At 39.4% G+C, this 131,926-nt stretch overlaps 1 protein-coding gene, 2 long non-coding RNA genes and 2 pseudogenes across 8 annotated transcripts; 4 read left to right on the top strand and 1 right to left on the bottom strand.

The window, feature by feature from the left end:
* The first annotated feature begins 10,346 nt into the window (after nt 1-10,346).
* On the top strand, nt 10,347-12,736 carry LOC140629465 (uncharacterized). 3 transcript variants are annotated; one of them, XR_012027304.1, is made up of 3 exons: nt 10,900-11,341; nt 11,894-12,042; nt 12,522-12,736. It is a non-coding gene; the product is annotated as an uncharacterized lncRNA (long non-coding RNA). The 3 variants fall into 3 exon arrangements; XR_012027303.1 differs by having other exon boundaries at nt 10,900-11,477; XR_012027302.1 differs by having other exon boundaries at nt 10,347-12,042.
* Nucleotides 12,737-29,552: 16,816 nt separating this feature from the next.
* On the top strand, nt 29,553-94,229 carry LOC140629464 (uncharacterized). 4 transcript variants are annotated; one of them, XR_012027301.1, is made up of 5 exons: nt 29,553-29,895; nt 30,312-30,460; nt 30,924-31,138; nt 47,871-48,067; nt 93,124-94,229. It is a non-coding gene; the product is annotated as an uncharacterized lncRNA (long non-coding RNA). The 4 variants fall into 4 exon arrangements; XR_012027300.1 differs by lacking the exon at nt 93,124-94,229 and adding an exon at nt 49,505-52,287; XR_012027299.1 differs by lacking the exon at nt 93,124-94,229 and having other exon boundaries at nt 29,558-29,759; nt 47,871-48,195.
* Nucleotides 51,339-51,435, top strand: LOC140629466 (U6 spliceosomal RNA; annotated as a pseudogene).
* On the bottom strand, nt 62,253-83,476 carry LOC140629462 (MAM and LDL-receptor class A domain-containing protein 1-like). The gene is made up of 5 exons (XM_072818970.1): nt 83,350-83,476; nt 75,664-75,816; nt 74,323-74,736; nt 70,272-70,683; nt 62,253-62,476 (listed from the first exon to the last, which is right to left on the bottom strand). Exons 1-4 carry the CDS (start codon nt 83,474-83,476, stop codon nt 70,310-70,312), a joined length of 1,068 nt encoding a protein of 355 aa, XP_072675071.1. The 3' UTR covers nt 62,253-62,476; nt 70,272-70,309.
* A 10,580-nt stretch (nt 94,230-104,809) lies between the features above and the next one.
* LOC140629463 (bromodomain-containing protein 3 pseudogene) lies at nt 104,810-107,388 on the top strand (annotated as a pseudogene).
* The last annotated feature ends 24,538 nt before the right edge of the window (nt 107,389-131,926 follow it).

Below are 131,926 nucleotides of genomic sequence, written 5' to 3'. Positions count from 1 at the left end.
ACTTTGGGGCCACCAATGTTCCCGGAGTTTTAAGGTGTACCTTAAAAAACTATACCTTGACCTGCAGTCCTTAAATTGCATTTTGGGTCTTAGAGCTAAAGATTAAATAGGTTTGTCTACGTAGTCTATATTTTAATCCATTAGTTAAGTACCTACTATGTTCTAGGTGCCAGGGAAACAGAAACGGATAGGATACCTTCTAAGATTCCAGTTTGTTACAGGAGATAAGCTCTTTACAGTTAAATGTATTACCTACTCAAATAAGATATGCATAGAATGCCTAACATGGTATTTTTGTGGGGAAAGCTGTTTTTATTCCCAACTAAAAAGGACCCTCCAGAGGGAGGTAAGAGTTGGTATACCCAAACACACACACCCCTATACGTGCATGGAAGGATGTGTGCACATACCCATGTGCCCCCGTGTGTACATGTATTTGTGTGTAAAATTCTTTGAGAAAAGGAATGATTGCTTTATGTGAATTATTTATCCTTATTGTCAACATTCAAATCTAGAAGCATTGTAAGATTCACGGAATGCAAAATGATCACACAATAGATTGGTTTTAGTGAGCATGTATTTTCTTTTCCATTCATATTGATGCTTTGGATGCTTTTATATTTTTGGTTCTGCGAAAGTTATGTTCATTGAGAAAAATAAAAATAAAAAGCATCCAAGAGGCTCATTCCTATGTTAGAATTTGTATTCAGCTGAAGAAAACCTTTGCACCTGCCACTAAAATGTATCCACTTCTGGGGTGGAATGCACCAGGTGTTCCCCAGCCTCCATCGGCACGCCAGGCAGTTCAGGACCGAGAAGGAGGCACCATATCCCAGGCAGGTTAAACTGGTGGGGAAATTTCAAGTCGACAGAATGCAATTACCCAAATTGAAATTAGGCCAGGGGCATATCAGGAGGCCCTTCCCATCTGTTGGGTAAAAGGATCGCCAGATATTTAACAAGGGCAAGTGGTCAGGATCTCAGTTCTAGGAGTCACTTAAAAAGCAGGCACTTAAAAATGCTAAAGGAAAACTGTACCTGGCATAAAAATCATATCCCTTCACTGGAAAATAAATAACATTAGGCCTTGAGAAGATCAGCCTTTTTCTGCTCTGGGAGGAAAGAAATGTTTATGGATGGGGTGGTTAAATATTTCTACATCAGCTTCTCTTAGCAAGGACATGGTATAATGGACAATTGGTTATCCTGGGTTTGACAAAAAGAGATTTCCCAAACCAAACATATTGAATCGAATACATTTATCCCTGGTCAAAATGGATAGATCCTCCCATTAAGACCTTACAGAATAACACTGTTTAATTTTTCCAGGGACCTTGACACAACATTGTTTCTTTACCAGGAAACTAATTTTTAAAGTTTTCAGCAAAAATAAGTAAGCTGGATCTGGACACCAGATCCCATTTCAGAACCACCTTTGGTTTCCCATTGTCAAAACCACCAGATCCACAGGTCCACATTAGCACAGTGGTCCCTGACTGTTTCCCTCTCTCTGGACACCTGTGTACCTTTCTCTCAGGAGGGGAGAGAAAACTCTGTCTTAATCTTAAAATCAGAATGAACTCAAGCATTGGCATGAGCCTCCCACCCCCTAGTCAGAGAGAGATGAAGAATGGGCATCTGACCCCAGATGGTTGGATGGCATTCTAGGACATTGAGAAATAGACGGGCTTCCCTATGGCCCTTTTAATAATATGTCCTCCTTTATAGACCAAGAGAACTCAATGTTTTCAGCCTAAGGTCTGGGAGGGGAGGAAGAAAGAGGCATCTCTGGGCGAGATGTCTCCTTTTCCAGATGCTGCTTTTTTGGAGACTTGCTGACACTGGGTTCCTATGGGCCACTCCCCAAAGCAAGGTACCAGGGAGTCTCTTCTCTGTGCCTTCCCTGGGAGGGACTGTTTAATGCCATGCAGCTAATCCTGACAAGCTCTCAATTCTCTTTCCTACTGAATTTGGAGAGGAAGGAAAAGAGATGAGCTGGTAAGGGGTCTTATTCAGCATTGTTATTTTTTTCCTTTGTTGGAGTGGTTCACTTTTAACTCTCTTTGCTAGCCAAGAGGTGACATCCTGGGGACCCTGACAGTACGGCCACTCCTGGAAGGGGTAAGGCAAGGTTAACTGACAAATTTAGCAAAGCTGCCCATTGGGGGGTTGGGGGAGAGCTACAGGCAGGCCATGTACACACTGAGTTACTTGCAGCAACTCTGTCCCTCCTCCCCTGCACACACACATGTACCTGTCATTGCAGCAGTTAAGGTAGGAGAGCAGTAATCCAAAAGTCTAGGGATTTCACACTGGTTTCTCCCATTCTGCAATGCCAAGCCTTCCTGGACGGTCTCCTAAAAATGAGCTCAGTGTGACCTAATGGTCCATCCTAGTCATAAGTGACCATTGTTCTTAACTCTGAACAGGTGTAAACATTTGCTTGCACTTGCTGAATTCTGACCTGAGCTGCTTACCTTTTCTTTCTTTCTTTCTTTCTTTCTTCTTCTTCTTCTTTCTTCTTCTTTCTTCTTCTTCTTCTTCTTCTTCTTCTTCTTCTTCTTCTTCTTCTTCTTCTTCTTCTTCTCCTCCTTCTCCTCCTCCTCCTCCCCCTCCCCCTCCTCCTCCTCCTCCTCCTCCTCCTCCTCCTCCTTCTTCTTCTTCTTCTTCTTCTTCTTCTTCTTCTTCTTCTTCTTCTTCTTCTTTCTTCTCCTTCTCCTCCTCCTCCTCCTCCTCTCTTCTTCTTCTTCTTCTTCTTCTTCTTCTTCTTCTTCTTCTTCTTCTTCTTCTTCTTTCTTCTTCTTCTCCTTCTCCTCCTCCTTCTTCTTCGTCTTCTTCTTCTTCTTCTTCTTCTTCTTCTTCTTCTTCTTCTTCTTCTCCTCCTTCTCCTCCTCCTCCTCCCCCTCCCCCTCCTCCTCCTCCTCCTCCTCCTCCTCCTCCTCCTTCTTCTTCTTCTTCTTCTTCTTCTTCTTCTTCTTCTTCTTCTTCTTCTTCTTTCTTCTTCTTCTCCTTCTCCTCCTCCTCCTTCTCCTTCTCCTCCTCCTCCTCCTTCTTCTTCTTCTTCTTCTTCTTCTTCTTCTTCTTCTTCTTCTTCTTTCTTCTTCTTCTCCTTCTCCTCCTCCTCCTTCTTCTTCTTCTTCTTCTTCTTCTTCTTCTTCTTCTTCTTTCTTCTTCTTCTCCTTCTTCGGCCCAGGGTGTGATCCTGGAGACCCGGGATCGAGTCTCACATCGGGCTCCCTGCATGGAGCCTGCTTCTCCCTCTGCCTGTGTCTCTGCCTCTCTCTCTCTGTCTGTGTCTCTCATGAATAAATAAATAAATAAATAAATAAATAAATAAATAAATAAAAATCTTTTTAAAAAATGTATTCATCGTTTGTCTGAAATTCAAGTTTAACTGGATATCTTGTATTTTATCCAGTAATTCTTCTTTTTTAATTTCTTTTTTAAAATTTTTTAATTGAAATATAGTTGACATACAATATTATGTTAGTTTTAGGTGTATAGCATAGTGATTCTAATTAGTAGTGAACTTTTAGCCTGGACTTCTGCAGATGTTTCTAGAGAGAAGGCTCAGCCCAGCCAATCAAATGTGGTCATATTGACCTACCTTGCTTAGCTTTTGGCAGCTGGAAGCTGAATAGTGAATACAAAGTAATGATATTCCTTTTAGGAAAATGTGTTTCTCATGTGACAAAGCAGCTACTCATCTGTCCTGACTTTGAGGCTGTTAGTTGGTGTTTTCTAAAGCTCTGGTTCACTGCTGGCAAAAGTCATGGCGGAAGGTGTGTTTGTAAGAAGGCCACAAGAATCTGCCAGCTACATGAAGACAAAGTTGGCTCAGTGGTCTGCAAATAGTGGAATTCTTTGCACGGAAATATACAACAAGGAGACAGTGATAGCCACCCCCCCAAAAAGAAAGAAAGAAAGAAAGAAAGAAAGAAAGAAAGAAAGAAAGAAAGAAAGAAAGAAATTCCCTGTTTCTACAGCATATTGTAAGCAAACTGATGTTTACAAATAAACTTATGAGAAAGAAATGCAAAAAAAAAAAAAGAGAAAGAAATGCAAAGGCAGAATTAGTGGATATTAAAAAAATTAATGTTTTAGGGATCCCTGGGTGGCGCAGCGGTTTGGCGCCTGCCTTTGGCCCAGGGCGCGATCCTGGAGACCCGGGATCGAATCCCACGTCGGGTTCCCTGCATGGAGCCTGCTTCTCCCTCTGCCTATGTCTCTGCCTCTCTCTCTCTCTCTCTCTCTGTGACTGTCATGAATAAATAAATAAAATCTTTAAAAAAAAAAATTAATGTTTTAGATACTTATGTAGGTTTACTGTAGTGTCTGCAAAGATATGTCCTTTGCCGTTGGTAGCTGTTTTTCTTTCTTTAAATGAGGATATTTGGTTATAGGCCTTAAATCAGAGTTTTGTCATTGTTAAATTATAGAATTTATGCTCCCAGTCTTTAAAGAAAGGTAAACTTTTCTTAAAGTGATGTTTGATTCAGGTAAGAAGGAAATGGCTATTTCAAGTGCACACACAATTTATTTTAATGTCATATCTGGGTGTTTTAAAATGTCCTGTCAGCTAACAACAACAACAACAACAACAAAAATCTTTTTTTTTTTAATTTTTTATTTATTTATTTACGATATTCACAGAGAGAGAGAGAGAGAGGCAGAGACACAGGCTCCATGCACCGGGAGCCCGACGTGGGATTCGATCCCGGGTCTCCAGGATCGCGCCCTGGGCCAAAGGCAGGCGCCAAACCGCTACGCCACCCAGGGATCCCCCAACAACAAAAATCTTAAGAATATACTTACCTAAGAGAATTCTTTAAAAATAATATTTATTTTAAATAATGAAATATATGCTCATTTTAAGACAAATTTGAAAAATGCTGGGATTTCTGGAAGGATAAGGAAAAAAAGTAAAATCACCAATAACACTATCATAGAGGAAACATTTCCACTATTGTTACTTCGATGTAGTTGTTCTATTGTCTTGTCTATGTGTTTTTAGTTCATAGTTGGAAACCTACTGTATATACAAGGTTGTATTCTGATTTTTTCTTTTTTAAAAAATATTTTATGTATTTATTCATGAGAGATAGAGAGAGAGACATAGGCAGAGGGAGAAGCAGGCTCCATGCAGGAAGCCCTATGTGGGACTTGATCCCAGGACCACAGGATCACCCCCTGAGTCAAAGACAGGCGCTCAACTGCTGAGCCACTCAGGTGTCCCTGTATTCTGATTTTTTCATTAACTATTTGACTTAAGCATTTCCCATATGTTAAAGTATTTCTTAAGTATCATTTTAATGGTTGAATCATACTCTGTACTGTGATTTACTTAACCAAACTAGAGTTGGATACTCAGAGTTCTCCAATTACCTATTCCTAAATGTCTAGTGATGATCTGTTTGGATTCCTAGAACCGAAATTACTGGGACTGACAAGGATGAAAAGTTTTAAGGCTATACATTTTGTTAAGCTCTATTAGAACCATTATAGATATTTACTAGGAATGTGTAAGAGTGCCTATATCACTGACCTTCATTGCTGTCATTTATTTCATTTTATTAACCTAGTGTATTTGTCTGGGTTTTCCAGAAAAACATAACCTGTAAGATGTGTTTGTATGCAAAGAGAATCTTAAAGGAATTGGCTCATGTGATTCTGGGGGGTGGGAGTGGATCCCCAAACTTCAGGTCAGGTTGTCAGGCTGAAGACTCAGGAAGAGCTGACGTCGAATCTAGAAGCCAAAGGCAGTCTGGAGACAGAATTTCTTCCTTCTAAAAGGATCTCAGTCTTCATTCTTAAAGCCTTTACGTTTTTGGATGAAGTTCAGTCCCATTGTGAAGAATAAGGTGCTTTACTCAGAGTCTACTCATGTAAATGTAAACCACATCGAAAAATACCTCACAGCAACATCTAGACTGGTATTTGACCAAATGACTGGGCACTATAGCCTAGCCAAGTTGACACATACAATTAACCATCACATCTGTGGTCCAAATAGAGTTTATACTATTTGATAGAAGGCCATGTTCTTTCTTTCCAGTTTTTTCTCTGTTCAGTACCATCTGTTTCTATGAAAACACACTGACTTATTTAGGACTTTTATGTATACTGTGAGTTTTCTGTTGTAAACACAAAGATTATCTTAATCTAGTTTTGGAATAAAACATTTAAGATCTCCATCAAGTGATGCTGAGAAAAAAATCTGGGTTTGGGCTTTATGCAGATGTGACTTAGGAATATTCCCCTACCACGTTACAACTGTATTAATTTGGTTTGGATAGCTAAACCCTTTCCTTCTTAATTTGCTCAACTAAAAAGTAGGGAGAATCATACCCATTTTCCAGTAACTTGTTAAGTTCTAACTGGGGAAACATTTCTGAAATTCTAGTACAGCATCTAGTATATGAAAGGCCATCTATATGATCAGTACAAAAAAACCTTCCCTGTCTCTGAACATTTAGTAGTTCCACTCGTAGCAATTTTCCTCCTAGAAGACTTAAACATTTTTTCCATTTTAAGTATAAGCCTCATTTCCCTTCTATTTCATGAAGTATTGCATTTTAACCACTGATAGATAAATTAGATGATTTTAAATTAATATTTTACTCATTTATCTAACAAATATTTATTAAATGTCTATTAAATCCCAAGGATTGTTCTGGGTGCTGGAGATTTAACAGTGAAGACGATAGATAAATTCCTTGCCCTTTTAGCTTGGATATTAGTGGGAGAGACTCTCAAAGAAAGAAATCAATAAGCATAAAATCACACTACAAGTAATATCATATTAGTCAGGGTAGGCTAAGTGATGCTGTGGTAAGTCACTAAATCTCATTAGCATAATTACAACAAAAGTTTATTTCTTGCTCGTGACAAGTCAGTGGCTGGTTCAGGTGACTATTTGAAGCAGCTATTCTAAGCCTTCCAATATGCTTCCTCCATCTAAGCACATGCTTCCATCAGGGAAGAGTGGACCAGTGAATCAAACAGCAACAGTTAAAAGATTCTACATGCATCACTTTTGCTTCATATTTTTATTGGCCATAGCAAGTCACATTGTCATGCCTAATTTCAATGAAGAGGAGAAATGTGACTCTTGGTAATCCTAGTGGTAAAGGAGAAACATATGTGACTACCACAGTATTAAGTATATAAAAAACAAGAGAATAAATAAGTATTTTTAAAAAGATAATAAAACAAAATAAACATAAGTTTTCAAGTATATCATTGTTTAAATTTATAATAAAATATGTATTTAAAAAATTGGGTCAACTTAAAGTTATTTAATAACAATTATTAAAATTTAGTATTTAGATAAGAGGAAAGGCATTTAGGTCATTTATGAATGACTGATGTTTAATAGATATGGAGATGTTAAGTCTACTTGAGGACAAGGGTGATGGTTTTTATATTGCTATTCTTGGTTATTTAGGCACATACAAGATGCTCAGTAAAACTTCGTTGAAGTTAATAATGTTCATTGTTTTAAATTATTCTTCTCCATTTGGTTGACTGTCTTAAAATATAGTCCATTATAATTTTGCTCAGAAGCAAGGCCAATTTTCATTGTTTTTATCTACATTAAAATTTTACATTTAATTATAGTTTAAATTTGGACCACAAATGCTTGAATCACTAGTGGTCTCTTTCTCCTAGTTTGTCTCGGGTATGTTCCTAAACCATGGGTATGTCCAGTAGGACAAAAGACTACTACTTTACTGTTGGAGTTTGTGATCTACCATCTTGTCTTCTAAAAACAACAACAACAACAACAACAACAACAACAACATTTACCTTTAATATCTGTTTGGCAACTGCTGTGTTGAAGAGATTTCACAAATTTGAATAAAGAGGGCAACAAATACCGAGTGGCAGTTTTGTTTGTTTTAATTTATTCATGATCATGAATGTAAGAATAGTATACTTGCTTTCAAAGATAGCATATGATGATGATGGTGATGATGATGGTGATGATGATGATGATGATGATGCCTCTCTCTCTATTGTTCTTTCCTTTTGCTTTTGACTAAGTCTTTGTCATTTAAAAAATAAATCAGCCAAAGAGAGGACCCAGTTATTCTTTGACTGGATAGATCAAGAGCAAACCAGAAGAGAATCTCTGTCTCTACCCAACTGAACCTCGTTTCGGTACCGTCACTTCTCTATTTATGGATGGTATGTCTGAGATGTTGTCTCTATCCTAGAAACCAAGAACTTGTCTTAAATCAGTGCCTCTCCAGTCTGTGCCATGAATCCCGTGAATCTGTAAGAGTCCATGCCCTTTGATGAGTTTGCTGCTCTTGGATTTGTACAAAATTTGTTTGTTACTTGGCAAATGGGACACAGCTGGCTTCTGATTTAGAGAGTGTTTTAAATTAGTTACCTCCTACCTTAACTTGATCATTTAAATGGAAAGCACTATGGCTCCAACAGAGTAGACATGATATAAAAACCATTTCCGACACGAGTATCTTGCCTCCTCAGTTGTGATGGCTACTGGTATCTCTGAAGGAAAATAAATAATAAACAAACAAACAAATAAATAATAAATAAATAAATAAATAAATAAATAAATAAATAAACACAGGTTCTGCGATTCTCACAAGTGGTAAACTGTCTTTGCATTATTTAAGAAAAGCTTTAAGTGTTCGATGAATGTGCTTAGACTAATGACAGTTGATGCCAAGAATATAGCAATAATCCAATACCATTTTGTAAAGTGGCAATTTGTGTAGAAATTGCAGAAAGCATCAACACATGCTGGGAACTTTACATATAAGTGAGCTATAGCGTGGGTGAAGGAGTTATTTATTTGGTCTTTCATTTGTAAATAAGACACTAATCTTTTCCTTCCAAGGAGTAGCTAGGCCAGTTATTAGTAAAAGAATATTGATAGCCTTTGCTCATCATGGCAAAATTGAGGATCCTGACCTTAAAAGTCTTAGTATTTGGAGGAGCCTTAATAAGTCATTTAGGAGAACAGCATTCCATAGTTGAAGATGGCTAGATCTATAATCAAAATATTTGGGTAGAGTCCAGGCTATACTATTACCTGTCAGCAATTTAGCTTTCCTCATCAAGGCTTATATGATCTGGTCTAGGGAACCTCTCTAGTCTTGTTTGATAGTCTTTACTTCTTACTTGCTCCATTTCAGTCCCTATGCCATTTCTCACACATTTCAAAAGAAGTGTTCTTGCTGCCAGGCCTTCTGTTCTTCCTGTTCTTTCTGCCTGGGATGATCTTCCCCCAGAGACAAGCTGACATTTATTGGGCAGATCCAGTATGTTCCAAGGGGTTATAAATGCTTTGCATGTTTGTTGTGGTGAATTTTCATGATAACCGTATGAAGTGTGTAGTGACACTGGATGGATGAGAAAGGAGGCAGAGTGATCTGGCAAAGGCAGGATTGGAACGAAGGCCTTGGCTCTCACAAGAAGTGCTCTCATAGTACACAACACCCAGGGTGTGGTTCCCACTCTTCCTTTAACCTCAGAGCTCTTTCTTGGTGAGCATTTCCTGACTATCTTATTTAAAGTGGAATTCCTGTGACTCTTTCTGTTTACTTAGCTTTATATTTATGAACAGTACTACATATTACCTGATTGATAATGCCTGTTTACTTGCTTACTTCTTTGCTTATCTCCCTCACTAGAATATATATTCTATGAGGGATGGACATTGTTCTGATCCGTGTTACCACTCTATCCCCTGCATCCAGAAGTGTACTGAAATGTACTGAGAGAGGATACGAATTGAGTTAGAATTTTTATCGGGTTTAAGGTATCTTACTCTTCAAACACTTGCAGAGCACCATTTTGTGTCAGATTCCATGACAGTTTGTGGAAATAGGAACGTGAATGAGAATGATGGGGACTCCTACTTTTCTGCTTTTCCTGATGCTTTTCCGGCATCCTAGAAGAAACAAACATGCAATTAACAGACAGTTGCCCAGGATAAGCATCCTTTTAGGGCAAATATAAGGTGCAGCAGGGAAAGGAGGCTTTAGGGAAAGCTATTCCGAGGGGTGATATCCGTGTTGAGAGCTGAAGGATGGGCTGAATGGGGATGCAAGACCATTTGGGGCAGAGCAGATGACAGAAGTCCCTGAGAGGGCACATTCCAGTTTATTATTTTTTTAAAGATTTTATTTATAGAGACAGAGAGAGAGGGGCAGAGAGACACAGGCAGAGGGAGAAGCAGGCTCCATGCAGGGAGCCCGGCGTGAGACTCGATCCCGGAACTCCAGATTCAGGCCCTGGGCTGAAGGCAGGTGCCAAACCGCTGAGCCACCCAGGGATCCTCCGCACATTCCACTTTAAAAGCAGTTCACTGTGACTCAGATATAGACTACGAGGGCCAGAGTTTACTGTCTGAGGCTGGAGAATAAAGTTGGGTTTTCAAGGGTCTTGAAAACTATTCCAAGAAGCCAAGACTTTATTGTCTGAGCATTGAGATGCCACTGAATGATTTTTAAATCAATGTAGTTTTGATTTAGTATCTGATTCCGTTTACCACCTTCAGCCACATAAGTTGGCAGCATTTCCACTTTCTGGATGGGACGAATAAGGCCCAGAAGAACACATTTCAATGTTGGTGGAATTGATTTAATTCTCTTAATGACAGTGATATCAGGGCTTCTAACTCCTACCTTCCCACCCTCTCTCCTTCCTTCTTTCTGGTTGTTATTCTTGTCAAACATAAAGCTATTTATCCACCATCCTTAACTTTTTCCAAGGAATATCCATGCACTCACACAGCTTCTAATAACCAGACCCCTGAGTGAAAGCCAGTGACCTCACGGGCGGCAGGGCTTGTTTGTGGCTGGATACCATATTGTGCACCGGGCTGGAATTCTCTGTTCTTCCTCACTAGGAAGCTGGATTTGTACCAGGAACCTCTTATCTGAAAAGGCAGCTCTAGGCTGGGGAGAACAGAGCTGGTTTGACGAAGTGGAGAGGCGCTCAATGTTGGTCTGGCCACGCTTTGGGCATGCGTGAGCGCTCACAGCAAAACACAGCTGGCATGTCTAATTTTAGCCTTGACTGCCTTGAAAAGGGACCCTTAAAGGAAATATATTTTCGCTGAAACCATTTGTATTATAATGTAACAGCCGACAGACATGTCAGAATATTACTTATTATTGGTGGGGAAAAACTCTGTCAGGTAATTGTGCTTTTTTTTGTGATGACATCGGGAAAGTGATTAAAGCATCCCTGAATCAAAATCATCATAGATAGACAGTGAGAGAACCAGAGCTTTTATTTATGAAGACGCCTGTAAACCTAATGGGATACCTCCTTTGATGCTTACAAAACGGATGTAAGGGTAAGAATGATCATTTCGGCTATGGCAAGTGGGTCCTTGTGATCTGACGATGCAGGGCTTGCTAATAGTAGTCCTGGCATAGACTCTCAAATTTCTTCAATGCTTAGCATCCTCCGTGTCGTCCGAGAAGTAAAAGGTTAGTTTCTGGACCGGGTCTTGGATTCATCTGGCTTTCGTATGTTAACAGGTTCTGAAAGCATCTGGGACACACTTGTTCCATTTTAACCAGCACGGGTCGTCCGTCTGCTTTTATTTTTGTCTTTCTCTTCCTTCCTCCCTTCGTCCTCTCTTCCCTCCCGTGGTCTTCTGTGTTTGCTTTAGCAGTGTGGCTTACCTTGCCACTTGGCAAGAAAAAAAAGGCAGCTCTTGTGTGGGGTAGATGGAGGGAAGGATAAGAAATAATCCACCGCCCGAATTTGAGTTCCCTGGGTTCAGTTCCAGCGGCAGCAGCTTTGCTGCAAAAATTGCTTTGCTGTTCGAGATAGCCAGCAGAGGGAATCAGGACTTTGCTTGCAGCAGGGGTTGAAGCAGGCTTTTTTTTTTTTCTTGGAGGAAATACTGCAGCTTTCTGGACTGCATACCCTGCTCCCTGGAGAGGTTCCACCCACCAGCTGGAAGGAGAGGAAGTGAATGAAAGGACAGGAGGAGCCCGAACACCATGTCACTCTGGAAGGGAGACAGCAGCAACCAGGCTGTGCAAGGTTGTTTTGTTTTGTTTTCTTTTCCCCTTTCTCTTTCTTTTTTTTTTTTCTTTTTCATTTTTTTGTTTTCTTTCTTTCTTTCTTCTTTCTTTTTTTCCCTTTTTCTTTAAGGTGGGGAAAGAGACAAACAGGAGACAGGAAGCTGATCTGCAAGGATTCGGAGTTGTGCTAAAAAGACTTTGATTTTTTTCTTCTCTCCCTCTTTACAAACGCTGGCAATTGACATCACTACAGACAGCCTGGGTAGAGAACAAAGTGCCTCATCCCAAGTGGACCCTGGCAGCTGGGGGAAGGAAGGCAGGATCTGGGAAGGCTGTGTGTGTGTGTGTGTGTGTGCGCGCGTGTGTGTGTGCGTGTGTTGTTCTACCAATACCTTTCCTTTTTTCTTTCTTTCTTTCTTTCTTTCTTTCTTTCTTTCTTTCTTTCTTTCTATTTTTTTGGTGTGTTTCTTTTTTAAATTCCTGCCGTGTTGGAACTAGTGAGTGGTGGAAGACGAAGGATCTCTGAAGCCTCATCAGTCATCGGGACCATCAGGAATAGTGGTTTAAGAGGACGCTCGGCCTGGGGCACCATACCGTGTCATCGAGTTCCCTGCCTCGGAGATAAAGATTCCAGCTACATGGGTAAACGCCTGGATCAGCCACAAATGTACCCCCAGTACACTTACTACTATCCTCACTGTCTCTAAACCAAGGTATGGCTCGACCCACAGTCTGGCAAGCAGTGTGTATCCTGCACTTGGGATGGGAAACAGGCATGTGGATTATTATTTACCTCCCCTTTCCCATCACCTCTTCCTGCTTCTTTGAAATTAGTAACATAGCAATGGAGTTAATGAGGCAGAGGAGAATATGAGAAGAAAGCAAGCCCTGGGATTGTGGTTTTTCTCTTCTAGCAGAGATAATAGTTTCGCTCGTGTTCCTTTGTTGTTATTTGGCAACATAAAGATGTTCCTGATATCCGTAGTAAAGTGCTTTGCAGATGGACAGGGTTGTTAGAAAGGAGATTGTGACAGTGATTATCAGGAACAACAACGATTTCAGAGGCTTTTCTGGTGAGCTGTTCTTTGTGGCTCTGAAAGGGTTTTTCTCACTGGATAGGATGCACCAGGGTGGGGGCAACTCAGACTTTCAATCACAGAGTATAGAATGAAAGAAGGTGTGGGAAGGTATAGTACGACTAACTGACGTCCCGTAGAGTTTGTTTGGGTGTGCTTTTGTTTTTGTGTATTTGCCTTACATATTTTATTTTATATGGAGGGTGATCAAGACTCTAGAGACTGAAGTTTGGAGCCTTACAATAGATGTTCTTTACTTTTCGAAGCTCTGTTTTTCTGTGCTGGCTGCCATCAGGAGGCCTGTGGGTCTTGAAACGGGATGAAATATAACTGATGATAATTGGACACGAATTGGTTAAATACTTTAGTCTTGGGATCCCTGGGTGGCGCAGTGGTTTGGCGCCTGCCTTTGGCCCAGGGCGCAATCCTGGAGACCTGGGATCAAATCCCACGTTGGGCTCCCGGTGCATGGAGCCTGCTTCTCCCTCTGCCTATGTCTCTGCCTCTCTCTCTCTCTCTCTCTGTGTGACTATCATAAATAAATTTTAAAAAAATTAAAAATAAATAAAAAATAAAACTCTCTCTGTGTGTGTGTGTGTGTGTGTGTGTGTATCTGTCTCAACCAGAGCATTAGATGGGAGCTCCAAGTCACATGGTAATGTACTTCTTAAGTTATTGTTGAATAATTACATTACCTTATTTCCTTGTAGCTTTTAGATATGCTTTTATGAGTATTTCTGGCACTCAAGATAAATTTTAATCAGAATTGAAACACATTTTATTAATTAGATAGTATTACAAGTTATAGGATGTGTCTTAAGTTGGGACTTGCCTTTTATTTCATAGTAGAGAGATAGATACTGTTCAGATTTCAAGACATACACAGCTACACAGTGCATCCTGGAAAATGAAGGTCTTGCCTACAGGGAAATAGGTGAAAAAGAAAATATGACCTCCTTAGACTTACTGTGGGCATCAGAGTTATGACAGAAAGATGACTACACAGGATTAGGTCCCATTGGCTTCTATTCTTTTTTTTTTAATTTATTTTTTATTGGTGTTCAATTTACTAACATACAGAATAACCCCCAGTGCCCGTCACCCATTCACTCCCACCCCCCGCCCTCCTCCCCTTCTACCACCCCTAGTTCGTTTCCCAGAGTTAGCAGTCTTTACGTTCTGTCTCCCTTTCTGATATTTCCCACACATTTCTTCTCCCTTCCCTTATATTCCCTTTCACTATTATTTATATTCCCCAAATGAATGAGAACATATAATGTTTGTCCTTCTCTGATTGACTTACTTCACTCAGCATAATACCCTCCAGTTCCATCCACGTTGAAGCAAATGGTGGGTATTTGTCATCTCTAATAGCTGAGGAATATTCCATTGTATACATAGACCACATCTTCTTTATCCATTCATCTTTCGTTGGACACCGAGGCTCCTTCCACAGTTTGGCTATCGTGGCCATTGCTGCTAGAAACATCGGGGTGCAGGTGTCCCGGCGTTTCATTGCATTTGTATCTTTGGGGTAAATCCCCAACAGTGCAATTGCTGGGTCGTAGGGCAGGTATATTTTTAACTGTTTGAGGAACCTCCACACAGGTTTCCAGAGTGGCTGCACCAGTTCACATTCCCACCAACAGTGTAAGAGGGTTCCCTTTTCTCCACATCCTCTCCAACATTTGTTGTTTCCTGCCTTGTTAATTTTCCCCAATCTCACTGGTGTGAGGTGGTCTCTCAAGATAAGAAGCTTTTGCACAGCAAAGGATACAGTCAACAAAACTCAGAGACAACCTACAGAATGGGAGAAGATATTTGCAAATGACATATCAGATAAAGGGCTAGTTTCCAAGATCTATAAAGAACTTATTAAACTCAACACCAAAGAAAGAAACAATCCAATCATGAAATGGGCAAAAGACATGAACAGAAATCTCACAGAGGAAGACATAGACATGGCCAACATGCACATGAGAAAATGCTCTGCATCACTTGCCATCAGGCTTCTATTCTGATGCAGCTCAATCAATGTTTAGCAATGGAATGCCTGCTTTTTAGGCACTGTGTCTAGGCTCAGAGGAACGAACAATGAATATACATAAACTCGGGGATCCCTGGGTGGCGCAGCGGTTTAGCGCCTGCCTTTGGCCCAGGGCGCGATCCCGGAGACCCGGGATCGAGTCCCACGTCGGGCTCTCTGCATGGAGCCTGCTTCTCCCTCTGCCTGTGTCTCTGCATCTCTCTCTCTCTCTCTCTCTCTCTCTCTTGTGTGACTATCATAAATAAATTAAAAAAAAGAAATCAATCTAAAAAAACATAAACTCTAGTCTCATAGGATTTACTCTCTATTTAGGAGAAAGATAGTAAACACCTACATACCATGTCAGGTGGTTATAAGTGCCAAATATGTGGAAAGTAGGGTAATAGGCTACAGAGTGAAGTGAAGGTACTATGTTATGTAAGAGGATCAAGGAAAGCCTCTTTAATAAGGTGGCATATGGGTAAGAAAACTATAAGAAGCAAGGAATTAAGCCCTGAGGCTATCTAGAGAAAGCTTGTTTCAGGCAGCGGGAAGTCAAGTGCAAAGGCTCCCAAGTGTAAGTATCCTGGCTTCCTGGAGAGACAGCAGGGAGGCCAGTGTGAGTGTAACAGAGTGAGGAAGGTGAGCAAGGTAGGAGGGTCACAGTGGGTCTTGAATCCTTTCTTGCCTGCCATACTACCATTACTACTTTGGTCTTATAGATCGTGAAGATGATTATATCTTTCAGAACTGCCTTTTAGAACAGAAATGCCCCCAAGGAGAGCAAGACCTTAAACTCATTATCATTATGATGTTAATTTTTCAGTTAACTTTTTAGAGATTCATGGATAACCAGCACACATTTGATTAAAAAGGAGTGTCTAGCTGGTAAATTAAGGAAGGACAATGTTATCGGGGAAGAGAGCGTGATAATGTAGGTGAGAAGATAACGAAACAAGTTTAATTTATATTGGAGACAATTGCTTCTTGCCTCCCTGAATATAGTTCCTCTTTAAGTCCCCCTTTCTTTTCAGGAGGACTCCACTTCTTGTCCACAGCACATGTTCCATTCTCCAGCCATATGCCGCTGTTTGCTTGGAGCCAATGATCTTTTGCCTAGGCTCAGAGGGAGGTGTGTCTTACGTAGTCTAAACCAATCATTACCCTTCCATCTGCATCAGTGAATGAGTTGGGAAATTGCACGTGACCCGTTTTGTCCAATGAACTGTGAGGAGCAGACTGTTGGGGGCAGGAGCCTTTAGTAAGATTTCTTACATTTTTAAAAGATACCAGAGGAAGAAGAAACCACTTGAGGTGGGCGATTATAACGTGGCCAACACTGCTGTGGTCATCTTGTGACCATGAGGCTAGATATCAACACACAGAAGGTGGCTTGTCATGGTCATGTGGATGACCCAGACACTGCCCACTGATGGATATCTGGCCCTTGTTGCAGAAAGGAATCCCAGAATCCACACTGAGGGGGGGGGGCGGATTTCAAAACATGTATATATGAAATATATATAAATATAAGGTTATACATAACAAACATTAAAAAACCTTATACATCCCTAACAGAGAATTACAAAATATTATGATTATATATTATGCCCCCATTAAGTGCTGTGTTCAAAGAAAATGTTCATGGTATGTTGTCAGAAGAAGGAAGTGCACAGAAATACAATATTTTTTTCTAGATCTCACATATATGGACAGAGGGACAACACAGAGAAAGAGAGAAATATATATTCATTATTCATAGGAAAAACTAGAAACAAATAGAGCAAATATTAATAGCTGTTACCTCTGTGTGATAGGATCAGATAGGATCAGAGATGTATTTTTTTAAGTGCAGCTTTTATTTATTTATTTTTAATTTTTTTCATTTTTATTTATTTATGATAGTCACACACACACAGAGAGAGAGGCAGAGACACAGACAGAGGGAGAAGCAGGCTCCATGAACTGGGAGCCCGATGTGGGATTCGATCCCGGGTCTCCAGGATCGCGCCCTGGGCCAAAGGCAGGCGCTAAACTGCTGCGCCACCCAGGGATCCCAAGAGATGTATGTTTAATGTAATTTTTATACAATTGTTTTAATGCAATTTTGCATTTTATAGTGAGAAAGTAGAGCTTTTACAGTCTTATAAAAAATCATCAATTTTATGAGAATCAAAGGATGATCCATATCCCTCATGGGTCTTCTCTAATACTACTTTTAAGGTACTACAGTCCTTTCCATGAACTGAAAGACTGGTCCCTCAGCTCACCTTAGGCCCACTCTGGCTACTATATTAGGCACTGGCCTCAATTTGCCCTTAAAGAAGCCAGAGGTCTAAACACCGGTGTCTTCAAAACTGCTGAGAATTCCCTGCATTTCTCTATCTAGTGTGGCCAACAGGGTAGCCCTCCAGTGAGTATGAGGCAGTCAACTCAAAGATGGCTTGGCCCTCTTCTGTGGCAGCCCGCCCTTGGCTTCATGACGTGCATAGTCATTACATGGTGGACCCAAGTCTTCATCAGGCTGTATTCTTAGGTTAGGACACTACCCATTGATGATCTACACTAAACAGGGATGGCAGAGACAGGTGCTACTGCAAATATGTTTTTTCCAAGGGCCAAGAGAGCAAAAGACTTAAGCATGCAAGTGGCATTGCTAAGGTTGCTGCATAGTACAAATTAGGATTCAAGTCAGCTTGAGTCATACAGAGGCTTGGGGCCTCTAAGCTAATTTATGATGACCTGCAGAGGCTAAAATGAGGCAGAATCTGGACTGTCCTACTAATTATGAGACTCTGGGAATGCCTCTTGAGCCATTGGTAAGGTAAGATATTTAGAGCTAAACTAATATGGTTAGAATACATCAAGGCACAATCTTAGTTCTCCTCCTTTTTCCTGGCATAAATATAGCATATAATCTGTCAGCCTATATATATATCAGAGTGGTCTTGGTGTATGGCTTATCTGTCCTATGATAGGGAAAGAAAATGAATGGTGGGGGAATAGGTACTCTATGTGTTCATATGTGGATAGTCTGCTGGTGTGACTGTCAGCATGGTGATGTCCTAAGTCATTAGAGTCTGGGTTCCCCCAAATTCGGAGCCTGAGGCAAGGGGGCAGATAGTCCATTTGAGAGGTGATTCCCTGAAGCAGGAGCAAGGGAGTGGGAAGATGGGAAGGAGAAATGTCCAATACAATGGTGTGTTATCAAGGTCACAGAGAAAAAGATTACAGAAAAAGAAAAAAAAAACTGAGGTTGGTCAGTGGGATTCAGTTTTATGGAGATATGCAGAGAAGGTATGGAAGGACTTCCAGGATTGTCTGCCTGAAGTCTGGAAGGCAGGAGCATTTCTCTACTAGCCCCTATCTTCCACTGGTTTACTGTTGGTTTGGTGCACTCGCCTTGAATCTGCAGACCAGCATCTCTGGCAGTCACCTCTGAGAGATGGTATTGGTCGTTTGCAAGGTGAGCCTATGCTTGCACGTAACTGTTCCTAGAGCTCAGGTAGCCAAGGGATGTGACTTTGGGGCCACCAATGTTCCCGGAGTTTTAAGGTGTACCTTAAAAAACTATACCTTGACCTGCAGTCCTTAAATTGCATTTTGGGTCTTAGAGCTAAAGATTAAATAGGTTTGTCTACGTAGTCTATATTTTAATCCATTAGTTAAGTACCTACTATGTTCTAGGTGCCAGGGAAACAGAAACGGATAGGATACCTTCTAAGATTCCAGTTTGTTACAGGAGATAAGCTCTTTACAGTTAAATGTATTACCTACTCAAATAAGATATGCATAGAATGCCTAACATGGTATTTTTGTGGGGAAAGCTGTTTTTATTCCCAACTAAAAAGGACCCTCCAGAGGGAGGTAAGAGTTGGTATACCCAAACACACACACCCCTATACGTGCATGGAAGGATGTGTGCACATACCCATGTGCCCCCGTGTGTACATGTATTTGTGTGTAAAATTCTTTGAGAAAAGGAATGATTGCTTTATGTGAATTATTTATCCTTATTGTCAACATTCAAATCTAGAAGCATTGTAAGATTCACGGAATGCAAAATGATCACACAATAGATTGGTTTTAGTGAGCATGTATTTTCTTTTCCATTCATATTGATGCTTTGGATGCTTTTATATTTTTGGTTCTGCGAAAGTTATGTTCATTGAGAAAAATAAAAATAAAAAGCATCCAAGAGGCTCATTCCTATGTTAGAATTTGTATTCAGCTGAAGAAAACCTTTGCACCTGCCACTAAAATGTATCCACTTCTGGGGTGGAATGCACCAGGTGTTCCCCAGCCTCCATCGGCACGCCAGGCAGTTCAGGACCGAGAAGGAGGCACCATATCCCAGGCAGGTTAAACTGGTGGGGAAATTTCAAGTCGACAGAATGCAATTACCCAAATTGAAATTAGGCCAGGGGCATATCAGGAGGCCCTTCCCATCTGTTGGGTAAAAGGATCGCCAGATATTTAACAAGGGCAAGTGGTCAGGATCTCAGTTCTAGGAGTCACTTAAAAAGCAGGCACTTAAAAATGCTAAAGGAAAACTGTACCTGGCATAAAAATCATATCCCTTCACTGGAAAATAAATAACATTAGGCCTTGAGAAGATCAGCCTTTTTCTGCTCTGGGAGGAAAGAAATGTTTATGGATGGGGTGGTTAAATATTTCTACATCAGCTTCTCTTAGCAAGGACATGGTATAATGGACAATTGGTTATCCTGGGTTTGACAAAAAGAGATTTCCCAAACCAAACATATTGAATCGAATACATTTATCCCTGGTCAAAATGGATAGATCCTCCCATTAAGACCTTACAGAATAACACTGTTTAATTTTTCCAGGGACCTTGACACAACATTGTTTCTTTACCAGGAAACTAATTTTTAAAGTTTTCAGCAAAAATAAGTAAGCTGGATCTGGACACCAGATCCCATTTCAGAACCACCTTTGGTTTCCCATTGTCAAAACCACCAGATCCACAGGTCCACATTAGCACAGTGGTCCCTGACTGTTTCCCTCTCTCTGGACACCTGTGTACCTTTCTCTCAGGAGGGGAGAGAAAACTCTGTCTTAATCTTAAAATCAGAATGAACTCAAGCATTGGCATGAGCCTCCCACCCCCTAGTCAGAGAGAGATGAAGAATGGGCATCTGACCCCAGATGGTTGGATGGCATTCTAGGACATTGAGAAATAGACGGGCTTCCCTATGGCCCTTTTAATAATATGTCCTCCTTTATAGACCAAGAGAACTCAATGTTTTCAGCCTAAGGTCTGGGAGGGGAGGAAGAAAGAGGCATCTCTGGGCGAGATGTCTCCTTTTCCAGATGCTGCTTTTTTGGAGACTTGCTGACACTGGGTTCCTATGGGCCACTCCCCAAAGCAAGGTACCAGGGAGTCTCTTCTCTGTGCCTTCCCTGGGAGGGACTGTTTAATGCCATGCAGCTAATCCTGACAAGCTCTCAATTCTCTTTCCTACTGAATTTGGAGAGGAAGGAAAAGAGATGAGCTGGTAAGGGGTCTTATTCAGCATTGTTATTTTTTTCCTTTGTTGGAGTGGTTCACTTTTAACTCTCTTTGCTAGCCAAGAGGTGACATCCTGGGGACCCTGACAGTACGGCCACTCCTGGAAGGGGTAAGGCAAGGTTAACTGACAAATTTAGCAAAGCTGCCCATTGGGGGGTTGGGGGAGAGCTACAGGCAGGCCATGTACACACTGAGTTACTTGCAGCAACTCTGTCCCTCCTCCCCTGCACACACACATGTACCTGTCATTGCAGCAGTTAAGGTAGGAGAGCAGTAATCCAAAAGTCTAGGGATTTCACACTGGTTTCTCCCATTCTGCAATGCCAAGCCTTCCTGGACGGTCTCCTAAAAATGAGCTCAGTGTGACCTAATGGTCCATCCTAGTCATAAGTGACCATTGTTCTTAACTCTGAACAGGTGTAAACATTTGCTTGCACTTGCTGAATTCTGACCTGAGCTGCTTACCTTTTCTTTCTTTCTTTCTTTCTTCTTCTTCTTCTTTCTTCTTCTTTCTTCTTCTTCTTCTTCTTCTTCTTCTTCTTCTTCTTCTTCTTCTTCTCCTCCTTCTCCTCCTCCTCCTCCCCCTCCCCCTCCTCCTCCTCCTCCTCCTCCTCCTCCTTCTTCTTCTTCTTCTTCTTCTTCTTCTTCTTCTTCTTCTTCTTCTTCTTTCTTCTTCTTCTCCTTCTCCTCCTCCTTCTTCTTCTTCTTCTTCTTCTTCTTCTTCTTCTTCTTCTTCTTCTTCTTCTTCTTCTTTCTTCTTCTTCTCCTTCTCCTCCTCCTCCTTCTCCTTCTCCTCCTTCTTCTTCTTCTTCTTCTTCTTCTTCTTCTTCTTCTTCTTCTTCTTCTTCTTCTTCTTCTTTCTTCTTCTTCTCCTTCTCCTCCTCCTCCTCCTTCTTCTTCTTCTTCTTCTTCTTCTTCTTCTTCTTCTTCTTCTTCTTCTTTCTTCTTCTTCTCCTTCTTCGGCCCAGGGTGTGATCCTGGAGACCCGGGATCGAGTCTCACATCGGGCTCCCTGCATGGAGCCTGCTTCTCCCTCTGCCTGTGTCTCTGCCTCTCTCTCTCTGTCTGTGTCTCTCATGAATAAATAAATAAATAAATAAATAAATAAATAAATAAATAAAAATCTTTTTAAAAAATGTATTCATCGTTTGTCTGAAATTCAAGTTTAACTGGATATCTTGTATTTTATCCAGTAATTCTTCTTTTTTAATTTCTTTTTTAAAATTTTTTAATTGAAATATAGTTGACATACAATATTATGTTAGTTTTAGGTGTATAGCATAGTGATTCTAATTAGTAGTGAACTTTTAGCCTGGACTTCTGCAGATGTTTCTAGAGAGAAGGCTCAGCCCAGCCAATCAAATGTGGTCATATTGACCTACCTTGCTTAGCTTTTGGCAGCTGGAAGCTGAATAGTGAATACAAAGTAATGATATTCCTTTTAGGAAAATGTGTTTCTCATGTGACAAAGCAGCTACTCATCTGTCCTGACTTTGAGGCTGTTAGTTGGTGTTTTCTAAAGCTCTGGTTCACTGCTGGCAAAAGTCATGGCGGAAGGTGTGTTTGTAAGAAGGCCACAAGAATCTGCCAGCTACATGAAGACAAAGTTGGCTCAGTGGTCTGCAAATAGTGGAATTCTTTGCACGGAAATATACAAGGAGACAGTGATAGCCACCCCCCCAAAAAGAAAGAAAGAAAGAAAGAAAGAAAGAAAGAAAGAAAGAAAGAAAGAAAGAAAGAAATTCCCTGTTTCTACAGCATATTGTAAGCAAACTGATGTTTACAAATAAACTTATGAGAAAGAAATGCAAAAAAAAAAAAAGAGAAAGAAATGCAAAGGCAGAATTAGTGGATATTAAAAAAATTAATGTTTTAGGGATCCCTGGGTGGCGCAGCGGTTTGGCGCCTGCCTTTGGCCCAGGGCGCGATCCTGGAGACCCGGGATCGAATCCCACGTCGGGTTCCCTGCATGGAGCCTGCTTCTCCCTCTGCCTATGTCTCTGCCTCTCTCTCTCTCTCTCTCTCTGTGACTGTCATGAATAAATAAATAAAATCTTTAAAAAAAAAATTAATGTTTTAGATACTTATGTAGGTTTACTGTAGTGTCTGCAAAGATATGTCCTTTGCCGTTGGTAGCTGTTTTTCTTTCTTTAAATGAGGATATTTGGTTATAGGCCTTAAATCAGAGTTTTGTCATTGTTAAATTATAGAATTTATGCTCCCAGTCTTTAAAGAAAGGTAAACTTTTCTTAAAGTGATGTTTGATTCAGGTAAGAAGGAAATGGCTATTTCAAGTGCACACACAATTTATTTTAATGTCATATCTGGGTGTTTTAAAATGTCCTGTCAGCTAACAACAACAACAACAACAACAAAAATCTTTTTTTTTTTTAATTTTTTATTTATTTATTTACGATATTCACAGAGAGAGAGAGAGAGAGGCAGAGACACAGGCTCCATGCACCAGGAGCCCGACGTGGGATTCGATCCCGGGTCTCCAGGATCGCGCCCTGGGCCAAAGGCAGGCGCCAAACCGCTACGCCACCCAGGGATCCCCCAACAACAAAAATCTTAAGAATATACTTACCTAAGAGAATTCTTTAAAAATAATATTTATTTTAAATAATGAAATATATGCTCATTTTAAGACAAATTTGAAAAATGCTGGGATTTCTGGAAGGATAAGGAAAAAAAGTAAAATCACCAATAACACTATCATAGAGGAAACATTTCCACTATTGTTACTTCGATGTAGTTGTTCTATTGTCTTGTCTATGTGTTTTTAGTTCATAGTTGGAAACCTACTGTATATACAAGGTTGTATTCTGATTTTTTCTTTTTTAAAAAATATTTTATGTATTTATTCATGAGAGATAGAGAGAGAGACATAGGCAGAGGGAGAAGCAGGCTCCATGCAGGAAGCCCTATGTGGGACTTGATCCCAGGACCACAGGATCACCCCCTGAGTCAAAGACAGGCGCTCAACTGCTGAGCCACTCAGGTGTCCCTGTATTCTGATTTTTTCATTAACTATTTGACTTAAGCATTTCCCATATGTTAAAGTATTTCTTAAGTATCATTTTAATGGTTGAATCATACTCTGTACTGTGATTTACTTAACCAAACTAGAGTTGGATACTCAGAGTTCTCCAATTACCTATTCCTAAATGTCTAGTGATGATCTGTTTGGATTCCTAGAACCGAAATTACTGGGACTGACAAGGATGAAAAGTTTTAAGGCTATACATTTTGTTAAGCTCTATTAGAACCATTATAGATATTTACTAGGAATGTGTAAGAGTGCCTATATCACTGACCTTCATTGCTGTCATTTATTTCATTTTATTAACCTAGTGTATTTGTCTGGGTTTTCCAGAAAAACATAACCTGTAAGATGTGTTTGTATGCAAAGAGAATCTTAAAGGAATTGGCTCATGTGATTCTGGGGGGTGGGAGTGGATCCCCAAACTTCAGGTCAGGTTGTCAGGCTGAAGACTCAGGAAGAGCTGACGTCGAATCTAGAAGCCAAAGGCAGTCTGGAGACAGAATTTCTTCCTTCTAAAAGGATCTCAGTCTTCATTCTTAAAGCCTTTACGTTTTTGGATGAAGTTCAGTCCCATTGTGAAGAATAAGGTGCTTTACTCAGAGTCTACTCATGTAAATGTAAACCACATCGAAAAATACCTCACAGCAACATCTAGACTGGTATTTGACCAAATGACTGGGCACTATAGCCTAGCCAAGTTGACACATACAATTAACCATCACATCTGTGGTCCAAATAGAGTTTATACTATTTGATAGAAGGCCATGTTCTTTCTTTCCAGTTTTTTCTCTGTTCAGTACCATCTGTTTCTATGAAAACACACTGACTTATTTAGGACTTTTATGTATACTGTGAGTTTTCTGTTGTAAACACAAAGATTATCTTAATCTAGTTTTGGAATAAAACATTTAAGATCTCCATCAAGTGATGCTGAGAAAAAAATCTGGGTTTGGGCTTTATGCAGATGTGACTTAGGAATATTCCCCTACCACGTTACAACTGTATTAATTTGGTTTGGATAGCTAAACCCTTTCCTTCTTAATTTGCTCAACTAAAAAGTAGGGAGAATCATACCCATTTTCCAGTAACTTGTTAAGTTCTAACTGGGGAAACATTTCTGAAATTCTAGTACAGCATCTAGTATATGAAAGGCCATCTATATGATCAGTACAAAAAAACCTTCCCTGTCTCTGAACATTTAGTAGTTCCACTCGTAGCAATTTTCCTCCTAGAAGACTTAAACATTTTTTCCATTTTAAGTATAAGCCTCATTTCCCTTCTATTTCATGAAGTATTGCATTTTAACCACTGATAGATAAATTAGATGATTTTAAATTAATATTTTACTCATTTATCTAACAAATATTTATTAAATGTCTATTAAATCCCAAGGATTGTTCTGGGTGCTGGAGATTTAACAGTGAAGACGATAGATAAATTCCTTGCCCTTTTAGCTTGGATATTAGTGGGAGAGACTCTCAAAGAAAGAAATCAATAAGCATAAAATCACACTACAAGTAATATCATATTAGTCAGGGTAGGCTAAGTGATGCTGTGGTAAGTCACTAAATCTCATTAGCATAATTACAACAAAAGTTTATTTCTTGCTCGTGACAAGTCAGTGGCTGGTTCAGGTGACTATTTGAAGCAGCTATTCTAAGCCTTCCAATATGCTTCCTCCATCTAAGCACATGCTTCCATCAGGGAAGAGTGGACCAGTGAATCAAACAGCAACAGTTAAAAGATTCTACATGCATCACTTTTGCTTCATATTTTTATTGGCCATAGCAAGTCACATTGTCATGCCTAATTTCAATGAAGAGGAGAAATGTGACTCTTGGTAATCCTAGTGGTAAAGGAGAAACATATGTGACTACCACAGTATTAAGTATATAAAAAACAAGAGAATAAATAAGTATTTTTAAAAAGATAATAAAACAAAATAAACATAAGTTTTCAAGTATATCATTGTTTAAATTTATAATAAAATATGTATTTAAAAAATTGGGTCAACTTAAAGTTATTTAATAACAATTATTAAAATTTAGTATTTAGATAAGAGGAAAGGCATTTAGGTCATTTATGAATGACTGATGTTTAATAGATATGGAGATGTTAAGTCTACTTGAGGACAAGGGTGATGGTTTTTATATTGCTATTCTTGGTTATTTAGGCACATACAAGATGCTCAGTAAAACTTCGTTGAAGTTAATAATGTTCATTGTTTTAAATTATTCTTCTCCATTTGGTTGACTGTCTTAAAATATAGTCCATTATAATTTTGCTCAGAAGCAAGGCCAATTTTCATTGTTTTTATCTACATTAAAATTTTACATTTAATTATAGTTTAAATTTGGACCACAAATGCTTGAATCACTAGTGGTCTCTTTCTCCTAGTTTGTCTCGGGTATGTTCCTAAACCATGGGTATGTCCAGTAGGACAAAAGACTACTACTTTACTGTTGGAGTTTGTGATCTACCATCTTGTCTTCTAAAAACAACAACAACAACAACAACAACAACAACAACATTTACCTTTAATATCTGTTTGGCAACTGCTGTGTTGAAGAGATTTCACAAATTTGAATAAAGAGGGCAACAAATACCGAGTGGCAGTTTTGTTTGTTTTAATTTATTCATGATCATGAATGTAAGAATAGTATACTTGCTTTCAAAGATAGCATATGATGATGATGGTGATGATGATGGTGATGATGATGATGATGATGATGCCTCTCTCTCTATTGTTCTTTCCTTTTGCTTTTGACTAAGTCTTTGTCATTTAAAAAATAAATCAGCCAAAGAGAGGACCCAGTTATTCTTTGACTGGATAGATCAAGAGCAAACCAGAAGAGAATCTCTGTCTCTACCCAACTGAACCTCGTTTCGGTACCGTCACTTCTCTATTTATGGATGGTATGTCTGAGATGTTGTCTCTATCCTAGAAACCAAGAACTTGTCTTAAATCAGTGCCTCTCCAGTCTGTGCCATGAATCCCGTGAATCTGTAAGAGTCCATGCCCTTTGATGAGTTTGCTGCTCTTGGATTTGTACAAAATTTGTTTGTTACTTGGCAAATGGGACACAGCTGGCTTCTGATTTAGAGAGTGTTTTAAATTAGTTACCTCCTACCTTAACTTGATCATTTAAATGGAAAGCACTATGGCTCCAACAGAGTAGACATGATATAAAAACCATTTCCGACACGAGTATCTTGCCTCCTCAGTTGTGATGGCTACTGGTATCTCTGAAGGAAAATAAATAATAAACAAACAAACAAATAAATAATAAATAAATAAATAAATAAATAAATAAATAAATAAAACACAGGTTCTGCGATTCTCACAAGTGGTAAACTGTCTTTGCATTATTTAAGAAAAGCTTTAAGTGTTCGATGAATGTGCTTAGACTAATGACAGTTGATGCCAAGAATATAGCAATAATCCAATACCATTTTGTAAAGTGGCAATTTGTGTAGAAATTGCAGAAAGCATCAACACATGCTGGGAACTTTACATATAAGTGAGCTATAGCGTGGGTGAAGGAGTTATTTATTTGGTCTTTCATTTGTAAATAAGACACTAATCTTTTCCTTCCAAGGAGTAGCTAGGCCAGTTATTAGTAAAAGAATATTGATAGCCTTTGCTCATCATGGCAAAATTGAGGATCCTGACCTTAAAAGTCTTAGTATTTGGAGGAGCCTTAATAAGTCATTTAGGAGAACAGCATTCCATAGTTGAAGATGGCTAGATCTATAATCAAAATATTTGGGTAGAGTCCAGGCTATACTATTACCTGTCAGCAATTTAGCTTTCCTCATCAAGGCTTATATGATCTGGTCTAGGGAACCTCTCTAGTCTTGTTTGATAGTCTTTACTTCTTACTTGCTCCATTTCAGTCCCTATGCCATTTCTCACACATTTCAAAAGAAGTGTTCTTGCTGCCTTCCTGTTCTTTCTGCCTGGGATGATCTTCCCCCAGAGACAAGCTGACATTTATTGGGCAGATCCAGTATGTTCCAAGGGGTTATAAATGCTTTGCATGTTTGTTGTGGTGAATTTTCATGATAACCGTATGAAGTGTGTAGTGACACTGGATGGATGAGAAAGGAGGCAGAGTGATCTGGCAAAGGCAGGATTGGAACGAAGGCCTTGGCTCTCACAAGAAGTGCTCTCATAGTACACAACACCCAGGGTGTGGTTCCCACTCTTCCTTTAACCTCAGAGCTCTTTCTTGGTGAGCATTTCCTGACTATCTTATTTAAAGTGGAATTCCTGTGACTCTTTCTGTTTACTTAGCTTTATATTTATGAACAGTACTACATATTACCTGATTGATAATGCCTGTTTACTTGCTTACTTCTTTGCTTATCTCCCTCACTAGAATATATATTCTATGAGGGATGGACATTGTTCTGATCCGTGTTACCACTCTATCCCCTGCATCCAGAAGTGTACTGAAATGTACTGAGAGAGGATACGAATTGAGTTAGAATTTTTATCGGGTTTAAGGTATCTTACTCTTCAAACACTTGCAGAGCACCATTTTGTGTCAGATTCCATGACAGTTTGTGGAAATAGGAACGTGAATGAGAATGATGGGGACTCCTACTTTTCTGCTTTTCCTGATGCTTTTCCGGCATCCTAGAAGAAACAAACATGCAATTAACAGACAGTTGCCCAGGATAAGCATCCTTTTAGGGCAAATATAAGGTGCAGCAGGGAAAGGAGGCTTTAGGGAAAGCTATTCCGAGGGGTGATATCCGTGTTGAGAGCTGAAGGATGGGCTGAATGGGGATGCAAGACCATTTGGGGCAGAGCAGATGACAGAAGTCCCTGAGAGGGCACATTCCAGTTTATTATTTTTTTAAAGATTTTATTTATAGAGACAGAGAGAGAGGGGCAGAGAGACACAGGCAGAGGGAGAAGCAGGCTCCATGCAGGGAGCCCGGCGTGAGACTCGATCCCGGAACTCCAGATTCAGGCCCTGGGCTGAAGGCAGGTGCCAAACCGCTGAGCCACCCAGGGATCCTCCGCACATTCCACTTTAAAAGCAGTTCACTGTGACTCAGATATAGACTACGAGGGCCAGAGTTTACTGTCTGAGGCTGGAGAATAAAGTTGGGTTTTCAAGGGTCTTGAAAACTATTCCAAGAAGCCAAGACTTTATTGTCTGAGCATTGAGATGCCACTGAATGATTTTTAAATCAATGTAGTTTTGATTTAGTATCTGATTCCGTTTACCACCTTCAGCCACATAAGTTGGCAGCATTTCCACTTTCTGGATGGGACGAATAAGGCCCAGAAGAACACATTTCAATGTTGGTGGAATTGATTTAATTCTCTTAATGACAGTGATATCAGGGCTTCTAACTCCTACCTTCCCACCCTCTCTCCTTCCTTCTTTCTGGTTGTTATTCTTGTCAAACATAAAGCTATTTATCCACCATCCTTAACTTTTTCCAAGGAATATCCATGCACTCACACAGCTTCTAATAACCAGACCCCTGAGTGAAAGCCAGTGACCTCACGGGCGGCAGGGCTTGTTTGTGGCTGGATACCATATTGTGCACCGGGCTGGAATTCTCTGTTCTTCCTCACTAGGAAGCTGGATTTGTACCAGGAACCTCTTATCTGAAAAGGCAGCTCTAGGCTGGGGAGAACAGAGCTGGTTTGACGAAGTGGAGAGGCGCTCAATGTTGGTCTGGCCACGCTTTGGGCATGCGTGAGCGCTCACAGCAAAACACAGCTGGCATGTCTAATTTTAGCCTTGACTGCCTTGAAAAGGGACCCTTAAAGGAAATATATTTTCGCTGAAACCATTTGTATTATAATGTAACAGCCGACAGACATGTCAGAATATTACTTATTATTGGTGGGGAAAAACTCTGTCAGGTAATTGTGCTTTTTTTTGTGATGACATCGGGAAAGTGATTAAAGCATCCCTGAATCAAAATCATCATAGATAGACAGTGAGAGAACCAGAGCTTTTATTTATGAAGACGCCTGTAAACCTAATGGGATACCTCCTTTGATGCTTACAAAACGGATGTAAGGGTAAGAATGATCATTTCGGCTATGGCAAGTGGGTCCTTGTGATCTGACGATGCAGGGCTTGCTAATAGTAGTCCTGGCATAGACTCTCAAATTTCTTCAATGCTTAGCATCCTCCGTGTCGTCCGAGAAGTAAAAGGTTAGTTTCTGGACCGGGTCTTGGATTCATCTGGCTTTCGTATGTTAACAGGTTCTGAAAGCATCTGGGACACACTTGTTCCATTTTAACCAGCACGGGTCGTCCGTCTGCTTTTATTTTTGTCTTTCTCTTCCTTCCTCCCTTCGTCCTCTCTTCCCTCCCGTGGTCTTCTGTGTTTGCTTTAGCAGTGTGGCTTACCTTGCCACTTGGCAAGAAAAAAAAGGCAGCTCTTGTGTGGGGTAGATGGAGGGAAGGATAAGAAATAATCCACCGCCCGAATTTGAGTTCCCTGGGTTCAGTTCCAGCGGCAGCAGCTTTGCTGCAAAAATTGCTTTGCTGTTCGAGATAGCCAGCAGAGGGAATCAGGACTTTGCTTGCAGCAGGGGTTGAAGCAGGCTTTTTTTTTTTTCTTGGAGGAAATACTGCAGCTTTCTGGACTGCATACCCTGCTCCCTGGAGAGGTTCCACCCACCAGCTGGAAGGAGAGGAAGTGAATGAAAGGACAGGAGGAGCCCGAACACCATGTCACTCTGGAAGGGAGACAGCAGCAACCAGGCTGTGCAAGGTTGTTTTGTTTTGTTTTCTTTTCCCCTTTCTCTTTCTTTTTTTTTTTTCTTTTTCATTTTTTTGTTTTCTTTCTTTCTTTCTTCTTTCTTTTTTTCCCTTTTTCTTTAAGGTGGGGAAAGAGACAAACAGGAGACAGGAAGCTGATCTGCAAGGATTCGGAGTTGTGCTAAAAAGACTTTGATTTTTTTCTTCTCTCCCTCTTTACAAACGCTGGCAATTGACATCACTACAGACAGCCTGGGTAGAGAACAAAGTGCCTCATCCCAAGTGGACCCTGGCAGCTGGGGGAAGGAAGGCAGGATCTGGGAAGGCTGTGTGTGTGTGTGTGTGTGTGTGCGCGTGTGTGTGTGCGTGTGTTGTTCTACCAATACCTTTCCTTTTTTCTTTCTTTCTTTCTTTCTTTCTTTCTTTCTATTTTTTTGGTGTGTTTCTTTTTTAAATTCCTGCCGTGTTGGAACTAGTGAGTGGTGGAAGACGAAGGATCTCTGAAGCCTCATCAGTCATCGGGACCATCAGGAATAGTGGTTTAAGAGGACGCTCGGCCTGGGGCACCATACCGTGTCATCGAGTTCCCTGCCTCGGAGATAAAGATTCCAGCTACATGGGTAAACGCCTGGATCAGCCACAAATGTACCCCCAGTACACTTACTACTATCCTCACTGTCTCTAAACCAAGGTATGGCTCGACCCACAGTCTGGCAAGCAGTGTGTATCCTGCACTTGGGATGGGAAACAGGCATGTGGATTATTATTTACCTCCCCTTTCCCATCACCTCTTCCTGCTTCTTTGAAATTAGTAACATAGCAATGGAGTTAATGAGGCAGAGGAGAATATGAGAAGAAAGCAAGCCCTGGGATTGTGGTTTTTCTCTTCTAGCAGAGATAATAGTTTCGCTCGTGTTCCTTTGTTGTTATTTGGCAACATAAAGATGTTCCTGATATCCGTAGTAAAGTGCTTTGCAGATGGACAGGGTTGTTAGAAAGGAGATTGTGACAGTGATTATCAGGAACAACAACGATTTCAGAGGCTTTTCTGGTGAGCTGTTCTTTGTGGCTCTGAAAGGGTTTTTCTCACTGGATAGGATGCACCAGGGTGGGGGCAACTCAGACTTTCAATCACAGAGTATAGAATGAAAGAAGGTGTGGGAAGGTATAGTACGACTAACTGACGTCCCGTAGAGTTTGTTTGGGTGTGCTTTTGTTTTTGTGTATTTGCCTTACATATTTTATTTTATATGGAGGGTGATCAAGACTCTAGAGACTGAAGTTTGGAGCCTTACAATAGATGTTCTTTACTTTTCGAAGCTCTGTTTTTCTGTGCTGGCTGCCATCAGGAGGCCTGTGGGTCTTGAAACGGGATGAAATATAACTGATGATAATTGGACACGAATTGGTTAAATACTTTAGTCTTGGGATCCCTGGGTGGCGCAGTGGTTTGGCGCCTGCCTTTGGCCCAGGGCGCAATCCTGGAGACCCGGGATCAAATCCCACGTTGGGCTCCCGGTGCATGGAGCCTGCTTCTCCCTCTGCCTATGTCTCTGCCTCTCTCTCTGTGTGTGACTATCATAAATAAATAAAAAAAAATTAAAAAAAATTTTTTTTAATACTTTAGTCTTTATGTGTGTGCACAAATGACCATTACGGGGCCAGTGGAAAGCCCACGTAACTAAGCAGTGGGCAGTGCCAACCATGAACTTGATCCTGCAGTTCAGACCTGAAAGGCTCTCAGGTGTGAAATCACTGCTCCAATTTGTCAGTTAAATTGGACTTGATGAGTTGGGGGGGAGGGTGTCGGTAGAGTTATCGCTTTGAATGTATGGGTTATGTTTCTTTACAGGTGATATTAATTTTGTATCGCATTAGCCAGACTCCACTGTCTTCTTAATAAATAAATATGCGGAGAGTGACCAAGGCGTGCCTGAGTGATCTGTGCTGCCACCGGGACTCGTTGATGGGATTAGTGTTCGGTAATCCATGCTGTAGTTAGCTCTTATTTATTCTGTCTCCTCCAACAATGCCTATTTGTAAACCAGACGAGGCAGCAGACTTTCCGAATTCTATTAAAAATTGTTGCTTTTTTTTCTTTCTTTTTCAATCGCTCCATGACTCGCCCTGCCCCTGCAAGGTCTCCTCACATTGCTTTTTGCCCTTGTGAGCATTTAGTTTGTGGGGCTGCTGCTTTAGTAGACCAGCCCTCCTGCTCCCGTGCAGTGCAGTGTGTTTTAACTCTTGGGGGATTGGGTGGAGAATGCTGTCTGCCTTCCTCAAGGAAATGGCAAAGCAAGGGCTAGTCTAAAAGAGGAAATTTATAGTCATTCCTCATCCCCCCCCCCAAGAAATAAAAACAACAAACCCAAGGGTTCCATGAAAAATATCGGACATTCCATCCCTTTTACTCATTTGGCTAAATTTTTCCAAATGTTTCAAAATTCATGCTTTCTTTTTGGTTCTTTTTTTGACTATGAAGCATATTCAGAAAGGAAACTTTAGATAAAAATGAATGGAATAATTTCTTTCCTGCCTGAGATTTCTTTTAACTTATTGCTAGCAGGAAATAATGTCTTGCACATTATATTAAGGACAGGATGTTGGATGAGCTACACTGATGGGAAGTGTGTGTGTGTGTGTGTGTGTGTTTGTGTGTGTGAAGAGAGAGACTGGGAGAGGGAGAGAGAGAGAGAGAGGGATTGAGGTAAAGAAAGAAAGTGCAGTGGTGAGGGAAAAGAGGAGAGCCTGAAAAACATAGAGGGAATTTAAAAAAAAATCTGTTTTGGGGTCCTGTGTAGTTTAGTGTGTAGACAGGCAGCATCTGGATCTTGTTACTTTCAAGCTAGTCAAAGCCATCAACTTCTGGAACATTTTTAAAGAAGCTAGATCCATTAGGTGACCTAAACTGATATTCGGGCAATCAGATCAGGGTGGTGGGGAATATAGGATCAGCTACTTTGGCTATCATGGTAGTTCATATTGATTATTATGTTGCAAACTTTCGACAGAGCTGTGAAGTTGTCGAATACTGTTTCGGTGGCTCTGAAATGATAGACATTAATAACATTCCTGGAAGCTGAAGATGTGAAAACGTGCCCTGCTTTGAAACTTGGGCACAAAAAAAAAAAAAAAAAAAAGAAACTTGGGCACACAGGGAATGAGAATAAGGATCAATCATACTTTAAAATGTGGGGACTTTCTGGCAGCATGAATACTATGTAAGAAAGTACTATCATGACCCAGTATAGCATGAAAACAACTGGGTTATTTAGTGTTGTCTTTTTGCTCCTTTTATATTTTTATCTTAAAATATTACCTATAATTCTGAGGGGAATACATGCTGCTCATGTTTATTTGGTAAGCAAGCCTTGGTGGAATTCACAAAATCTACAGTCCTAGCCTTGGCTTATAGTTATAATCTATTTTAAAAATCAGAGCTATTTAAGATGATACTGATACATAAAGAATACTTATGGTTGATAAAAATAGAGTTCTGTGGTTGACTATAAAAGTCATATTCTGGTGACATCATAACTTAAGCTGTCCTGTAAAACCAGGTGTTCTTAACTAATCAACAAAAGCCATTTACTGACATTAGTTTGGGGTGAAGAATCTTTATGGGGTTCTTAAAAAACTCAAGGTGTATCATTGCATTTATTCAGACAGTACAAAATACTGAACGTTTTCTTTCTACTTAAATGTGTGTGTTAGATACAGCTGCTCTTTTCTTATGATAAAACAAAATGAGAGTAGGGTGTCTAAATAAATGGAAAGGTTTCCCTTTCCTCAAATGCAATTAAAGTTTTAGAAAAACTTGGGGCACTTCCCTGCTTTCTCTGCTCCTCTTATTTTCCCATCACATTAGAACTAATTCACTACCTTTGTTGCTTAAAAAGAAAAAGAAATTAGAAATAAGTTACTTATGCTTCTCTCCCTTTGAATAATTTTCCAAATGCTTAAATTATTATATTAGATAAATGTACATAGAAGTAAAATGAAAACCCAATGACTAGCTGATAGCTATCTTGTAGCGGTATTGTTCTAGGATGCATGCTTTCCAAGACCTTGCATTAAAAGCTGTCATTTGTCAATTTTCTTTTGGCCATTTTTCCCCCTATTAAAAGAAGCAATTTAAAAAAGAAACATTGTGATTGAGCAGAAAAGAAGCAATCTTGATGACATGCTTTAATACTTACATAAGAGCCATAGCCAGATTTAAAAAAAAAAAATCTTCATCAAAACGAATTTGCTCTTTGAAGGCCACCAGGATAATCAGCAAACTTTAGAGAAAGGGGACCAAAAAATAGCTCATTAGCTTAATGATAATATCCATAATCACATTTGATTGAGTCACAACCTAATATTTCTCAGCAATTTTGTTACAGCCCATTCAAAGCAAGCAACCTGTTGCTATTGCATTGTGAGACCCAGGGTGAATCGCAATCTGAGTTATTTTGTGGAGGGTTTCTTGGAAAGGCAACTTAATCATAACTAGGAAGGCTAAAAAGAGTAAAACATGGTCACAGCCTGGTGAATTGATACTTTGTTGCTGAGAAAGATATTTCCCTCATGTGTGGTATCTGGAAAACTTTATCATCTCCCCAAAACTTTAAAATGCATCCAAACGCACACAGCAAGCTAGTCCTTCCTTCCATTTCCTTACCCTGACCGGGTCACGATGTTTCTACCGATCCAGGGCATGGTTTCTACTCATGCTGCTTTTCCATCAGCCTACTGCTTTCCCACCTTGGACCATCTGCTTCCCCTGAAGATCTTGCAGAAAGATCTGTGGGACCCAACAGAGTTTTTCTGGCTGCTGGTACTCAGATCGTATTCAGAACCTGGTGTGAAGTTGGAGTTGGGGTCAGGTATAGGGAGTAACTCATCAACTGCACACTGACTTCAGGCTGAGTTTCCAACCATCTGCAGCCTGGACAGCTGCTCATCTCTCAAAGTCTAGCTAGAGCCCGATTGATTGTGCCATAGAGAGAGCAAACACTTGAAACACGAAGGACTAAGGAGTAGGGAAAGGAAGAGAGAGGATCCTATGGGGCAAGGGATATTCTCAAAGATGTGAATGTACAGATCCTTCAAAAGCAAAACAGGACAACCCCTTAACATGCTTCTTGCACATGAAAATGTAGAAAATCCTGCAGAGGGAGGGAAAGAGTTTAGGATTTCCTTAGTACTTCCTGCCTCAGATTTGCATTGATAGCCAGAGTTGGTAACTTGCCAGTTTTAAAACAGCCTTGAAAACTCCCAAGTTCTGTTTTCCTTTGAAAGGCTGAAACATACAAAACTGGTTTTCTAAAAATTGTCCAGCAATAGAACCTTGAGGTACAACTCCAAATATGTCTTTCGCTTCAGGGGGTAATATGAGAGCATGAAACTATGATAAATCTTGTTTGTCTCATTTGAGAATGTACACAATTTTAATTGGTTTTGAATAAGAGAAAAATAGTAACAAGGGGCCACTCTCCCTTTCTAGTTGTCCTGTTTTCTTTACCTCCTCCCCATATTAAATTATCTTTGGAATTGTCTTTTCTATAATGCAGCCATTGTTCTCACAGTACTAAGTTTAGTGCCTAGCTAAAAGGAGGAGCTATGTAAAAAGTTCATGTTGTTGTTGTCTTTCTCTCCAGAATCATTCTTAATTCAAAAGAAACCTCATGTCAATTTGTTCTAACAGTATCTTCCTAACAGCTTCCTTTCGCTTTCTCTCAGTTTGGGAAAAGAACAATAGAATTATAAATCAAAATTATTTCTCTGAAGTAATTAAATCTATTAGAGGGTTGGAGGTAGGGCTGATTTGCAGGGAGGGAGACAAAAGAAGAGAAGTAGGATGTAAGTTCATTTCAGGTCTTTCTGGCTCCAGGAATTCTGGAAAGCGTCATTATTGCACTAATATGATTTTACACAATCCTTTTTGACATTATCAGTCTTTTTGGCAGAGAGAGGGCTCAGTCACAATTACGTCCATGCCAAATTCTAAGAAAACCAGTCTTTCTTTAAAAGAAAATCTTTTTAGTGTTGGACTTCTTATTCGGAGTAAATGGTTGATGTTTATCCACAATTGGCTTCGAGTACTACATTAAAATTGTGTTTTGTAGCAGTCTTGTAAGCCACAGCTGTATGTGATTAAATAGTGTAATATCAAAAGCGTGTGAGAATAGGCTTTTTTATGCTATAGCTGTTGCACAGCAAGAGAGCAGATGGAACCAGAGGGAGAGCCAGGGCAACAGTGTATTTATGTGTTGTAATACCTGCGTCGAGGATACACATTGCTGTTTTTTGCAGTAGTGGGAAAATGCTGACCTATCTTGGATGTCATTGAAAAATACACTTTTTGAAAATGGACATGGACCTATCATACCAATTTTTATTTTAAACAGAGAGTTACTGTTTTATTAGAAAACACATATTTACCGAAGGATCCGAAACATTTGCAAGTGGAAGGATCATAATGATTTTCCATGCAGCACACATTCAAATAACAAAAGTGAATTTCTCATTTCTGTTTTGAAATCATAACTTTTTTGCTTTTTTAAAAAAAATTTAAATGTTTTTTGCTGCTTTAAGCTGTGGAACTATTGTAAGAAAATCATCAGGCCATTTATCCCTAAAAAAGAGTGACAGGTAATGAGGAGAACAAAATAGGCGGTGGTATGATTCTTTTTTTTTCTTTTCAGATATTTGGAAATATAGTATTTGGTTTTGTATGCCTATTGTTCCTTTGTGGCCACTGTTAAGAAGTACATACTTGTACAAAGGGACACACTTTTGGGTCTATCTCTTTAGCAGGATATCATAATAAGGAGATTTATTTTTCATGGGATGGTTAAACTATAAAGTTCTTGAAAGAAAATATTCATGAAACCTGTCATCTTGAGTTTTCTTGAGCTTGTGAATCTATAGGATACTAATAAGAGATTTACTAGTACGTCATTGTTTTCAGGGCCTTGAAAAAGCCTATAGAAGTAGCTGTTGGTTTTCAAATTTCAGGCATTAAAAAGCAATTTGGAAAAGGAAAAAAAAAGAGGGGGTTGACAGAGATAAGTTGGATTCTGTTTGTTTTGTTTTTCATGTTGATATAAGCAGCAAATTTGTTCACATTTAAACTTTTTTTTTTCATGTAGATTTACTGGTCAGGAAGTATATACCATGTGGAATCAGTAACTGGATATAGCTTTGGAATTCAGAACATTGACATCTAATAGATAACAAATTTCAAGAGTATGGATAACAAATGCTGAGTCATGGAGTCTGGTTTTGTTTTATTGTTGTGGAGGGAGGGAATTCTCTGATTTGTGTGTCAATGGATTGGTTTCAGGTTCTCTAAGATCTCTTCCAGGCTTAGTATTTGTGACTCACACTTTGAGACTAAATGAGCCTGCTTTGATGTATTCGTGGTACTGGGAGATGACCTTGGTTTTGTGCTGTCAATGAGTTTTGTTCAGGTCCCCATCCTTTCTCCAGAGCAGATCAAATACTGCTTTGCCCACTCTGGTGATTGATGAATTTAACTATCTGCTTCCTTTGCCAATCTAAACCCAGTGTACCAAGAGAAACACATCCATCACCTGGGAGTGGGTGGAGAGCAGCTCCCAGGGGTAGGACAGAATGACAGGCATCATTTAATCATGGTCATTGCCAGCTTTGTTATCGTGGTTAAAGTTTTCTCCTTTGGGTAAAATTAGAGCTTATCTAAAGATGGTGACAGTGTGATGCTTTACTTTTCTTCATTTAACTTCCTCTCTGCAGGTGGTTTCAGAACTGAATGGGTAGGCATATGTTTGGCCTAACCAGTGGGGTGATGGAGGCAGAAGGATTGCCTCATTAAGGCCCTGACAACCCTAGTTTTGTGAATGAAACTAGGAGCTAGTGCCAATATGGAAATGACAATTGATAGATGAAATACTATTTTGACTGGAGGTTATAAATCCTTAAAACCCCTAAATTGCTGAATAGTAGTCTTTAAAACATGAGAAAAGAATACTATTGTAACTCTAGTATATGGAGTAGTAGGAGCAAGAGAATTACTTCTCCGGGACACATAAGCACAACCGTTATCTTTCTGTCTTTTTCTCACTAAGTACCCTTCTCATTCCCCCAAAAGCTCCTATTAGCTGAATTAATGAAAGTAAATAGAGGGACGCCTGGGTGGCTCAGCGGTTGAGCGTCTGCCTTCAGCTCAGGGCATTATCCTGGAGTCCTAGGATCCAGTCCCACGTCAGGCTCCCTGCACAAAGTCTGCTTCTCTCTCTGCCTACGTCTCTGCCTCTCTGTCTCAGTGTCTCTCATGAATAAATAAATAAAATATATTTTTTAAAATAAAGTAAATAGAACCTTGAATTTTGTTTTTATGAATGATAGCCAGATAGAAAAAAATAGACTTGACTTCATACATAGTTCAGGCAACCCTGATAATGTCCTGTCTTATTGTGTGGAAAGTAAGAGACAATGGAAGAAAAATAAATCTTGCTATATTCTAAGTATTGGTACTAATTATTTTAGGTATGGAGTTTTGGTTTCAGAGTTAGCTTTCCTACCATTATATTGTAGGGTTAAGAAGTTGGTATACATCACACTTCATATGCTAGAATCTTTGGCTATTTCATTCTTAACTAATGGTTTTCAAGCTGAATATGAATCATGCATAGAATTTAAGGAGAGTTTTTGAGGAGCCTTCCTATTTTTATCTCGTGTACTGCTGTCTATTTATCTTAGTCACATTGCTGATTGAGGACGATTTAATGAAAACGAAAATGGAAAACAGAATACTAACTGTCTGGGTTTCTGGACCGGTTAAGATACCTTAAAAGGTTTCCTTACATATGCGAGTCATATTTGAAGCTATTATCGATGTCTGTAAACTCTCATATTGCCCCTTTTAAAACTTATCAGTCACATAAATTGGGTGGTGGCACCCTGACTATAGCTCCTGTTGAGGTCACTTAGCATTCAAGCAAATATACTTTTGAGCTTCTAGCTAGTTTCGAGTGGATGAAGTATTTGAAGGAGTGTGTACAAAGCTTGGAATAAAATTTCAGAGATTGTTTTCTAGTGTATCATACAAAAAACCCATCTGACATACTTACGATGTTTCATTTCTTCATCTCTTCTCAAGAGATGAGAAAAACACTTTTTTTGACTTGGTACTTGTCCCTGGAAGGGTTGTGACACTCCTGAATTACCCTCGGTCTTGCTTTCGGCCCCTAGGCCTCTTGTCCCTTGCTGTGCATAGCAATTCAAACTGAGCCATTAGAAATAAGGATGTTGTATTTCAGTATAAGGCAGGAAATTCTGGAAAAGCATAAAATTCTGATGTCCTTTTTAAACTTATTCCAAAAAATTAACCACTGCTTTTTTTTTATGATAGTCACACACAGAGAGAGAGAGAGAGAGGCAGAGGGAGAAGCAGGCTCCATGCACCGGGAGCCCGATGTGGGATTCGATCCCGGGTCTCCAGGATCACGCCCTGGGCCAAAGGCAGGCGCCAAACTGCTGCGCCACCCAGGGATCCCTTTCTTTCTTTCTTTCTTTCTTTCTTTCTTTCTTTCTTTCTTTCTTTCTTTCTTTCTTTCTTTCTTTTTCTTTCTTTCTTTCTTTCTTTCTTTCTTTCTTTCTTTCTTCTTTCTTTCTTTCTTTCTTTCTTCTTTCTTTCTTTTCTTTCTTTATTTCTTCCTTTCTTTCTTTCTTTCTTTCTTTCCTTCTTTCTTTTCTTTCTTTCTTTCTTTCTTTCTTTTCTTTCTTTCTTTTTTTCTAATAAAAATTTATTTTTTATTGCTGTTCAATATGCCAACATACAGAATAACACCCAGTGCTCATCCCATCAAGTGCCCCCCTCAGTGCCCACAACCCAGTCACCCCCACTCCCCGCCCTCCTCTCCGTCCACCACCCCTAGTTCGTTTCCCAGAGTTAAGAGTCTTCCATGTTCTGCCTCCTTTTCTGATATTTCCTACCCATTTCTTTTCCCTTCCCCTCTATTCCCTTTCACATCTTCTTTATCCATTCATCTTTCGATGGACACCGAGGCTCCTTCCACAGTTTGGCTATTGTGGACATTGCTGCTAGAAACATCAGGGTGCAGGTGTCCCGTCGTTTCACTGCATCTGTATCTTTGGGGTAAATCCCCAGCAGTGCAATTGCTGGGTCATAGGGCAGGTCTATTTTTAACTCTTTGAGGAACCTCCATACAGTTCTCCAGAGTGGCCTGCACCAGTTCACATTCCGACCAAGCGTGCAAGAGGGTTCCCTTTTCTCTGCATCCTCTCCAACGTTTGTGGTTTCCAGCCTTGTTAATTTTCCCCATTCTCACTGGTGTGAGGTGGTATCTCATTGTGGTTCTGATTTGTATTTCCCTGATGGCAAGTGATGCAGGGCATTTGTTCATGTGCTTGTTGGCCATGTCTAGGTCTTCCTCTGTGAGATTTCTCTTCATGTCTTTTGCCCATTTCATGATTGGATTGTTTGTTTCTTTGGTGTTGAGCTTAATAAGTTCTTTATAAATCTTGGAAATTAGCCCTTCATCTGATACGTCATTTGCAAATATCTTCTCCCATTCTGTAGGTTGTCTTTTAGTTTTGTTGACTGTATCCTTTGCTGTGCAAAAGCTTCTTATCTTGATGAAGCCCCAGTAGTTCATTTTTGCTTTCGTTTCTTTTGCCTTCATGGATGTATCTTGCAAGAAGTTACTGTTGCCGAATTCAAAAAGGGTGTTGCCTGTGTTCTCCTCTAGGATTTTGATGGAATCTTGTCTCACATCTAGATGTTTCATCCATTTTGAGTTTATCTTTGTGTCTGGTGCAAGAGAGTGGTCTAGTTTCATTCTTCTGCATGTGGATGTCCAATTTTCCCAGCACCATTTATTGAAGAGACTGTCTTTCTTCCAGTGGATAGTCTTTCCTCCTTTGTCGAATATTAGTTGACCATAAAGTTGAGTGTCCACTTCTGGGTTCTCTATTCTGTTCCCCTGATCTATGTGTCTGTTTTTGTGCCAGTCCAACCTGTCTTGATGACCACAGCTTTGTAGTACAACCTGAAATCTGGCATTGTGATGCCCCCAGCTATGGTTTTCTTTTTTATTTTTTTTTATTTTTTTTAAACAAGCTTTTTTTAAATTTTTATTTATTTATGATAGTCAGAGAGAGAGAGAGAGAGAGAGGGAGGCAGAGAGAGAAGCAGGCTCCATGCACCGGGAGCCTGACGTGGGATTCAGTCCCGGGTCTCCAGGATCGTGCTCTGGGCCAAAGGCAGGCGCCAAACCGCTGCGCCACCCAGGGATCCCTGGTTTTCTTTTTTAAAATTCCCCTGGCTATTCGGGGTCTTTTCTGATTCCACACCAATTTTAAAATAATTTGTTCCAACTCTCTGAAGAAAGTCCATGGTATTTTCATAGGGATTGTATTAAACGTGTAAATTGCCCTGGGTAACATTGACATTTTCATAATATTAATTCTGCCAATCCATGAGCATGGAATATTTTTCCATCTCTTTGTGTCTTCCTCAATTTCTTTCAGAAGTGTTCTATAGTTTTTAGGGTATAGATCCTTTACATCTTTGGTTAGGTTTATTCCTAGGTATCTTATGCTTTTGGGTACAATTGTAAATGGGATTGACTCCTTAATTTCTCTTTCTTCAGTCTCATTGTTAGTGTATAGAAATGCCACTGACTTCCGGGCATTGATTTTGTATCCTGCCATGCTGCCAAATTGCTGTATGAATTCTAGCAATCTTGGGGTGGAGGCTTTTGGGTTTTCTATGTAGAGTATCATGTCATCAGCAAAGAGGGAGAGTTTGACTTCTTTGCCAATTTGAATACCTTTAATGTCTTTTTGTTGTCTGATTGCTGAGGCTAGGACTTCCAGGACTATGTTGAATAGCAGTGGTGAGAGTGGACATCCCTGTCTTGTTCCTGATCTTTGGGGAAAGGCTGCCAGTGCTTCTCCATTGAGAATGGTATTTGCTGTGGGCTTTTCATAGATGGCTTTAAGATGTTAGGAATGTTCCCTCTATCCCTACACTCTGAAGTGTTTTGATCAGGAATGGACGCTGTATTTTGTCAAATGCTTTCTCTGCATCTAATGAGAGAATCACATGGTTCTTGTTTTTTCTCTTGCTGATATGATGAGTCACATTGATTGTTTTATGAGTGTTGAACCAGCCTTGCATCCCGGGGATAAATCCTACTTGGTTATGGTGAATAATCTTAACGTACTGTTGGATCCTATTGGCTAGTATCTTGTTGAGAATTTTGACATCCATGTTCATCAGAGATATTGGTCTATGATTCTCCTTTTTGGTGGGGTCTTTGTCTGGTTTTGGAATTAAGGTGATGCCGGCCTCATAGAACGACTTTGGAAGTACTCCATCTCTTTCTATCTTTCAGAACAGCTTTAGTAGAATAGGTATGGTTTCTTCTTTAAACGTTTGATAGAATTCCCCTGGGAAGCCATCTGGCCCCGGACTTTTTGTGTCTTGGGAGGGTTTTGATGACTGCTTCAATTTCCTCCCTGGTTATTGGCCGTTCAGGTTTTCTATTTCTTCCTGTTCCAGTTTTGGTAGTTTGTGGTTTTCCAGAAATGCATCCATTTATTCTAGATTGCCTAATTTATTGGCATATAGCTGCTCATATGTTTTTAAAATCGTTTGTATTTCCTTGGTGTTGGTTGATCTCTCCTTTCTCATTCGTGATTTTATTAATTTGAGTCTTCTCTCTCTTCTTTTTAATAAGGTTGGCTAATGGTTTATCTATCTTATTAATTCTTTCAAAGGACCAACTCCTGGTTTTGTTGATCTGTTCCACAGTTCTTCTGGTCTCGATTTCGTTGAGTTCTGCTCGAATCTTTATTAACTCTCTTCTTCTGCTGGGTGTAGGATCTATTTGCTGTTTTTTTTTCTTTTTTCTCTAGCTCCTTTAGGTGTAAGGTTAGCTTTTGTATTTGAGTTCTTTCCAGTTTTTGGATGGCTGCTAGTATTGCGATGTATTTCCCCCTCAGGACTGCTTTTGCTGTATCCCAAAGGTTTTAAACGGTAGTATCTTCATTCTCATTAGAATCTTTATAATTTCTCCTTAATTTCCTGGTTGACCCTTTCATCTTTTAGCAGGATGGTCCTTAACCTCCACGTGTTTGAAGTCCTTCCAAACTTCTTGTGATTTAGTTCTAGTTTCAAGGCATTATGATCTGAGAATACACAAGGGACGATCCCAATCTTTTGAAATCGGTTCAGACCTGAATTGTGATGCAGGATGTGGTCTATTCTGGAGAAAGTTCCACGTGAACTTGAGAAGAATGTGTATTCATTTGCCTTTGGATGTAAAGTTCTGTAGATATCTGTGAAATCCATCTGGTCCAGTGTATCATTTAAAGCTCTCGTTTCTTTAGAAATGTTGTGCTTAGAAGACCTATCCAGTGTAGAAAGCGCTAGATTGAAGTCACCAAGTATAAGTGTATTATTATCTAAGTATGTCTTAACTTTGGTTATTAAGTGATTGATATATTTGGAAGCTCCCACATTCGGGGCATATATATTGAGGATTGTTAAGTCCTCTTGTTGGATAGATCCTTTAAGTATGATATAGTGTCCCTCTTCATCTCTCACTACAGTCTTCAGGGTAAATTTTAGTTTATCTGATATAAGGATGGCTGCTCCTGCTTTCTTTTGGGGACCATTTGAATGGTAAATGGTTCTCCAAACTTTAATTTTCAGGCTGTAGGTGTCCTTCTGTCTAAAATGAGTCTCTTGTAGAGAGCAAATAGATGGGTCCTGCTTTTTTATCCAGTCTGAAACCCTGCGCCTTTTGATGGGGTCATTAAGCCCGTTCACGTTCAGAGTTACTATTGAAAGATATGAGTTTAGTGTCATCATGATACCTATTTAGTCCCTGTTTTTGTGGATTGTTCCAGTGGACTTCTTCCTAAAGGGGAATTTTGAGAGTCCCCCTTAAAATTTCTTGCAGAGCTGGTTTGGAGGTCACATATTCTTTCAGTTCCTGCCTGTCTTGGAAGCTCTTTCTTTCTCCTTCCATTCTGAATGAGAACCTTGTTGGATAAAGTATTCTTGGCTGCATGTTTTTCTCATTTAGGACCCTGAATATATCCTGCCAGCCCTTTCTGGCCTGCCAGGTCTCTGTGGAGAGGTCTGCTGTTAATCTGATATTCATCCCCATATAAATTAGGGATTTCTTGTCTCTTGCTCTTTTAAGGACCTTCTCTTTATCTTTGGAATTTGCAATTTTCACTCTCAAGTGTCGAGGTGCTGAAGGGTTTTTATTGAATTTAAGGGGGGATCTATTTCCTGGATCTGAATGCCTGTTTTTCTGCCCAGATTAGGAATACATATTCTGGCCCTCTGGCCGTTTCAGCGCCCTCGGAAACCCCAATTAAATGTAGATTTTTCTTCCTCACACTGTCACTTATTTCCCTTAATGTATCCTCATGATCTTTTAATTGTTTGTCTCTTTTTTCCTCAGTTTCTCTCTTTGCCATCAACTTGTCTTCTATGTCACTCACTCATTCTTCCACCTCGTTAACCCTCGTCGTTAGGACCTCTAGTTTGGATTGCATCTCATTCAATTGATTTTTAAGTTCTGCCTGATTAGATCTAAATTCTGCAGTCATGAAGTCTCTTGAGTCCTTTGCTTTTTTCTAGAGTGACCAGTAGCTGTATAATAGTGCTTCTGAATTGGCTTTCTGGCATTGAATTGTAATCCAGATTTTGTAACTCCGTGGGAGAGTGGACTAGTTGTGATTCTTTCTTTGGAGGTGAGGTTTTCCTTCTAATCATTTTGCTCAGTGCAGAGTGGCCAAAAACAAGTTGTATTGGGAAAAGGAGAAAAAGAGGGAAGAGAAAGAAGAAAAGAAAAAGAAAAAAAGAAGATAGAAAAAGAAAAAAAAGAGAAGAAAAGAAAAAAAGAAAAAGGGGGGGAAACAGAAATCAAAAAACAAAAAACAAGGGGGAGTATCCTCTGATTCTGTATACTGTAAATCCCTCGACTTCCCCTGGAACTTTCCAGTGCTGCTTGGTTAATAATTTGTTTTTCCCCTGTCGGTCTAGCTGGTCCTCTGGGGGAGGGCCCTGCTGTGCTGATTTTCAGGTGTTAGCACTTGGGGGAGCTGCTCAGCCCCCTGCCTGGTGCAGGGCTCAGTGCGGGTTGTTTACCCCGCGAGGCCCCAGGAGGAACAACCGCAGTGGCGGGGCCAGCTCTGGAGCCCTGGAGTCAGCTCCTGCAGTAGCCCCAGAGCTCTCCGTCTGCAGGGCCTGGAGGCTCCGGGCCGGGCCGCTGATCTGCTCAGCTCGGGGCAGGAGCGTCCTCGCTGTCCTGGGCCCTCCCGGCCTCTGCCTGTCCCGGGGGAGGCCAGATCCTGGGCTGTGTCCCCGGCGCCCTGGGCTCCCGGCCTGTGCTGGTGGGTTCACGCTCCCGCCCCGCAGGCCCCTCTCCGCGAGCCGCCGCCCGAGCCCCTCCGAGCTGCTCCGGGTCAATGCGTGCGTGCGCTGCAGCCCTTTAGGGAGCTCGGCGCGCTCTCCCCAGGGCGCGGTGTCTGTTAGTGTCCCAGGGGGCCTGAGGGCACCCCCGCCCTCCTGGGGTCCTGCTCCAACTGCCTGTGAGCCCCTTTCCCCCGGGAAGGTCGGTGCAGCTCCTGCTCCTCCGGGACGGGGCTCTCCTGTCCTGGGGACACTCGCCCCGGCCTCAGCCCGGCTCCTCGCGGGGCCCCTCCCCCTCGGAGGCCTTTTGTTTCTTTATTTCTTTTTTCCCGTCTTCCTACCCTGGTAGAAGCGCAAACTCTTCTCACTGTAGCATTCCAGCTGGTCTCTCTTTAATTCTCAGGCCGAATTCATAGATTTTCAGGATGATTTGAAGATTATCTAGGTAATTTGGTGGGGACAGGTGACTTGGGGACCCTACTCTTCTGCCATCTTGCCTTTTCTCCTCTCTTAATATTAGAGATATTTGGATGGCTGCATTGAACTCATATCATCCTGCAAATAAATATCCTTTTTAAATTTATTTTTATTTTTTTAGAGATTTATTTGTTTTAGAGAGTTCAAATGAGAGAGAAAGAGAGAATCTCAGGCAGACTCCCTGCTGAACCCAGAGCCCAATACGGGGCTCCATCTTACCGCCTTGAAATCATAACCTGAGCTGAAACTTAACCCATTGGGCCACCCAGGCACCCCTAAATAGCTTTTTAATATGCAAACACAAGCACTAGATTTAAGCAAAAACCTTCACTCCATAAAGAAAATGTGCTATCCTCCCTTACTTATATTTCTGTGACTACTGAATGAATATACCAACAACTGGAGAAGATAACAGAGCTTTCTTTTCTGCTCTACTAAAGTTCACCATGTATTTTTTTATACTAAGCCTTGTGTAGACTTTAACTTTTGTTCAATATGTTTTAGTATCTCAAAATCTCCAGAAAAGTTGAAATTCGATGCATTTTCTTTTAAAAGGATAAAAGGTTTTAAAATCCACTTTTATGGTTCTCCTTGGTGACTGAAGATATTAAACTAAATTAATGATAAATTGAAAGGACAACTAAACCAAGCAGATGTAGGTGAAGAAATTTTTCCATTAGAGTAACATTACTGAAAATGCAGATTATAGTAAGAGATGTATTTGGCTAAATTTTAGGGAGCCACTTTATGAAGTAAACTCAAAAAAAGCATTTCATTAAAAAAAGGCATTTCAAAGCACTTTTCCTAGTGCTGATATTTAAGAAAGACAGAGAAGGGAAAATATTAAGGCCTGGGATTAATGAGATTTATAATCTAGTAGGAGAAGGAAAATAAACCCACATGGATATGTGTGTGAAAAGGACAACCATACAGTATATTACTGAAATAAATTAAAACCCTAACATCAGGAAGAGTGCTCACTTTGGCAGCACAGATGCTAAAGTCAGGAAGAAAGTTTTTTCTTTCTGTCTCAGCCACCTCTACTCTCCACTTACAGATACAGCTTACCTGACAAACATCCTAAAGCTTAATTGGTACCATTTCCTTCCTGGCATCTTGAGCAGAGCAAAATATATTCTCCACTATCCTAGCAACTTCTAGTCAAGATTCTCATCTAATATGATTCTTATATAAATATTCAGTGCCCTTAGAATTTAAAATAATGACTGTGATTTGGCAGATCAGTAATGTTATTTTCTAGACATATTTTGCCCACAGTATTTTTTCCACACAGTCCTCCATGCCATCAGATATGATGCCAACCTCAGAAGCAAAAGTTACTTTCACTTCATTCCGGACATAACTTCTCATCTTTTCTAAGTAGCATCCTTTAGTTTTGTGAATATCTTTATTCCATTTTAGAGACCCATCTTCTTCCCATTATGGTTGATAGTATTCATAATTAATTGAAGGTGAATGTATGTTACAAACAGAAATTTCTTTTTTTTTATGATAGTCACACAGAGAGAAAGAGAGGCACAGGCAGAGGGAGAAGCAGGCTCCATGCACCGGGAGCCCGACGTGGGACTCGATCCCCAGTCTCCAGGATCGCAACCTGGGCCAAAGGCAGGCGCCAAACCGCTGCGCCACCCAGGGATCTCCACAAACAGAAAATTCTTTAGAACTCTGGAGAGGCAATCATTCATCATATAGGTAAAAATAATGGCATTGCTTCTGCCTTCCTGGAGCTTATGGGCTGGGAAAGACATAGAAGGTCTTTACTTCTCAGAGATACTGTTTCTCTTTAGTTCATGTCAATAAATGTCCCTGAATCATTTCAATGAATTTTCCTCTTTCTTTTCTCAATTCTGTCCACAGATACCAGATTAATTTTTAATGCCCCTCTCTTATCTTATGACTCATTTGCATAAGAACCTAAATGATTCCTGTATGCCCCCCAAATCCCCCCACCCCTGCCAGTATTAAACTCCTTAGTGTAGTATATAGGCTGTCTGCAATTTAATTCAACTGATCCTTCCAATCCTCTATCATAATGTAAGAACTTACATTTAACACTGCATTAGGGACATGTACTTTGATGACTTTTTGCATGTATTTTCTGATTTGTAGCTGACAATAATTATATGAGATATGTAGTATGTATGCTGATTTTTTTCAGATGAAGAAACTAAAATATAAAAAGTTTGCACCATCACCTATTTCCACACAGATAATGAATGCTGGCTCTGGGATTAAACTTAGTGTTATTTGATCTCACTTGTTCACTACAGTAAGTTAAATAATGGCCCCCAAAGATATCAGGTCCTAAACCCTGGAACCTGTAAAACCTGATATCTTATTTAGCAAAGCCTATGCAGACACATCTGCATAATTAAAGTAACAATCTGGAGGTGGAGCAATTACCTGAATTAAATGGATGAACTCTTAATGCAATCACAAGTGTCACTACAAAAGTGAGGCAGATAGAGACTTGACACAGACACTAGAGGAGGCAGCAATGTGACCATGGAGGCAGAAGATGGGAGTGATGTGACTACAAACCAAGAAATGGCAGCAGCTACCAGAGCCTTCAGAGGGGAGTACCCTCTCAATACCTTGCTTTTGGCTCAGTGATATTTATTTCAGACTTTTGGCCTCTGGAACTTGGAAAAATTGTTTTCTATTGTTTAAAGCCTCCAAGTTTGTGATCATTTGTTACAGCAGCCACGGGAAATTAATGCAAGAACAGAAACTCTGTTCTACACTGCCACCTATAGGCAAATTCTCTGGTTCCCAAATCAGAATCCTCTCAGTAGGAATTAGATGGCCACAGATCTGGATACAGGGACATTACTTCCAAGCCTGCAGTAATAAATACTTGAGTAGAAAAGTCAGATAACCCAAACCTGAAGGAAATGAGGTACCCAGAGTCCAGAGATACTCTTCAAAAAAAAAAAAAATTGCATCAAATTAGAATTAGAGAAGCATCACAGAAGACATAGGCCAAGAGCAACCCTAAATAATGATGTTAGCTTCCTTTACTTGTTATACTGAAAGAAAAGTTGATTCTTGAACTTGTCAGTCCTAATCCTGCAAGATAGAGAGAGCTACTTGTTTCTTTTTTTTTAATTTTTTATTAATTTATGATAGTCACAGAGAGAGAGCGAGAGAGAGAGGCAGAGAGAGAAGCAGGCTCCATGCACCGGGAGCCCGACGTGGGATTCGATCCCGGGTCTCCAGGATCGCACCCTGGGCCAAAGGCAGGCGCCAAACCACTGCGCCACCCAGGGATCCCGAGCTACTTGTTTCTAAAGGGAGAGATTCCCATGTAAGAACAAACTAGTAAGGTAGGTTTAATGAATGTAGTCACATGTACTCATTGTTGGGTGAACAGCTGCAAGTAGGTGTATGGTTTAATGACGTGGCAACATAAAAACAGATCTCTGGGTATATGTAAAGCTTTGGGCTTTGACTGATTCTACTCAACATGTACATCATTAAGTGCTAGCAACAGAAAGACACCAGGATCAAGATGCAGATTTCGTCACCTAGGGCTACACATCATTCAGTGACAAATTATAATAAATTAAACCAGATTGAATTTATAGGCACAGCTTGGAGATATTGTGTCTTCAATTCCAGACCACCAAAATGAAGCAAGTATCTCATGAAAGTGAATCAACTGAATTTTTTTTGGTTTTGCACTGCATATAAAGGTTATGTGTATACAATATTGAAGTCTATTAAAAGTGTGCAATAGCATTATGTCCAAAAAACACAATGTATATACCTTAAATTTAAAAATACTTTATTACTGAGATGCACGGGTGGTCCAGTGGTTGAGCATCTGCCTTCAGCTCAGGGCATGATCTTGGAGTCCCAGGATGGAGTCCCACATGGGGTTCCCCACAGGGAATCTGCTTCTCCCTATGCCTAGGTCTATGCCTCGTTCTCTTTCTGCATCTCTCATGAATAAATAATTAAAAAATAAAAATACCTTTATTACTAACAAATGCTAACCATCATGTGAACTTTCAGTTGGTTGCAATCACTGATCATAGATCCACGTAACAAATTAAATAATAATGAGTAAGTTTGAACTGCAAGAAGGACACAGAGACATGAAGTGAGAAATGCTGTTGAAATAAAAATAACACCAAAAGACTTGCTCAATGCACGTTTGCCACAAACTTCAATTTGTAAAAAAAAAAAAAAAAAAAAAGATTTGTGTGAAGCACGATAAAATAAGGTATGTCTATATAAAAAAGTGTTAAAGTGATTAGTTATTAAAGAAAAAAGGGTTTTTTTTCTCATAACATTTATCAAAATAAATTCTCAGATGAATTAAAGGCATAATTGTGAAACAATGAAACTACTGACATATAGTTGATAATATAGGTGAATTTTATATGAACATGGATAGAGAAAGCCTTTTTAAGCATAAAAGTCATAATGATATCACCAAGATGGCAAGAAAAATGATCTTCTCCAGTTCCCTCAGAGAAAAACCAACTAGGAGTATCTATAGTCAAGGCATCTTTGTGAAAGTCCTAGAACCAAGGATGAGGCTGGAGTATCTACTTGGCTCAGAAAAAAATAAAATAAAATAATGCATTTGAAGGGTAAAAGGAGCAGTTTTACTTTGACCTAATCACCCTTTCCCAAAACCAGTGCAGTACAGCAGAAAGATATACTCCCAGAAACCTCTGATTTCTCCAGTGTGAAAAAGCCCAAGGGAGGGTATCCAGCTTCTCCACTGTTATGAGTGCTTCTAAGGATGCCTACACTTCAGTCTCATCTCACAGGGACCACTGGAGAAATAAATAGCATAAGACTTTCAAGCATCAGAGATGGAGAGGGAGAAAGGGGCTCATAGCAATTAAGGCAGGGATCATGGTAAGCTGTGGTTTGGGGAGTGTAAGTACCTGAACAGAGCTCTTAGCTAAGAGCCAGAGTGAGAGCCATTTGGAGAACCAAAGTGATGGTGCTCACTTCAGCAGCACATATACTAAAATCGGAATGATACAGAGAAGATTAGCATGGCCCTTGCACAAGGATAACATGCAGCATTCCATATTTTTTCAACTTCTGGTCTTTGGCCTTGTCAGAATCATCCAGGGTGAAATTTACTTAGGTCATGGTTGATATTCTTGACTCAGCCCGCTCACATACAGCCACTCTGCACTTAGCAAAATGACTAGAAGGAAGAATTCAACACAAAAGAAAGAATCAGAAACAGTACTCTCTGCCACAGAGTTACAGAATTTAGATTACAATTCAGTATCAGAAAGTCAATTCAGAAGCACAATTATAAAGCTACTAGTAGCTCTGGAAAAAAAGCATAAAGGATTCAAGAGACTTCATAACTGCAGAAATTAGATCTAATCAGGATGATATTAAAAATCAATTAAATGAGATGCAATCCAAACTGGAGGTCCTAATGATGAGGGTTAATGAGGTAGAAGAAAGAGTGAGAGATATACAACACAAGTTCATGGCAAGGAGGAAGCTGAGGAAAAAAGAGAAAAACAATTAAAAGACCATGAGGAAAGGTTAAGGGAAATAAATGATAGCCTGAGAAGGAAAAATCTACATATTGAACAAATCATAGCTGAGAACTTCCCTAATTTGGAGAGGGAAACAGGCATTCAGATCCAGGAGATAGAGATATCCTCTATCAATAAAATAAAATAAAATAAAATAAAATAAAATAAAATAAAATCAATAAAAACCGTTCAACACCTCAACATTTAAGAGTGAAACTTGCAAATTTCAAAGATAAAGAGAAAATCCTTAACGTGGTAAGAGACAAGAGATCCATAACTTATATAGGGAAAAATATCAGATTAACAGCAGACCTCTCCACAAAGACCTGGCAGACCAGAAAGAGCTGGCAGGATATATTCAGGTCTTAAATGAGAAGAACATACAGCCGAGAATACTCTATCCAGCAAGGCTCTCATTCATAATAGAAGGAGAGATAAAGAGCTTCCAAGAGATGCAGAAACTGGAAGAATATGTGACCACTAAACTAGCTCTGCAATAAATGTTAAGAGGGACCCTGTAAAATAAATAGGAAGCCCAAAGAACCTACCCACAAAAACAAGGACTGAATAGGTATTATGGTGACACTAAGTTCATATCTATCAATAGTTACTCTGAACATGAATGGGCTAAATGATCCCACCAAAAGACACAGGGTTTCAGGCTGGATAAAAAAGCAAGACCCATCCATTTGCTGTCTACAAGAGACTCATTTGAGACCTAAGGACACCTCCAACCTGAAAATGAAAGGGTGGAGAACCATTAACGTTCAAATGGTCCTCAAAAGAAAGCTGAGGTGGCAATCCTCCTATCAGATAAAGGTTATCCCAAAGACTGTAGTAAGAGATGAAGAGGGACACTATGTCATACTCAAAGGGTCTATCCAACAAGAAGACTTAACAATCATGAATATTTATGCCCCTAATGTGGGAGCTGCCAAGTATATCAAACAATTAATAACCAAAGTAAAGACATATTAAATTATAATACACTAATAGTAGGAAACTTCAACCTAGCACTTGCGGCAAATGACAGATCTTCTAAGCACAACATCACCAAAGAAACAAGAGCTTTAAATGATACACTGGATCATATGGATTTCACAGATATCTACAGAACTTTAGGTCCAAACACAACTGAACACACATTCTTCTCAAGTGCACATGGGACTTTCTCTGGAATAGACCATATTGGCTTACAAACCAGGCAATACCAAAAGATTGGGATTGTTCCCTGCATATTTTCAGACCACCATGCTTTGAAACTTAAACTCAATCACAAGAAGGAATCTGGAAGAAACTCAAACACATGGAGGTTAAAGTGCAGCCTGCTAAAAGATGAAAGAGTCAACCAGGAAATTAGAGAAGAATTAAATAAGATTCATGGAAACTAATGAGAATGAAGATACAACCATTCAAAATCTTTGGGATACAGCAAAAGCAGTCCTGAGAGGGAAATACATCACAATATAAGCATCCCTCAAAAAATTGGAAAAAACAAATACACAAGCTAACCTTGCACCTAAAGGAACTGCAGAAAGGACAGCAAATAAACCTATACCAAGTAGAAGAAGAGAGTTAATAAAGATTCGAGCAGAACTCAATGAAGTAGAGACCAGAAGAACTGTAGAACAGATCAACAAAACCAGGAGTTGGTTCTTTGAAAGAATTTGTAAGAGAGATAAACCATTATTCAGTCTATTGAAAAGAAAGGAGAAAGGACTCAAATTATAATATTATGAATGAAAGGTGAGAAATCACAACCAATACCAATGAAATACAAAATTTAAAATAAAAAAAACCATGTAATTTTATATATATATAATAATAAAAATATTATTATAATATTTTAATAAAGCAATTTATTTATACACCAATAAATTAGTCAATCTAGAAGAAACAGACACATTTCTGGAAAACCACAAACGACCAAAACTGGAACAGGAAGAAACAGAAAACCTGAACAGGCCAATAACCAGGGAGGAAATTGAAGCAGTCATCAAAAACCTCCCAAGACACAAAAGTCCAGAGCCAGATGGCTTCCCAGGGGAATTCTATTAAATATTTAAAGAAAAAACAAAACCTATTCTACTAAAGCTGTTCTGAAAGATAGAAAGGGACGGAATACTTCCAGACTCATTTTATGAAGGCAGCATCACCTTAATTCCAAAACCAAAGACCCCACCAAAAAGGAGAATATAGACCAATATCCCTGATTAACACAGTTGCAAAAATTCTCAAAAATATACTAGCCAATAGGATCCAACAGTACATTAAGAAGATTATTCACCGTGACTAAGCAGGATTTATCCCTGGAATGCAAGGCTGGTTCAACACTCTTAAAACAATCAACGTGATAGATCATATCAACAAGAGAAAAAACAAGAACCATATGATACTCTCAATAGATGCAGAGAAAACATTTTTTAAAAGATTTTATTTCTTCATGAGACACACACACATACACAGAGAGAGAGAGAGAGAGAGAGACAGAGACACAGGCAGAGGGAGAAGCAGGCTCCACGTAGGGAGCCCAAGGTGGATTCGATCCTGGGACTCCAGGATCAGGCCCTGGGCTGTAGGCGGTGCTAAACCACTGAGCCACCCGGGGGGCCCCAGAGAAAGCATTTGACAAAATACAGCATCCATTCCTGAACAAAACTCTTCAGAGTGTAGGGAAGGAGAGAATATTCCTCACCACCTTAAAAGTCATCTATGAAAAGCACACAGCAAATATCATTCTCAATGGTTGGAAATACTGAGAGCCTTTCCCCTAAGATCAGGAACACGACAAGGATGTCCACTCTCACCACTGCTATTCAACATAGTACTGGAAGTCCTAGCCTCAGCAATCAGACAACAAAAAGAAATAAAAGGCATTGAAATTGCAAAGAAGTAGTCAAACTCTCCCTCTTCACAGATGACATGGTAAGGTACCTATAAAACCCAAAGACTCTACCCCAAGATTGCTAGAACTCATACAGCATTTCGGCAATGTGGCAGGATACAAAATCAATGCTCAGAAGTCAGTGGCATTTCTATACAGTAATAATGAGACTGAAGAAAGAGAAATTAATCAATACCAAAATCCCATTCAGGTTTATTGCACCCAAGCATAAGATACCTAGGAATAAACTTAACCAAAGTGATAAAGGATGTATACCCTAAAAACTACAGAATGCTTCTGAAAGAAATTGAGGAAGACACAAAGAGATGGAAAATATTCCATGCTCATGGATTGGAAGAATTAATACTGTGAAAATTTCTCTGCTACCCAGGGCTATTTACACATTTAATGCAATCCCTATCAAAATACCATAGACTTTCTTCAGAGAGTTGGAACAAATCATCTTCAGATTTGTGTGGAATCAAAAAAAGACCCTGAATAGCCAGGGGAATTTTGAAAAAGAAAACCAGAGCAGGGGGCATCACAATGTTGGATTTCAAGTTGTACTACAAAGCTGTGATGATCAAGACAGTGTGGTACTGGCACAAAAACAGACACGTAGATCAGTGGAACAGAATACAGAACCCAGAAACGGGCCCTCAACTCTATGGTCAACTAATATTCAACAAAGCAGAAAAGACTATCTCCTGGAAAAAGGACAGTCTCTTCAATAAATGGTGCTGGGAAAATTGGACAGCCATGTGCAGAGGAATGAAACTAGACCATTCTCTTACACCATACACAAAGATAAACTCAAAATGGATGAAAGATCTAAATATGAGACAAGAATCTATCCAAATCCTAGAGGAGAACACAGGCAACACCCTTTTTGAACTTGGCCACAGAAACTTCTTGCAAGATACATCTGTGAAAGCAAGGGAAACAAAAGCAAAAATGAATTCTTGGGCCTTCATCAAGATAAAAAGCTTCTGCGCAGCAAAAGAAACAGTCAACAAAACTAAAAGACAACCTACAGAATGGGAGAAGATATTTGCAAATGACATATCAGATAAAGGGCTAGTATCCAAGATCTAAAAAGAACTTAGTAAACTCAACAGCAAAGAAACAAACAATCCAATCATGAAATGGGCAAAAGACATGAACAGAAATCTCACAGAGGAAGACATAGACAAGCACATGAGAAAATGCTCTGCATCACTTGCCATCAGGGAAGTACAAATCAAAACCACAATGAGATACCACCTCCCACCAGTGAGAATGGGGCAAATTAACAAGGCAGGAAACAACAAATGTTGGAGAGGATGCGGAGAAAAGGGAACCCTCTTGCACTGTTGGTGGGAATGTGAACTGGTGGAACCACCCGGGAAAACTGTGTGGAGGTTCCTCAAACAGTTCAAAATAGAGCTGCCTTATGACTCAGCAATTGCACTGCTTGGGGTTTTACCCCAAAGATACAGATGCAGTGAAAGACCGAGACACCTGCACCCCAATGTTTATAGCAGCAATGTCCACAGTAGCCAAACTGTAGAAAGAGCTTCAGTGCCCATTAAAAGATTAATGGATAAAGAAGATGTGATCTATATACACAATGGAATATTACTCAGCCATTTAAATGACAAATACCCTCCATTTGTTTCAATGTGGATGGAACTGGAGGGTATTATGCTGAGTGATGTAAGTCAATCGGAGAAGGACAAACATTATATGGTTTCATTCATATGGGGAATATAAAAAATAGTGAAAAGGATTAAAGCAGAAAGGAGAGAAAATGCGTTGGAAATATCAGAGAGGGAGACATAACATGAGAGACTCCTAATTCTGGGAAACAAGGGGTAGTGGAAGGGGAGGTGGGTGAGGAAATGCGGTGACTAGGTGATGGGCACTGAGGATGGCATTTGATGGGAAGAGCACTTGGTGTTATACTATATGTTGGCAAATCAAACTCTAATAAATAAAAAATATACAAAAAAATGAGAAGCGAAGAAAAAAAAAGTGATGACGCCCCAACCCAACTGGCTGGGTTTGGTTCTGTGTGTCCACCTAAAGGTCTCTATAAGGAATGCCTGGGTGGCTCAGTGGTTTAGCACCTGCCTTCGGCCCAGGGCATGATCCTGGAGTCCTGGGATCAAGTTCCGCATCAGGCTCCCGGCATGGAGCCTGCTTCTCCCTCTGCCTGTGTCTCTGCCTCTCTCTGTGTGTCTTTAATGAATAAATAAATAAAATCTTTAAAAAACAAAAACAAACAAACAAAAAAACAAAGGTCTCTATAGACAGAGCCATCTTACAGCCTGCTCACACAGGGAAGGAAGTCAGCAAACCCACCCAGTGTGGTACACTGCCTCACCTAGGAGCCTAATCAATGATCTATGAGAGGTCACACAGCCCAGGCTATGACCTCACCTAGACAAAGAGCCAACCCAGTAGATCTGTTCAATTGTTGAGCAGAGACTACAGCCCTTCTTATTCAGGACACCTCAATAGTGACCATGGACATCCTTGGAGCTCAACATACAGGACACAGAGCATAGCCAATGGCCCTGTCCAGCACTAGAACCCAGCCCACAGCCTTGCCTGATTGCTGAGCACAGCCTGAGGTCCCCCCTAATCCCAAAGAGACTTTACCTGAATGCCGAGTCATGCCAGAGGCACATCTGGATTGGGGGCACAGCCTGTACTCTCACCCTACCAGGGCCAATTGCAGACCCAGCCTGCAGCCCCACTCATAAGCAAAGTAAAAACTAGTAGCACCACTCTGCCTGTGACTCCAGCCCACCAGAGGTGAATGCTGATCCAGCTAATGGCTCCACCTGACCATGAAGCCAATACAAAGCCACTCAACCAGGGAGCCAGCCAGCAAGCAGCCCAATCTGAATGCCAAGCTGAGTCAGCAGGCTCACCTAACCAAAGAGCTCAGCCAGGAGTACTCCTATCTCAGAGAAGAGACAGAAGCCTCACCAAATTAGAGACCCTAACAGTAAGCCCCTCCTGCCCTCAGTTACTTCCATCTGACCCATCCAAGCCCCACAGTGAACTATTATTGGTTTAAAAGAGAATGCTGAAACTATAAGATAGGGTACATAAGCCTCATGGCACTAACAAAGAAAAACCCTGTAGTAGATGAGCAAAGTATTGAGATAGAAGAATCAAAGCACACCACCACAAAGGGTCATCAAATCAGAAAAATAAGACAGCAAGGGACAAAGAAGAGAATATAGGAATTACAAAACAGTCAGAAAAAAACAATTAACAAAAGTTAAAAAAGAAAAGAATACAATTAACAAAATGGCCATAGGAAGGCCCTACCTATCAATAATTACTTTAACATTGGTGGATGAAATTCTCCAATCCAAAAACCTAGAGAGGCTGGGATGGTTAAAAAAAAAAAACAGGAAACTAGATCCAACAATATGCTGTCTACAAGAGATTCACTATAGTTTTAAAGACACACATAGATTGAAAGTGAAGGGATAGAAAACATTCCATACAAATGGTAACCAAAAGAAAGGAGGAATGGCTATACTTCTATCAGAAATAGAGTAAGTTTCAAATAGTCACAAGAGACAAGGAATGTCACTGTATAATGATAAAAGGATTAGTTCACAAACAAGCCATAATAATTGCAAATATGTATGCATCCAACATCAGAACATCCAAATATATAAAGCAAATAATAACAGAGCTGCATGGAGAAATAAACAACAATACAATAAGAAGGGTTTTAATATTCCATACCCAATAATTGATGGATTACTCAGACAGAAAATCAATAAGGAAAGAACACTACAGTGTTATCTGACTGTATATACACATGATTGCATATAACATATGACTATATGATCATATATTGTTATTCAACACTAGATAGTGATATGTGAAAAACACTATAGATCAAATAGACGTAGCAGACATATATAGAACATTCCACCCAACAGCAGCAGAATACACATCCTTCTCAAGTGCAGACAGAACATGTTCCAGGACAGATCATATGTTTAGACACAAAAAAGTCTTAACAAATTCAAGAAAATTAAAATTATATCACATGTCTTTTCTGACCACTATATAGATACAAATAAGAAGAGGAAAGTTGGGAAATTCACAAACATAGAAATCAAAACACACTACTGAACAAACTATGGATCAAAGGAGAAATTAAAAAATCTTGATATAAATGAAAATGGAAATATAACATGCCAAAATTTATGGAATGCATTAAAAGCTGTTCTAAGAGGAAAGTTCACAATCATAAACACCTACATTAAACAAAGAAATATCTCACATAAACAATCAAACTTTACAACTCAAGGAGCTTGAACTAAGGTCAATGGTAACAGAAGAAAAAATAATTAGGATTAGAATAGAAAAAAATGAAACACAGAAGAATAAAACAAAAGACTAACAAAACTAAAAAAAATTTAAAAGAATTAGTTTTTTTTTAAAAAACTACACAAAATTGACAAGCCTTTCACTAGGCTAACCAAGAAAAAGAGAAAAGACTCAAATGAATAAAATTATCAATAAAAGATGGATATTACAATTGAAACATCATTCCAAAATATCAGAAGAGGGCAGCCTGGGTGGCTTAGCAGTTTAGCACCTGCCTTTGGCCCAGGGCCTGATCCTGGAGACCAGGGATCGAGTCCCACATCAGGTTCCCTGCATGGAGCCTGCTTCTCCCTCTGCCTGTGTCTCTGCCTCTCCCTCTCTCTCTGGCTCTCATGAATGAATAAATAAAATCTTTTATATCAGAAGAGACTACGATAAGCAATTATATACCAATGAATTGGATAATCTAGAAGAAATTGTACATTTCTAGAAACATACAACCTAACAAGACTGAAGCAAGAAAAAAAAACAATATCTGAGCAGAATAAATATGAGAAAAGCCATTGAATCAGTAATCAAAAACCTCCCAAAACAGAAAAGTCCAGGACAAGATAGTTTTACTCATGGATTCTACCAAACACTGGTGAATTTAAAGAATCAAAGCCAATCCTTCTGAAATCCTTCCCAAAAATTGAAGAAGAGGGAATACTCCCAAATTCACTTTATAAGACCTCCACTATCCAGATACAAAAGGCATGGGATCCCTGGGTGGCGCACGGTTTGGCGCCTGCCTTTGGCCCAGGGCGCGATCCTGGAGACCCGGGATCGAATCCCACGTCGGGCTCCCGGTGCATGGAGCCTGCTTCTCTCTCTGCCTCTCTCTCTCTCCATGTCTATCATAAATAAATAAATCTTAAAAAAAAGGCATATAGATACTAAAGGCCCAATAGCCCGATGAACATAAATGCAAAAATTCACAACAAAATACTAGTTAATAAAGTTAGCACATTAAAAGGATGGTATGCCACAAAGATGGGATTTATCCCTAGGATGCAAAGAAGGCTCAACAAACACAAGTCAATAAACATGATACATTAATATATCGTTGGATAAAAATCACAGAATCCTCATAGCAAAAGCATAATAAAAGCATTTCATAAAATGCAACATGACAAAAATAAAGCCCATATGTAATATAATTAAAACTTCTGGAAGAAAATATAGGGTTAAAAACTCCTTGATGTTGGTCTTGGTAATGAGTTTTTGCATAGAACACCAAAAGCACAAGCAACAAAGCAAAAATAAACAAGTGGCTCTACATCAAACTAAAAAAGTTATCTTTACAGCAAAAGAAATTATTAACAAAATACTTAATAACAGAATAATAATGGTGACACAAAGAATAGGAGAAAATACGTGTAGACCATATGTCTGATAAGGCATTAATTTCCAAAATATTTAAGGAACTTCTACAACTCGATACTTAAAAAAACAAAGAAAACCCCAAATAATTCAATTAAAAAAGGGGCGAAGGACCTGAGCTGATATTTTTCCAAAGAAGATATCCACATGTCCAAGAGGTACATGAAGTTGTGCTTAACATCAGTAATTACCAAGAAATACAAATCAAAAACACAAAAAGATATCACCTCACACTTGTGAGAATGACTATCATCAAGAAGACAACATATGTTGGAAAGGAAATGGAGAAAAGGAAATACTTCTGCGCTGTCAGTGGGAATGCAAATTGGTGCAGTAGGTATGAAAACAGTATGAAGGATTCTCAAAAAATTTAATACAGATTCTCAAAAAATTAAATACTCTATATGATCTACCAATCCCACTTCTGGGTATATATACCTAAAGGAAATGAAATTAGTATCTTTAAGAGATGCCTGCATCCCTATGTTCACTGCAGCATGGTTCACAATAGCCAAGACATATAAAGAACCCTAAGTCTCCACTGACAGATGAATGGACTAAGAAAGTATGGTGCATAATACCGACATATATTCAAATACAGGTGTGGGCACACAGGAATACTAAAAAAGAAAAAATCTTGGGGCACCTGGGTGGCTCATTTGGTTAAGCATCTATCTGCTTTTGGCTCAGGTCACAATCCCAGGGTACTGGGATCAAGCCCCACATCAGGCTCCTTGCTCAGCGGGAAGCTTTCTTCTCCCTTTCTCTCTGCCCTCCCTGCCCCCATTTGTGGTCTATCAAATAAATAAATAAAATCTTAAAAAAAAAAAAAAGAAATCCTGCCATTTGGAACCACATGGATGTATCTTGAAGTCATTATGCTAAGAGAAATAAGTCAGACAGAGAAAGATAAATGCTGTATGATCTCACTTACATGTGGAATTTATAAAATCAAACTCATAAAAATAGACAATAAAAAGGTGTCACCTGGGAGAAGGGCGTGGAGAGATGGAGGAAATGGTTACAAGATAAATAACTACTAGGGGTAAAATACACAGGATGGTGACTACAGTTAACAGTAATGTATTGTATATATGAAAGCTCCTAAGAGAGTAGATCTTAAATGTCCTCACCACATTCTCTAAAAAAAAAGGTAGCTGTGACATGATGAATGTGTTAATCAACCTTCCTGTAGTAATCATTTCACAATGTAATCACATTGTACACCTTAAATTTACATGTTATATGTCATTCATGTGTCAATAAACCTAATGAAAAATATCATTCTGGAAAAAATAACAAAAAGATAAACTATAAAGGGCACCCTGGCAGACATAACTATGCACAACCTAAAAACTAGGAAGGGTGAAAACATGAAAAACTAATAAAAGGTCAATAAAACTTGGGGAAAATCTTTGCAACTTTCACAACAAATAAAAAAATACCTCGATGCTTTAAAAGATTAAGTCAGTAAGAAGAATAATAAGCATTACACACTGAAAACCAAGCAAAAAGCACAAATAGGAAACATAGATACACACAGAAATATAACTACACAAGGCATACATGCACACAAACTTGATCAACCTGCTTAGCATTAAAGAATTGGAGAAAATATACAGTTACCTCCTACTTTAACCATATTTTCAGACTGAAACAATGAAAAAAATAATTAGACAGTGTTTGGGAAGCATACAGAAAAACAGACACAGTCATGTATTGCTTGTGAAAAAAAGGTACATTATTGAAGAGTAATTTAAAATCATAAATCAGGGATCCCTGGGTGGCGCAGCGGTTTAGCGCCTGCCTTTGGTCCAGGGCGCGATCCTGGAGACCCGGGATCAAGTCCCACGTCGGGCTCCCGGTGCATGGAGCCTGCTTCTCCCTCTGCCTGTGCCTCTGCCTCTCTCTCTCACTGTGTGCCTATCATAAATAAATAAAAATTTAAAACAATAAAATCATCAATCAAATGGTTTAAAAATGAATATCAATTAAAAATTCTACTCTGTATTTTCTTTTACTCTTAGGATATAATTTGCAATGTGTGCAAACCTCTATACTGTTCAGTAAAGACTCTTTAAATTTGTGTACAATCGAAAGCAACTCCTAAATCAATAGTGAGGAACTGAATTAGTGAATGGTGGTACATCCATTTGATGGAATACTATTGGCCCAAACAAAATATTGGTGAATAGGTGTTTAAAAATTATATATAAAAATGAGCAAATTAATTGAAAACAGTGTTGCTTTTATTTATTGTATTAATTGAAAGCAACGTGGTAGATTGTAAAGACACACACAATGTTTTTATCATGAGGGTGTAAGCAGCATTGATGTGGTTTACCTTTTCTACCTATATTTAAACATTTTCCTACAATAAAAATGAATTTCGTCTTTTGTGGTAAAAGGAAAGATTTTTTTAGAAATAAAAAGAGTTAAATTCTTAAAAAGAGTCAGTATGTGGTCTTTATCCATAGTATTATCTTCGTTCATTTGTATTATCCAGTAACATCCAAAAGTAAAGACTCCCTTCAAGTATTATTTTTTTTTAAATGGAAAGGTCTTCTGTTTTTCTTTTTTTTTTTTTATTTATTTATGATAGTCACAGAGAGAGAGAGAGAGAGGCAGAGACACAGGCAGAGGGAGAAGCAGGCTCCATGCACCAGGAGCCCGACATGGGACTCGATCCCGGGTCTCCAGGATCACGACCTGGGCCAAAGGCAGGTGCCAAACTGCTGCGCTACCCAGGGTTCCCCTCTTCAAGTATTATTAAAGACATACACACCCAAGATAGACCTGAAGACTTGGTAAGTTACCTGAGCCTCCCAATGGACCTCTCTTTCAGCAAATAACACTTTCCCCGAGGCATTACACATCAATTCTGCGTATGCTGGTTCCATGTGTGATTAAGTTTTCTCTTCTCACAGAGTAGATGCTCCAAAAACACATGCCTAACCTAACAAATTATGTGCCTAGCCAAGGCCATCTCTGCAATCTTTCAGGCCAGAAAGCTCTTTGATGTCTCCTCTAGATTTGTCTAACACATCTGTGCAGGAAATAGAATAAAACTACATTTTTTTCATTTTAATATAGTGAAAGGAAAAGCATATTTAAAAATTATACCATGAAAATGAATTTTTAATTAACTTCTGAATGCAGTTATAACCATGACATAAAATTATTTTATTATTAAAAAGTGATCTTGGCCATGTCTATGTCTTCCTCTGTGAGATTTCTGTTCATGTCTTTTGCCCATTTCATGATTGGATTGTTTGTTTCTTTGCTGTTGAGTTGAATAAGTTCTTTATAGATCTTGGAAACTAGCCCTTTATCTGATATGTCATTTGCAAATATCTTCTCCCATTCTGTAGGTTGTCTTTTAGTTTTGTTGACTGTATCCTTTGCTGTGCAAAAGCTTCTTATCTTGATGAAATCCCAATAGTTCATTTTTGCTTTCGTTTCTTTTGCCTTCGTGGATGTATCTTGCAAGAAGTTACTGTGGCTGAGTTCAAAAAGGGTGTTGCCTGTGTTCTCCTCTAGGATTTTGATGGACTCTTGTCTCCCATTTAGATCTTTCATCCATTTTGAGTTTATCTTTGTGTGTGGTGCAAGAGAGTGGTCTAGTTTCATTCTTCTGCATGTGGATGTCCACTTTTCCTAGCACCATTTATTGAAGAGACTGCCTTCCTTCCAGTGGATAGTCTTTCCTCCTTTATCGAATATTAGTTGACCATAAAGTTCAGGGTCCACTTCTAGGTTCCCTATTCTGTTCCATTGATCTATGTGTCTGTTTTTGTGCCAGTACCACACTGTCTTGATGACCACAGCTTTGTAGTACAACCTGAAATCTGACACTGTGATGCCCCCAGCTATGGTTTCCTTTTTTTAAATTCCCCTGGCTATTCAGGATTTTTCTGATTCCACACACATCTTAAAATAATTTGTTCTAACTCTCTGAAGAAAGTCCATGGTATTTTGTTAGGGATTGCGTTAAATGTGTAAATTGCCCTCGGTAACATTGACATTTTCATAATATTATTTCTACCAATCCATGAGAATTGAATATTGTTCCATCTCTTTGTGTCTTCCTCAATTTCTTTCGGAAGTGTTCTATAGTTTTTAGGGTATAGATCCTTTATCTCTTTGGTTAGGTTTATTCCTAGGTATCTTATGCTTTTGGGTGCAATTGTAAATGGGATTGACTCCTTAATTTCTCTTTCTTCAGTCTCATTGTTAGTGTATAGAAATGCCATTGATTTCTGGGCATTGATTTTGTATCCTGTCATGCTACCAAAGACATGGCCAACATGCACATGAGAGAATGCTCGGCATCACTTGCCATTAGGGAAATACAAATCAAAACCACAATGAGATACCACCTCACACCAGTGACAATGAGGAAAATTAACAAGGCAGGAAACCACAAATCTTGGAGAGGATGTGGAGAAAAGGGAACCCTCTTATACTGTTGGTGGGAATGTGAACTGGTGCAGCCACTCTGGGAAACTGTGTGGAGGTTCCTCAAAGAGTTAAAAATAGACCTCCCCTACGACCCAGCAATTGCACTGCTGGGGATTTACCCCAAGTGTACAGATGCAATGAAAGGCCAGGACACCTGCACCCCGATGTTTCTAGCAGCAATGTCCACAATAGCCAAACTGTGGAAGGAGCCTCGGTGTCCATTGAAAGATGAATGGATAAAGAAGATGTGGTTTATGTATAGAATGGAATATTACTCAGCCATTAGAAACGACAAATACCCACCATTTGCTTCAACGTAGATGGAACTGGAGGGTATTATGCTAAGTGAAGTAAGTCAATCGGAGAAGGACAAACATTGTATGTTCTCATTCATTTGGGGAATATAAATAATAGTGAAAGGGAATATAAAGGAAGGGAGAAGAAATGTGTGGGAAATATCAGAAAGGGAGACAGAACATAAAGACTCTTAACTCTGGGAAACGAACTGGGGGTGATGGAAGGGGAGGAGGGTCGGGGGTGGGGGGTGAATGGGTGATGGGCACTGAGGGGGGTACTTGACGGGATGAGCACTGTGTGTTATTCTGTATGTTGGTAAATTGAACACCAATAAAAAATAAATTTATTATTAAAAAATAAAAAATAAAGGGTTAAAAAAATGAAAAAAAATGTAAATGGTCTAACAGCTCTAATCAAAAGATAAAAGGGTGGCAGAATGGATAAGAAAAACAATATCCATTGGGGTCACGTTGGTGGCTCAGTGGCTGAGCATCTGCCTTTGGCTCAGGTCATGATCTCTGGGTTTTGGGTTCGAGTCCTGGATCAGGCTCCCCACAGCAAGCCTGCTTCTCCATCTATGTCTCTGCCTCTATCTGTTTATCTCTCATGAATAAGTAAAATATTAAAGAAAAGAAAAACAATATCCATCTAAAGATGCCAACAGGAGTCTCACTTCAGACCTAAAGACTCATAAAGATTGAAAATGAAGGATTAAAAAAAAATTCACCATACAAGGAAAAGCAAAACAACAACAACAACAACAACAACAACAACAAAACAGTCCAGGATGGCAATACTTATATCAGACAGGACAGACTTTAAAACAAAGAGAGTAGCAAGAGACAAAGATGGTCATTACAAAATAATAAAGGGATTAATCCATAAGAGGATATGGCAATTATAAATATCTTGATCATATGCTATAAAACTAGAAACAAATCACAAGAAATAAATGAAAATGTCACAAATATATGGAGACTCAACAACATACTACCAAACAGTCAACAGGGTAATTAAAGGAGAAATAACAAAATGCATAGACACAAATATAAATGACAACACAATGGTCCAAAATTTTGGGAAGGCAGCAAAAGCAGTTCTAAGAGAGAAATATATAGGGATATCAGCCTACCTCAAGAATCAAAATAAAGCTCCAATAAACAATTTAACATGTCTACGGAACTAGAAAAATCCCAAGTATTTTTCAAAGAACTACAACAAATAATACTGAACTTTGTAGGAAACCACAAAAGACTGAATAGCCAACACAATCTTGAGAGCGAGTAACAAAAGCTAAAAGTGTCATGGTTCCAGATTTCAAGATATATTGCAAAACTGTACTAATAAAAAAACTATGGTACTGGTACAAAAAATCAACACATAAATCAAAAGAACAAAAGAGAGAGTTCAGAAACAAACATAGGATTAAATGGTCAATTAATCTATGAATAAAGAGGCAAGAATATGCAATGGAGAAAAGATAGTCCTTCGATAAATGGTGCTGTGAAAATTGGATAGCTACATGAAAAAGAAGGAAATTAGACCACTTTTTAACACCACACACAAACTCAAAATGGATTAAAGAACTCAACATAAGACCTGAAACCATAAAAACCCTAGAAGAGAGCACAGGCAGTAATGTCCCTGGCATCAGCCATAGCACTATTTTTCTAGATATGTCTGCTGAGGCAAGGAAACAACATCAAAAATAAACTATTGGGACTACGTCAAAATAAAAAGCTTTTACACAGCAAATATAATTATCAACAAAACAAAATGACAACCTACTGAATGGGAGAAGATATTTACAAATGATATATGTAATAAAGTATTAATATCCAAAATATATAAGGAATTTATACAACTTAATACCAAAAAAGCCAAACAATCCAATTAAAAAATGGGCAAATGACATACATACATTTCTCCAAATACATATAGATGGCCAACAGACACATGAAAATATGTTCAACATCACTAATTATCAGGGAAACGCAAATTAGAACCACAATGAGATATCACTATAAACCTGTCAGAATGGCTAAAACCAAAAATACAAGATACAAAAAGTTTTAGCAGGACATATAGAAAAAGGAACCCTCTTGCACTGTTGGTGGGAATGCAAGAGGAGCAGCCACTGTGGAAAGAGTATGGAGGTTGCTCAAAAGCTTAAAAGTAGAAATATCTTATGATCCAATAATGCACTATTATTTACCCCCAAAACACAAAAACACTAATTTGAAAAGATGTATGCACCCATATGTTTACCACAGCATTATTTGTGATAGTCAAGATATGGAAGCAAACTAAATGCCCATCAATAGACAAATGGATTAGAAAGTATTATGTATATACATACACACACACACGGAATATCATATAGCCATAAAAAGGAGGAGGTGTGCCATTTGAGAAAACATGGATTAACCTAGAGGGTATCGTGTGAAGTGAAATACCTCAGACAAATACTTAAGTGGAAGTTTTTAAAAATGAGTAAACAAACAAAATCAAAATGAGATGCATAAATCCGGACCACTAACTGGTGGTTGTCACAGAAGAGGAGTGTGGGGTGTTGGGCAAAATGGTGAAGGGAAGTGTGAGATATAGACTTCTAGTTATTGAATGAGTAGGCCATAAGAATGAATGCCCAGCGTGAAGAATACAGTTAAAGATGGTGTAAGAGCAGTGTGTCAGGACAGGCCGTAGCTACACTTGTGGTGAACATAGTATAATATATGGTCTTAAAAAAAATATATATATATATTTATATTTATAAAAAACATATATATATATAGTCTTGTTGAATCACTATGTTGTACACCTGAAGCTAATGTAACCTTGTGTGTCAACTATATATACATACATAGCTCCTGAAAAATCCTTGGATTTTTCTTTTAAACAAACATTTAATGAGCACATTACCTGCTGGACTGACACTAGCTAATTTCACCTACAATATCACAGCTAAGTAAAATCTTGGTTATTTCTGCTCTCACCACAACTCTGTATACTTATTATTCAATGAAGGAATATCTCTGGTCGCTGAAATTGGACCCAATTTTTATTATCTTAACTACACCACAAGCACAATCTGATTTTACCTTCTCAAGCCTGAATGTCATTGGAAAAAAATAAAGCCTAGAAGAACCATTGGATAAAAACAGAGTACTGCATGTATAACCCAAAATTGGTTCCACACACCAATTTCTATATTTTTGATTCATAACTAAAGGATTCCTTGGTTAGTTCTCTGTTCATCTGAATGTGAAACAGCTCCCTTGCCAAGGTGATTTTCTCCTGGCAACCAACTCTTGAGTAAATATCAGAAGGATACTAGTTTGACCCAAATTACAATTCATCTGATTAAATTTGAAGTGGGTGATCCATTATTAAATAAAAGTCGAAGAACCTTCCTTCCATTTCATTTCTTGTGATTACACGCACCTGCCACATGGCTGAACAGCAAAATAACACTCTACATATAGCAGACTAGTTCTCATAATTTCCGCCTGTGTCTATCTGGACAAATCACCCATTTCAATGTATTCTTTAGTGAGTCATATACAACGTATATCTATGATGGCTTTTTAAAAAGCTTTTATTTATTTATCTGACACAGAGAAAGAGAGCATAAGAAGAGGAGTGGCAGGCAGAGGCAGAAGCAGGCTTCTTAGTGAGCGGGAGCCCAATGCAGGGCTGGATCCCAGGACTTGAGATCATGGCCCGAGCCCAAGGCAGATGCTTAACTGATGCAGCCACCCAGACGCCCCTCTATCATGGCTCTCAAGATATTTAGGTTGAAACAGCGCTTTAAATAAGGGAACAGAGAAATTCAGTACATGTAAAAAAAAAAGTTTAGCCAGGAGTGGTAAGGAGTTCCTCCCTGTATATTACATCTAGATCTATTGGAGCAAAGAGAAAAAGAATATTCGACCCTCCTACACATGACAGGCTGTATGATATATTAGAAAGGGAATGAATGTGAATTAATTGGAAACTGCAGATTCCATTCCAAGCCCCCATCCTGCTGTGCACCATCTATTTGGCCAGATATAAATAACAACCTCTCCAAATGTTTTATTCATATTTGTAAAACTGATAAAAAAGATCCTGACTTACCCACTTCAGGGAATTGCTAAGGGAATCCAAGAGATAATAGAAATTGCCTTCATAAAATCTTAAAAGCCACGTAAGCATTTAAACCCACCATTCCAAGTTTTCCTTTTATTTATTTTTTTAAGATTTTATTCATTTATTCATGAGAAACACAGAGAGGAGAGAGAGAGAGGCAGAGACACAGGCAGAGGGAGAAGTAGGCTCCTCACGGGGAGCCTGAGGTGGGACTCGATCTCGGGACTCCAGATCAGCCCCTGGGCTGAAGGCAGCGCTAAACCGCTGAGCTATCCGGGCTGCCCCCAAGTTTTCCTTTTAGGAGAAGGTAGGTGAGAATCACAGTAAAGAATATTTCAGCAGGAGTGAGGAGACCTAGCTAGACCTCTGGCTCTGCCCCAGAGTAGCTGTGTGATTCTCCAACACAGCATGCACCCTTCTCGAATTTCTGCTGCTTACCTATAAAAGGTGGAAAAGTCTGATGGAATATTTAAAAATCACAGATTTTAGAACCTGAACATTTGGCAGAGTACCATATATTGCGCAAAACTCTTTTTCCCTCCAGATTTTTTATTTCAAGAGAAAAATGACTTAAAGTCAGAGGGACCTGTAGCTGCTGCCAATGCCATGTGTCCACCTTTAGAAATTTTAATCACAGATTATTGGGGGGAGTCAAAGAGGAAAGCAACTTAACATGCTTTGGCACAACCTTAATTGCATGATAAATGTACTTCCAAATAACTCTGACCAAATTCCACTGGCTTTTAATTCAAGGATATAGTGATCTTTCATATTCCTTAGACATTCTGAATGCATCTTAAATACACATTACGAAAGCCATTATCTATACCTGAAAAGGCTTCCTGCTGGAAAGATTGAGGCGTTTCCTCATCCATCTGTTGCCTTGATTCCCAAATATCTGCCACAGCAGCTGTCTCTTGTGTTACTCCAAACTCTCTGGTAGATGGCCAGCCTATAAATATGCTTTCCAAACATGTGGTAATATAAGCGGAAGGTGCAGCCCCCTGCATCGGTGGCATTGAGGACAGGGCTGAGGAAAGTAGCTCTGTTTTGGAAAACCTGTGGCTCCGAAGATTCTATGTAGAGATAGTGTCCTTTAGCTGTGCCCAAGGTATGAGCCTTCATTGGCCCTGTATTAAGTGTTGAAGTTGGACCGTGCTTCCTGGTCCAATCAACGTCGTCTTCTGTATCTTGTTCCCAGTTACAGATTCCATTTTCAAAGTTACATTGGAACTCAGGTACTGAAATTGGCATGAAATAACAACAAAAAAATAATTAAGGACAAAAAACATGATTAAGAATACTTGTTGATATTTGGCTCCTGCCAAGGTTAATGATTTTAATGTTTTTTAAATGCGACACTAAAAGTTTTTAAAAAGTGAATAAATCCTAGATTTATATCAAGTAATAATATTTTATAGACTGGGGGGGCATTACTTCAGCCATTATTTTCCAAATGCCTTTTATACCCATCCTTCACCATTTCCAACACTATAACTTTATGCAAATGATGAGGGCACCATGGCTGACTCAATACTATAAACTTCTGGCTCAGTCGATTTCAACCTTAGCCAAATGTCCCAATCACCAGTGAATGTTAAAAATCAAAACAAAACAAAAAACATGAAGTTCCAGAACTTATCTTCAGGGATGTTGATTTATTTTTTTAAAGATTTATTTATTTAAAAAAAAGATTTATTTATTTTAGAGAGAGAAAAGGGGGGTCAGGGGACAGAGGGAGAGATAATCTCAAGCAGGCTCTCCACTGAGCACAGAGCCCTACAGGGGCTCAGTCTCACAACCCTGAGATTATGACCTGAGCCGAAATCAAGAGTTGGATGCTGAACCAACTGAGCCCCCCTAGCCCCCCCGGAGATGTTGACTGAACTGCCACAAATAGTGCGGTTGAACATCAAGATAATTCATTATCTCCCTTGGCGATTCTAACATGCAGAACTGAAGAGTCATACTTTAATAGAGTCCAATCTTTCAGAATCACCTGATGTGTACAGCATAATTGCTTGCTCCATGGCGAAGCTCCATACCAGCACTACCTGGTTAGATATGGGGGACCGAGCAATCCATATTTTTAACAAGTATCAACATGATCCTGATGCCAGCATTTTCCAGACCTCAGGCTGAAAAACTCCTCCCTTTGGTTTCATCTTGCCCCAATTCCACATTTCCCTCCATCAGTGCCAGAAAGACCATTCTTCTGCCTTCCATGGCAATTTATCATTTTCTTCCTGTACATACATGCTCATTTAATCCAAACTGAAATCTAAGCTCTTCTTTCAAGCTTTACCTTTCCCAAGTTAAATTAACTTCCTGTTTGTCCCTGGCCAGCCTTTTCTTAGCATACACCACCTTCCCCACTTGCCTTAAACACCTCACTCCTCTCTCCTTCTCTATTTATGCCTCCTGTTGTGCTGCGGGCTCTTGGCAGCATCTCCTGAGAGGCAGTCTTTTCTTCTCACTGGATTGCAGCTCCTTTGAGCTGGAGCTTTTAAGCTTAAAACTCCTTCCAGGTACTAGAAGAATTCAAAGCACTTATAAAGGATTGACTAGCCCCTCGTCACCTAGCTTATCTACCACAATTTCCAGAATATAGTAATGTAGTCATTTTCAGGATGTGAACATTTTGTTGACAACAAGGATTTGTTTTTAGAATAAAAACATTTAGCATTATTTGGGTAGAAGGAACAGGAGTTAGAATTAATGCATAGTTTTACATTTTAGCTTCATTCACCGAAGTTAATATTTTTTAAACATATAAATGTCAGCTGTCCTTTCACTATTCATCTTAGTAAATGCACTTGGTGCCAAAGGGGAATAAATATTCTGAAACAATAAATATAAGCAAATGTGGATAAATGCAGCCGGGCTAGAACAAATCATCTGTCTTTGAAAACCACGGAACAGGAGCTTAGAACTAATGATGGGAGCCCAGTGAGTAAATGTCAAATGGGAGATGAGCTTTTGTTTGATATTTCCTCACTTGTGACTAATCAAGCCCAGCTGTGACGTGAACTGGGGACCCACAGCATACTCTCCGGGTGTCAATCTTTGGCTGTGGAGCAGAAGGAGAATGTCAAGCTGCTAAGTTTTTTGACATAAAACTGGCACTAAAGCCAACAGATTTTGATATTGCCTGTCTTCATATTGACTGTATGTTCAATCTCTATTTTGAAAGGGAATGCACGTAGCTCCACCTTCAAATAAAAAACCCTATCTCTAAACGTAGGAAGATTTAGGAAATAAAACATAGATTTCTGGATGCCTAATGCTTTCTATGGAATCCAGGAACACATTTATATGGAAAGCTGCGAGAGAAACTGACACTCTGATACCACTACTGTTCTCTTTCACTAATATTTAGTCACAAGTAGTATTTTGATTATTATAGTTGTACTGACATAACTCCATCTAAGTTAATAGTAGTTTTAAGGATAATTTGCTTTTTTTTTTTTTTTTGAGGAGTGGGCTTCGGAGAGCTTCAGAAAGATGAAAAAGCTTTCTAAAGCCACAAAAATAAATTACCTTGGGGACAAGTTACACTTCTTATGTTAGCCATTGTCTAAATTATCAACTTTATTTATATCCACTCAAAGAATTAGTTGTGTAATGAGATGCATGGTAATTCTGACTTCAATCCACCTGACTGTATCAAAGATCACATATATGCAGCATGCTGTACAATAATTTATATGGAAGTTTCTTAATGCAGTGTTTCCTATGATGCACCAAGCATTTTATGGCTTCACTTTGGTTTATAATTAGCCTCTCAATGTAATAGGCATATAGCTTGAATTTTAAGAATTGTTGCTATTTCTGGACAAAGAAAGATGCAAATTCTTTTTCTGATTGATTTTGTAATTGAAGTAAAAAACAGCTATAAGCTTCTGATTCATTTTCAGGAGCAAGTGCAATGGGCACTACCTGGTGCTAGGTTTATTAAATTATAAAATGTATACAATCATCAGATACCATAAACTTTCTGGTAATTTAAACCAGAAACTCAAGACTTACCTTTGACACAGCACTCCCTGCTCCCTATAGCCAAAACATCATCAAATGTCCCTCCTAAGTATTTCCCCAAACATCAGTCCCTCCATCTCCATCACTGCCGCTGTGATACAGGCTGCCCACCCCTCCTCAGTGGATTATCGCAATGGCCTCCTGATGGGTCTCCCAAATCCACTCTCCTCCAATCCACTTATCACTCTGTATCTACACTGACATGTTTTAATATGCCAATTTTATTATACCACTTTCCTTCTTAAAAACCCTCAAATGGAGAAAAACTTTCCTAATATAGACTATAAATATCTGCAAATCTGGCCTCCTTCACATTTCTGTCCTTATACTGCACCCTATCTCTCCTTCACCTCCTCGCTCCTACCGCACTGGCTGGCCTCCATCTGCTACACGGTCACATATCAGGGCTTTTGCATATATATGCTTTGACTTTTTTATTTTCAGATCTCAGCTAAGTCATCTCCTTTAGAAAGTTTAATACCATTATTATAAAGTCACTGCACTCCTCTCCGTATCTCCCATCAAAGCTTCCAGTTTGTATTTTTAAAACAATATTTGAATAATATCTACTTCTCAATTAGACTGTAAATTCCATGAGATCTGAAACTCAGTCATTGTGGTTAGCACTTTATCTATAGTATCTAGTTAATAAGTCCACATAACAAATATCGGTAACCTGATTAATCAACCACTCATCACGGTCGTCAACTCTGGAACAATGCTTCCTGTCTTTGCCTTGATTGGCTAGAAAACAGTGAACAAATCAAGATCTCCACTGTAAAAATATGATGGACCAAAATAATAATAATAATTAATAATAATAACAACAACAAAGCACTTACCACAGTCAACCTCATCAGTATGATCACCACAATCATCTACCAAATCACATAACAGAAGTTTTTCTATGCAAGCCTTGCTGCGTTGACACCAGAAAAAGTCCGGCTCTTCACAGCTCTCTGCAGGAAGAGAAAGGGTACAATTTTCAAATCTGATGTCATCAATAGCTGAGACTCCGTCATAAATGCCAAGACTGACTTTATCTAGTGACAAATGGAAGGGCTGAGTAAGGCGTCCAAGCTGAATAGTGGCCTGTGACCACTGGTTGCCCTGGTTACACAATACTCTCCAGAGTACTGTAGAGTCGTTGGAATCTTCCACATGTAGCTGTAGCTCAGCTGCTCCCACTGACAGACCATGGTCATAAAACCTGAAAAAGAACAAACACAAGGAATGGAAATGATTTATTGCATAGACTAAATATTTAACTTATAGGCTCTTCCACTCAGTCAACCGTTGATTAATAATTAGCTACAATGGACGCCTTTATTTCTTGCAGTAATCATTGCTGCTCATATGCGAGAGCTTATCTGCTGAGGTGCATACTCTGGCTCCAGGACCCTGGGAGCCTTTCTCAAGGAGTTCCATCTAGAACAGAGGAGGCAGAGTTAATTAAATTATAATCCACTGTTGGAGGGAAAGAGTCTCTTTCATCTAAAGAAAGAACACAACAAATACTGATAATGTGCTTCTAAGTAAAATGCTAATTGTATAAATATAACAGTACCTATTTTTAAAGGCAAACCAAGGGCAAATCATAAAGTCTAACAAGTGCAGAAGTACGCCTGCAACCACCGGGTTGCTGGGGTAGCTGACCACAGTTTTTAGTATTTACCAGAAGGAAAGTATGCATCCAGGTCCTGCCTGGCTAAACGTTGGGCTCTGGAGTTTGGCAACTTGTGACAAGCTTCTGCTTTCTTCAGAATGAACATAAAATGCCCTATTGAGATACAAATACAAATTGTAAGTTAGCCGACTGAGTTGAGGCACCTGCCTCTTAACCTTGTACTAAGCTCTGTGTCTGACTAAAATTAAGACTATACAATCAAAAATCAATAAATATGATGAGTCAAATTTGCTCTTATGAAAACTAAACTAGTATCTACCTCCAGGTTGAAAATCATGCAAAAAGTTAATAATTTAAGTGAATTCAGCCAAAAGCATATCTATACTCCCTCCCCACCACCCTTAAAGGAGTCATTTCACACTAACAACATAAACGTAATTGACACTATTTAGCTATTTGTCACACTATTTGTTGCAGTAACATAGAGCTTTAAATGCTTATCTTTCTCTTAACAGGCCTGACCAAGGGTGAACAAAAGCCTCTCCTTGCTTATTACCTTCAGTTGTTTTGGGAGTATGATCCCTAGGTGGAGCCTGTTGCTCAAATTCAGCCAAAAGGTTACTTCTAGAGTTCCATACCCAATCAAAATGGTCACCACTAATTGCTTCAAACCAACCACAGCTATCTGCTTCAAAGTCACATTTGGAGCCTGAAAAACAAAATGTGACTCCTAGGATGGCTCTCCGGAGTATTCATATACTTTAGAATCGTAAAGCTCAACTGAAATCACCTTGTTATACTTCTCTAAGTACATTAAAGGATACGTTTGAGGAAAAAATGGATCCTATCTGATCTGAAAGAAATAAAAACCAGAGTTGTGCTTTCCATACTGAAAAATTAATAAAGCAGAATTATCAATTTAAGAAATTACATTTTTACCAAATAATTTTTCAAAGAAACATCATTATTCAGCTATATTGAGTATAGAATTGCCAAGGTCTACCTAATTTATTCGATACTCATGTTATTTCTCTGCCACTATGACATTATTTGGAAGACTTCATTGTTCCTACAGATTATTTTATACTAAAATATGAAAAGTAGCTACTTCAAAAAGATTAAAATTTGAAAAACCAAGATTATTATAATTAATATTACGTTCACCACCAATTTTGTAGAGCTTAATATTTCCCAAAGTATTATATGCATTGCATAATATTTATAGGGCAGAATAATTTGACCCACTTTTCAGGAAATAGGTAAGAAATAGTTAATTTCCACAAAGCCATTAGAAAAGAGGAAGAGAAAGGCAGGACTGAGAAGTTATAATAATAGTATGAATTATAGCTAATATTTAATAGATACCTATGTCATAGACCCTGTACTAAACACTTTATATAGATCCAACTTTCACAATAGCCCAAGGAAGAAAGGAAAGTTCAGGGAAGTTATTAATCTAACTAAGGTCATAGAGTTAGGAAACTATGTAAATGGATTGAAATCCAAAGATTTTTCACTCCAATGATAATTATGACAAGTTAGGGGAAAAATACTAAGAATATTTAAAACTACATTTTTATAGGCCATCTCTGTTTATAAATACATAATATATAAATAACTCATAAATATACCTAGATTTCAGTGGTTTCAAAGTATGTAGTTGCCATTTCAATCCCTGAGAAAGTAATGCTTTTGATTCCTTTTTCAGACAATTAAAAAAAAAACAAAGGGGGACACCTGAGTGGCTCAGTGGTTGAGCATCTGCCTTCGGCGCAGGGCATGATCTCAGGTCCAGGGATCAAGTCCCACATCAGGTTCCTGCGGGGAGCCTGCTTCTCCCTCTGCCTATGTCTCTGCCTCTCTGTCTCTCATGAATAAATAAAATCTTAAAAAAAAGGATCCAGGAGTTCTTTTACGAAAATACAGAAAGAAAACAAGTTATTGCTACTATGGAATAGCTATCACACATAGTTCCCTGGAAAGGGAGCCTTATTGTCTATTGTCTGCTATCCAAGGAGATACCAATGTAGAAATAAATGAATATACTAATGGTGGTAAAATTTCAGAAACCACTGTGGCAATTTTCTAGTTTTATTAGATAAGATCCATCAAAGACAGCAATTTTTAACAGATGCTTTGCTGCTAAAATTTAAATATGCCTATCTAATATACTGTGTTCCCAAATATTTAGATTTCTATACACATTTTAAAAACTCACCTCAGCTGTTCAGAGATGTAATAAACCAGCTGAAATTAATTTAGCTAGCTGTTAACCAAATATACACTTCATAAGAACAGCTATTAAAAATTCTGTATGTCGGGACGCCTGGGTGGCTCATCAGTTGAGCAACTGCCATCAGTTCAGGTCGTGATCCCAGGGTCCAGGATTGAGTCCCACATTGGGTTCCCTGCAAGGAGCCTGCTTCTTCCTCTGCCTAAGTCTCTGTCTCTCTCGTGTTGTTCATAAATAAATGAATAAATAATCTTAAAAAAACAGTCTTTTCTGACTTAGAGATATAATATTCTGGGTAAATTTTAACAATTGAGGTTCAAAGATTGTTCACTTTTCTGGAGCCTCACTATTGACTTTCTTAATTATCATCATTATCAGAAGCAGCATAATTTGCAAGAACCATAGTTATCACTACTTCAGGGTTTATTGTATACCAAGCTTTGTGCTAGAAGCTGTTATGCTCATCATAGGATATCTGTTGACATAGTTTCTTTTTTAATTTTTTAAGATATTATTTATTTATTCATGAGAGAGGCAGAGACGTAGGCAGAGGGAGAAGCAAGATTCCCACAGGAGCCTGATGCAGGACTCGATCCCAGACCCCAGGATCATGCCCTGAGCCAGAGGTGGACGCTCAACCACTGACCCACCCAGGTGTCCCTGACATAAAGTTTCTAAAACTTATTTGTCTATTTCTATTTCTATGGATATGAGTAAAAAACCTAGTGACTCTATAGCAGCTTTTAATTATTTTCAGTAAAATTACTCTTGTTGCCACTATTAGTTATATAAATATAATTATAGTAGCTACCCCCAAGGAAAGGATGTTAGGGGATATTTGGTAGAAAGACACACAGGTCCATCACCCTACACTATCACTGTCACGTTGAGAGCTTTTCACTAGGAGAGAAGAAATTAAATTTATGTAGGAGCCAAGGAACCTTGGCAGGGTGATGGATACAGAATCAGATGGTCTTATATCAGACTCACTGTTAGAACTTCTTTGATGGTTTGAGATGATTCCTACAGAGAATCATGTATAAGAAATAAACATGAAATGAGCAAAGCACTGGAGCTGATAATTTGGGTCTCATGCAAAGACTTAAAAATTTAAAGAAGGGTACTCTTTGATATATACCCAAAGGAGCCCAAAACACATCCACACAGAAACCTGTACATGGCAATTCCTAACTGCCAAAACATGGAAGCAAAAAAAAAAAAAAAAAAAAAGTCCCTCAATAGGTGAATGGACAAACTGTACTATACCCAGACAGTGGAGTGTTATTCAGCACTAAAAATAAATGAGCTATCAATCCATGAAAAGCCATGGAGGAAACTTAAATGCATATTACTAAGTGAAAGAAACCAGGCTGAAAAGGCTCCATACTGTAGGCTTTCAACTATTTAACATTCTGGAAAAGGCAAAAATATGAAAAGAGTAAAAGGAGGAGTGGTTGCCAGAATTTAGAGGTGGGGGGAAGGCTGATGAGGTGATTCACAAGAGTATTTTCAATACAAGAGCAATGTCATGAAAATACTATGTATGATACCATATTGACAAATAGATTTTACCACACATTCTTCCAAACCCACAGAATGTATCACACCAAGAGTGGATCATACTGGGCTTTGAGTAATTATGATGTATCAGTGTCGAATCATCAGTTGTGGCAAATGCCCCCCTCCCCTGCCCGCTGGGAAATCTGATGTAGGAGACGCTCTCTCTCTCTCCCTCTCTCTCTCTCTCTCTCTCTCTCTGTGTGTGTGTGTATGTGTGTGTGTGTGTGTGTGTGTGTGTGTTTAGGGCAGGAGAGGTATGTGGGAAATCTCTACTTTTTCCTCAACTTTTCTGTGACTTGAAAACTGTTCTGAAAAAAAGTCCTAATAATTAATTAGTTGAGCTGCTGAAGAAAAGTCTGAGCTAGCAGAGGTTATTTCATGAAGTTTAAGGAAAGAAGCCATCTCTATGACATAAAAGTGCAAGGTGAAGCAGCAAGTGCTGATGCAGAAGCTGCAGCAAGGTATCCAGAAGTTGTAGCAAAGAGAATTAATGAAGGCAGCCACACTGAACCGCAGATTTTCAATGTAGATTAAACAGCCTCATAGTGGACGTTAGGACTTTCATAGCTAGAGAGAAGTCAATGTCTGGCCTTAAAGCATCAAAGGACAGGCTGACTCTCTAAGTTAGGGGCTAATGTAGCTGATGACTTTAAGCCAAAGCCAATGCTCATTTACTGTTATGAAATTCCTAGGGCCCTTCAGAATTATGCTAAATCCCTTCTATCTGTGCTCTATAAATGGAACTGCAAAGCCTAGATGACCGTACATCTATTTATGACATGATTTCTTGAATGTTTTAAGTCCACTGTTGAACTGACTGCTCAGAAAAAAAAAAGATTCGTTTCAAAATATGACTGCTCACTAACAACGCACCTGGGCACCCAAGGGCTTTGACAGAGAGGTACAGTGAGATTAATGCTGTTTTTCTACCTCTAATACAACATCCATTCTGCAGCCCATGGATCAAGTGGTCATTTTCAACTTTCAAGGCTTAATATTTAAGAAACACATTTCATACAGCTATAGATGCCATAGATACTGATTTCTCTGATGGATGTGGGAAAAGTCCATTGAAAGCCTTCTGGAAAGGACTGACCACGCTAAATGCTATTAAGAACATTTGTGATTCGTGAGAAGCATTCAAAATATCAACAGAAATAGGAATTTGGAAGAAGTTGACTCTAAACCCCAGGGATGACTTTGAGGGGCTCAAGACTTCAGTGGAGGAAATAACTGCAAATGGGGTGGAAACAGCAGGAGAACTAGAATTAGAGGTAGAACCTGAAGTTGTGACTGAACTGCTGCAATCTCATAATAAAACTTGGATGAAATAAGTCAGTTAGAAAAAGATCAATACCATATCATCTCTCTTATATGTGGAATTTAAGAAATAAGACAGATGAACATAGGGGAAGGGAAAACAAAAAAAGAAGCAAACCACAGGAGACTCTTAGCTACAGAGAACAAACTGAGGGCTGCTGGAGGGGAGATGGGTGAATTGGGTGATGAGTATTATTGGTTGCACTTGTGATGAGCACATGATTTTATACATTAGTAATGAATCACTGTACTCTACTTCTGAAACCAATATTGAACCACATGCTAACCAACTAGAATCTAAGCAAAAACTTAAAATTTTTAAAAAAGTACTAATGCCAAAAATGAAGGCTTTAAAAGTGGGGGGAAAAACTTGAACAGATTAGGAGTTGCTTCTTATGGATGAAAAAAGAATATGATTTCTTGAGACGTAACCTATTCCTACTCCTGGGAAAGAATCTGTAAAGACTGTTGAAATGGCAATAAGGGATTCAGAATATTACATAAACTTAGTTGATAAAGCAGCAGCAAGGTTTGAGAAGACTGACTCCAATTTTGAAAGAGGTTGTACTGCGGGTAAGATGCTATCAAATAGCACCATATCCTACAGAGAACTGTTCATGAAAGGAAGAGCCAATTGATGTAGCAAATTTCATTGCTGTCTGATTTTAGCAAATTGGCACAGCTACTCCAACCTTCAGTGACTACCACCCAGACCAGGCAGCAGCAATCAACGTAGAAGCAGGACCTTCCACCAACAAACAATTATGACTCCTTGAAAATTTGTATGATAGAATTTTCTAACAATAAAGTACTTTTTAATTAAGGTATGTACATTGTTTCTTTAGACATAATACTACTGCACACTTAACAGGCTAAGGTATAGTGCAAACATAATTTTTATATGCACTGGAAAAGCAAAGAATTCATTTTATTGTGATACTTGCTTAGCTGCAGTGGTCTGGAACAAAAACCACAATATCTCTGAGGCGTAGCTATGATAACTGTAAGTCCACTAGGTTAACTCTCCCTGTTCATCTCTCTTTCTTGCTAGATTTCATGACCCTCCTTGAAAGTTACATGAAGGAGGACAAAAGTTATTTGAGTGTTCTAGTACATTGAGGTTCTACTTTATTTGATTTGATTAAGCAGAGGTTATTATAAGCTTTAAATACATTAAAACTATGCATACTATTTTAGAATATGTTCTCTACTCATCGTATTTCTTTGAGCTTCAGGCTTTTTCACGCATTCAAAAGGAGTTATAATAATTTTGGAGTTGTAATGTTAAAATAACTGTAGTCTTCATCAAAAGTTAATATTCATTAGTTATTTAAAGCATAAAATAGTCAAATATTTGTAAAAGTACCATGAAATAAAAAAGACTGCTATATGAATAAATAGATGAAATCTTTTAAAGGAACACCAATGCACAAACAGTAACACTTTACATTCAAAATTATTGCATTTGAAGTAGCAATTATTAATTACATTATTCTACACATGGTTTTAAGGGTCTCCTGTAATCTGACCAGCAGAGGTACTATTGGGACATAATTCTCCAGGGTCTCTCATGTTTCTGCATGTCCTATAAGCTGAGCCATTAACTGCCCCTTTGTTCCAGACCATCCTTTTAAGGATATTAAAATAGTAAATGCTCATGAAAAATAGAGGTAGTGACTCCATCTATAAGAGAGGGCAAATTATTATCTTGTATAATATAATAAGGAAAATGTACTCCTCTTAAACATAGGTCAGACACATTTGCTTGAATCCCACTATAAGATTTGGGTTCCATAAACACAGGCTTTCTTAGCTGTGATGCATAACCTATTTCTCATGCATATCAGCCTGGGCCCCTCTGAGCTGCTCCTGGGACTCAGGGAGCAAGAGGAACTAAGGCAAACAGGACATTTATGCTGGGTGTTACACCATTAATAATGAATCCTTTAGTCTCTGAACCAGAAGTCTCACCTATTTTGGCAGCATCCATAGAACTACACAGGCTAACTTGCTAGCTTATAAGTAAAGTTTCAGACTCTTCACATTTCTCAACACATCCTACATTAAATATTATGTATATACATATAAAATACATATATATATATATATATATATATATATATATATATATATAGTGCTCACCAATAGGGAGCCTAAAATCTAGCATGGGAAATTTATAAACAGGAAATTATGACAACAGAATAACAAGTACTCATTCATTCACTCTTCATTCACTTGACAAAGATGTACTGCGTACACACTATATATTTGGCACAGGTATAGAGTCTTCTAAGAAGACAGAAAAGTAAAATGGGGAAAAGAAAACAGAAAAAAATCTCTGTCTTCATGGCATTTAAATAATGTGAGTGAGAAAGGTAGGGATACTAGGTGAGATATTGAAAAACAAAAGAAATAGGTAAGACATATATAATTCATTTAATGATAATAAGGCAAAAAAAAAAGAGAAAGGAATAGAGCATGACAGAGTAGGGTTGAAAATTCACAGATGGTGATCAAGGGAGGTGTCCTAGAAAACCTGACAACTAGGTAAACTCAGAGCAATCACTTTAATTTTTTGGCCTTAATTTTGAGGTATTGGAAACAATTAGGGATGCTTTAACAAATTCTGACTTAATCCCATCCCCATGGCTACTGTACTGAGAAAAGATAAAAATAAGGTGACATCAGCAAGAAAAGGAGATTTCAAAAATTCCGATAAGGAATGATAATGGTCTGGACCAGGGAGGTAATGAGGAGATAAAAACGAGGCATTCTGGTTATATTTTAAAGGCAGACATGATAGAAATAACTGGCATCAGTTACAAAATGTAAAAAAAAGATGAATCCATATGATTTTGAAGTCTTTGACCCGAGCATCTGAAACAATGGCAACGGGGGCGGGCCAGGATGCAAAGGAGTGGGGTCCTCCACACACCGGCCCCACCAACACCCCTAGATAACTTTCAAACCATCCTGAACACCTCAAATTCGAACTGAGATGTAAAGAACGCTACAGAGAGAAGGCTTTTCGCTTCTGACAAGGCAGGAAGGCGGAAAACAATAAAATAAAAAAGAATCCGGTGGGGGAGGGCCGCGAGGAGCCGCCGAGGCCGGGGAGAGCCTCGGGACAGGGCGCCCCGCCCGGGAAGCGGGCACGTTGACAATCCCCACGACTCTTCCCGGACGGAAAGGCGCTCAGCAGGGACCCGGGCGGGATCCCGGGGCGCCGGGGAGAGCGCGCCCCACAGCCGCCCATCTCCGTAAAGGGCCGGAGCGCGCCCCGCGGGGCCTGGGGGCGCAGCCGGAGGGTCGGGCGGGGCTCCGGGCGGAGGGGGCTCCCCGGGAGCACGACTCCAGCGGCGCAGGCCCCGGACCCCAGGCCTCCGGGGGACACAGCCGGGATCCTGCGCTGCCCCGGGACGGGCCGAGGCGGGGAGGGCCCAGGACAGCGAGGACGCTCCTGCTCCGGCGCCCCGACCTGTGCAGATCGGCGCCCCCGCCCCGGGAGCACCCAGGCCCCTGCGGACTGGGAGCCGCGGTGGTCACGGCGGGAGCGGACTCCAGGGCTGGGGAGACCTGGCCGCCGCCTGTGGGGTTGTCCCTCCTGGTGTCACCCTGTGCCTGGGAGAGGCGGGGCTGCCAGGGGACAGGGGCCTCACCGGGGCAACAGCTCCCCCTGAGCCCTACACCCGGCAGGGGGGCGGGGCAGCGCCCAGGTGCACACACCTGCGAGTCAGCACAGCAGCCCCTCCCCCGAAGACCAGCTGGAAGGTCAGGGCAAGAGCAAGTTCACCGAGCAGCACTGGAAAGCTCCAGGGCAAGTCCAGGGATTTACACGATATAGAACCAGAGGGTACCCCTCCTATTTTTTTCCTGCCTATTCCACTACAACTTGTTTTTATATCAGACTGTAAATTTTCTTTTTTTTCCTCTTTCCCACCTTACTACAATATTTTACCAACTCTTCATTTTTAAGATGCTTCCTTTTTGACTTTCAAATTTCTACAATGACACGTCCTAGATATACTTTCCACTTCTAGATTCCCTACAACATACTCAATTTTGGGATATATACAAGATATGGTTTTTGTTTTGTTTTGTGTTTTCTCTCTGCCTCATTTTGTTCTACAATGGCACAAGTTCATACCTTCTAAACCATGCCAGCATGCACCCAGAACCAAGTGGTATACCGTGCTGGTTCATTCTGTGAGATTATACTCTCTCTGCATTCCCATTCTGCCCCCCTCTTTTATTTCATTTATGTTTTGGTGGTCATTGGTGGGGCTCTCTACATGTATTTCTGGTTTATATAAATTTAGAACTGAGCATCTTCTAACATACAGAACTTAATATACTCAGAACCAAGAGGATCAACCTCTAGGACCCCTCAGGTAGACTACGTTCTCCCTCCACTACAACTTCGTCACCACCACCATCTCCCTTTTTTCTTTTCTTTTTTCTCTTTTTCCTCTTTTGTTTTTTGTTTTGTTTTATTTTATTTTATTTTTTTACTTTTTCCTTCTTCTATGGTATTTTTGGCCTTTTATCTTTTATTGCTTTGTTTAAAAATTTATTTTTCACTTTAGTGGCCCTTTCCTTTAATTTTGTTCTCATCTTCGTTTTCATTTTCTGGTCTCTGACCTCATCAGAATCATCTACGGTGAAATTTACTTAGGTCGTGACTGATATTCCTGACTCAGCCCGTTCACACAGCCACTGTGCACTGAACAAAATGACTAGAAGAATTAACCACAAAAGAAAGAAGCGAAACAGTACTCTCTGTAACAGAGTTACAGAAAATGGGTTACAATTTGATATCAGAAAGCCAATTCAGAAGCCCAATTATAAAGCTCCTGGTGGCTCTGGGGAAAAAAAGCATAAAGGACTCTAGAGACTTTGTTACTACAGAATTTAGCTCTAATCAGGTTGGAATTAAAAATAAATTAAATGAGATGCTAGCCAAACTGATGTCCTAACAGCTAGGGTTAATGAGGGGGGGAGAGTGAGTAACATAGAAGACAAGGTGATAGCAAGGAAGAAAGCTGAGGAAAAAAGAGAAAAACAATTTAAAAACCATGGGGAAAGGTTAAGGGAAATAAGTGACAGCCTCAGGAAACAACTGGGGTTCCAGAAGACGCCAAGAGGGAGAGAGAACCAGAAAGTATATTTAAACAAATAATAGCTGAGAACTTCCCTAATTTGGGGAGGGAAACAGGCATTTAGAGCCAGGAAATAGAGAGGTCACCCCCCAAAATCAATAAAAACTGTTCAACACCTTGACATTTAATAGCGAAACTTGCAAATTCCAAAAATAAACAGAAAATCCTTAAAGCAGCCAGAGACAAGAGATTCTTAACTTATATGGGGAGAAATATCAGATTAACAGCAGACCTCTCCACAGAGACCTGGCAGGCCAGAAAGGGCTGACAGAATATATTCATGGTACTAAATGAGAAGAACATGCAGCCAAAAATATTTATTCAGCAAGGCTGCCATTCCAAACAGGAGGAGAGATAAAGAGCTTCCAAGATAGGCAAAAACTGAAAGAGTATGTGACCACAAAACCAGCTCTGCAAGAAATATTAAGGGGAACACTGTAAAAAGAAGAGGACACCCAAATAAATAATCCCTAAAAACAGAGACTGAATAGGTATTACGGTGACACTATATTCATATCTTTCAATAGTTTCTCTGAACATGAATGGGCTAAATGATTCCATCAAAAGACACAGGGCTTCGGCCTGGAAAAAAAATAAAATTAAAAAACCCATCTATTTGCTGTCTACAGGAGACTCATTTGAGAGCTAAGGACACATCCAGTCTGAAAATGAAAGGGTGGAGAACAAGTTACCATTCAAATGGTCCTCAAAAGAAAGCAGGGGTAGCAATCCTCACATCAGATAAATTAAAGTTTATCCGAAAGACTGTAATAAGAGATGAAGAGGGACACTGTATCATACTTAAAGTGTCTATCAAACAAGAATACCTATCAATCATGAATATTTATGCCCCTAATGTGGGAGCTGCCAAGTATATCAGTCAATTAATAACCGAAATAAAGACACACTTAGATAATACACTAATAGTGGGAGGCTTTAACATGGCACTTTCTGCAAATGACAGATCTTCTAAGCACAACATCACCAAAGAAACAAGGGCCTTAAATGATACACTGGACCAAATTTCACCTATATATACAGAATTTTGCATCCCAATGCAACTGAATACACATTCTCCTTAAGTGCATGTGAAACTTTCTCCAGAATAAACCACATACGGGGTCACAAATCGGGTCTCAGCCAATACCAAAAGATTGAGATTGTCCCCTGCATACTTTCAGACCACAATGCTTTGAAACTAGAACTCAATCACAAGGAGATATTTGGAAGAAACTCAAACACATGGAGGTTAAAGAGTACCGTGCCAAAAGATGAAAGGGTCAACCAGGAAATTAGAGAAGAATTAAAAAATTCATGAAACTAATGAAAACGAAGACACAACCTTTCAAAATCTTTGGGATACAGCAAAAGCAGTCCTAAGAGGGAACTACATCACAATACAAGCCTCCCTCAAGAAATTGGAAAAAATTCAAATACACATACTAATCTTGCACCTAAAGGAACTGGAGAAAGAACAGCAAATAAAACCTACACCCAGCAGAAGAAGAGAGTTAATAAAGATCTGAGTAGAACTCAACGAAATAGAGACCAGAAGAGCTGTAGAACAGATCAAAAAAACCAGGAGTCGGTTCTTTGAAAGAATTCATAAGACAGATAAACCATTAGTCAGCCTCATTCAAAAGAAATTAGAAAATATTCCAATTATAAAATCATGAATGAAAGGGGAGAAATCACAATCAATACCAATGAAATATATACAATTTTAAAAACGTATTATGAGCAGCTATATGCCAATAAATTAGGCAATCTAGAAGAAATGGACGCATTTCTAGAACACCACAAGTTACCAAAACTGGAACAGGAAGAAATAGAAAACCTGAACAGGCCAATAACCAGAGAGGAAATTGAAGCAGTCATCAAAAACCTCCCAAGACACAAAAGTCCAGGGCCAGATGGCTTCCCATGGGAATTCTATCAAATGTTTAAGAAGAAACAATACCTATTCTACTAAAGCTGTTCCAAAAGATAGAAAGGGATGGAATACTTCCAAAATCATTCTATGAGGCCAGCATCACCTTAATTCCAAAACAAAAGAGCCCACCAAAAAGGAGAATTTTACACCAATACCACTGATGAACTCAGATGCAAAAATTCTCGACAAGATACTAGCCAATAGGATCCAACAATACATTAAGAAGATTATTCGCTATGACCAAGTGGGATTTATCCCCCGGATGTATGACTGGTTCAACACTCGTAAAGCAATCAACATGATAGATCATATCAACAAGAGAAAAAACAAGAACAATATGATCCTCTCAATAGATGCAGAGAAAGCATTTGACAAAATACAGCATCCATTCCTGAACAAAACCCTTCAGAGTGCAGGGATAGAGGGAACATTCCTCAGCATCTTAAAAGTCATCTACAAAAGCCCACAGCAAATATCATTCTCAATGGGGAAACACTGAGAGCCTTTCCCGTAAGATCAGGAACAAGACAGGGATGTCCACTCTCACCACTGCTACTCAACATATTATTAGAAGTCCTAGCCTTAGCAATCAGATGACAGAAAGAAATAAAAGGCTTTCAAATTGGCAAAAAGAAGCCAAACTCTCCGTCTTTGCAGATGACATGATACTGTACGTAAAAAACCCAAAAGCCTCCACCCCAAGATTTCTAGAACTCATACAGCAATTTGGCAGTGTGGCAGGATCAAAATCAATGCCCAGAAGTCAGTGGCATTTCTATACACTAACAATGAGACTGAAAAAAGAGAAATTAAGGAATCAAACCCTTACAATTACACCCAAAAGCATAAGATACTAGCAATAAACCTAACTAAAGAGGTAAAGGATCTATACCCTAAAAACTACAAAATACTTCTGAAAGATATTGAGGAAGACACAAAGAGATGGAAAAATATTCCGTGCTCATGGATTGGAAGAATTAATATTGTGAAAATGTCTATGCTATCCAGGGCAATTTACATGTTCAATGCAATCCCTATCAAAATACCATGGACTGGGCAGCCCCGGTGGCACAGAAGTTTAGCGCTGCCTGCGGCCCGGGGCCTGATCTGGAGACCCTGGATCGAGTCCCACCTCAGGCTCTCTGCATGGAGCCTGCTTCTCCCTCTGCCTGTGTCTCTGCCTCTCTCTCTCTCTCTCTCTGCATCTCTATGAATAAAAAAAAATACCATGGACTTTCTTCCCTGTGTTGGAACAATTCATCTTAAGGCTTGTGTGGAATCAGAAAAGATCCCGAATAGCCAGGGGAATATTGAAAAAGAAAACCAAAGCCAGGGGCAACACAATGCCAGATTTCAGCTTGTACTACAAACCTGTGGTCATCAAGACAGTGTGGTACTGGCACAAAAACAGACACATAGATCAATGGAACAGAATAGAGAACCCAGAAATGGGCCCTCAACTCTCTGGTCAACTAATAATTACCAAAGCAGGAAAGATTATCCACTGGAAAAATGAAGGTCTTCATTAAATTCTCTTCAATAAATGGTGCTGGGAAAATTGGACAGCCACATGCAAAAGAATGAAACTAGACCATTCTCTTAAATCATACACAAAGATAAATTCAAAATGGTTAAAAGATCTAAATATGATATTAGAATTCATCAAAATCCTAGAGGAGAACACAGGCAACACCCTTTTTGAACTTGGCCACAGCAACTTCTTGCAAGATACATCTATGAAGGGAAGGGAAACAAAAGCAAAAATGAATTACTGGGACTTCATCAAGATAAAAAGCTTCTGCACAGCAAAAGAAACAGTCAACAAAACTAAATGACAACCTACAGAATGGGAGAAGGTATTTGCAAATGACATATCAGATAAAGGGCTAGTATCCAAAATATATAAAGAACTTATTAACCTCAACAGCAAAACAACAAACAATCCAATCATGAAATGGGCAAAAGACATGAACAGAAATCTCACCAAAGAAGACAAAGACATGGGGATCCCTGGGTGGCGCAGCGGTTTCACGCCTGCCTTTGGCCCAGGGCGCGATCCTGGAGATCCGGGATCGAATCCTGCGTCGGGCTCCTGGTGCATGGAGCCTGCTTCTCCCTCTGCCTGTGTCTCTGCCTCTCTCTCTCTCTCACTGTGTGCCTATCATAAATAAATTAAAAAAATTAAAAAAAAAAGAAGACAAAGACATGGCCCACAAGCACATGGAAAATGCTCTGCATCACTTGCCATCAGGGAAATACAATTCAAAACCACAATGAGATACCACCTCAAAGCAGTGAGAATGGTGAAAATTAACAAGGCAGGAAACAACAAATGTTCGAGAGGATGTGGAGAAAGGGGAACCCTCTTGCATTGTTGGTGGAATGTGAACTGGTGCAGCCACTCTGGAAAACTGTGTGGAGGTTCCTCAAAGAGTTAAAAATAGAACTGTCCTATGACCCAGCAATTGCACTGCTGGAGATTTACCCCAAAGACACAGATGCAGTGAAAAACCGAGACACTTGCACCCCGATGTTTCTAGCAGCAATGTCCACAATAGCCAGACTGTGGAAGGAACTTCGGTGTCCATCAAAAGATGAATGGATAAAGAAGATGTGGTCTATGTATACGATGGAATATTACTCAGCCATTAGAAAGGATGAATATCATTTGCTTCAACGTGGATGGAATGGGATGGTGTTATGCTGAGTGAGGAAAGTCAATCAGAGGAGGACAAACATTATATGGTTTCATTCATTCAGGGAATATAAGAAATAGTGAACGGGATTATAGGGGAGAGGAGGGAAAATGAGTGGGAAATATCAGAGAGGGAGACAGAACATGAGAGACTCCTAAGTATTGGAAATGAACGAGGGGTAGTGGAAGGGGAGACAGGTCGGGGGATGGGGTGACTGGGTGATGGACACTGAGGGGGGCACTTGACAGGATGAGCACTGGGAGTTATATGTTAGCAAATCAAACTTCAATTAAAAATATTTTTAAAAAATGAAACAATGGAAACAGCATTTATGAAATGGAGAAGACTGTGAAGAAGTAGGTTTTGGGTGAGGGGGGAAACAGGACCTATGTTTTGGACATGCTATATTTAAGAAATTGTTAGGTATTCAAGTAATCATGTCTAGCAGAGACGTAGATATATTAATCAGTCTGTACCTCAGGTGAAAATTTCAGGCTGGAGATATAAATCAGAAAATAATCAAAGTGGCAAGAATAAGGCACAAAAATAAGAGAAAGATTAAGAGTGATTCCTAATGTCAAGGACATCAAGTCAAGTAGCTATTAAACTATCAATGTCAAAAGCTGGTGATAGGTTTGATGAAGGTTGAGAAGAGACCCCTGGATCTAAATCACTGGTGACTTTGATGAGAACAGTGTCTGCTTGATGGTAACAGCAAAGCCCTCACTAAAGTGAATTAAAAAGAAATTCTAAAGATAAAAGCTAAAGGCAATATATATAATTATTTTTAGGTATATATTTTGTAAAGAAAAGGGGAAAATGATGTGATAGCTGAGGAAGAATTAGGATGGAGAGAAAAACATTTTTTTTAAGATGTGAGATACAAAAACTGTCTTTAGGCCAATAGAAAAGTCTCTGGAGTCATGTCAGGCAGGCATGGGTTCTACTTACAGGAGAAAGGGGTGACAATTGCTGGGAGCATGGACAGTTTATCCAGGATAAAGGAGAAAAGAGAGTTTGTAGATAGGTCGAAGGCTTGTTGGAGCTTACTAAAATCTTTCTGATTGTTCCTATTTTCTCAGTGAAATAAGATATAAGATCATCAGCTGAGGCTAGGGACACGAACACTGAAGATGGATATTAAAGACAGGAGAAAAATGTGCTATACCCTGAGGTAAATGGGTGAGTGAATGGAGTAGAGAAATACAATGATTCCTCGGAAGTACAAGAACAAAATTAAGGCAGTGATCATCCATATACAGTGAGGACAAACAACACTGCTTTGTTTTCTTCCCCAGCCACATTCAGCTGGGCAGCTGAGGGGGCTGAGAGGCACAGGTAATCTGTTAGTGCTGGGCAGCTCAGGTGGCTCAGCAGTTTAGCACTGCCTTCAGCCCAGAGTGTGATCCTGGAGACCCAGGATCGAGTCCCACATCAGGCTCCCTGCAGGGAGCCTGTCTCTCCCTCTCTCTCTGTCCCTTTGTGTCTCTCATGAATGAATAAATAAACCTTTTTATGAAAATCTGTTAGTGCTTTAGTGACTATCAAAGGACAACAAGGAAGTTGAAGGTCGACGTAAGGCAGTCATTCCAATATGAAGCAATGGAATTTAAACTGCCTAAGAAGGGAAGTCAGATATGAAAGGATGAGAGACACTGAAGTGTTGGTATGATCAGCAGATTGTAGGTACTGGTAACACTGGTATATTGATGGAATGGTAGAAACACAAGAAGAGAGCTAAAAATGGTAGGAAGTAGCTAAAAAAGGAAGATGGTTGCAGATTAGGGGTTCTAGTTACTGCTAAGAAAACACATACTACTTTTCATGCAAAAGGGAGAATGACTCAGAAGGTGGAACCAAGAGTCCAGACAACAGAAGTAAGAACCCATATCTAACAACCAAATTAAAGAACTCCAGCTCAAGTTTTCCCAGCTACATTTCAAAACTGCTTTGAACCGGGATCCCTGGATGGCGCAGTGGTTTGGCGCCTGCCTTTGGCCCAGGGCGCGATCCTGGAGATCCGGGATCGAATCCCACGTCAGGCTCCCGGTGCATGGAGCCTGCTTCTCCCTCTGCCTGTGTCTCTGCCTCTCTCTCTCACTGTGTACCTATCATAAATAAATAAAAATTAAAAAAAAAAACTGCTTTGAACCAATGACTTCTTTTTCTACCTTCCATTCTCCTTCTCTTTTTTAACTAAAATGTCAGGTGTTATCCTGATGTCAATCTTATGATTATATGTTAAGAATTTTGGAAGCAGATAACTTCTATAGTTAATTTCACAGGTCAACAGATGGAAGGAATTGTGTCTAGGAGATATACTACATTTACCTGATAATTTGCGTGATGATTTCTAGACTTACAGAGAGACTAGATTTAATTGAAGATTTGGGCTTTTTATTGTGGCTATAATGGAGTGAGGTCCTTGGAAATCATGGGAAAAGTTGAATGCGTTTTGTATATGAGAGGAATCACAGGGACCAGCGATTAAATTACAGTAAGCAGATTTGTAACATAGCCCTCATGCTCTCCAACCCCTGCTGTTATAATATTATTAAGTTATGTTACATGGCAAAGGAGTTTTGCCAATGTAACTAAGGCTACTAATCAGTTGATCTTAAGATATGAAGCTATCTGTTTAAACTAACCTAATCAAATATAGTCATGACTACCATTATTAACATGTTAATTAACATGTTAAATTAATGAAATTTCACAATCCAAATATAATTATGAGATCCTGATGAGCCTGAGTTAATTTATATTTCCATATATACATATATGGAAATATGTGTATACATATATCACAATTTATGTATGTGTATATATAGCCCAAAATATATAGTGTATGTATGTGTGTATCCCAAAGAAGATAAATTTAGATTCTTGCTAACTCTGAAAATTTAAGAGACAGTGGCATCACCAAGATGCTGACATAGGTCATTTCTGCTTTATTCCCCTTCAGAAAAACAACTACTGATGAACAAGACACAGCTGAGAAAATCCTAGAATAGAGATGATCCTGAAACATCCCCTGCATCACAGAGACCAAGATAGACTGTATTAGAAGCGTAAGAGAAGCAACTCCATTCTGACTACTTTGTCTTTCTCCCAGACAGGAGCAACACCACATGGAAAGGTCTTCCCTGAACCTCCAGTTCCCCCCAAAAGAAGAGAACTCAAGGGGACAATCAGCACCACCACCACTACAGATTACTTCATGAGAGCCCCTACTCTGGTCTCGTGCCATGAGAATTGCAGGGGAAACTGTGAGGCTTGCAATAACCAACACACAGATCTTGGCAGATGCAATTCATGACTACAACTCCCTAAGTGATTAGTAATCCAAGTAGTGGCCCCAACCAGCAGCTTTGCTCATCACCAGAACCAAGTCTGGGACAAACTGTGACCAGAGAACTCACTGGAGTACATATCTGCTTGATTTGGGTTCTCATACAAGTTTTGCTGACTCTAGAAACTGTATCCAAGCAAGAAGTTGTAGCTCCATTTGCTGGGGAAACTGTCTTCTGGTCCATCTTGCCAGAGGGCACTGACAAGAAAACCTAAAAGCTGTATAGCTCAGCAATACTCCAACCAAGAGGTGTGTGGGTGGTTCGGACAGTCCCCGAGGCAAAGCCAGTACAGGGTATGAAAAATTCCCCTGCTGCACCCAGGCAGGGGAATTAATTCACAGCGAAGGCTGAGGGTGCATCATGGCCTCACCCATAAGAAAAACTCGTTTGGGGAACATGTGAGCAAGGCCAGGAGGCACCCCTCCCAACCCCACCCAAGCAAGTAACCTGAAACACAGCCACACCCACTGTGGCTCCCAGGCCCCATCTGACCAGAAGGGCTGGCAAGGATATCTGGAAGCTCTGTAACCAACAATGTGTAAGCCAATAAGCAGAAAGGCAGAGCTAACTGTCTAGAGCAAAGCCAGTACCAGGTGTCGAGGGGTGGCCTGCTGTACCTAGGCAGAGGAATTAACTCATAGCCAAGGTAGAGAGTAGCTTCTGGCTCTTACTGAGTCAAAAGACAGAAAAGCAGAGAAGCCTGGAGCAGCACCTCTCCATCCCATTCAGAAAAGGGAACTAAAACAGCCCCACCACTGAGGATAGCATCTCCCAGCCCCACCTGACCAGAAGGGCTGGTGAAAAAAGGGAGCTACAAAAAGCCAGCAATACTGTAGCCAAGAGACAGACAGGCATATACAACAGTGAGCAGAACAAAGCCAGTGGCTCATATTTGGCCAGGGAACTTGGGACACAGGTCAGGATAAGATAACACACAAAGAGCTTTATTGCCTTTAAAGGTGCCCCTCCCACTGCTCCTGGGCAGAGAAACTAATTCATGGCCCCAATTATATTAATATAGCCTTCAGCTTTTGTGACCTGGGAACTTAACAAGACCACATGGGGAGCTGCTGTACAGGCCATCCAAAAGCTCTGCTTCTAGCTGCACTTGAAAAGAGAGAACAGCCCATGGCTTTCTACATCTGCAGAGCAGATGACCAAGAAATTCAGTGCACACTCTTGTGTTGATTCAGGTACCCTCAAATGAGCCATGCGGACACTGGGTCCTCCCCTGCTAGTGAAGGGAAATGAATTTACAGCTCTGTCTACTAAATATAGTACCCAGTTCAGACCATCTAGTAAGCCAGATGGAAAATTCATGCAACTGGGGGGGGCCCATCCTACAGATTTCCACCTCTTTCCCTATACCCAAACTTAGAGCTTGGAAAGTTGCCTTGCCAAAAACTAGACCATAATAGCGGGTACCACCTGCCCAGTGACCTAAACTGAGGTGACTATTGAAGATCTATCTCTGCCAAAGCAAATCTATAGAGTCTAGAAGAGGAGCCAAATTATTCAAGTGTGCAGATACCAATGTAAGAAATCAAAGATAACAAAATCCAAGTAAATATGAGACCATCAAAGGAAACTAATAGGGACGCCTGTGTGGCTCAGTGGTTGGGCACCTGCCTTTGGCTCAGGGTGTGATCCTGGATTCCCAGGTTCAAGTCCCGCATCAGGCTCCTTGCATGCAGTCTGCTTGTGTCTCTGCATCTTTCTCTCTCTCTCTCTCATGAATAAATAAATAAAATCTTAAAAAAAAAAGGAATCTAATAAAGTTCTAAAAACTGACCCTAAAAAATATGAAGATCTAGGAACTATCAGATTTATAATAATTTTCTTAACTTTAGGTAACTACAATAACATATAGACAATTAAATGAAATTAGGAAAATAATCCATGAAAACAACAAGAAGTTTGACAAGGCAATAGCAACCAGAAAAAAAACAACAAACCCAGAAATAAAGAGAAATCCTAGAGTTAAAAAAAAAATAGTAATTGAGCTGAAGTAGTTAATAGAATTTCAAAAGTACACTTAGCCATGCAGAAGGAAAGAATTAGTGACCTAAAAATATAAGACATAGAAAAATTATCCAGTCAGAGAAACAAAAAGATAAAATAAGAAAGAGTGAAAAAATCCTAAGGGACTCATAAATACAATGGGAATTCCAGGAAAAGAGAATGAGAAAGGGCAGAAGCAAACTGAAAGCAATAGTGGTTAAACATTTCCCAAACCTGGGAAGAGAAATGAACATACAGAACCATAAGGCTCAAAAGACTTGAAATAGGCTGACTTTGAAAAAGGCTGTACCTGAAATAGGCTGACTTTGAAAAAAGCTGTACCAAAAAGGATCAATTAAATTGTCAAAGCCAAAGAAACCATTTTAAAAGCATTAAGGAAAAAAGAGAAAAGTACATACACGGGAACTTCTATGACTATAAGCAGATTTCTCAACAAAGACTTTTTAGGGCAGGACAAAATGGGATGACATATTCAAAATATTGAAGAATAATTAAGAATTCTATACCCAGCAGAGCTGTCCTTTAGAAATGGAGAAATAAAGACTTTTCCAAACAAAAGATGAGGGAGTTCATTACCACTACACCTGCCTTCTAAGAAACACTAAGGGAATTAAGGGAATTCTGAGTAAAAGTAAAACATAAGCCTTATAAAAATATAAAAAGAAAGTATAGGGATGCCTGGGTGGCTCAGTGGTTGAGCGCCTGCCTTTGTGGTTCAGGGCATGATCCTGGAGTCCCGGGACCAAGTCCCACATCAGGCTCCCTGCATGGAGCCTACCTCTCTGTCTATGTTTCTGCCTCTCTCTCTGTGTGTCTCTCATGAATAAATAAATAAAGTTTAAAAAAAGAAAGTATAAAACTCACTGGTAATAGTAAACAGTTAAGGTTAGATTCTGTAATATGGTGATGGTGGTACATCATTCACTTACAACTCTAGTTTAAAAGTTAAAATAAATGTAGTAAAAATACAATAACTACAGTAATTGTTATTAGTTACAAATACAAAAATATGTAAATTTTATAAGAAATTACCTAAAATATGAGGGGGAGAAGAAGTAGAAGTATCAACTTTAGGAATTTCAGGAAGTAAAGTTGTTATCAGCTTAAAATAGGGTTTGTGATTTTAAGATGTTTTATGTAAGCCCATGAAAACCACAAAGGAAAAAACTGTAGCAATCACACAGAAGAACAGGACAAAGAAGGCAAAGGATACTAGTACCAAAATACATTAAAACAAAAAAGAAAACATGGAACAATACATCTCCAAAGCAACTAGAAAACATTTAGACATGGAGAGAGAGGGAGAGACATGGGCAGAGGGAAAAGGAGGCTCCCCATGGGGAGCCAGATGCAAGACTCGATCACAGGACCCTAGGGTCACGCCCTGAGCCAAAGACATATGCTCAACCACAGACCACCCAGCATCCCAAAAGCAAGTTTTTAAAGGGCAAAAATAAGTCCTGATCTATCAATAGCTACTTTAAATGTAAATAATTCTCCAACCAAGACAGACAGAATAGCTAAATGAACTTAAAAGAGAAAGAAAGAAAGACCTAATATTTTAGCCTCAAAGACACACATAGACTGCAACTAAAGGGAAAGGAAGAGATATTTCAAGAAAATGGTAATGAGAAAAAAAAGCAGGAATAGCTGCATTTATATCAAACCAAGAGGCTTTAAAATCATAAAAAAGAGAGGCACCTGGGTGGCTCGGTCAATTAAGTGTATGCTTTGGGCTCAGGTCATGATCCCCAGGGTCCCCAGCAGGGAATTTGCTTCTCTCTCTCCCTCTACCCCTACTCATGCTCTCCCTCCCTCTCTCAAGTAAATAAGTAAAATATGTGAAAAAAAGAAAAAAACAAAGTAAAACTATAAAAAGAGAGAACAAAAAGGTCATTATTTAATGATAAAAAGGTCAACACATCAACAAGATATAACAACTAGATATTTATGGAACCAACATCAAAGCATCCGAATAAATAAAGCAAAAAAGAACAGAGGTAAGAGACGAAATAAACACTAATACAATAACAGTTAAAGACTTTAACATGTTACGCTCAACAATAGTAGATTATCCAAGGAATCTATAAGTTAATAGCAGATTTGAACAATGCTAGAGGCCCAATGGACTTAGACGTATACAAAACATTCTGTGCAATAACAACCAAACACATTTTTCTTAAGTGCACATGGAACATTGTCTAGGATAGACTATATGGTAGGCCATAAAACAGGCCGTACCAAATTTGAGAAAATTAACACCATATCAAATATTTTTCTCTGACCACAATGATGTGAAAAGAAGTTGAGGGCAGCCCGGGTGGCTCAGCAGTTTAGCGCCGCCTTCAGCCCAGGGCATGATCCTGGAGACCTGGGATTGAGTCCTGCATGCTGCTCCCTGCATGGAGCCTTCTTCTCCGTCTCCTGTGTCTCTGCATCTCTCTCTCTCTCTCATGAATAAATAAATAAATAAAACCTTTTTTAAAAAAAAGACAATAGAAGTTGAAAATAAGGAAAACAGGAAAATTCATGAATACTCAGAAATTAAATAACACATTCCTGAACAATCGATGAATCCAAAAAAAATGGGGGGGGAATAAAAGTTCCTTGAGACAAATGAAAATGGAAACATTACAAAAATTAAGGGGTGAAGCAAAAGCATTTCTAGGAGGAAATTTCATACCAATAAATGTCTACATTAAAAGGCAAGAAATATTTCAAATAAATAACCTAACTCTATCCTTAATGAACCAGAAAATAACTGAGCCCAAAGTTAGCAAAGAAAATGGAAAACAATGAAGATTAGAGCAGAAATAAATGAAATGGAGAAATTAAAAACAATAGAAAAGTTAACCAAACTAATAGTTGTTTCTTTGAAAAGATAAACAAAATTGATACATTTTAACAGGAAAAAAAAGAACTCAAATTACAAAATTATAAGTGAAAAGGGAGATATTACAATGAATACCACAAAGGTACAAAAATTCATACAAGGTTACTACAAACAACTATACACCAGGAAACTGACAACTGAGAGGATATAAAAAAATGTCTTTGAAACATACAACTTACTAAAATGGCGTCAGGAATAAATAGAAAATAAATAGACTAATTACTAGTAAGGAGAGTGAATCAGAAAAGGAAGAAAGGAAGAAAGGAATGAAGGAAGGGAGGAAGGAAAGAAGGAATGAAACAGAGAACAAAGGAAAGAAAGAGAAAGAGAAAAAGAAAAAGGAAAAAAGAAAAAAAAAAAACAGAAAAAGAAGTTCCTATGAAGAAAAGCCTAGAACCAGATGGCTTCACTGGTATATTTTACCAAACTTCTAAGAATTAATATACCAATATTCTCAAACTTCTCCAAAAAAACAAAAAGCAGAGAACATTCCCAATAAGCCTTATGAGGTCAGCACTATCTTCATGCTGAAAGACAGATGAGAACCCTACTAAAAGGGGATCCCTGGGTGGCGCAGCGGTTTGGCGCCTGCCTTTGGCCCAGGGCGCGATCCTGGAGACCCGGGATCGAATCCCACGTCGGGCTCCCGGTGCATGGAGCCTGCTTCTCCCTCTGCCTTTGTCTCTGCCTCTCTCTCTCTCTCTGTGACTATCATGAATAAATAAAAATTAAAAAAAAACCCTACTAAAAAAGAAAACTATAGGCCAATATCCCTGATGATTATAAATGTGAACATTCTCAGCAAAATACTAGAAAAGATATCAGCAGCCTATTAAAAGGACCATTCACCATAATCAACTTGGATTTATCCCTGGGATGAAAGGATGGCTCAAAATATGGAAATCGATCAATGTGATACATCACATTAATAGAGTGAAAGAAAAGAATCCTATTATCATCTCAATAGACACAGAAAAAGCATTTGACAAAATCCAACAGTCATTCATGAAAAAAACAGTTAACAAATGAGGTATGGAAGTAACATGCCTCAAAATAATAAAGGCCATATTGACAAGCCCATAGCTGATGTCACACTCAATTGTGAAAGGTTGAAAGCTTTTCTTCCAAAATCAGGAACAAGATAAGGTGCCCACTCTCACCACTCCTCTTCAATATAGTACTAAAAGTCCTAGCTAGAGCAATTAGTCAACAAACAGAAAAGGCATCAGAATTCAAAAGGTAGAAGTAAAATGGTCTCTGTTTGCAAATAACATGTTTTTGTATAGAGAAAATCCTAAATATTCAACAAAAAAACTGTTAAAATAATCAACAAATTGAGCCCAGTTGTAAGACACAAAATTGACATACAAAATAAAATTTCTATAATAACAAATTTTCTGAAAAGGAAATAAAGAAACATATCCAATTTATAATTGCATGAAAAACAATAAAATACTTAGGAATAAATTTAAGGAAGTGAAAGATCTATGCTAACAACCGTAAGACAATGATGAAAGCAATTGAAGAAGACATAAATGAATGGAAAGATAGGGCAGCCCAGGTGGCTCAGCAGTTTAGTGCCGCCTTCGGCCCAGGGTGTGATCCTGGAGACCCAGGATCAAGTCCCACGTTGGGTTCCCTGCATGGAGCCTGCTTCTCCCTCTGCCTCTGCCTGTGTCTCTGTTTCTTTCTCTGTATCTTTCATGAATAAATCAATAAAGTCTTTTAAAAAATGGAAAGGTATCCTATGTTACTGGACTGCAAGAATCACTATTATTAAAATGTCAATACTACCAAAAACCATCTATAGATCAATGCAGTCCCTATTGAGATTCCAGTGGCTTTTTTTTTTTTAGCAAAAGTAGAAAAAAAAAAAAACCCTAAAATTTATATGAAGCAAAAAAAAAAAAAAAAAAGCAAAGAAATCCTGAGAAAGAACAAGGCATGAGGCATTATTGTTCCTGATTTTTTATATTTATTATAAAGCCATGGTCACTAAAACAGTAGAGTACTGGCACAGAAGCAAAGAGAACAATGGAATAAGGAATTCAGACACAAATCCAAGCATATATGGTCAACAAATATTTGACAAGCGAGTCAAGAATGCTCAATGAAGAATTGTCTCTTCAATAAATGATGTTGCAGCAAATGGATACTCACATGTAAAAGAATGAAACTGGGCCCATAGCTTACACCACTCACAACATTAACTCAAAATTAAATAAATGCTTAACTGTGAGACCTGAAACCATGAAACTCCTAGAAGTAAAACACAGGATAAAAGCTCCTTGACACTGGTCTTGGTAATTATATTTTGGAAATCACACATAAAATGTAACCAAAAAATAAAAAATAGACAAGTGGGAATACATCAAACTAAAAAGTTTCTTCACATCTGAGGAAGCCATCAACTAATTGAAAAGACAACCTACAGAACAGAGAAAAAATATTCACAAACCATATATCTGATAAGGGATTAATAGCCAAACCAAATAAATAATGCACATAACTCTATGGCAGAAAAATCACCCAATTTAAAAATGAGCAAAAAACCTAATAACCATTTTTCAAAAAAAGATACACAGATAGGCAACAGGTATATGAAAAGATGTTCAACACTTCTAGTCATTAGGGAAATACAAATTAAAACTACAATGAGATAGCACCTCATGCCTGTTAGAATGGCCATCATCCAAAAGACAAAAGATAACAAATGCTGGTATGGATGTAGAGGAAAGCGAACCCTTGTGCACTCTTGGGGGCGGTGTGTGTTGTAAACTGGTACAGCCACTGTGGAAAACAGAATGAAGGCTCCTCAAAAATTAAAAATAGAACTAGTTACAGTCCATTTCTGGGAATGTATCCAAAGGAATTGAAAACACAAGAAAAGATAAATGAACCTCCCGATACACAGCAGCATTATTTATAATAGCAGAAACAGGGAAACAATCGAAGTGTCCAATGATGGAGGAATGGTTAGAGCAGTTGTGGCATATATGGTTGACTCCTGAACAACGAGGTGTGATCCTCCACATAGTTGAAAATCTGCATATAAAATTTGACTTTCCAAAATTAAGAGGCAGACTCTTAATAGCTTACCGTTGACTGGAAGCCTTACTAATAGCATAAACAGTCAACTAATACATACTTTGTTTACGCATTATATATTGTATTCTCACAATTAGGTAAACTAAAGAAAGGAAGGCGCTATGATGTATACCTTAAACCTCATTCAGTGATGTATGTCAACTATCTCTCAATAAAAGTGAAAAGAGATGAAAAGATACAATTGTCACTTGCTTTTTTGAAATATTTGCAGTAGCCTCCTACTGACTCCTCTTTCCTGAAGGACCCTAGAGGTCCAAGTTGGGAGTCATGAATCCAGTGAGGGAGGGGGGGAATGTGCTTCTCCCCCCGCCACTATCAGAGTCTTTAGTATCACCCAAGAATCTTCTATTTCTCCATTAGTCCTAGTTTCCAAGGCAAAATTTCCATAGTGATCACCACCACAGCTCCCCACCTTGCAGAGTCTACCCCTGTATACTCCATCACTCCTCTGTTACCACAGATAAATTGTTTGGGTTCCTAGCAGAGGCCATTCTCTACTCATATACTGGGTCACATCCTCTCTTGGCTATTCAACAACTCCATCTCTCCAGAAAATCCTCCCCCCTCTTGCATCACGCACATTATCCTTCTTTATTCTCCACACCTCTTCCACAAGTCTAGAGAAACATGTTGGTAAACTCTCTTGGCCCCATTTCATGTAAGAGCCACCACCTCATTTCTCAGTTTTCCTAAATGAAGTCTTAGAGGTTGATGAAAATTATAACTTTCCAATTTTCTCTTGAGCTCCCTCCAATCAAGCTTTCTCCTCTTGCTAAGATCCACAATTACTTCATAACATTGTATCCGAAGTCAATTCGCAGTCCTCATCTTAGTCTATCAGCAATATGTGACAGTTAACCAAGTTTTCCACTATCCTGAAACACTGAGAACTTGCCTTTCAAGACAGTAAATTTTCTGAATTTCCTTCCTTCTTTCCTCATTGTTCCTCTCTTCATCTCTGCTGGTTCTTCCTTTGACCTTGTTTCTAGATCTTTGATCTTCTATCTTCATTACTTTAGAGAACTCTTCTAGTTGCAGGATTTAAGTGTCATCTCTATGCTGATGTCTCACCAATCTGTATCTCCAGCCTGAACCTCTTCCTTGAACTCCAGATTCATATATCTAATTCTCTATTAGACATTTTTTTCTGGGCAGCCCAGGTGGCTCAGCGGTTTAGCACCACCCTCAGCCCAGGGTGTGATCCTGGAGCCCCGGGGTCAAGTCCCATATCGGGCTCCCTGCATGGAGCCAGCTTCTCCCTCTGCCTATGTCTCTGCCTGCCTCTCTCTCTCTCTCTCTCTGTCTCTCTCTCTCTCTCACACACACACACATAAATAAAATCTTTAAAAATATATATTTAAAAAATACATCTTTTCCTGAATATCTAACTGGCATCTCCAATGTAATACAACCAGGAATGATCTTCTGAGCTTTTCCTTCAAACATTCAAACATAAGTTTTTCTTAGAGACTCCTAAGGTCTTAGCAGACAGATTGTGAACCTTGGTTGCATGTTATAGTCACATGGGGGGCCTGAGTTCCACCTCCCAATGATTGTAACCCAATTGGTCATGGCATCCAGAGTTTTAGAAGCTCTCTATGTAGCTTCTCCAAAGAAGCCAAGATTGAGGACTGTAGCTCTGGATGGGTTGCTTCTTCCTTTAACCTCAAATCCTATTATTTTTTCCCCATAAACACTCTCCTCCAGCCACACTGGTCCCCTTGCTATTGCTCAACTCACCAAATATGCTCCCCTTTCAATTCCTTCTTTGTGCCTGGAACACTTTTACCTAAAATAGCCTTAAGATTTATTTCCTTATCTTTTCAAGTCTTTGCTTTAAATCACTGTGTCATTGAGATCTACTATGACCACCCTATTTAAGTTTGCAAAGTTCTCTGCCAACCACATCATTTCCCCATTACCCTTACCAGGACTTTTTTTTTTTCCTTCAGCATTATGCCCTTCAAAAAGATGTAATTTACTCATTTATTATAGGTTCAGTCTCTCCCCAGTTAGGAAGCAGACTCTGAGAGCAGAGGAATATCTGCATCTTTGCTTACTGTGGGATCTCAGATCATGCATGATATATAGCAGGTACTCAAAAAACGAGCACTAGTGACATTCCTTTTTCTAATATGAAATTTTCTCCTTTCTCATTTTCATCAAATTCTTGGTTCTGTTTAAGAGTTAGACCTATTTGCTGGTATCCCAAAACAACCCTACTTAATAGTTCATCCACTTCTAATTTTTTCCCAAAGGCTTATCTTTCCTTACATTTCCTTAATTATGAGCTTCTCCTTAGGGTTTAGTATTTGACCCTTTATCCTTATTTATATTTACACTTAACAACCTCTCTCCTTTGAAAAGAGGAGACTTCATTTTTCAGACTTCAGCTAGAATGGAAAATTTAAAGTGGTGCCGCCATGTCAAAGTTTTAGTTAAGAACACTGGACCTTCCTCTCACCCAGGTAAGTCCAGTACAGTATCAAAGCTTAAATTATTTATGTCAATAAATCCAAATATTGTTTCTCTAATGCACTGTTCTCTTATTAGTGTCAAAAAAAAGTAATGATCTCCTCCCTCCCTCCTGCTCCCCCCCCCACACTCTATATCTTATAAGTCAAGATAAAAATTCAGGAGTATTACTTAAAACATCCCTTTTCCCTTTCTCCCAAAACTTAGCCAAGCGTTTCTTTATTCTACTTATTAAATTTTTATTATGACCTATCTCTTCCATGTCATTTCTGTTCATGATAATCTCTTACCTTTCCTCTTAAAGCCTCCCAACTGAAACCATTATTTCCCTACTTTCCCCTTCAATACATTCTACACACTGCCAAAGTATAAACATTTAAAGACCTTTAAAATTCATGCAATTGCATTAAAATCCTTAAATGGCTTTCGTATTATTTAGTATAATAATCCTTACCATGGTTAAGCTAATACTCAACAATCTCTATGCTTCTCTTGCACATAAGCTCAAACTATCACAGTTTCTTTAATAAATCAAGATTACTTTCCTCCTCACTCATTTTAATGCCTTACCACAGTCCATTTCTTCTGTTTGGAACCTCCCATTTATGTTCACTTAGCTATTCAAATTCATTCTATCACATCCTTTTAAAAGTTAATGAGATTCATATAGTCAATGGATCTTGACAAAGGACTAGACAACACAGTGAAAGAAAAGGACAGTATTTTCAACAAATGATAATGTAAAACTGGACACCACATGCAAAAATACTGAGTCCAGACACAGACTTCACATCCTTCACAAATATAAACTCAGATCACAGTTCTAAATATAAAATGCAAAATTATAAAACCTCTGCAAGATAATGTAGGAGAAAATGCAGGTGAACTTGGGTATGGCTATGATTTTGATCCAACACCAGGGCACAATCCATGAAAGAAATAACTGATACACTGGACTCCATTAAAATTTTCTGTTCTGCAAACAGCAATGTCAAGAGAATAAGAAGACAAAGCACAGAGTTGGAGAAAATATTTACAAAAGAACCATCTAATAAAGAACTGTTATCCAGAATCTATATAGGGAGCGGAGGGACGGCCGTCGGAGCCGCCGAGGCCAAGTGCTGCCTGGCTGGGCCTACAAAGGGGATGTCAGGCCTCCAAAAGGAGCGCAGTGGAAGCGAGGGCCTCCCTGAGCCGCTGCTGTGACGGCCAGTGAGCGAGCCGCGGAGGATGTCCACCACCAGGACGGTCGCGCCCGCGGGGATCCCGGGGAACCCGCGGGAGGTCTCCAACCCCGCCAAGCCTGGCCGCAAGACCAAGCAGCTGCAGTACGCGCAGAACGTGGTGGTAAAGACGCCCTGGAATCACCAGCTCGCCTGGCCCTTCTACCAGCCCGTGGATGCAATCAAGCTAAACTTGCCCGATTACCATAAAATCATAAACACCCAATGGATATGGGGACTATTCAGAAGAGACTAGAAAATAATTATTACTGGAGCGCCAGCGAATGCGTGCAGGACTTCCACACCATGTTTACAAATTGTTACATTTACAACAAGCCCACAGATGACACAGTGCTAACGGCCCAAGCCTTAGAGAAAATTTTTCTGCAGAGAGTGGCCCAGGTGCCCCAGGACGAAGTTGAATTATTACCCCCTGCTCCGAAGGGCAAAGGCCGGAACGCGGCGCAGGAACCCGGAGTGCAGGTGGGCAGCAAGTGGTGGCCGTGTCCTCTGTCTCCCCAGCAACCCCCTTCCAGAGCGTCCCCCCACTGTCTCCAGACGCCTGTCATTGCTGCCCCCCCTCTGCCAACCATTACCGCAAACATCACGTCGGTCCCTGCGCCCCCGCCGCCGCCCCACCCCCTCCCTCGACGCCCATCATCCATCCCTGTGGTCCCTCCCACAGCGCCTGTCGTCAAGGAAAAGGGTGCAAAGCGGAAAGCAGCCACCACGACGCCCATTCCATCCGCGAGCCGGAGCGAATCGCCGCCGCCACTGTCAGACCCCAAGCAGGCCGAGGTGGGGGCTCGGCGAGAGAGTGGGGGCCGCCCCATCGCACCGCCCTGGAAGGGTCTAGAGGACGGCGAGGTGCCTCAGCATGCGGGCCAGAAGGGCGAGCTGCCGAGCACTCGCGGCACTGTGACAGCGTCCTCGAGGAAAGGCCGTGCAAGAAGCGTGCGGCCTGCGCCTGGCCCTTCTCCAGCCGGTGGACGCCGAGGCCCTGGAGCTGCACGACTACCACGACGTCACCGAGCACCCGATGGACCTCAGCACTGTCAAGAAGACGGACAGTCGCGAGTGCCCAGACGCGCAGGGCTTCGCTGCTGACACCCGGTTCATGTTCTCCAGCTGTTACCAGTACAACCCCCAGGCCACAAGGTGGTGGCCGTGGCCAGGAAGCTGCGGCCGTGTTTGAGGTGCGGTTTGCTAAGATGCCGGCTGAGCCCGCAGCCCCCGTGCTGAGCAGGGGCGCCGAGAGCAGCCGCAGCAGCGAGGAGAGCTCGGAGGAGGAGGAGGAGGAGGAGGAGGAGGAGGAGGAGGAGGAAGAGGAGGAGGAGGAGGAGGAGGAAGAGGAGGAGGAGGAGGAGGAGGAGGAGCAGGAGCGGGCCCGGCTGGTGGAGCTGCAGGAGCAGCTGAAGGCTGTGCACGAGCAGCTCGCCGCCCTGTCGCGGGCCCGGGAACAAGCCAGAGAGGAAGAAGGAGCCGAAGGGAAAGGAGGAGAAGGAGGAGGACGCGGACGAAGACGAGGACACGGAGAGGCACAAGGCCAAGTCTGAGGACGAGAAGGCCAAGGGGGCCCCGCCGCCAAGCAGGCCCAACCGAAGAGGGCTCCCGCCGAGAAGGCCGGCAGCGCGGCCAGGCCAGCAGGCAGCCGAAGCAGGGCGGCAAGCAGGCATCGGCCTCGACGACCCGGAGAGGAGGAGCAAGGCCTGCCCGTGAGCTAGGCCGAGGGCGCCAGCTCAGCCTAGACCACCCGGCTGCCCGGGGACACGGGGCTGCGGGGTCCACTTCATCCAGTCCCGGAGCCCTCGCTCAGGGACCCAGGCCTGAGCAGAGAGAGATTGACTTTGAGCCTCTGAAACCCCCCACTGTGCGGGAGCTAGAGAGATGCGTCAAGTGTTGTTGACAGGAAAAGCCAAGGGAGCCTTTCTCCACGAGCGGGAAGAAGCAGGCGGCCAAGTCCAAGGAGGAGTTAGCTCAGGAAAGGAAGGAGTCGGAGACGCGCGGCAGGACGTCCGTGGGCAGCTGAACAACAACGAGAAGCCTGCCAAGGAGGAGAAAGCGGGCTCTGCGCCCTCGGGAGGGCCGCCCGGCTCAGCAGCAGCAGCTCCTCGGTCCGGGAGCAGCAGTTCGGCGGATCCAGCTCCACTGCAGCGACTCAGACTGAGCGCTGGACTCGCACATCAGGACAAAACCAGAGAAGTCGCACCCGCCGGAACTCTGCAGTGTCCCTTGCTCTGGTTGATCTGCTGCTCTGGTTCCGCGCCTGCAGGTTTTCTTTAAAACTCAGTGTTACGGAATCCAGGGATCCCCGGGTGGCGCAGCGGTTTGGCGCCTGCCTCTGGCCCAGGGCGCGATCCTGGAGCCCCGGGATCGAGTCCCACGTCGGGCTCCCGGTGCATGGAGCCTGCTTCTCCCTCTGCCTGTGTCTCTGCCTCTCTCTCTCTCTCTCTCTGTGACTATCATAAATAAATAAAAATTAAAAAAGATAAATAAACTCAGTGTTATGGAATCTTCCAGTTTTGGCTTTAATAGGTCTAAGATCTTTCTCGTGTGTATGTGAGGCTTTATGAGAAGGTGTGAACCCGCATAAAGCCTTCCCTTCCTTACTGAGTTGAGTTGCTTGGAGACGGCAACTTCAAACGCTGACCTGATGACCGTAGAAAACCATGTCAGATGTGATCTGAAGTTTCTTGCAAAGCCCCTTTCTTATGCCCAAGCTGGTCTGTAGCTCCAGAAAGCATTGTTTGAAAGGAAGTTTCTCTGAGATGGTACTGCACCGAAGGCTGTCAGCTTTGCAAACAGGCGATGTCTCTGTCCCCCCAGCTCAGCCCCGCGGCTGGGGTCACCTCTTGCTGCAGGGTGGGGGGACTGTGGAGGTGCTGCGGGCTCCAGTCCGGGCTTCTGCAGGGGTGGGGAGAGGCGGGTGGGCACCGAGGGAGGGGCCTCGGGAGCTCCTGGGAGGGAACACGGGGGCGCGTGTGCCACGGGCAGCTTTCCATACACTGAAACTTTTACCTCAACTGAAAAAAAAAAAGATTAAAAAAAACAAAACAAAACAAAACTAAAGGAGACTTTTTTGTAAGGTTCAGCAGTTTTCTACGAAAATCTAATGTAAATTTCACTATCTACATGGTAAAGTTCTGCAAGGCAAGGAGACATGGGCTGCTAAGGAAACTTGGTGTTGACTAGGGGAGGATCATTGTCTCTTCTTATACTTTTCATACACACTGCTAGTATGAAAATAGAAACAAAATGGACCAGAGCGATACTTACGGGAGAAAAGAAAAAGACTTGAGAAGTTCTGACATACAAGCAAAAACAAAAACAAAAAATGCCCCTTATAGTTCTAATTTATAACTTTTAGAGTGAAGAACAATGATCTTGCAGAAAAATAAAATCCAAAGGAGCTCAAAGAAAAGGCACAGGAAAAAAAACTACTCTCTCCATAGACATCCTTGATAATGTAACTCATTGAAATTTAATCTTGAATAATCATAGAAAAATACTTTCTTATTAAATACGGATCTTATTCTCAATAGAATTTTCATTTATTTTTTTTTTTTTTTTATTTATTTTTTTTTTTTATTGGTGTTCAATTTACTAACATACAGAATAATACCCAGTGCCCGTCACCCATTCACTCCCACCCCCCGCCCTCCTCCCCTTCTACCACCCCTAGTTCGTTTCCAAGAGTTAGCAGTCTTTACATTCTATCTCCCTTTCTGATATTTCCCACACATTTCTTCTCCCTTCCCTTATTTTCCCTTTCACTATTATTTATATTCCCCAAATGAATGAGAACATATAATGTTTGTCCTTCTCCGAATGGGTTATTTACCAGATTTTACTTGTCTACAAAAAATATATATTTTCCCCCAGTCAGTGATCAGTGACTCCATAAATGGGAAGGAATGGACTTTTTCTCCATTTCTTGGTTTTATGTCACAGTAACGATGAAACTTTTACCTCAACAACTTCTCATTCCAGTCTTTTACAATCACTTCTGTCGAGGGACTGTGTTTGTTCACTGCCAAACAGTGTCTAAATTATAACTTGAGGACAATATGAAGATGACAATGAAAATCCAGTTTACTAAGAAGAAAACAACTAGATACCCTTCTTTCTACAAGGACTTATTTATGAATATGCACTTAATAAAAAATAAGATGCTCGATAATTAACAAATTTAGGTTTATTCTGCAGTTACGTTTATAGAAAAGAGCATAAACTGGAAAAGAAAATAGTCGCTTCATTCCCCATCTTCTATTTTAGGAAGACTTTAAATCTATAATGAAGTTTAAAAATGCCAAATCTCACACACAAAAAAACACTTTCTTGAAACATTTTTTTCACAATATATGCAGAAAAAGCACAGCCCTAAATAGAAGACCAAGACGCACACACACACACACACACACACACACACACACACACACACAAATCCACATGCTCAATATATTCACAGCAAAAAAACATAAGGGGTGGGCAATTCAGGCTTTCTCCCAAAGCATACATGGGATGAAAGAAATTCCTAAATCTCAATGCAGAATAGAACAATTACTACCAGAGGGTAATGAATTAATGAAAACATGAATACAGTTACTACTGGAACTGGCTTCCGAAGCACCAACACACAAACTCATTCAAGACTCTCTTTTAGATCTCAGCTACAGAAATGCCAACCAACATTCCTATATTTAGCAGATATAGTAGTTTGAGGAAAAGTTACAATTAGTATTTTTAGCTTGAAAATGAATATCAGGGATCCCTGGGTGGCGCAGCGGTTTGGCGCCTGCCTTTGGCCCAGGGCGCGGTCCTGGAGACCCGGGATCGAATCCCACGTCGGGCTCCTGGTGCATGGAGCCTGCTTCTCCATCTGCCTGTGTCTCTGCCCCCCCCCCTCTCTCTCTCTTTCTCTCTCTCTGTGACTATCATAAATAAATAAAAAAAATTAAAAAAAAGAAAATGAACATCATAAAAATAATAAATCACTCCTTTTTCCTATATTGCTCCACCTGTCTTTGCTTAGCCTTTACTGAATCCAAATGCTAAGTATTGACTTATGTGGTTTTCCTGTGAACAGATAAAGTAGAAAATGAGAAATAGTTTAGATCTCAAAAAAAAAAGCACATGACTCAAAAGTTTGCAGGCAGAAATAAATTACAGTGATCAAAAATATTGTTTGGGAATATTAAAATATCTTTACTGTGTACAGAGTTGTTTATGAAAACTTTGGCTTTCTCATCTACATTATACCATGGAGAATAGAACAAAATAATGTAAAAATGTCCTGTTTACACAACGTAGACTTGAGAAAATGCACCACTGGTGCTACTTGATGTATGAAATCTTCATTTTCCAGTATATGGGTTATTTTCTGGGACTAAATCAAGCTCAGTGTATTTTAGTCTGAGAAAGCTAATATGTTTTCACAAAAATAGAAAATTCTGAAGAGTATCTTCATGACCATGAGAGGATTAAAAGCAAATTTCAAAATGCACTTTAAGCACAGACAAACTAGAACATTTCTATTTTGTTGCTTTGACTGTTTTTTTTAACACAGTGACCCTTAAGGGAAAAAAATGGGTGGGGGGCAAGGTGGCAGGAAGATAGGCTTCATAAAATACACTTAGGTTGAATTAAAGTAGTTGTAGTTTAGTATTTTAAATAAGGAAACATTCAATTAAATAATCAAGATTCTCAATAATCTGCAAATTGCTATAACCTCTAGTTTTGAAATCCCCAATTTTTGAAAAAAATTCTTTTTTCATGCCAAAATTGTGTTAAAACATATGTTTGGTATTCTCTTTCCTAAAAAGTTTGGAGATATTTTAGAAGCACCCAAAACCTAAATCCATGGCAAATTTAATAACTCTTTGGAGGTAAGTAATAGTCTCATCTAAAAGAAAGAGAAATCGAGTTGGGTTACAGATGCTTACAAAAATGAGAAAATTAGGATAAATTTCATTAAAAATATTAAATATCTGAAATTCTAGATTGCCAGTATTCCTTTTAAGGAGGATTTATGTTTATGAATAGAAATCCTCAGGGTGGTATTGTGTTTTTCTCCTCATAGGAAACGCCTGTTTTGTCAAGCAATTAAGGTTCTCTGTGGAGAAACTGATATGTCAGTCAGTCCACCACCAGACTCTCAGCCTAAAATCCATGGGCTTCTCTCCCTTTGCTGCAAAACAAAGACCCCTACTCTTATTCTCCTGAACTCCTTGTCTTTTCCTCAACTCAAGTGTCAGAATTTTTAACACATAGATTCATAAAAATGGGGTAAAAAAAACAATTTCTATAAATAAAACAGATCCACAGTATAACATTACCTCTGCCAAAAAATCAGACAAAGAAATAAAAATAAATACTCTAGAAATTTGGAGCTCATTTGCTAATTTTCTAACTCAATTCACTATGATCGTGGGTCCATAGCCAAATCATGGTCTCCTATCCTCTTTTCAACTATCTTATTAAATGTAATGTGATTAAATAAATAATTACTAAAGGGAAAGGATATTCTTTTTATTTAAAAAAAAGAACATGAAGAATCACATCACCAAGATGGCAACATAGGATATTCCTGACTTCACTCCCCTCCCAAAACAAATGAACAACTATTCAAGAGCAAGACAACATTGAAAGAACCCTAGAACATGATGGTGAGGTACTCCCCACACCTCAGAGGCCAAGACAAACTGCATAGGAAGAGAAGGGGCCACACGCTGGCTGCACTTCCTCCCCCAAATCCAGGCCATTTCAGCACCAACCTGAGGTCTCAACTGAGCCTCCAATTCTTCCAGTGGGAAAAGAGAGCACAGGGGGGAATAGCCAGCCCCCCAACTCAGCACTGTGGCTGCTTTGTTTGAACCCCTACTCTGATCTCATGCCTACACAGGGATTGCTGGAAAACTATAAGGTTCAAACACTGGGATTCTAACTGTGACAAAGAATAGGAGAGAGGCTTGCAACAACTAGCATACGACCTTGGCCGACCAAGTTCATACTTGCAGTGTCCAAGTAATAATACCAACCAGCGGCTTTCCTCATTATCAGAACCAAGATGGATATATACTCTGACCAGGGAATTAGCAGAATATAGATCTTATTTATTCTGATCAAATGAATACTGTTGACCATAGAGCCAAGTTTGCCTAAGCCCAGGAAGGGAACTGAATCACAGCTCCCTTCCTCGACTGTGGAGAGTATCTTCTAGTCCAATTTGACAAGAAGGGCTGGAGAAAACTCCTGAAAGCTTTGTGACCCAATAGCAGTCAAGCTGAGAAGCTGGTAGAATTGAAGTTGCACAGCGGCCCTGTTTGGTCAGGGAACTTGGGGAATGGATCAGCCTGAGTTGAAACAACAAACAAAGAACAATAGCAGCTTTAACTGCTTCTCCCACTGCACCCAGACAGGGAATCTAATTCATAACCCTGCTCATTGTTGAATGCCATCAGTCTATCCAACCAGAGAATCTAACCAAAGCACAAGGAAAGCTCTGTAGCCCATCCAACAGCCCTACCTACAGTGGCATTTGAACAAAGAGCATAGCCTGTGGCTTCCCCAGTCTGCAGAGCAAAACCAGTGGCCTCACCTGACCAAGCAACTCAGTGCAGACACTACACTGATTCGGGTCCACCAACAATGAGCTATACAGACCCTGGTTCTATCTGCTGTCGTGCTAGGGAAGGGAAACTAATTCATAGTCTTATCTACTGCTGAATATAGTAGCCAGTCCAGACCATCGATGAAGCCTAACCAGATTAGGAGAGAATCCAAGCAATTGTAGAGAAGCCAGGCAACTGCAAAGCCCATCCTATAGCTTTTCTTAGGGAGGGAACCAAGCTGGCAGTCCTATACAACTCTCTCAGTCACTGGAACATCTCCTATCCCTGACCTTAAAGTATGAAGCATGGCCCCATCCAAGAAAAGACCACAATAGCAGACCCCATTTGCCCAAAGAAATTACCAGCAAATGCCCAGAAACTGAAACTGAGCTGAATGGTGAAGAAGTGTCTCTGCCAAAGCAAACTTGTCAAGTATGGAATTGGAGCCCAATTACTTAAATGCACAGATTCCAACATCAGGAATCAAAGATCACAAAAAAAAAAAAATCAGGTAAATAGGACACCACCAAAATAAACTCATAAAGATCCAAAAGCTAAACCTTAATAAATGGAGATCTAGGAACTGTCAGAAAGAATTCAAAGTGAACCACCTTTAGGAAGTTAGTGAACTACAAAACACACAAACACAGACACACACAGAAAAGCAAATGAAATTAGGAAAATAATGAATAATAAAAATGAGAACTTTGAAAGAGCAACCATCAAAAACAAATCCAAATATAATTCTTAGATTTGAAAAATAAGTAAACTGAAGAATTCAACAGAAAATGTCAAAAGTAGACTCAACCATGCAGAAGAGGGAATCAGTAACTTGAAAGAGAAGTCATGGAAAATAATCTAGAGGAGCAAAATGAAAAAAGAATGACAGAGTGAAAAATCCTACGGGAATTATAAATCACAATCAAAAGGAATGACATTTGCATTATAGGAATTTCCTGAAGGAGACAAGAAAGGGAGAAAGACCAGTAATGGCTGAAATGTCCCCTAATCTAGGGGAAAAAATGAACATCCAGATTCATCAGGTCCAGAGGACCTCAAATAGGATGAACCTGAATAGGGCTACACTGAGACACATTATAGTCAAACTGCCAAAAGTCAAAGACAAAGAAAGAATTTTAAGAGCAGTGCAGGAAAAAGTTACACACAAGGGAACACCCAAAAGATTATTAACACATTTCTCACAAAAACATTTTAGTCAAAAATCAAAACAAAACATTTTAATCAAGGAATGGGATGACATACTCAAACTATTGGAGGAAAATAACTGTCAACCAAGTATTCTATATTGGCTAAACTGTCCCTTGAAACAAAGCAAGGATAAAGACTTCCCTGAGCAAATAACCAGTAAAGGAGTTCCTTATCACTATATCTACCTTACAAAAGATGCTAATGGAAGTTCTTTAAGTAAAGGAACAATAATTATCACAAAAACATAAAAAGATAGCAAAAATCTCAGTGGTAATGGTAAACATACAGTCATATATTCTGCAATATGGTAACAGGGATAGTTAATTCACTTAAAACTCTAGCTGAAGTTTTAAAAAATGTACTAAAAATAACTATGTTAATCTGTTATTACACAATGTAAAAGCGATAACCAAAAAGGAGGAGAGGGAGTAAAAGTGTAAAGGTTATCAATTTTATCAAAGTTGTATCAGTTTAAAATGAGATGTTATAAGTTTAAGATATTATATGTAAGCCTCATTGTAATTACTAGGAAAATCCTTTAGTAATTACATAAAACATAGATAGGGACTCAAAGCACAATGATACCAAAAGATATCAAAACACACCCTAAAAAAGTAACAGGTTTAAATAAGAAATAATGGGTGTACAAAATAACCAGAGAATAATGAACAAAATGGCAATAGTAAATCCTTATCTATAAATAATTACTTTAGTTGTAAACAGATTTCTTCAATTAAAAGCCACAAAATGGCTAAATGGATTAAAAACCATACCCAACATTATGGTGCCTAAAAAAGACTCACTTTACCCTCAAAGACACACAGAATAAAGGGATGAAAAAAGACGTTTCAAGCAAATGGCACTAAATTACTGGCACTAAATTTACTTACATTACATGTATTATAAAAATGATATGAGATAAAGAAGGTTATTATATAATGAGAAAATGACCAATGCTTTAATAAGATAATAACTATTGTAAATATTTTGTGCATAACGTTGGAATACCTGAATATATATAAGGCAGAAACTGACAAAGCTCAGAGGAGAAATCAACAGTAATGCAATGGATAGATCATCCAGAAAACCAATCAGGAAACAGTATACCTAAAAAACATTACAGACCAAACAGACCTAACACATACATAGAACATTCTCTTCAACAATGGCAGAACAGATATTTTTATCAAGCAGGCAGGGAATACTTTTTAGAACAGACCATAAACTTTGCCACAAAACAAGTCTTAGCAAACTCAGGAAGACTGAAATTACACCAAATATCTTTTTTGACTACAGTGCATGAAATTAAAAATCAATCCCAACAGGAAAGCTGGAAAACTCATGACCATATGCAAATTAAATAACACTCTCCTTAAAACCATTTGATCAATTGATAGTTAAAGGAGAAATAGGAAAGGTTTTTTTATTTTTTATTTTTTGAGACAAACAAAAATGTAAGTACAACATACCAGAACTTGTGGGCTATAATAAAAGCAATTCTAATTGGAAGTTCACAGCAATAAACATCTACATTAAGAAGCAAAAAAAGATCCTAAATAAGTAACCTAAGTCTCTAAGCCTTAAGGAACCAGAAAAAGTGGAACTGAGTCCAAAATTAGAAGAAATAAAAATGAAAGTAAACATAAATGAAATAGAGAATAGAAAAACAATAGAAAGGAATAGCCAAAGTGGGAGCTGGTTCTTTGAAAAGATAAATAAACCCTTAGGCAAACCCTTACGTGCACTAACAAAGAAAAGGCAAAGGACCCAAATCAATAAAATTATAAATGTAAAAAAGCACATTACAAGTGATACTACAGAAATACAAAGATCTTAACAATATACCAATATACTACACAACATAGAATAAATGAAAAAAATTATCTGAAATGTACAACTTACCAAGAATGAATCAGGAAAAATTAGAAAATGCAACTAGACCATCTACTAGTTAGATGATTGAATAAGTAATCAAAAATGCCCCAAGGGGGAATAAACATTGTTAAAATGACCACAGGACGCAAAGCAATCTACAGATTTAATAAAATCTCCATCTACCAACAGCACTTTTCACAGACCTACATAATCCTAAAATTTGTATGGACCCACAAAAAACCCCAAAGAGCCAAAGCAATCTTGAAAAAGAAAAACAGAACTAGAAGTAGCACAATCCCAGATTTCCAGTTATATTGCAAAGCTGTAGTAATGAAAATCATATAGTACTGGCACAAAAATAGGCACATGGATCAAGAACAGAACAGAGGGCCCAGAAATAAGCCTGCAGTTATTAGGTTAATTAATCTACAACAAAGGAGGCAGGAATATGCAATGGGAAAACGTCTCTTAACTAAAAGGTTCTGGGAAAACTGGACATTGAGAGCTTGTTTGGAGGTTCTAGCAGGGGAGCGCAGCTACTCGTATACCCTTGACCGAAGAACGGTCCTCCTCTATTGGGGATGGTCGTCGTCTTCCACCGAGCACGCAGCTTCGGGAGGGACGCACATGGAGCAGTGAGAGAGGAAGGGGACACCCGCCTAGCCAGCCAGATCAGCCGAATCAACCCTGGTGATCAATGGGGTGACAGGTGTCGCAGCCAGATCGCCCTCACATCCAACAGCTACAAGCAAATGAATGAAGTTGGACCTACACCATACACAAAAATAAACTCACAATGGATTAAGGACCTAATTGGGAGACTTGAAACCATAAAAATCCCAGAAGACAACATATCTGATATCAGCCACAGAAACATTTTTCTAGATATGTCTCTAAAGCAAGAGAAATAAGAACAAAAATAAATTATTGCAACTACATCAAAATAAAAACTTGTGCATAGCAAAGGAAACCACCAAGAAAAGATAACCTACTGAATGAGAGAAGATATTTACAAATGACATATCTGATAAGGGATATCCAAAATATATAAAGAACTTCTACACTGAATGCCAAAAAAACCAATCCAATTTAAAAATGGGCAGAAGACATGAACAAACATTTCTCCAAAGATGATATGCAGATGGCCCACAGACACATGAAAAGATGCTCAACATCACTCACCATCAGGGAAATGCAAATCAAAACTGCAATGAGATATTACCTCACATGGGTCAGAATGGCTAAAATTAACAACACAGGAAACAGACGTTGGCAAGTATATGAAGAAAAAGGAACTTTTGTGCAATAATGGTGGGAATGCAAACTCAAGTGCATCCATTGTGGTAAACAACTTGGGATTTCCTCACAAAATTAAATATAGAAGTTCTATATGATCCAGTAATTCCACTGCTGGGTATTTACCCAAAGAATATGAAAACACTAATTTGAAAGATACATGCATCCCTATGTTTGCTGAAATATTATTTTTAATAGCCAAATTATTGAAGCAGTTCAAGCATCCATCAATAGGTGAAAGGATAAGAAGAGGTTGTGGGGATTCCCAGGTGGCTCAGCGGTTTAGCGCCACCTTTGGCCCAGGGCATGATCCTGGGGTCCCGGGACCGAGTACCACATCGGGCTCCCTACATGGGGCCTGCTTCTCCCTCTGCCTGTGTCGCTGTGTCTCTGCTCCCCCCCTTCTCTCTCTCTCTCTCTCTCTCTCTCTCTCTCATAAATAAAATCTTAAAAAAAGAAGAGGTGGTGGACACACACACACACACACACACACACTAGAATATTACCCAGCCATAAAGAAAAAAAGAAATCTTGCCATTTGCAACAACATGGAATGATCTTAGAGGGTATAATGCTAAATGAAATAAGTCAGAGAAAGATAAATCCCATATGATTTCACTCACATGTGGAATTTAAGAAACAAAACAAAAAAGACATACCTAAAACAGACTTTTTAAAAAAATTTATTTATAATAGTCACAGAGAGAGAGAGAGAGAGGCAGAGACACAGGCAGAGGGAGAAGCAGGCTCCATGCACCGGGAACCCGACGTGGGACTCGATCCCCAGTCTCCAGGATCGCCCCCTGGGCCAAAGGCAGGCGCAACTGCTGCGCCACCCAGGGATCCCTAAAACAGACTTTTAAATATAGAAAACAAACTGGTGGTTGACAGAGGGGAGGTAGGTGGGAAGATATGAGCAATGAGTGAAGGGGATTAAGAGTACATTCATTATGATGAGCACTAAGTAATGTATGGAGTTCCTGAATCGCTTTATTGTATGCTTGAAACTAATATAACACTGTATGTTAACTATAGTGGAATTTTTAAAATAAATAATTTTTTAAAGCTGCAACCTCCTTCCCCACATGAGTATCTCCCTATTATCATTACCTGATTAGTTTTTCTCCATACTATAAACATTTTACTTCTTTAATAGCCTACATTCCACTTCTTAAATTTTTTTAAAGATTTTATTTATTTATTCATGAGAGACACACACAGAGAGAGGCAGAAAAACAGGAAGAGAGAGAAGCAGGCTCCATGCAGGAAGCCCAATGTGGGACTCAATCCCAGGACTCCAGGATCACACCCTGAGCCAAAGGCAGATGCTCAACTGCTGAGCCATCCAGGCGTCCCTCCACTTCTTAAATATAAACTCACCTAGGGCAAAGACTTTTTGTCATTTTGATCAGTGCTCATTCCTGGCATATAAAAAGTGCTCAATAAATATATGTTGAGTAAAAAAAAAAAATGTCCCAAAGAAGAAAAGTCCAGCACCCGGTGGATTCACTGTGAATTTTACCAAACATTTAAATTAAGATTTAAAACCAATACTTATCAAATTCTCCATAAAATTAATAATGAAGGAACACTCTCAAACTCATTTTAGGAGGCTAGCATTATCCTGATAACAAAATCAGAAAAGAATGCTACTAGAAAGAAAAGAAAACTACAGGCCAATATCCTAATGATTATAGATGCAAAAATTCTCAACAAAGTACTAACAAAAAATTCAGTAGCCTATGGGGCGCCTGGGTGGCTCAGTCAGTTAAGCATCTGCCTTCAGCTCAGGTCATGATCTCAGGGTTCTGAGAGTGAGCCCTGCATCAGGCTCCTCTGCCCCTCACTTGGTTTGTGTTTTCTCTCTTACTCTCTCAAGTAACATCTTTAAAAAAAATTCAGCGGCCTATCAAAAGAATCATTAAAAGGATAATTGACCATATTCAAGTGGGATTTATCCCTGGGTTGAAAGGATGGTTCAAAATATGGAAATCGATCAATGTGATACATCACATTAATAGAATGAAAGAAAAGAATCCTATGATCATCTCAATAGACACAGAAAAAGCATTTGACAAAATCCAACATTTATGAAAAAACAGTTAACAAATTAGGTATGGAAGTAACATACCTCAATATACTAAAAGCCATATATGACAAGCCCATAGCTGATATCACACTCAATGGTGAAAAGTTGAAAGCTTTTCTTCCAAGATCAGCAACAAAATAAGGTGCCCACTCTCATCATTCCTATGCAATATAGAAATAAAAGTCCTAGCTAGAGCAATCAGTAACTAGCTAACTAAATAAATGCCATCAGAATTTTTTTTTTTAATGTATGGTCTCTGTTTGAAGATGATTTGTTTTTATATAAAGAAAATCCTAAAACCTCAACCAAAAGCCTGTTACACCAACCAACAAATGCAATAAAGTTACAGGACACAAAATCAGCATACAAAATTTAAAAGAATTTCTACATAGCAACAGCAGATTTTCTGAAAAGAAACTTATCCCATTTTGCAATTGCATCAAAAACAGTAACATACTTAGGAATAAGTTTAACTGAGAAAGTGAAAGATATCTACCCTGAAAACTAGAAGGCATTGATAAAAGCAATCCAGGAAGACACAAACTGTGGATTAAAAAACTTAATACTATTAAAATGTCAATACTACCAAAAGCCATCCATAGAGTCAATGAAATCCCTATCAAGATTCCAATGGCTTTTTTTCCCCGAAGGAAACCGCTCCTAAAATTTATATGGAACCAAAAGAGATCTCAAATAGGCAAAGAAATCCCGAGAAAAAAGAACAAAGCAAAAAAAAAAAAAAAAAAAAAAAAAAAAAAAAAAAAAAAAAAAAAAAAAAGAACAAAGCAGGAGGCATCAGTCTTCCTGATTTCCAGCCATACTATAAAGTTCTAGTTACCAAAACATTATGGTACTGGCACAAAAATGGAAAAGGGATCAATAGAAAGAATAGAAACCCAAAAAATAGACCCAAACACATAAAGTCAACAAATATTTGACAGGGAAGACAAGAATACTGTATGAAGAAAGGACAATCTGTTCAATAAATGATGCTGGGGTAACTAAATATTCACATGTAAAAGAATGAAATTGGACCCATATCTTACACCACTTACAAATATTAACCAAAAATGGATTAAGACTTAAGTGTGAGACACGAAATTCCAAAAATAAAACATAGGACCAAATTTCCTTGACATGGGTCTTAGGGATCATTTTTTTGCTACAACATCTCATGCAAAAGCAACAAAGTCAAAAATAACTAATGTAGTATGACTACACTAAAAATCTTTTGCACTCTACAGAAACTATCCACAAAGTGAAAAGACTACCTACAAACTGGTAAAAAAAAAAAAAAAAGCATTTATAAACCATTTATCTTCTAAGGGATCACTATACAAAACATAACTCATGAAATTCAATAGCAAAAACCAAATAAGTCCATTAAGAAATGGCAAAGAACATGCATAGACATTTCTCCTAAGAAGATATATAAAGGGTCAACAAGCACATGGGAAAAGACATTCAACAGGGATGCCTGGGTGGTTCAGGGGTTAAGGGTCAGCCCTTGGCTCAGGGCATGATCCCAGGATCCTGGGAATCAGTCCCACATTAGGCTCCCTGCAGGGAGCCTGCTTCTGTCTCTGCCTCTGTGTGTCTCTTATGAATAAAAAAATAAAATCTTAAAAAAAAGACATTCGACATCACTAGTCATTAGGGAAATGCAAATTAAAGCTACAATATCTCTTCACACCTGTTAGAATTGCTACTATGCAATTGATAAATTATCGAACCCTGCATCTGCAGCTAAGTATGTACTACATGTTGGCTAATTCAATTTAATTTTTTAAAAAAGAAAAAGGGTGCCTACATGAAGCAAAAAAAGAAAAAGAGTGGGTTCTACCAAAAGAGAACAATTATTGGCATGGCTGTAGAGGAAAGGGAATCCTTGCTGATAGGATTGTAAATTCATGCATCCAATATGGAAAACAGCATGGAGAATCCTAAAAAAAAAAAAAAAAAAAAAAAAAAAAAAAAAAGATCTAGTTAGGATCTAGCAATTCCACCTCTGAGAATATACTGAAGGAAACAAAAACACTAATGCAAAAAGATACCTGCACCCGCATTGTCACAGCAGCAGTATTTATAAAAGCCAAGACATGGAAACAACCTAAGTGTCCATCAGTAAGTTAATGAATAAAGAAGTAGTGGTATGCATACACAGATACACACTTCTCTTCTGAAAAGCTCCTACAGTGTTTGGCTTTGTTAGCAGACAGCACAAGTCAGATACCACAAAACACAGCGTGTAGGAAGCTTCTCCTTTTGGTTCCAGTGCACTTATTGGTTTTCCTTTCCTTTCCTTTTCTTTTCTTTGTTTTTTTTTGTTGTTGTTGTTTTGTTTTTGTTTTTTTTTATTTTGGCTTGTTTGCTTTGGCCCTGTGACTGCTAACAATTTAAAGCAACCCAGTTACAGTCCTCCTTCAGTGAGTTTTACAGGCATCCTGATGAATAAATTCTCCCTTTCCCTACCAGCTACTAACCAAATCTAGGTCACAATATCCCGGCAAATTTTTCTACCTTCCAATGGGTCCCAGTAACACACCCTCTCCAATAAAGTCTAAAACTCATTTTTTGGATGTGGGGGGGGGTGCTCTCATCCAAAATGATGCCTCCCTTGGACTGTCTGTCTCAGAACTAGAAGTAGTAAGTTGCCCCTCACATCTGTCATTCCTCTCTTCCTATTGTTCTTTTGTTTCTCGTTGTACATAACTACTCTTTAAAATTACATAGTTATTCTTTTTATTACATTTTCCTTGTTCACATTTCTAGTGTGGTTTCTGTCTCCTGAATGGACACAAACTGTTAAGAAAGTCTATAAAATGAGGCTAGTAATAGTGACTCCTTAGATTGGTTTTCATGATTATAGGAGTTATATGGATAAAGTTCTTTTTTTGATAAGATTTCATTTATTTATTTATTCATGAGAGACATACAGAGAGAGAGGCAGGGACACAGGCAGAAGGAGAAGCAGGCTCCATGCAGGAAGCCCGATGGGGACTCGATCCCAGGACTCCAGGATCATGCCCTATGCCGAAGGCAGGCTCTAAACTGCTGAGCTACCCAGGCATCCCTAGATAAAGTTCTTAAACCATGTAGATTGGTAATAGTCTTTATCTATTCAGAGACAGGTTTACAACTGGTAATCCCTGTCAAAACTTTCAATAGGTAATTCTTGTAACAAAAACAAAAAAATTTAAGAAATTCCTGCTGAGAAATTATCTACCTTCTTCTTTTAAAAAAAAAAATTGTCTACCTTCTAAAGAACACATTCTCCAATCCTTAGAGTTGTAACAACACCTTGTTTAGACCTCTATTCTAATTACAGTACAACCCTACTATATACAAACTATTTCTTACCCAAAGGACTCAGCTTCTTGAGGAAAATCATCACATTTTATTATTTACTGAATCTCTTGGTATAGTATAGATGCTCATGTAGGTTTGTGATGAGTCAGAGTACAGCTACCTTGCCAACATATCACAACCCAACAATGTCCCTGATTTTTCTCGTCTCTTTTTAAAAATATTTTATTTAGTCATGACAGAGAGAGATAGAGAAAGGCAGAGAGAGAGGAGGAAGGAGAAGCAGGCTCAATGTGGGGCTCGATCCCAGGACCCTGGGATCACGACCCAAGCCGAAGGCAGATGCCTAAACAACTGAACTACCCAGGCACCCTTTTTCTCATCGCTCTGATCTACATTCTGCATGGATTGCTGAGTCTTTCCAATAGTATGCTCCACCAAACTTCATAAAAATAACCATGCCCCTATATTATCTTGACTCAAAACTACTTGAGTTTCATTTCAGGTATCGGTAGATCAATAAAATCTGATATTCCTATAACCTTCCCTCTTGCCTGACTTAAAGATCTTCAACAGGAATTAAATAATTTTGCAAAACATTGTCCACCAACCCCATCCCCTCCTTTTCCTTAGTAATTTTCAAGGGACAGTAGGATAACTTTAGAGTCATATAAGTATAATGCAGAAAGAACGGATGCACTGCCTTCAGAAAGGAAAAACTTAAAAGAGACCTTCAAAGATTTGTAAACATACAACCAAGCGAGATCTATAGTTTTATGACCAACTTATTTATTGGTACACTATAGTTTGAAAGAATATTCTTCAGTATTATATAGTCTTCTGCCATTAATTTTACTTGAATGGCAATTGTTTAGAGTAAGAGCTAGCGTTCTTATATATACGAAAAAAATTAGTAAAGGAATTTTTATACTATACCCTTGTTCTTGCCTTTTGAGTTCTATCTTGCATTTATTTCAAATTCTACACTCCAACACAGCAAAACCAAAAGTTAAAGAGGTTTTCTTTTTTTGCTACTGTTTTTAAAGCTAATCTGGTTTGCTTTCAACTGCAAGTCATTTTAGTTTTATAAAGGTCTCCATTCTGGCTGACTTCATTAAATATTCACTTGAGTAGTGTGCACTTTACATTCAGAGAGTAAATATGACAGTATTCCCCTCTTGTCTCTGGTTTTGTTCTCTGTGGTTTCACAGTTACCCAAGGTCAACCGCACTGCAGGAAGCAGATGATCTTTTTTCCGATGTATGGTCAAAAGGTCAATAGTAGGTTGCCTTTTGTTTTGTTGATTGTTTCCTTTGCTGTGCAAAACCTTTTTATTTTCGTATAGTCCCAATACTTTATTTTTCCTTTTATCTCCCTTGTCTCAGAAGACATATCTAGAAAAATGTTTTGGCTTATGTCAGAGACGTAAGAAAGCCTGTGCTCGTTTCTAGGATTTTTATGGTTTCAGGTTTCACATTTATGTCTTTAATTCATTTTGAGTTTATTTTTATGTATGGTATAAGAAAGTGGTCCAGTTTCATTTGTTTACATGTCGCTGACCAATTTTCCCAGTTTCCTTTGTTGAAGAGACTGTCTTTTTCCAACTGGATACTCTTGCCTCTTTTATTGAAGATTAATTGATCACATAGTTGTAGGTTTATTTCTGCGTTTTCTATTGGTCATTGGTCATTGCGTCTATTTTTGTGCCAGTACCATACGGTTTTGACTCCTACACCTTTGTAATAGAACTTGAAGTCCAGAATTGTGATACTTTCAGCTTTTGTTTTAAAAATTGCTTTGACCATTTGGAGTCTTTTGTGGTTCCATATATATTTTATAATTTTTTTTATTTCTATGAAAAATGCTCTTGGCATTTTCATAGGGACTGTATTAAATCTGTAGATTGTTGTGGATAGTATAGATATTTCAACAAAATTTGTTCTTCCAATCCATGGGCAAAGAATATTTTTCCCTTTATTTGTGTTGTATTCAATTTCTTTCACCAGTGTTTTATAGTTTTGAGAGGGACAGGTCCTTCAACTGTTTGGTTAAGCTTATTCCCTGGTATCTTATTATATTAGGTGCAATCTATTGAATGGGAGAAGATATTTGTAAATGGTTTATCTAAAAAAGTTTTAATATACCTTTCTGATATTTCCTACCCATTTTTTCTCCCTTCCCTTCTATTCCCTTTCACTATTATTTATATTCCCCCAAATGAATGAGACAGTATAATGTTTGTCCTTCTCCGACTGACTTATTTCACTCAGCATAATACCCTCCAGTTCCATCCACGTTGAAGCAAATGGTGGGTATTGGTCATTTCTAATGGCTGAGGAATATTCCATTGTATACATAAACCACATCTTCTTTATCCATTCATCTTTCGATGGACACCGAGGCTCCTTCCACAGTTTGGCTATTGTGGACATTGCTGCTAGAAACATCGGGGTGCAGGTGTCCTGGCGTTTCATTGCATCTGTATCTTTGGGGTAAATCCCCAGCAGTGCAATTGCTGGGTCGTAGGGCATGTCTATTTTTAACTCTTTGAGGAACCTCCACACAGTTTTCCAGAGTGGCTGCACCAGTTCACATTCCCACCAACAGTGCAAGAGTGTTCCCTTTCCTCCGCATCCTCTCCAACATTTGTGGTTTCCTGTCTTGTTAATTTTCCCCATTCTCACTGGCGTGAGGTGGTATCTCATTGTGGTTTTGATTTGTATTTTCCTGATGGCAAGTGATGCCGAGCATTTTCTCATGTGCATGTTGGCCATGTCTAAGTCTTCCTCTGTGAGATTTCTGTTCATGTCTTTTGCCCATTTCATGATTGGATTGTTTCTTTGCTGTTGAGTTGAGTAAGTTCTTTATAGATCTTGGAAACTAGCCCTTTATCTGATAGTCATTCGCAAATATCTTCTCCCATTCTGTAGGTTGTCTTTTAGTTTTGTTGACTGTATCCTTTGCTGTGCAAAAGCTTCTTATCTTGATGAAGTCCCAATAGTTCATTGGTCTTGATTGCAACCACTTAACAGCCATTTTAGTGTGAAAGTAACCATAGATGATGTGTAAACAAGTGGATACGGCTAGGTCCCAATAAAACATTATTTACTTAAACTGGTGGTTGGCCAGATTTGTTCGTAAGATTATAGTAGAGTCTATTTCCTTCTAGAGTTACTTTGCCCCATACTAAAGTGTACCTTTCTGGAGTTCCTACTGAATACCCTGTGTATTCACCAATCACTCTCTCTCCACTCTGGCTGGTAGAAATTCACATATATATGGCCCTCTGTGGATTCTGGCAGTTTTTCAGTTTATAGCTCCTAGTTATTGCTGTCTTAGAAGTTTGTTTTCTATCTATCCTTTGGGATTTTACCTACAAATATAAAAGCTAGATTCCAAGACTTAAGCATATCTCTTGATCTTCTTCTCTGTCTAGCTCCCTTTCCTCCACCACCCAGTATTGAAAATTCTAGATGTTCCAAACTCTGTCTACTCCTATGTGTAAGCCCATTTTCTGGTAGGCTGACCTTTAGGAGTTATAGTTCATAAGTGCCTCCATGCAGAAATCTAGGGGTGATCATAGGGTGTGCCTTTTTTCACACAGTCCTGTGTTTCCTTATGTTCAATATCTGAAAACACTTGTTTTATGTATTTTGCCCAAGTTTCTAGTTGTTTGTTGCTGAAGAATAATTTCATACTTTTTTTTTTTACTGTTTCTTACTGTGTTTAAATTGGGCACAAATTACTTAATCTTGATATTCTAATTGTCTCTGATTTGACCAGTAAGTTTCTCTAAAAGCTGGCTCCTGGGATCCCTGGGTGGCGCAGCGGTTTGGCGCCTGCCTTTGGCCCAGGGCGCGATCCTGGAGACCCGGGATCGAATCCCACGTCGGGCTCCCGGTGCATGGAGCCTGCTTCTCCCTCTGCCTGTGTCTCTGCCTCTCTCTCTCTCTCTCTCTGACTATCATAAATAAATAAAAATTTAAAAAAATTGATTTAAAAAAAAAAGCTGGCTCCTTAAACCTTTCATCCTAATGCTATAATTTTTTGAGCACTTTCTTATTTTCTGGTATAGAAACAAATCTAGGCTCATTTTGAATTTTTTTGTTTTTAGTTCTAAACAGACCATTTTCTCAAGGGGACCTGGCTCATTTTAAAGTGAAATAGTATTTAAATAGAGGTTGGGATAGAGGAGTGACATTTAATTATGTTAAAATATCACATGGCTATCTTTTGTTTAATGGACCATAAAGGGTCAAAGGAGATCAGAAAGGAAAGCATTGTAATAAAGTCACACAAAATGATAGTCACTTAGACCAAAATAGTAATGGTGAAAAATTGTATATGAGTTATGAGATAAAAAGTTGTACACACACACTACTGGGGCCAATACTTAGTTAGAACGTGGGCCTCTATTCAAAATTTGGTTTGGATGTTAAGACTGACAATACCAGTGGCACCTGGACGGCTCAGTCAGTTAAACATCTGCCTTCAGTTCAGGTTATGATCCTAGGGTCCTGGGATCAAGCCCCATGTTTGGCTCCCTGCTCAGAAGGAGAGTCTGCTTCTCCCCCTCTCTCTGCCACTCTCCTGCTTGTGCGCTTTCACTCAAATAGAAAAAAAAAACTACTTTCAGACATGCCTTGGAGCTACCCTTATGTCACAGAAAGCCTCATTATGTGAGTAATAGACACTTTCAATCCTTTTTAAGAGACCAAGGAAAAGAAACTGACTTAGAGTTTTATGGTATTTGGAAGATGGGTCTGGGGTGAGAATTTCTGTGCATTGATAAGGGCATACTTGGTGTGAACCTCCTGCCAATAAGGGAAGCACCTGGACTATCTTATTAGGTTTCCAGATGTGGAACACAAAGGAAGAGCTGTCAGCAATCAAGTCTAACATCAAGAAGTAGAGTCAGACTCTATTACACAGAGCTCCTTACAAGATTTGTTTTGCCTCTGAGTAACTGGTGTTGTAGAGTTGCCATAGACACAGTTGAAGAAAGCTGTTAACTTGAAAAAAATTTGGAGGGGAAGAATCAGAGTTTGCATTTCAGCATGTTAAGCTTCAGATTCAGTCTCTAAGATTTATTTGCATTGGAGATTTTTTACTTTCATAATTTGTTCTTTTTTACAAAAAAAAAAAAAACCCTGCCCACTAAGAAGGTCTCTGCCTAATGTAAATAAAATATTTTTACTAAAAATCAAAGTTACATAATTTCATAGAAGCTTTAATCCCAGAATCACTTAAAGATATACATCCTCCCTTAGTAGCTGATTTCTTTGGACAAAACAACAGACATGGAAAATAATTTGGAAATAGGTAAATAACATTAGTCGATAATTTTGATTATTGCTTGATATTTAGCAAAAAGGTGTTTTATGGGTAGGATACATGATAGCAGTAAAATTGTCTTTATTAATGTGAAGGGTTTTCTGTTCAAAATTAATATTATGTAATATTTAAATTATTGTCTTTTTAAATTATGTAGCTATTATGTTTTAGAACTTAAAAATTATGATTATTCCAAAATATGAGCTGTATTGATTCTGTAATATATTGGGATTTGTAATGTGATTCCATTTAGAAACATGTTCAAATTATTTTCTTATTTGCTTTAAAAGGATTAAATATAAGCTTGATTCAGTCTCTTTGGAGAAAAGTATCTCAAGAACCAGTTTTGTTTTTACTCCCCAAATAAACTGGAATTGACGGAATCAATACAAATGCCTACTTGTGTAAAATTAAATGATCTAGTAATTTCACAGGTTTTCAACAGTCCCATGAGAAATAATTCATCTGGTGGTCAACACCACCATTTCTCTTCCTTGGTGGTCTCGTCTTGTGATAGTTGACCTGGATCACTGCTCTTCTTTTCAAGTCAATAGATTTAAAAAATAGTTCAGAAGATAATAGACCTGGGTGCAAATTGTACCTCTGCTATCAAAAAATCATCAAGTCATTTAACATCTATAATCCTCATTTATCTTTCATCTATGAATGGAGGTTAATGTAAATGATCTCCATTTCTAGGTAGCTCAGGAATGCTTTAATGTTCTGATTCTGAGTCAAGCTCTGTGATTGAAACATTAAAGGTCTTTTGCCTTACCCCCAATCTGCTAAAACTGAACTGGGCAGCTAAATAAAAATAGTTTAATCCCACGCTGCAAGAAAAGAAAATGTTAGCAATTAACCCAGACAAGAAAGTTTTGTTAGAGGCAGAATGCATGGTTGAAACTTATTTTCAAAAGCTTTGCAAGTGTAAAGGGCATTTAATTAGGCAATTTTGAACAAGCAGTCCAGAAACAGCTTAACACACAAAATGGCTAGAAGTTTCCAGAACACTAGTCTTCTCCCCCAGTGGTTTCTACGTGACATCACATCCATCTCCTCCCACTTCTTCCCTCTTAGCCTTCTATTTTCTAAAATGTGGGACTGACGGAGGACATGAAAGCTTCTTTGTAAAATCTTTGAAGATTTTAATCAGCAGGAGATTTTAGCTTCCAGAACACCTTCCCAACTTACTTCTCAGCTCTAATCCACACCAATCCTCAGCCACCAGACAACCCCAGGCCATAGAAGCTCAAGTAGAAGTAAAATAGGGAGGCATTATTGGTTCCTCTACCTACCAGATAGGAAAGACAGGAAGGAAGAAAGTCTCAGATACCATAGTGTCACAGAGCCTGGGAAGTGGATATTCCAAGATGGATCTTCAAATGACTTTTTCTACTGAAATATTGTTACCCTGGTGCTATGCCCTATTGTAATATTAGAGCAGGATAACAATTATACCCTAAATGTGAATATGGAACTGCTTTGTCATATCCAGAGCACTGTATTTCACTTCTCCGTTTATTTGACTCATATTTTTTAGTCACCTACTAATGGCCAGGCACTGTTCTAGATGCTGAGAATATCAACAGTAGTCTCTTCAATGAGCTTAGCTAATTAAGCCAAGTCTCATAGCTGAGAAGTATCAATACCAGGATTCAAACTCAGGTCTTCAAAAACATTGCCCTTTATTTTAAGCTTTGTAGGAAAAAATATTTATTGTTGACATTGCTATGTAGGCAAATTGGTTCTAAAATTCTTTTTTTTTTTTATTTACGATAGTCACAGAGAGAGAGAGAGGCAGAGACACAGGCAGAGGGAGAAGCAGGCTCCATGCACCAGGGAGCCCGACGTGGGATTCGATCCGGGGTCTCCAGGATCGCGCCCTGGGCCAAAGGCAGGCGCCAAACCGCTGCGCCACCCAGGGATCCCGGTTCTAAAATTCTAAATGATTGACAGATATATGCGCATTTTGAAGGAAAAAATCTGTTAGAAAGTTGAATATTACTTATATATTCATACCCCTGCTTTTGAAGAAGTACCATGTATCTATTTGGTTTCTGATAAATCTTGAAATGTGTGGGTGGTAATGGAATAGACTTCCAAATACAACATAATACATAAGCTCTGAGTACCCTAAAGATTTTGTTTCAGGATAAAAAATTGAAAGCCTCACTTTGGCTTTCAGATCTAATTTATATCCTTGAACTTACAGGAAATGCTGTATGTGAGGAGACTTGGGATACTTTCCTAGATCAGTAAAATGATACTTGATTTTTTTTTCATTTTGAGTAATCCTCGTGAGTGATCTATTGGGCAAAACCCTGGAGGGGACCAGGAGAGAAGGATAGGAGTCAGATAACTCACATTCCTAAGAACACCATGTTTCTTTATGTGTTAAAGTGAATCTACTCTTACTAGCTTTTAAGCTAAGTAAGGATGTCATGTAGCTTCAGGTGTGTTAGTAGTATTTCCTCATCTTCAATTGTTTTCTGTCTTCTAGGTATCTGTCCCCCTGGCTTTCGAGAATGTCAGAACGGCAAATGTTATAAACCAGAGCAAAGCTGTAATTTTGTAGATGACTGTGGAGATGAGACTGATGAAAATGAATGTGGTACCTCCTGTACTTTTGAGAGAGGCTGGTGTGGCTGGCAAAACTCCTTGGTTGAAAACTTTGATTGGGCTTTGGGAGTTGGCTCTCATCAAACCCTAAGACCTCCCAAAGACCACACACTTGGAAACAAAAAAAGGTAGGTTATGAGTCTTTTACAGCATCTCTAGAGAGATTACTCTGGTACCATGGCAAGCGAGGCAAACATTTGGTGAGCGTATTTGTCTCCTGGGGCTGCCATCACAAAGTACCAGAGATGTAAGCCACAGGCATTGTTGCACAGCTGGAAGCTAGAAGTGTGCGATTAAGGTGTCAGCACAACTGGTTCCTTTTGAGGGCTGTGAGGGGAAATCACCAATTCTTTGCTTCTCTCTTAGCTGCTGTAGACTCACACGTTACTTGGCTTGTAGGTGGCATTCTCATGTGTCTTTACATTGTCTTCCCTCTGTGCACGTCTGTCTCTGTGTCTGAATTTGTCCTTTTCATTACGACACATTCTTAGTATGGATTGAGGCCTGCCCTGATGACTTCATTCTAATTTGGTCATCCATAAAGGGCCTATTTTGAAATAAGATCACGTTCACAGGGGAATGGAATTGGGACTCCATCATCTTTGGGGGAGTGGGGGATGCGGGGATGCAATTCGACACATAACGGGGGAGTTACCAAATTTTAATATCATTCTAATAATTGTAGATAGATGATAATTTATGCTGCCATCGGGCACTTTTCCTAAATGGCATAATTTATAATTAATAACCCAAAATTCTATCACTCATGTGATCATTCCTATGTCATATAGTTTTTCAGATTCTCAAATTTCTCATCTGCAAATGGAAAGAATCAAGTTTTCCCTGTGTCCCAAACAAGGATTAGAGAAATGGGATGATATGTGTGAAGGAAGGTAGTTGGGAAGCTGCAGAGGTGCTGTGCCGATGTGACTGTAAGGTCACACATGTCAGAAGTGTTGGGAATGCCTCAGTTTTGCCATGAGTAAATGAGGTCAAGTCTCAGACTCAATGGTCAAGGGATGTCAGTAAAGAAGGGACCTCGAATTCCTGGAAGCTATAGAATAGGAAAGATGGTGTCTAAGTGTGGAAACTCCATGGGCTTATGATGAAACAGAGCCCTCCAGGAGCCCAAACTAACCACACCAGAGAAAGAAAGGTCTGAGCCCCGTGCAAACACTCAGCTCTACGTACATAAAAGTATTTGGATACACAAATGTAAAACTCAATATCTTTTTTTAAGATGTATTTATTTATTCATGAGAGACACAGAGCAAGAGAGAGACAGAGGCAGAAGCAGAGGGAGAAGCAGGCTCCCTGCAGGTAGCCCAATACGGGACTCCATCCCCATAAGCCAAAGGCAGACACTCAACCCCTGAGCCACCCAGGCATCCCAAAACTCAATATCCTTCATGGTACATAATAAGATTCTCAGCATTTTACTTGTGCATTCCGTAGGTGACTGAATTTGTGAAAATACACCATAATTCCTTTATATATATTTTGTAG

The sequence above is a fragment of the Canis lupus genome, assembly GCF_048164855.1.
Source record: "Canis lupus baileyi chromosome 5 unlocalized genomic scaffold, mCanLup2.hap1 SUPER_5_unloc_8, whole genome shotgun sequence".
Taxonomy (NCBI): domain Eukaryota; kingdom Metazoa; phylum Chordata; class Mammalia; order Carnivora; family Canidae; genus Canis; species Canis lupus.
Note: the sequence above shows the minus strand (reverse complement) of the source record. Positions and strands in the feature narration are given on the sequence as shown.

Bases quoted from the DNA above. Each gene is read 5' to 3' on its own strand.
- LOC140629462 (XM_072818970.1), bottom strand. From the start codon at position 83,476: ATGGGCGGCTGTGGGGCGCGCTCTCCCCGGCGCCCCGGGATCCCGCCC. The intron at 74,737-75,663 runs GTAATAAGCAAG...TTAAATATTTAG, and splicing joins TACTCCCAAAACAACTGAAG to TCTATGCAATAAATCATTTC. The intron at 70,684-74,322 runs GTAAGTGCTTTG...TGCCAATTTCAG, and splicing joins TACTGATGAGGTTGACTGTG to TACCTGAGTTCCAATGTAAC.